General features: G+C 32.4%; 10 protein-coding genes and 2 non-coding genes across 13 annotated transcripts; 6 read left to right on the forward strand and 6 right to left on the reverse strand.

Annotated features, from left to right (window-relative positions):
- Positions 1-747: 747 nt before the first annotated feature.
- On the reverse strand, positions 748-940 carry LOC123689846. The gene has a single exon (XR_006750719.1). It is a non-coding gene; the product is annotated as a U2 spliceosomal RNA (small nuclear RNA).
- A 2,206-nt stretch (positions 941-3,146) lies between these two features.
- On the forward strand, positions 3,147-9,685 carry LOC110997652 (U-scoloptoxin(01)-Er1a; the record flags this gene model as incomplete). The annotated part of the gene is made up of 4 exons (XM_045631519.1): positions 3,147-3,225; positions 8,417-8,580; positions 8,924-9,004; positions 9,538-9,685. Coding segments are annotated over 4 exons (378 nt in total), but the record flags the coding sequence as incomplete, so codon positions are not given.
- Positions 9,686-10,893: 1,208 nt separating this feature from the next.
- Positions 10,894-23,429, reverse strand: LOC110997656 (probable chitinase 2). Its single transcript, XM_045631413.1, has 9 exons — positions 23,288-23,429; positions 17,082-17,246; positions 16,031-16,226; positions 14,929-15,025; positions 13,988-14,203; positions 13,428-13,622; positions 12,895-13,028; positions 12,182-12,357; positions 10,894-11,910 (listed from the first exon to the last, which is right to left on the reverse strand). The coding sequence occupies exons 1-9, from the start codon at positions 23,361-23,363 to the stop codon at positions 11,639-11,641; spliced, it is 1,527 nt and encodes a 508-aa protein (XP_045487369.1). The 5' UTR covers positions 23,364-23,429; the 3' UTR covers positions 10,894-11,638.
- A 1,403-nt stretch (positions 23,430-24,832) lies between these two features.
- Positions 24,833-33,778, reverse strand: LOC111001336 (serine proteinase stubble). Of its 2 annotated transcripts, none has more exons than XM_045631535.1 (9): positions 33,532-33,778; positions 31,044-31,297; positions 30,239-30,413; positions 29,723-29,831; positions 28,847-28,976; positions 28,188-28,308; positions 27,104-27,351; positions 26,014-26,121; positions 24,833-25,157 (listed from the first exon to the last, which is right to left on the reverse strand). In XM_045631535.1, the coding sequence occupies exons 2-9, from the start codon at positions 31,210-31,212 to the stop codon at positions 24,979-24,981; spliced, it is 1,239 nt and encodes a 412-aa protein (XP_045487491.1). In that variant the 5' UTR covers positions 31,213-31,297; positions 33,532-33,778; the 3' UTR covers positions 24,833-24,978. The 2 variants fall into 2 exon arrangements, with proteins under 2 accessions (XP_045487491.1, XP_045487492.1); XM_045631536.1 differs by having other exon boundaries at positions 33,522-33,778.
- Trnac-gca lies at positions 30,481-30,552 on the forward strand. Its single transcript has one exon. It is a non-coding gene; the product is annotated as a tRNA-Cys (tRNA).
- Positions 33,779-37,541: 3,763 nt separating the features above from the next.
- Positions 37,542-74,345, forward strand: LOC111001335 (proclotting enzyme). Its single transcript, XM_022271201.2, has 7 exons — positions 37,542-38,165; positions 51,436-51,954; positions 67,421-67,532; positions 71,523-71,682; positions 72,011-72,104; positions 72,405-72,572; positions 72,913-74,345. The coding sequence occupies exons 1-7, from the start codon at positions 37,640-37,642 to the stop codon at positions 73,143-73,145; spliced, it is 1,812 nt and encodes a 603-aa protein (XP_022126893.1). The 5' UTR covers positions 37,542-37,639; the 3' UTR covers positions 73,146-74,345.
- A 2,045-nt stretch (positions 74,346-76,390) lies between these two features.
- Positions 76,391-82,007, reverse strand: LOC111001332 (angiotensin-converting enzyme). The gene is made up of 9 exons (XM_022271198.2): positions 81,659-82,007; positions 81,087-81,415; positions 80,809-80,997; positions 80,099-80,205; positions 79,442-79,587; positions 79,097-79,205; positions 78,099-78,667; positions 76,688-76,837; positions 76,391-76,580 (listed from the first exon to the last, which is right to left on the reverse strand). The coding sequence occupies exons 1-9, from the start codon at positions 81,976-81,978 to the stop codon at positions 76,418-76,420; spliced, it is 2,082 nt and encodes a 693-aa protein (XP_022126890.2). The 5' UTR covers positions 81,979-82,007; the 3' UTR covers positions 76,391-76,417.
- A 3,651-nt stretch (positions 82,008-85,658) lies between these two features.
- Positions 85,659-87,150, forward strand: LOC111001331 (protein KTI12 homolog). The gene is made up of 4 exons (XM_022271196.2): positions 85,659-86,018; positions 86,211-86,406; positions 86,517-86,655; positions 86,851-87,150. Exons 1-4 carry the CDS (start codon positions 85,751-85,753, stop codon positions 87,133-87,135), a joined length of 888 nt encoding a protein of 295 aa, XP_022126888.2. The 5' UTR covers positions 85,659-85,750; the 3' UTR covers positions 87,136-87,150.
- Positions 87,151-88,264: 1,114 nt separating this feature from the next.
- LOC111001334 (chymotrypsin-1) lies at positions 88,265-91,529 on the forward strand. The gene is made up of 5 exons (XM_045631520.1): positions 88,265-88,268; positions 89,155-89,281; positions 89,556-89,799; positions 90,479-90,622; positions 91,366-91,529. Exons 1-5 carry the CDS (start codon positions 88,265-88,267, stop codon positions 91,513-91,515), a joined length of 669 nt encoding a protein of 222 aa, XP_045487476.1. The 3' UTR covers positions 91,516-91,529.
- Positions 91,530-94,192: 2,663 nt separating this feature from the next.
- On the reverse strand, positions 94,193-101,276 carry LOC111001333 (carnosine N-methyltransferase). Its single transcript, XM_022271199.2, has 8 exons — positions 101,005-101,276; positions 99,567-99,858; positions 99,147-99,268; positions 98,145-98,295; positions 97,356-97,502; positions 95,962-96,113; positions 95,739-95,820; positions 94,193-95,199 (listed from the first exon to the last, which is right to left on the reverse strand). The coding sequence occupies exons 1-8, from the start codon at positions 101,091-101,093 to the stop codon at positions 95,095-95,097; spliced, it is 1,140 nt and encodes a 379-aa protein (XP_022126891.1). The 5' UTR covers positions 101,094-101,276; the 3' UTR covers positions 94,193-95,094.
- Positions 101,277-102,733: 1,457 nt separating this feature from the next.
- Positions 102,734-113,916, forward strand: LOC110997216. Its single transcript, XM_022265267.2, has 12 exons — positions 102,734-103,697; positions 104,097-104,231; positions 105,076-105,198; positions 106,322-106,522; positions 106,864-106,944; positions 107,246-107,395; positions 108,853-109,026; positions 109,746-109,894; positions 110,745-110,963; positions 111,740-111,861; positions 112,083-112,186; positions 112,274-113,916. Exons 1-12 carry the CDS (start codon positions 103,190-103,192, stop codon positions 113,800-113,802), a joined length of 3,495 nt encoding a protein of 1,164 aa, XP_022120959.2. The 5' UTR covers positions 102,734-103,189; the 3' UTR covers positions 113,803-113,916.
- Positions 113,917-119,275: 5,359 nt separating this feature from the next.
- Positions 119,276-121,011, reverse strand: LOC123689782. The gene is made up of 2 exons (XM_045631364.1): positions 119,863-121,011; positions 119,276-119,794 (listed from the first exon to the last, which is right to left on the reverse strand). Exons 1-2 carry the CDS (start codon positions 120,045-120,047, stop codon positions 119,509-119,511), a joined length of 471 nt encoding a protein of 156 aa, XP_045487320.1. The 5' UTR covers positions 120,048-121,011; the 3' UTR covers positions 119,276-119,508.
- Positions 121,012-122,904: the final 1,893 nt, after the last annotated feature.

The following is a 122,904-nucleotide window of genomic DNA, read 5'->3' on the forward strand; positions in this document are numbered from 1 at the left end:
AGTATATTATAGTTTTTGTACATTAAATTAAGGTGATATTAAGGCGATCGAGAAAGAAGTGGGTTGAATGATTTCCACCAGGACCTAAAAATTTGACAAAATCTTCAGAAAAAATTTAACGCTCAAAGGTTGCCCTTAAAAATGGGTAGTTAATGTTAATAAATGTAAATGTTAAATCGTTTGCCAATTATTCCCCAGTCCAAATAATTGCATTACACCTCGTTCTTTCATTGCTCGCAGCTGCTTGAACAGTTGAGCGTTAGAGACGGACGCGGAAGCGACAGCCGCAGGAAACCATGCTGCAGAATATTGTCGGATAAGTGGCATTTCCAAATATTTTAGGATATAAAATATCCCTTAATTAGCCCGGGAATGTCCAGATAAGTTCTAAATAATCTATATATTACTTATAAGTAGTATTTTTGCGTTTCACAACTGTCAGATAGTCATGAAACGTGAAGTTTTATCTTTTGAATATTTATGTGTTGCATAGCTAGTTGTACCTTTATCCATACATTGTGAAACAGGCCTTTATAATCAGAAATTAAAATAAACATTTAATTCTTTTTTTATATAAAAAATTTTAAAAGACCATTTGCAATTTGTATTTCTCTAATAAGTTAAGTTAGTAACTTGCCGTCAGCCGTTTGAAGTTATTGTTTTTTGCACAGCTATAAGCCTAATAGTATTAATGTAATGACATTCATTAAATTTTAATGGGCATTTCATTTATGATTTCTACATTCAAATTTGTGGGCCGATCCCGGCGGCACTGCAATGCCGGGCCGACCCGTGACAGGAGTGGAGCGAGCCCCGAACATCCCGTCAGTTTCCAAAAATCAGTTTAATATACTGGTCCCGCTATGCGGGAACTTTCAGATATTAAGCTGAAAAGAACAGATACTACACTTTGATCTTAGCCAAAAGGCCGAGAAGCGATACCGGATTTGGTAACTCCAAAGTAACACAGAAAGGAAATACTATAATAGCGGCATTCAGTAAAGAACAAATTTTCTAACGACATCTATCGGCGATGCCTTGTATTACTTGGTTTTTGGCGTATTAAAACGCCATCTAGGAGGAATTATACTCTTGGTTTTACTATGTCTTCTTTGAACACATGCTTGCTAAAATACAATGTTATATTTGATGTTAATATTAAATAATTAATGTTTAGTTAATGTAATTTATCAAATTATATTAATTCTATTTTCACCACAACCTTATATTATATTTAACTAACGATTCTAATACAATATAAGACAGAAGGGCAAAAGACATAGAAAGCAATCTGACCTTACTATAATGAAGAAATCGGAGACCAGTTCATTAATACACTTATGTTGCGTTGACCTCAGGGTTACGGTCATGTACTTGATCGATAAGCGATAATTTCGTATACTTAGTAATTACGAGCTTATACCCGTATCCTTAGACTAAGATATTATATATTATTTGCTTAGGTTAAGATTCAGTGTCGAGATTCGAGACTGAAACCTACACCTTTATCAGTAAGGATTTTATCACGAGGGTATAAATAGTTCAACACATACTTCAATACGTCTGATTTCTGAATATTACCTACGCTAAGCTTGACTGACGAATGTCAAATACAATATGTACTCATGTTTATTCTTAGATTCGGTTATACAATATATTGATTCGATTATACAGTATAATTTTTTTTTAAGATTAGGGATAAACTTACTCTCTGTTATTAAAAAAAGTATTATTTTACTGACTGGCCACGGGGCATGTGGACACTATTAATATATTTTTAAACTGAAGACAAACCTGTGTGGCTTTGTTTGTGTTTATTTATTTAATTGTCCCCTGGATAGATAAAATTATCAAGTATGTCAGCAAGACGAAAATCGTGAGGTTATTTCCAATTTGACGTTTGACGCCAAACGTTAGGTGCTGGGCAAATGAAGTGTCTTTTTAGAAAAGGAGAGATTTGACACCCCCTGCTGCCTAGTTTCCCGGTCATAGATCAGCCAGATAGGCTACGAGACATAACATAAATTACTAACAAAACATAGACACAGAAACTATATACAGGGCGTCCCACGGCGATGCCACACGGAGGGAAAGTACCTTAAATATTAATGATAGGTTATTACGGAAAAAATAATGCTTACGAGCAGCCCTTTCAAACGCTATTATAGCTAGTATTACGCCCTGTATAGTCTATAGTCAGAAAGAAAAAACAGTTATTTTTCCATATATAAAATGCGAATGATAAGTATCGCGGGAAGAAGATAATATGAAAACATGAGCCGATCTCAGCGTTCTTCTGTAAAAGACATGCGACTGTTTGGCTGATGAATTAAACCGAGAGGATCGTTTCCAAGAAGACCCAACAGTTTGACTATAATGTAAATGACTAACGTTTCTTTTTTAGCTACTTTGGCCAGATTGCCAGGAGAAAACCGGATAGTATTAAGAAACTGGTAATTTTAGAAAGGAATGATAGCAAGAGAAGTTGGGACCCAATTGCCTACCCGTTAGTCTGACTAAATAGAGATATTTATGGATCTCAACATTCTTATGCTCTGAGACAAGCTGATGATAGAGCGGCAAAGAGGCAGCAAGTCAACGTATTAGGCCTTTTCTGGACAGACAGGACCTTTTTAATGAAGTTTACGAACAAGAAAAGAGTAGACTAGAGTCTCTCTGTCTCTTTCTACGTTAACGCCATTTAACAGAAAGAGACGATACAGTATCTAAAACACAGTTATTTCACTTTAGTTTTATGAAAACAGGTGTAAATATTTAAGTAAAGAGTTTAAAATACCTATGTCTCTTTTCATTACATTGAACATCGATATCAAAGAAGGTAACAAAAGATTACGACAAAATTTTTATAAAAAAACGAAGTGATATAAAACGTGAAATTAATGTTTTTTGATCTGATTAGTCGTGGACTACTTAGCTCCGAAGGTCCAAAGTATAATAGCATTGAAATGACAATGGACTATTATCAGTTTAAGATAACGATTAATGATTTGTCATGATTAATTGTGCGCACGCTTTATTGATCATGCTAGTTAGTGTTGAGACAAAAAAATATTAAAAAAAGACTTGTCAAAAATAGATGTATTTAAATCATGGCAAGATGAGATAATAAGAGACATTAGTAATGTAATAAAGCTTTAAAGTTCGTTCTTACATTTTATACTGAAAATACTGACGGATATTTAGCGTTAAGTCACGATTCTGAGGGTGAGTTTCAGAACGATGAATCACTATAAAACTGAAGGCACTTCTTTATTAATTGTAATTATCTATAACATTTACTAGAAATTGTCGTGGAAAGCATTCTATTGTCGTGTGTAAAAACTCAATCATGATATTTTAAAAAAAAATCGGTTTGGGTGTATTGAGTTGTCAATTGTCACTAATTTAAAACAATTACAAAAATAGTTTTTATAATTATATTTATTTAGTGGTAGCAGTTGTTTGATATAACAGTTGTTAGTTTTAATAAGTACTGTTCAATATAATTGGCTTGATTATGTAAATAACATAAGTTAATGTTGTTAAAATAAATAAATAAATAAATAAAATAAAATAGCCTTTATTGCTGAACTTATTTTACAGTAATTTTTCTTACAAATACGTTTATAACTTTTAACAGTTTCTTTTCTTTTCATAAATCAGGTATCGGTAAACGGTCGTTTCTACATTTCAGCTTGTCTTTCGACATAGGCCTCCTCTAAAGATTTCCACTCTGTTCTATTTTTCGCTATGCGCGTCCATATTGGGCCCGCCACTTTTTTGATGTCGTCCTCCCATCTTCTAGTCTGTCTGCCTCTGTTTCTTTTACTATCTCGTGGTTGCCATTCAGTTATTATTCTCGTCCATTTCTCCTTCTTCTCTCTTATCATATGCCCAGCCCACCTCCACTTTAAGCACCTGTATGTTGTGTATGCATTCTTAAATTTTGTTTTGTTTTTGATACATTTTAGTTTAACTCGGTCTTTTCTTTTAATTCCTATTGTGCTTCTCTCCATTCCATTCTGACAAACTTTTATTTTCCTTGCTTGTTCTTCTGTCAATGCCCATGTTTGGCACCCATATAGTAAGCATGGTAAGATACACATATTGTATATTCTCCTCTTGTTCCTCATAGACATATCCTGGTTCTTCATGACTTCACTGAGTGACCAATATCTCTTCCAAGTATTAGTTATAGTTCCAAGTATTAGATCTCTGGGCTGTCATACTGTAAGCATCGTAATTGTGTAGCTCCGTATTATTGAGTGCTAAAAAATAATTTCGTACACTGTTCTTGAGACTGCGACGTCACAAAACACAAATTGAAGTGTCGTCCGTGTAGTGGAACTACCGATTTCACACAATATCACGTAAGTTCTTGAATTTCAACAAAAGTATCTCCAAAAAGTGATAATTAGAGGTTAGAAATCCACCAATCATATTGAGCATAGACAAAAGATCAATGACATTGACACTTGTCACAGTAACAGCTAACTAGTGTTGCCAGAGCAAGTAAATAAAAACTACCACTAATTACGTTCCATAACACGCAGATTTAGTTTACAAGAATGGAGGATCAGTTTCAACTATTGTTTGATAAAATGAAGAATGAAATCTTGAACCAAACAATAGAATTGAAAGATTCGATAACAAATAATATAATGGAGAGATTAGACGAAAAACTTCAACCTATTATAACAGAAAATAGAAACTTAAAAATAAAAGTAGAAAATCTCGAAAAGGAAGTAGAAAGTTTAAAAAGAGGAAAGAAGCAAAACAATTTGATAATGTTTGGAGTAAATGAAGGCGAAAGGTCTACACAAGAATTAATACAAAATACAATACATATTTTCAAAACTGACCTTGACATACAATTACAAGAACATGAGATAAACAAAATATATCGTCTAGGAAAGGGAAAGTCTTCTGGAAAACCAAGACCAATTCTGATTTCCTTTACGAGCGAATGGAAGAAGAATGAAGTTATGGGAAAGAAGAAAAAAAAAAAAACTTCAAAAAATGTATATGTTAATGTTGTTAATTGGTATCAATTTTTTTAATCTGCGTATTTATGTACCAAAGACAATTGTTTTTCTATATTGCATACATTATTATTATTCTATATATATTTTCCGAAAACATACCTAGCTTTAAGCATACAAAGTGGCGCCCGCATACCATTAAGTGATTTGATTGATTGAGGTCAACCGAATTTCAAATTCGAACCCAAACAGACAACTTTGACTGACTTGTAATTAGAATGTCGATTGAGGTCAAACTTTTAGCTTTAATATATTTTTTCCTCTTGCTAAAAATACTATTTTATGAATAAAAAAGTTACAACCACTATTAATATGAATTTAACATCAATTTATTATTTATTATAGAACGACGTGTAATACACGTTCTATGTTTAGATATAAAATATTACACTTATTATATATATAGTACAGTAAACATAAAATTGACAAAAAAAAACACTTCGGCACATCCATTATAAGAGAAGAATGTCCAAAATAAATGTTTCTATACCAAAAATTCTTCTATTTACTATTTCTGTACCCGGTTAAAACTCGGGTATATTAAATTAAAATTGATGTACAAATATCGCTTAAATATGTAATAATTTTTATATTCATATCGATTATTGAAATTATATTCCATAAATTAATAATTATATATTAAAATAGTGTCATATTTCTATTTTACATTTGAGCCGGGTAAAACTGATTTATAAATCATTGCACCTAATTGTATTAATATATTATATATGACTGTGAAGCCATAGTATAAGCATAGTATAAAATATATATGGACAGTGGGCAGTGTTAGATGACATAGAAGGTCGGTAGTAAGCAAAACAGCCTTCGGGTCGCGAAAAATGATACTAGAGATCCTATGGATAGCTTAATGCATTACTGAACAGTTCTGTCGTTCTGTTTTAAAAGACGTAAATCTTCTAGAACTAAGGTAAACGAGCACATAGCAGATCGCCAACCCGCTGATGTGACCAAGTTAGGATTCTCAGGGGTCTCCCCTTAACAGCTGCGCTAAGGGAAGCTAGAGATGGAATAAAGTAGAGTAGATATCACTAGCAAGAACCTTACAATACAACCTTCAGCAATGAAGAATACGACTGAGAAGAAGAAATAACTATAGACATTTGTCAATGCTGTTCTGTTCCTCTTGAAAGTCTCTCGCACCAATTTAATATTAAGTCCATGATGGTGTGGGTACAATGGTAAAGGTAGTTGCTGAACCACCAAGGCTGGTCAATCGCACTGACATCCACCGTACTACCTTGTACCTTCACCTTGCTGCAAGAGATTACCATGGTTTTTAATTTGTATAACTTCTTGCAAGATAAAAAAATTCAACTCTAATGAGACAGTCGAAACCGTTTTATTGATTCAATGAAAATCTCAGTCCGAATGATTTTTAGTAGCTCAATAAACTACTTATAAGATAGCAAAAGTGTAAAGTGATTAATGGTACATAGTCTGATTGATTAAATGTATTGTATTAAAAAAAACTACATTTTGTTATCCCATACAAAACCCAAATTTTATGTATAGGGACATAATTATATATAAATATGGAATAATAATAATTGAACCTCATTTATTCCTCGAAACAGTCATCCATTTTTACAAAAAAAAATATATTTTTTAATTTAATTTATTTTTTTAAAAACACTTTTAATTTTTTTAAGGACCTCTTATAGAGTTTCTATGTCTTCAACGGGCTCCATCTTGAGCATTTCTCTTCCAATCTTTCCCACCAACTTTTTTAAGCTCGGTTCAGTCGTTCCACCATACAAGAGGGCGACCTGGCTTTCTTTTCGACGACGTATTCAGATAACACAAGAAATAGAAAAAAATGAGTGAATTGTACCATAAAAAAATCTTTTGTCAAGAGGGGAAAAAGAAAGGCACCATAGTATACGAAATGAATGAAGAATATATAAAATATATATTTGTATCTTAGGATATATTTCTGATTCCATTGAAGTTGTAGAAATACGAATGAAAAAGAATGAAATGTCATCAAAAATATTATAGATAGAAAGTATTGACTTTAGCGTGCGACGCTGATGGCTGAGGTCGTTCGTTCGATTCCCGGCTGTTCATGTGTCTGTTCTGTTCATGAAACTGCGTCTCTGAAATGAAAATTTAGAGGCCAACACCCAAATAGGGTAGTAACTTAATAATCCACAAAAAGTACTGTCAACCACAGTAAGTCAAAGTCAAAATAACTTTGTTCATATAGGTTAACAAGTACACTTATGAACGTCAGGAAAGAACTTAATTCTAAATTTACAACCAGTTTGCAAGTCTATCTAGTCCACCCCTAAGTTCTGTTACAAATGATCATGCATTTTAAGCTATTGCATAGATTTTATCGCGGGTTTTGAGCACGGCGACCGAATCAAGAGATTCCGTAACGAAAAAAACCTAACACACGATTTCGTATATCGTATATGGTGCGACCAATACGCGTTAGAGCGGGACAGACTAGGCGTGTTAGTCGGAGTCTGGTAGTGTATTAGATTGGTAGATTGAATTAATATCAAAGAAAAATCTTTAAAGTTATCAAAAGAATACTGCAAATAAACAATTATAATTGCCTAAGTTGATAAAAAATGCTATGCCTTATAGCCATAAAATATAGCCTTACCGCGGCAGTGCCCGAGTACCACACGTTATTTTTTCAATGAAGTACTGTAATATTGTAAAAATGTATATCTATATATTCATAATTGTTTCAGTAAAAAATAAAAATATATTCTATTCGAAATGGACCTTTTGATTGTATACAGGCCTATAATCAGTTTGGCCACGAATCTATGGATTCACGTTTTTATGTAACTGTATTTATGGCCGATTTATATAACTAGACTAGTCATATAAATCGCATAACGCCATCCATCCTCCCATATCTGTACTATCACCTTCTAAATTAAAAGCAATACTTACAAGTCATTTATTAGATTACAACGCGTGCGTGCCTCGTACTTAGTGTTAAAAAATGTTAAAAGCTATCGCAATATTTTTTCTTGGTAAGTGAAAATTGTTTGATGTTCCAACATATGCATATATTTTATATGGGCACATAATATAATGTTAAAATAATATGGAAGTTTAATAAATGTATTATGACATTTTTTTAAATCATTGATTAAAAACTAATTCATTATTATACATAAGTATATTAAAGAATCTTTTATTGTCTTCGGGAATAGAATCGCTTTTCCCGATACCGACTTTGTGAAGTATGAAATCAAAGAATGAAATTGTAGTCGTATCGAAAACAGTGCTGTAAAGTAAAAACTTAGAATCTTGGTTTGAAAATCTCCCATTTATAAATCAAATCGTAAATCAAACTTCAAATAGCATTGCTTAACATCTACTTGCAGGGGTATCTGCCGCCCTACCCCAAGTTCCCTACGATTACTACCACGTGCTACACTTGCCCCACTCACCCCCATTGTACCCGGTGTTTGATCGACCTCCCCACACAGAATTCAGCTGTGCTGGACGCCCAAGAGGCTACTATGCTGATGTGCAAGCTGGATGTCAGGTATTTATAAATCTCATTGGTTACGGAATTTACAGTTATTTTTCTATAAAAAAATTTGTAATCTAGAAAATTGTAATTTTCTATAAAAAAATTTGATTGATATGATTAATTATTGATCAATTTAAGTTCAAAGACAATTTTAAACATAATTGATTAATTTAAGTTTAAAGACAATTTAAAAGAGAATTGATTAATTATTGATTAATTACAGTTTAAAGACAATTTTGAATTTTAACAGTGATAATTCTCTAATCTCGCTTGGGAGTTTTGTATAAAAATAGTGTGTAAATATTTTTGTGTTTATTTTATCTGCATGATAAATTATGCGTACTTTTTTTTTCAGGCTTATCATTTCTGCTGGCGTCATCGTCTGGTCAATACTGACCTTTGTACGAATGGGACTCTATTCAACGAACAGTTTCAGGTATTTATTGTAAACTACTCGGGGCAAATGTTTGTCGTAACGGATAGTATAAAATTAAGACCTATTATTAATATTAAGACCTCCTAAACAGACAGTGTATTAACTATTATCGTGTTTGATTGCAACTCAATTCTGGAACAACTTGCTTGCTGCTTCAATCCACAAAGTCACAAGTCAAAAGTCTAAAGGCTAAATGCAGAAGTTTTAGTATCCCAATTGGCTGAGTTGTGAATGTTGTTGCACTGTCTTTTGTTTATAATTTATTATAGAGACTGTTCACTCATTAGGGAATAACTGGGCCGGTAAATGAAACTATCTTGACTTCTTGTTAAATTTGTATTACATATATATTTACACGACCTTTCGCTGGTCAAGTTCAATGCTAATTTATTCAGTAGTTTCATTTACCGGCCCAGTCATTCCCTAAAGAGTGAACAAAGATAGAAGACTTATCAGTAAAGCAGATGTGGGCATGTCACATCGTCATAATTCAGATATTATACAGTTCAACTTTATTATAAAATATTTTTCAGGTGTGCGACCATTTCTACAATGTGCGTTGTGGATCACCTTACGAAGACCTGTAGTTATTATTAAATTAAAATATATTTATTTCCGTGGTATATTAAGTTTTTATTTGCCTACTTTTAAACGTTATTTGTACATTTAACGCCGTTCAAGTATAACGTAAGCACTATAGTGGTCTTTGATTTTATTTTAGGTCATTACGTCAACAGCAATTAAATACTTTTTTACTCACACATTGTCTATGCTTAAAAACGAAATGCATTTTCAAGAACTCCTACAAAAAAGTAATACGTTTATGTGCTATTTGTTTTTGAGTGCTTGAGGGGGGGGGGGATAAATTGCAGTTAATCTGCTTACATATTACTTGTACGGCTCCTGAGTAAACATTTACCAAATTGTTTGTTGATTAATATATTTTATAGTTAAAAATATATATGTAACGATATCGTTTATCTGTTATGAAAAGAACCTAAACACAATTAAATGCGGAAAAAAATGTACATATACAATACAATGTACAATAACGACTCGTAGCAATTACAAGTGATGTTTTAATTATAAAAACCGGATGTTACAGACACGCTTTGAGTAATAAAATTAATTATAAATATTCGCGAGCCTTTATTTTTATGGAAAAATGTACAGTATCCTTAACCAGTGGTATACCCTTGGCCTGAACTGCTGTTTTCTCTTCTTCTTTCTTAATATATAATCTTCTATTATATCAGCCTGTTTTTTGGGTCCACGGTATGGCAGAGTATGTGTTAAATGCGCGTAATAGAGTATGTGTTAAATGTGTGTAAAATGTGATCGAAAACCTGTATATCTGTCATGCTCTTTGAGCGATAAGCTGCCAACACTGCTTCGTTTTTGATAATACGATTTTATTTATTTCGTAAGAGTCTTGCTTTAAATCCCATGCAATTTAGAATATATAGATGTCTACATATTGATTTATTTGTAAATGAAAAACTGTTCAAAGTACACTATTTTATTAAAAAAAATATAGAAATATCTACTATTTACATAGAAACAAATTCATAACAGAGTATTCTTTGTAGTATCGTGAGTATTAAAAAGGCAGTGAAAACTTAACCAGGAGAAGAAAAACAGCAAAACGATAAATATGTTTTGGAAACCGAATGTATTGTTAGAAAATGTATCTATATAAAGCCGCCATTTTGTTTATTTGATTGACGCTCAGAAACTACAAGTTCAAATATATTAATGGATAGTTCAAACAATAAGACAAGTAATATGTGGTTGATATAAAAATAATACTGGAAAATTAGAATTGAAGTATTTTTTGATAACATATGATGGGCAAAAACATATTAACGAATGAATTAGCATAGCGATAATATATTTTATATCCTTAGTAAAAATAAAATTGATTGTATATAGATGCCTAAATTCCGACAAATTTTGTACATATAAAAAGATGTACACAATGATGGGTATTTAACATTTAAGTAACATATATCTAAAAGACTACGAGAAATGTTTTACATAAAAATAATATCAGCAAACACACACAATAATCAAGTCACCATTTGTGGCTTACAGGGTTCTCAACAAATACCTCTTTTCCCAATTATACGTTCTATGTTGAAGCCACTGCTTGCGACGGCAATTTATCACATATTCCAATAGATGGCGCTGTATGTATATAGAAATAAGTTGCCCCTTGTGTCAATTTTCAAGCGATAGATATTTCATAGAGTTATGGAGAACATAATCTTAGTTTAGCCAACAGTATGTTTCTGAGTATCTAATAGTATAAGTAAATGTAACAGACACAATATAGAAATTGAAATAAAGTTTTATATTTCTATACAATACAAAACTTCTCAGTAGTGTGTCGGGCTGGGAGACAGTTTTCGCGCCGGAAACTTAACGCGAGGACTCGTAAGTGATAATGTTTAATTTCAAATACAGAATAAATATTATTAATACGTATTTCGTATTAATTTTCGATTCAGTCTAGTCTATCATTTTTATGTCTATTTATCAATCCCTCACGACTGCCAAACGCTTGGCTAAAGAAGCCACAGATTCAAAAAGTTCATGAGTTCAATTTCTATATTTTATATCTTAACTCAAACCTCAATAGATAAGTAAGGCAAAACATAGAACCATAGACAAATAACTACTAGATAGGCCTACAGCTGAATCGGGCTCATAACCAATTTCATTCTTCTTGTTCACTAACTCTATCTCATCTAGGATTCTCTTCTCTTCTAGTGCTAATAGAGTGGCTTCGTCAATAGTTCTCATTAGATTGTAGTTGGAGTAGTTTCCTTCTGGAAGTCGAAGGTGTAAGCGTCCATTTGAAACGACATACGCTGTGCGTCTGCTTAAGTTCTCTATTCGGTTCGCTGGAAATAATATAAAGTACTGTTAGAATTATTGCTACCTGTCAAACAACATATAAATTATTTGGATAACGTTTAACATCCTAGGTTTCCTGTGTTATTTTTGAAAATATAATATTATAGTACAGTAAATTAAAATAACATTTAAACACTAACATTGTTAAGTTAGCCGTTAAGCTGATATTTATATATGATACTATATACAATACACTACATATAATTAATTTATAAAATTTACGGTATCTTATATATATATTTCTATTTATTTTCTTACCATCAGGTAGGTTTAAAGTCTTCAAAGCTTCTTGGAGTATTGGCTCGTCTACAATCTTATTATATCTATCCACAAAGTCTATGTATGCATCCTTCTCGCTCTCGCACGCGCCGCGGAAGTCGTCTGTATCAATACTCCACACCATCAGACCACCGAGACCATAGTCTATGGCCAATCTAAAATAACCATAGTAATTGTAAGTCTAGATTAAAAAAACCTTGCCTGATATTAAGATTATCGTATATAGTTGTGTTAAGTAATAATTATGCTTACTAACGAAGATCATTAAGGAAAGTTCTTATTGACTGTATTCTATAAAATTTTATGGAGTTCTTGGGAATTAACATGTTATTAGTAAATGTATGGAAAACTTAAAAAAACTCTACTCTGCCCTGGTCCCTATTTAAATCTATCTAATTTATTTGGACTAACATTAATGAATGGTCAGGTATTTAATTATAATAAAAAAATATATAGACACATCAGTAGCGCTACAACTTTTTAGTCTATGCCTCAGATTTCTGTATTTGTGTCATGATCATTTGTAAATCTTATGGGCAATTGATCCTCCTGTGCTCAACACATGCCGTCGACTTTCTGCCTTAGAAAGCCGGTTACATCACGATGGTATTCTTCACCGTTTAAGCGATTGTTAAATGCACAAATAGGAAGCTCCATTGCTCAAGTCACTAGGCTCTTTTAATTATACTTACTTGACTTTAATAGCAATAGATCTTGCATTGTCGTATGATATAACTCGTGCACCGTCGCGCAAATATGGCGTTGCGGTTTGTTCGTGCCAGTGTTGAGTCCATGTCGCTGACTTATTTGTTACTTCCGCACAAATCTATAACATCAATACACAAAATGACATCAATAGTGAACAAGACATCTAGAAGTTGTGTTTTATGTAATATTATTTAGAATAAATTTTTAGTAAATATTCAGGCCTAATCTCTTTAGGTAGATATCCTCCTCAGATATCTATTCAGATAATTTTGTAGTAGCAAGTAATAGGTAGCTGTACTTGACACACGCCGTCGACTTTTCGGGTCTAAGACATTACGGATTCCTCAGGATTTTTCTTCACCGTACGAACAAGCGTTAAATGCGCACATAGAAAGGATGTCCATTGGTGCACAGCTGGGGATCGAACCTATGACCTCGGAATGAGAGTCGCACGCTTAAACCACTAGGCTAACACTGCTCTTTGTTACATAATTATATCGTTCGTTAATATTTTTACCTCATTATAACCCATAAACCCGGCTTCCTTAGTAAATGGTCCTTGGAATCCCATACTCTTGACAGTTGTGACTCCGAACAGAATCTTCTTAACCCCAGGGTTCTCCAGAATGAAGTTACGACCGTACATGGGTAGACCCAGTACCATCTTGTAAGGACTGACGCCATGAGCTAACATATATTTGATGGTGAATTCCTGAAAATAACATAAACTAATTTTTACACTACACTTTATAAAAAAACTACTGTACAAATACTTTTTATTTATCATGTAGGATAGATGTTACATACAATTTCAGTTAAGTTTTGTATTAAAAAATATTATGTATTTTTACACTTCTTGCTTATCGCCAGTTGTACTTCTTTTCATTAAACTATGTTAAATTTTGATTATGTCAATGCAAGTATTGATAAATAAATAAATAAAAGTCTAGACTGTAATAATGTATGTAAATAAATAAATAAAAAACTGACGTATTGTCAGTTTTTTATAGACAAGATACTAGACAAGATAGAAACAAATTCTATCAGACTGACAATCTTCTCTCTGTATATACTTACCAAGCTTAACACGTCCTGATCGTTGGTCCCTCGTAGCGGGGCATTGGCCCCAACAACACCGTCCCAGGTGCCGTGGTAATCATAACACATCATATGCAAGAAGTCGAGATACCGACTCAACTTGGCGAGGTCATATGCTGATTCCATGGTCTCTTTACCTGCTCCGAGTGCTGCCGTCAGTATATAACCTTTTGACTCAAAGGCCTCTTTCAGTTCCTGAAAAATGTAATGATATTTTGGTAAACAGATCGTCACACATTTAGCAGTATTAAATAAGAATTTAAAATAACTACTCAAGTTATATATGGCCATATTGCAAAGATTTATTTTTAGCCTTTCCTTTTAGTTAGTACATTTTTATGTACGTCTTATACATTAATCTTTTTCAAGTATTTAAATCTACTACGTGGTATATTATACGATAGGTATATCGTATACCTATACGATACCAAGCTAGTGAATTTTACGATGCTGTCATTGGAAAACAATAAATTATTAATATACTGTTTGCTTTCAAGATAGTTAAGAATCAGATTTCCCCAACTCTACGCAGGGAATCATATTTCCCGAGAGTACAACTAGTAGACACTCTCTTCAACGGTTACATTGTATTCATTCGTTAGATAACAATTAACACTTCAGTATTTCGCTGATATTCTGTTGTTATACGCGAGTGGTTCATATAGAATAAAAATCTCTATTATTTAAAACACCCAGATACCCCAGTTATCTTAGCATTTGTCCCTCTTTTAGAAGAAGCTTTCTTTTTATTGATATCCAGATGAGCTAAGCATAAACGTGCTAGGTCTGGATATCCTTGATATAATTTGAAATCAAATTTTCTTTAGTTTTTATAATTTAATTTTTCTCTCTTCGAGTTTGTTATGTTTGCCTGTCACATTAAAATTGTATTATTTTTATATAGAATAACAATTACATACCTTGACCAATAACACGTAGTTTGCCTTGTCTTCGGGTCTACCGTCACGCCTCGTTGGATACTCCCAGTCCAAGTCAAGACCATCAAATTTGTATGTACTGAAATTAAAACAGGTTCAATAATCAATATACATGTGAAGAAAAGAAAATTCTGGACATAGAGATCGTTCAGACATCTGCACTTTCTCATCAAGGTAGATTATATTCTAGTAGAGAGAATCATATAGAGAGAGCTTTTTAAAAATCTGGCTACATAACACATTTTTTGAAGTGAAACTTTTTTAGGCATGAGAGTAATATTACGAGTGAAACGCAATAATAATAGTATTAGCGTCACGAAGATGTGCAGCGATTTTGTTGTAGAAAAGGGTTAGTGTATTCGTTTAGTAGTTGCATATTAGAACTTTAGATAGCATAACATCTTGAGCAGTAAACGCAGATTTTTATTTATTCTAAAAAGTTTTATTTATTTATTCTTTTTATTTTATTTATTCTAGTATCATTAGCTCGTATACAGTATATAATAATGTGAATATACATACATACATAGAGTGATCATATGCATGACTTTTACCTTAGTAATAATTAATTTACAAAGAAGTGTCACTGCGGACACTTGGACTTTGTTTGTACGTACGCACGCACAAAAACTCTTCTAAAAATGAGCGAATATATCTAAATTATAATATATATATAGTATATTAATAATAATCATTATTCGAAATAGATAAATGGAACACTAAAATAAATTTAAAAAATCTGGTCTCTATGTCCTGTTAGCATAGGACACAAACAGAAACTTACATCATAACTTACTTAACAGCAACAAATTAACACGATAATAAATTCGTGCTAACATTATAGATTATTTTCCGAGACAATTTGACCTTCCTGTATCTGATATAATATGATTTATTTAGATTCAAGATTTTACTAAGACGCTAATTAAGCTTGCTGGTGGTTATTGAAGATATCTTCAGTATGTTAAATGAACCGCCGAAGCTGGGTAACAATTAACTTTAATCGTTTAAAATGAGAGCTTACTAATTAAATTAATGAGTTAACTAACAAAAAAAATATAAATTAATATACAACAACACTTACTCCAAGAAAAGCAAGACGCTCTGCACAAACTTTGCCCTCGTTTCTGCATTAGCCGCCATTATTGAATACTTCAGAGAGCCTTCGTTCCATCCTCCAATAGCTAAGGTCACTTTAAGATGCGGGTACCTCTCTTTCAAAGCCACCATTCGCTTGTAACCCGCTTTGCCGTAGTCCTTTTCCAGGTCTTGCCAAGGGTCTGAAAATAGAAACTTTATAACAGGATTGATACCGACAAATCTTAAAGGTATATTCAGATTATTTCTGATATACCTTTTCCATAGACAATGCTATGAAATGTAGAAATACTGATTTATATGGACTAGCTGTGTTCATATAATCAATAGCTTGCTTATGAACATAATGCTAGGTTTATAGAACTGTTTTAAAGACGGAGTGAGTGGACCTTAAAATAACTAACAATAAATATCTGTTTATTTATTAGCTTAAGTAGTTTATATATTGATAATTTTTGAAACAGTAATTATAGAGTTTGTTGCCCGTTCTTCCCCATATGAAACTACCTCTTGGAAGGGACAATAAGAGAAGTTTTTTTAAATATTATTGACTTTCAAAAATCTCCTTCCTCTTTAAAATGTCTAACTGAAATGAATAAATTTTTGTTCTATATGATAATCGTCTTTAGAGAAATGTCTTTAAATAGACACAACCAATAAATTGGCGAGATAAGTCCTTTTCACCAAGTAAAAAAATTATTCGACTCTATAAGATTACACTGTCTTTTGCGCAGTGAATTCTTATGTACCCTACACTAATTAACTATATTTTAGTTTAATGTAAAATAACGCGTCTTAATATTTACGGAATGTTTCAAATACCTTAAATTCGTAACAACTAACCTATGCCTATATGTTATGAAAAGTAACATTTATAATTAATATATAGTTTGTTACATACTTAAATATAAATGTTATTGGTGCGTATCGCATCTCTTAGGCAACAATTTTCAAATATATCATGTTCAATGTAACTTTTACTGACGTTTTTGCAACTGACTGGATGTGTTTTAGAAAACTAACGTCAAAACACTTACCCAAGCTCTTGATACTATGGCCATGTTCATCCAGACCAGCGAATGAATATACCAGGTGAGTGCAGAGAGAAGGCTCCAGGTCGCTCTGCTCAAACTTGCCTGCACCAGTTCTGTATGCAGCCCAACTGGCAACGTAACACACCACTACTTTGCCATGCATAGGTCCTGGAAAGAAAAGACCTAGTCAACCAAAATAACCAGCTTCAACCTAGGCCAAGACTTAGGTTTTTTTTAATAGGGCAAACGGGCAGGAAGCTCGCCTGATGTTAAGGGATACCGCTGCCTATACACTCAATGCATTGCCGCTTTCTTTATTAGTTTCGTGTTTTAGAGAAAGCATGGATGCCTTTCTGGAACCTAATTCGCTGTTTTGCTATTTTTTTTCTGCTTTAGGTGCCAAAAATTTTGAGGTAGTGCCTTATCTTATCTTATAAATGTTTTAATTGTATTTTTTTTAATTTCTATTTTTTGTAAAACTTATGTTTACTTTAATTGCCATACATTTTAGATGGAAGATTTTGTAAAATAATCAGTAGATTTGGTACAATGTAGGATGTCGTAAACTTAATAAATAAATAAACAGTTTCTTTTTTAATAGACGACTTTGTCACAAGATCCACAATTTGTGTGTCAATCAACTGCTTATTACATTGTATGGACATCGCCTCATGCCTGCACGATATTGTCTGTATAGATATTTTATACGTGAAAGTTTATTGTGTCGGCGAAAAATGACAACGCCCATGTATTAACGTTTTGTAATTATATCGGTTCCTTTATAATAACTAATAGTTACAGTAATTAATTAGTTAGTCAATATACATATTGACGTCATAAATTCATTTAATTTAATAAGTGACACATTGTTGACAAAGGCATCTGAAAGTTGCCAGAAATATAGAACTAAAAAATTCAAATCATTTATTTGCTAGAATTAGTCTTACAATTAGTTACATAAATTTACATAAATTTACATAAATTACAAATAAAGTTACATAAATTACAAAAATCCGCCACATATGAATAGGCATGCAAATGTCATCTTATATTTTATTTATTTGATCTATTAAATAACAAGACTAGTTATCAAATCCCACATTTAGAAAAAATGATAGCGTAGAGCTAGTTAGACACCAATATTTGTAAAAATTCCTATCCAAAAAATACAACGATTTAAACGTTAGGCTTCTTTTTCTTGTATTTCTGATTGATTAAATATTCTTACCGTCATGGCGTAGCAATTTTTAGAATATAGCGTGGTGCAACTAACTTATATTGTAATAACAATGTTATTTAGAGCCATCAAAATTAACATACAAGAGTAAGAACTCGCTTCAGAAGTTGGTTGTCAACAAGGTTGGGCCGACTATTTTTAGTCTCGCAATAAGTTCTTGTTTACAAAAATTTTATTCTCTCTGGTAGGTACTCTAGGAGGCAACGCAGATCTATCTTTCAAATCTATCAAAGATTATATTAGATAGTTCAATGGGTCTAACTTAAAATTTTGACAAATGTGAAATATATTTCCTTGGTGAGACCAATGACACTATAAAAACTTTATACCTTAGCTGCAGATATATAAATAATTTTGGTGTTGGCATCGCAAGAGACGATGGCAAGCGGTCTGATGGGATATCGCTGATCATTTGGAAGATGAGCTTTGGGATGCTACTTGTTTCTCCACGTTTCCTCCGTCTCACCTCCCTTGGACAAGCAAAAAAGCTGGCCGCAGAGCAGGCGAAAAATAATAAACGGCTGAAACATATGTCTTTCATCCAACGGCGATTTTGTTCCGTTTGGAGTAGAGACTGCGCCGTTTAAGTGCACAGGAGCCAATTAAAGATTTGAGTTGGCACCTGGTAGATAGTACCTACCTGTGCTTTCCACGTTCAACGAATAAGTATCCTCCTGTGAGGAAAACCTTCCAGCGTTAAAGGTGGTTCACAGGGAACAAACTTTTTTAAATTTATTTAAATTAGATAAATGTTTAATTATTTTTATCATTACTATGTATGTGAAGAAAAATTTAAATACTGTTTAATTAATTTTTTATCAATAAATGAGTTGTAGATCGTTAGAATGGTCATAAAGTATATGGTATCGAATCAATTCAGAAACTACTGGGCGATCAATAACACGATTAGAGTAAATAGATTATATATTTTTTTAAATATTTTAACAAGCTCAATAGTACAAAGCCGAGATAGGCCGCTAGGCATACGTAAAAAGGGCATACGTAAAATTTAATCACTAAGCTTATGACGCGTTCTATAAAGTCAGTGAAATCAAAACGACATAATTGTTTAACCGTTACGAGAGTCACAATTGTCTGAATCAAGAAACCGTATAATTTGTTAATAATTACCTACACAAAAAATATTGTATATGTATTTTAAAAGTATTTTTGTCTCACACATAGTTAGTTCTATTTCGTATAATTATTATTATAACATAACAATAACTTATTATTAAAAATACAAATAAACTTTTATATAACAAATTTGCCTTTTTTTACAGAAATATAGGAGGAATAACAAATTCATGAATAGTAAATTTAAAAAAACATTAAAACAAATGCTTTGGTTTGGTGGCAGTGTACCTTTAATGGTGGCCGCATTTCCTTGCTGTAGTGATTATTTGTATTATAAGAAATATACTTATAAAATATTTATGAAACAATTTTGTTTTTATTAACAATAGTTTTCAAAAGTCTAGTTTGGGGTGTCTAGTGTCTACCAGCTGAACTAAACAGTCGCTATTAAATCGCTCCTTTCTTCACTTTCTACTTTTAATCAATTATAAAAATCCGCACAATCAGCCACACAAAAATAGGCATGCAAATATCACATTAATTTTCATTGTGTCGTATAATAAGAACATCTGTTATAATAAAAAGTCAAGCTATTTATAATTAAGTGTTGTCAAACTTATGGTCCAAACACTCGACCACGCTATAAAGGCACCTTGACTTTAAAAATTTCATCACCTTCACCTTGAAATCATTACACGAGAGTTTAATAGCCATGAGTGTAACAATTTTTTTAATACATCGCAGTGCAACAAGCACCCACAACCGTGTTGGATCCCTCGGTATATATACGTACAGTTTATATATATTATAAATTATACCTTTATTAAAACGTCCCACGAAACATCCTATAGTTAATAACAATATATTATATAAAACACTCCTTGTTTTATTGAAATTTTACTAATACATATAATATTCAATTTAGAGCTTCGATAAAGATTGATAAATTAATTATTAAATCGGCATACAGGCACTTGCGCGTTGAACTCTTTTGTACTATCAAAGGATGTATAGACATGATTAAACACACATAAAATCGAATAGATAAATTTACGTATATGTCTGAAAATTGTTGTGTTTGTTACTAAATGGAAGCACTAATAGAATACGTGTAACTATACAATTTGTTTGGAAAGTCGACACTTGACGAAACTGTCGTTAAATTTGCGCTAAGACCCGAGGCTTAAGTGCTCATGTAGTTTGTACAAAGTGACCTTTATGTATAAATTAAAGTTCAGTTTCTACTCATAAATGACCATTTCGTGTTTTGAATCTCAATTTAACATAAATTCTAGTCCAAAATAAATTTGCTAGATAACTTTATTAGTGAAGTAATTTCTTAGCGAAATTGCTTTAATAATTTACATAAAAACTTTAAACAATTAAAGGTCATAATTATTTTCATATTTTTAAACATATAAACAATAGCGTAGAAATATTTAGTGCAATACGTAGAAGGTCTAGCGATAATAATATCCGTCTGTATAACATTTGAATAATATTAAGTAACTAAAAGTATATTTTTTAATAAATATTTTAAATTAATTAAAGTATGTAGCATTGCTATCTATGCACTTTTGTCATCTTATAGGTAGTATTATTGATCCGTTGAAATCGTTGATTGAAACCAAAAACGGAATGTATTTTCTTTTGCGACACCGCTGCCATACACATCATCCTTTGAGCCGTTTCTGCAGCATTGATGCCACGATAGAACTCGTTGTCCTAAATAACGCGATATTTCATGTTATAATTTGAGTGACGCAAAGATCAAAAAATAATACGGGAACATAACATGAATCCTAAATAATCGAATAGAAGCTCTAAAATTTAATTTTGGAATTCCTAACCAAAGAGATATTTGAGGTATAATAGGCCAGTACGAAAAAAAAACAATTTCATATGTAAGGTAAATTTTAAACAAATATAAAAGAACTAATTTAGTTTAATTTTTTACTTTTTCCATTTTTAATATTGTCAATACTGTATATTTGTTGGATATAAAATTATATAACTCGAATAAATTGTCCGAGAAATGTTAAATGCAGTTTGATTCTTTATAATTAAAGTATGTCACAATACAAAAGTTCTCATCACGTGATCAGAATTTTGATAGTCTTGTTCACCTTGAAATGGCTTGATGTCCATCTTATTAATATTTAATTTGCTATGAAAATAACGAAGACACCATTAGTTTGTTTTAAATACTTGATTTAATAAATCTCATAACTGAAGCGAGTATTTCTCATTTTTTTAACAGTTTTCCAACGTAACGAATCAATAATGGCGCTGGGCATATGAGATCATTTTAAAGGTCAGTTAGTTTTCTTTTTTCACTTATTGTTTTGCTTACATGCATACCTTTATGTATATAAACAGTGTAAGATGTTTAATTTTAGTTAACACATATGTATTTTAATTGTGGGAAACTTTGTATTTTACCAAAGAATAAATTAGGAAGGTTAGTATAATCTTTACTGCCTGCCTGTTACAAGTTTAGCCTAACTTTTTTCGAAATACGGGGGGAGATACGACCTTCAACTTAAAAGATGAACATACTACCATAAGATACCGGAAATTTACCGCTTATTCAATTGCCCTAATATTATGGATTATATATAAAATCACAAAAAAAGTATAGTAGCTATCGTATCACAAGGCGTTTGCCTTGGAAATTGCAAGAAATGCCGAAGTTCAATGAAAAAAAAAACGGTTTGACAGTTCTTGGCACCAATAATAATAATATTTGCTTCTTAATTTGAGTTTACTTAAGCTTAAATTAATTAGAGTGTATCCAATGTATAATAACGGAATGATAATTACTAATAAAGCACAATTTTGGAAATCAACGGTTCAAATCGGAATATTCCGATTGATTTAATGTAATATTAAAAAAAAAACATACATTTAAGTAATACTGAATTAAAGCGTTTTTTGAAATATTTGAATTCTTTATAATATTTAATTATAAATAAGTTTGACTACTTAGTGGTGATCAGCGGAGGTACAGTATTGTAATTAATTCCCATTTAAAACCACTAAATTAGGTATTATGACATTTTCAAATATAAGTAAAAAGAATTAGTCTCCAAGCATCTAATACGGGATATATATTTATATAATGATAATTACAGAAATTTTTGTACGATAAAGGGTATTTATTAGATTATATATCCAATAAGTCAAGAATATTCATAGTATATATTTCTTAGTCCTTTTAAAGGCAGAAAAAAATAATTGATATCATTCCTAAGAGTAATCATATAAATATATTAAACGCATTCTCTAATGCATTCACATAATGTGTAGTGGTTATGTAGACAAAACCAAAATAGATTTCTTGAAGGAAGTTCTGATGATTGTAAGATTTAGATAAAGAATAATGTTATGCTAATTAATTTAGCAAATATCATTTACCGAAGATTTAAAGTCCTTAGAGAATAATTAATCAACATTTAAAAACACGCCTGTTAATCCAAGAAACAACATTTTTAAGCTTAACATAGCTGACAAGTAATGAAGCTTAACGATTCGAGAACTCAATGTTATATCAAAACAATGCTGCGAACAGTGGTTATAAGCTCTAGTTATGGAGTGACCGCAGAATTTCTTTGTGTATTAAATGCTCTATAAGTTTTTTGTCATTTAAAAATTTTCGAGTCACGAACGGTCTATAACATTATTAATTCATTTGTACCAATTGTGTTGTGAAAATAAGTAGTTACATGATATTTGTATGCTCAAGTCATACGCTATATTACAAAACTTGCAAAACACGGTTTCTATAAGTTATAACTTAACCGACCTTCAGTCATCAAACAACGACTGGACGGACTTTCTCTTTGAGACCTAAGTAATACATGTAAGCTATTGAATAAAAACTCCTTTCACTTACCTCCCAAGGTCTGGCCATCTAACACGGCTGCCATAATTGTCACAATAAAAAAAGAAAACCACACATTTCCCACCATTTTGAAAATTAAATTTAAATTATACGTCGACGCGGCTCTGACATTCTCGCCGACTGCTATTTGGCATCACGCGTTGCGGTTACCGTTTTCCACTCGTTAATCAAAATACAACCTAATGTCTTTAGCACAGAGTTTAAAATCAATCACTCGTTCAACAATGTAATCCAAGGAAAAATACATGTTATAATTTAGTCTTTATTGTGATTGGAATAGAGTTCAATTTGGATTGTTTGATAATAGCGTATTTCCTTGTGAAGCATGGTTGTTGAAAGTGACTTTACCAGTTCCACAGACGTATAGTTTAACAAAATGTTATTATGGAGCTTGTGATTCATGAATGAATCAATGCGATACTAGGAAAAGGGCTCAATCCACGATATATATACATGTATGTGAAGCTATAGCTAGCTACATATTATTTACTTTCATAGTTCATTTATAGTGGTGGTATTAGTGGTAGATAAAAAAGACGATTTCTAAAATAGAATCTCATCCACTCCTTATGAACTTCCACTCTACTCTAGCCCCCTTAAATGGAAAACGGCGTCAAATACAGAAGTTACAAAAACGCAGCACTGAAATCCCCATAACATACATTTTAATAAATTGGTAGGCTTTGTATAGTGAATGAAAATGTCGGTAAAAAATCTACGAGATTTATAAGAAAACAATGTGGTCAAAAAATAGTAGAAAAATATCCCAAAATGTACAAACAAATGACATTACAAATCTTAATATATGTACTATTTTAAATATAGCATTATTATGATCAGTGCTACAAAACTAAGATTAGACCGACTTTTGTAATATTCCAGATGCAATGTTTTTGCTATGCAATTTGTGACAGGAGTGTGGTTAAATAAATTCTCGTAAAGGAGTATATATACTTTTTCCCTTTATATGAAAGTTTAATTTAACACATACATTTTGAATTGGGTCTAAGAAAGTTCGACCACATCCCTGCGTTCATCGCATCATAAATATAATTAGAAAAACCTCATAAATAAAACACTTACTAACGTAAACTATTTATTTCAATACCAAGAGATCAATTTTAAATGCAATAGTCAATTTGATAAATTAAAACAATGCGACAAATACAATTACTATTTAAATTTTTACATCTTAAGCTTAAATATACACTAAATTATTAATATAATAAATAGACAATAATTTATAAAATGTGCTAGTCGCTAGTCATGTCAGATTTCTATTACAAAACCCTTTTCTTCCACATCAAAAATGTGACTTATATATCACAATTGTTTAACAGTCATATAGACAAAACCGGCAAATGTTTAAATCTCTAATATCCATTTATTTGTACACGAGACAATTTGGTGTTGGTATAATTCATGTATTTAATTAGATATAACAATAAATATAGTAATTAGTTTAGCTTAACTTTTCGTTTCGATTATTTTTTAAATGTTGTTTTATTAAAAACTTTTTTAATTGTATTTATGTTTCTTCTCGGCACCATTTTATTGTTTGTTCTCATTTAGTACACCAATAAAAATAACAACACACTGAAGTTAAATAAAAAAAAGCTTATAAAAGAAATATTCAACAAAATTTGACTAAAACTTAATTGCGTTTTTAATAAAACTATATTTTAAAAGTCTATATAGTTACTAGTAGGATTAATCACATCTCTAATCCAGGCTGCTGTAGTCAGAACATTGTGGTATATACCAGGTTGGTGATCGACTCCACAACCGAATCCAGCAGAAGTTATTCCAACCAGGAAGAAGCGACCGTTTTCCTTTACTATAAGAGGACCCCCTGAATCACCTAAAACATAATATATACTTGATTATCCTACAGTTTACATAAATAATAGACAATAAATATATACTGACCATAAAGCCAAAGATTGAATACATTTATATATATATATATAATACACACGCTTCTAACACTCACTCATACACCCGTAAATACACTCTCTCTCCCACCATCACACATACACCCTACATACAACTTTATTTCTACTAACTTCTAACTAGTTGACTGCTTTTTTTGTTTTTGTTTTTTTTTATTGAAAACGTTAAATTTGTTTGCCTGCACATATATATGTCTATGTATACTTTTTGTATCCACTAAATATGACTTTGCTGTGAAATGGAAGCCTGGTTATCCATATCACAAGTTCTTACCTAGTTTGGAAACCAGTCTCCCAACACCTTCTCAACTGTAGTCTTATTTATTGTTGTAAATGTAACATGGGAGAAATTAAATTATAATTATATACGGAATACCTAATTTGGCTGTGCTGTGTGATGGTGTGAAAGTGAGGGTATGTACGTGAAGGTGTGTGTGGAGTATGCCTAACATGACTAGAAGTCCCGTTTTGAACGGCACTGTCCCTTTTTCCAATTACGAGGTCCGGTCTCCCAGAAATAAACTGCGGGATGCAAAATTGTCCCGCTTTCAGAAATAGGAATTAAACTCTTGGCTCAATTAAGCAAATTTGTTCTTCTGATAAATAAAATATAACTAAACATTTTGGATACTTATATTTTGTGATTAGTAACTTTTAAGCCAACTAACTTTTTCTAAATAAATAACTTATGTTTTGAGTCAAAGAATAACTGTCGATTTAGGTATGCGACTTAAGTATAGGTATAGCTTTAAGTTTTCTATTTACCTAAACAGGCGTCTTGGTGTCCATCGGAATGTCCTGCGCAGATCATCTCTGAATGTATTTGTACTGAAATCTGTTTGCTCTGGTGCCATTTGATGCATTGATCTATACCTAAAAAAAAATTAAGACGTAAAAGACACCAGACTAGTTTTGACATTTAAGTTTTGCCGGCTGAATGCAGTAATTGTATTTGGTAGTTTTGCGTTTGTTATATAAAGCAGTGATGCAACGAATACAAATATTCGTTCGTCGTTCGTTGTTGGATTACACATACATTGAATGAATGAACTGAGTTATTGAATCTCAACTCATTCTCTTACCAATTATTACCTACTTGTTCTTGTTTGTTTCTGAGTGAGCTCTTTCTCCTAGTTTCGTTAAATTATTATTAATAATTAATAAAGTTAAGTGGTTTTCTGGGGTGAGGATAAAAAATATTGCCAGTCGTTAATTACAATAATTAAATATTGATAAAAAAAATAGTTAAAAAAAAATATATTTATTATATTTTTCTCACGTTATTATTATATTGGTTCTTCAATGTACTCAAAATTTAGGTCTACTTAAATATTAAAATATTCAGTTATACATTTTCATAATATATCGTATTAATATCGATATCGATCATTAAACATTTATAATTTTTAAAAGGGTGTGGGCATCCTATAATATTCCCAATAAAGTTTTTCCAACTGCGGCAAAACTGACACCCCCCGCAAGCCCACGGGCGTAATGAAGATTTAAATATATTAAGATAAGCGTACAATAAAATTAAATAAAATTACCAGATTTTTTTTGGTACTTAAAGCAGAAAAGAAAATCATCAGCAAAACAGCGAATTAGATTCGAGAAAGGCACCCAACAAAGCTTTCTCTAAAACCAATCAGCCCACTACCGAATATATCCAGTTCCGGATAAGCTGTGTTCAGTCCTATGTTATTATATGGAGAAAGTAAAACTCGAATTGAAAAATCCCAATTACTATATGTATCATCTATATATATTAATAGGTATTATATACATTCTTCAGAGTGTCGATAAATACGAAACTAATAAAGATACTACTACACTAATTTTAACATATAGTACTTACTCAATATAGGCACAGTGGCCGACCTCAACAAATTGGTCCCTGTATGGCCCATACTGGCATCCGTTTTGCCCCACCCAGCTATCACACCCGATTTCCCCCACAATTCCATTTCGGTGTCAGGCAGACAAATCGGAAGGATGTGGCTAGTGTAGGTAATGGGTTTTGTGAGTCTAAGTAGTGCTATATCATATCTATCCGGTTGTGTCATACGAAATTGGAAGAGGGGATGGAGTAGTTTATGTGATACTCTGTAAGGAATATGTTTTTGAATTAGAATGTTGCTTTATTATTAACTTATGATTGTGAAAAGCCAATGCTATAGTATATGAGACAAATATTCTTGTTGCCTGGGAACCCAGAGTTCTATAGAGAATATTTTATTTTTTATTATTTTTGTTTATTGCCAGTTCTTCTCTTCCGTTCTAAGCCCTTGATTTGAGAACTGGCAGTAAATGTAAAATTATAATCATTTAAAGTACATTATGTTCATAAGTGTTACCTATATGAATATATGATTTTTTGAATTTTGAATAAAACAGTGCTTATTATAATAAAATAATATCGTTTAGTGCAGTTATTTTTTAATACTGTGTTCAATGTCTACACTGAGACATCATGGAACATTTCGATTTAGTCTAATTTACGATAAATAAGCAATTTAATTATTACCTAATTTACTAAGTGTCTAATAACACTACAGTCTCTATTACGGGGAAAACAAGACATAATATATAAAAACAATAAACTTTAATTTGAGTATGTATGTTTTTTAAAGAAAGGGGGCAAACGGGCAGGAGGCTCACCTGATGTTAAGTGATACCGCCGCCCATGGACACTCAATGCCAGAGGGCACGCACTCGCGAGTGCGTGGCCGGCCTTTTAAGAATTGGTAGGCCCTTTTTTGAAGGACCCTAAGTCGAATTGGTTCGGATATACTTCAGTGGTCAGCTGGTTCCACAATGTGTTAGAACACATTACGAATATGAACAAAATTTAATGTTCTACGCCTATAGGTTGTGATTATATGAAGACCATATGAAAAACTAAAGCCCCTTATCATAAGTAAATTTAAAATTATACAAACCCAAGTCTCCTTGCTGTATGGGAACCTGCACTCGTGTCAAGAGCACCAAGCCACACAGCGATGTCTCTGACTCTAGCCCTGGATACACAATGGGCTGCAGTTGCCACATACCATCGCGACACTGTAGAATAAATATACAAGCTATATACATATATACTAGCAGTCCCGACAGACATCCTGGAAATTTCCTATTTTTCGTAAGTAAAAGTATAAGAATAGTTTGTACATAACATTGTACCTATGTCACTTTAATCGAAACAAGTAAATGAATGCGTCAGTTATGTTTTAATTTTGTATACAAATAAATTCATTCTGAAAATAATAAATATAATATAGCACTGATATAGCTGAGCACATTTTGGTGCGAATTCGCTAGTTTGAGACAAGCCGAATTGTGTACTTGACAGCGTGCACACTTGCTCACACACAGCACACACATGCACACATACACACACATACACGCATTCATAGATTAAGTTAATTTAGATATAGTTAAAGTTTGTTTAGTTAAGGGAAGTAGCGAGCCAACCCCAACACAAGTGTCTCTTGACTACTTACGGGGGTTGTCTCATACTCATTTAATGATGTAAAAATTTGAGAAACAATAAAAAAAATATAATTAAATTTTATTATTATTAAAAAAAATATAAGTTCCTTACCAAGTACACCCCCACACTGAAACTCAGAGATTCTGATATGAGCCTGCCAAGGGAATTCCGCCTGTCTTGCTTCACGACCCCCTATTATACGCTTCTGAAGTACCCTAGTAGATGGCACACCACAGTCTACCTACAGGTTACAAAAACTGTTTTTATAAGGGGTTTAGTCTTGTGTTTTAAGCTTATAATTCATGACTATTATTAAATTATATATTTTTTACGTTTTTTCTATCTATCTAATTCTATCCCGTTACCTGATTAAATTTAAAAGGTTACAGTTATTTATTTATTTCGTAATCCTACAGCTAACATAAATTATATATCATTACAAATACACTGAAAATATAGCCTAAAACAATCCTTATGTATATATTCTTATATATTTATGTGTGGGAAGAGGATAGAAGACAATGGAGTACACTTACTATATATTTTTCTTTTGTAACATACGTAATGTAAACAGAAGGATTTTAAGTGATATCGCCACCCACTCATTGCGAGTCCTCTGTTCGATAGTGCGTTGCCGGCCAATAACTGGTACGCGTTTTTTGTAGACCGAAGAATTTGGAAATTCAAAAATAAACGAGCTAGGTCTGGAAATCCACAGTTGCTCACCTTATACATTAAAATCGTTTTTTTTTTGTTTTTTTGTATTTTTTTTGTTTTGTTTAATATTTGTATGAGGTCTTCGTGTATTTCATGTCTGACTATAAGTGCCTATCTCATTAAAAATAGTATTTTGTGGTTCTTTTACCAATGTGCCGAGTGTTGGCAAGCGTTTAACAATAAAAAAAATAAAAAAAAATACTTCAGTGGACAGTTGTGTCCACTTTAATTCTGCATATTACTTTGTGTATTAGTATAGATTGTACATACATGGTCTTCGTCATCAACCCTTCGCCGAAATACATTCGGAGGGATGACATTTCTCTGTGGAACACGAAGCTTCGGTGGCACCTTGTATTGCCAATCTGATGACGCAATACTGAAAAACAAATTTAATATATATATTAACAATATCGTATTTAATAAGGGTTTAGAGATTAAAAACTTTTTTTTATAGAACAGGGGGCAAACGGGCAGGAGGCTAACCTGATGTTAAGTGATACCGCCGCCCATGGACACTCTCAATGCCAGAGGGCTCGCGAGTGCGTTGCCGGCCTTTTAAGAATTGGTACGCTCTTTTCGTGAAGGAAAAGTTGAATTGGTTCGGAAATACTTCAGTGGGCAGCTGGTTCCACAAAGTGCTGGTGCGCGGCAAAAACTTGAAAATTTATTTTTATATATGTCACACTATATTGTAAATTATACCTTAAAACAGAATATTAAAATGCAAAACACTTTTTAAAATAAACTAGTTCATAACTAATTGGTTAAATTAAGATTGGTTACCTGTTATCAAGTTCATTATCCACACAACAAGAGAACAGCCACCCTCCGCAGCCTTTAGACCGTATCCCTCCACGAAGCCAACAGGAAATAGATAATGTGCATGGTATGACGTCATTTCCAATTGTGCAAGATGCAGGGTAGCCTAGGAAGGAAGCTAACACGCGGGAAGTCAGGCCTGTAATATACGTCAAATTTTATTTGTAGATAAGCATAAGATTGACTATTTCGACCATGTCATCAACGGGGATATAGCTCAGTGGTAGAGCATTCGACTGCAGATCGAGAGGTCCCCGGTTCAAACCCGGGTGTCCCCTAATAACAAAATTTTGGTTTCAATTATTTATTGTTTAAATATTTTCCTAGTGACCTTAATTATTATTACTACTTATTTCTATTTTTTTTTATTTAATCATAGCTTTTCTATTTAAATAAATTTTAATGATTATGTCATCCGCACCTCTTAGCGAGAAACATTTTAAATATTAAGTAAGCCCAACAGTTAATTAGTGTTAAGTAATGCTCTTTATCGAATATAAAAAATTAAGGGATATTATAGTTTTATTTAAAAAAGATCCAACAGATGGCGCTATACTAGGTAACAGATTTACCACTAATATTAAGACCGGAAAAGATTCAAGAAAAGAATCTTACAGTAATAAAGTGAATTGTTATTAATTTGCTATGCCAGCGCTTCGTTGACCAATATTTCCTTTGCAAGCGGTATAAACGAAAGTTATATTAATGTAAAAATTTTGTGTTTATATCCGTTTAATAAATCATTAAGACAATAATTAATAATACTTACTTTCAACAGCATTCACATGTCCAACGTGTAAAATTAATATCACGACACCAAACTCCCGCCATTTTGAGCGCCATACTGCCACTGTTTGACATTTGAACCCGTGTTTTCTTTTTTTAAATCCATCCGCGTCTTTGTTTATTATCCATAGATTATTATTCACCGTTGACATGGTTTTAATTTTGTGGCATCTTCGCACATTTCGAATATTACCTAATCAACAGTTCCAACTGTTTTGGTGTTTCAAAGTTTGTACGCTGTAAAAAAATCACATACATTACGAGTTATTAATTAAGGCATTAATTATTATGATTTTATTGGTTTAAACGACGCCATGATCCAAAGCTTCTGAGTGCCTGAGGCTTGGCTTTATACAGAACTGGACAGACCACAATATTTTTTTTGTAAAGTGACATTTGTCCTATTAGAGGGCACGTCTGTCCAGGAGATGTCTATTTAACTGCTGCTAATTATTTTACTGTCTAGGGAAGTGTTCAAGATCTTCTACGAGAAACGAATATATAAAGAAGAAGATAGAAGTTAAGTGTAGTTTGGGGATGACGGAATCAAGTTGCGTAGTTTCAGGAATTTGATTACCGGTTTATGGCGTCATGCTTCTTCGATAACGATTAAATAGCACAAATGTTAAAGTTTGAACCCCCGTTTAAATTTTAGTTTACAATTTAACTATGTTTATAAATATGGGTTATGCTTAACATTTGCTAAAATAAAAAAATATGTATTTAAATCTAATAAAAAAACTACACAACGTTATTTAGTGTTTAATTACTAAGAGAAAGCTCGATTCGCATGGGCGCCTATCTGGTCCGTGACCTTGAAACTCTAGAAATATTTATATATAATGTTATGTTAATATTAAAAATGAAAGTAGTTATCCTAACTCTACGCCATGTTAAACACATTCCTGGGTTTGTTTCATAGTGAGTAACATATTATTTTGTACTAGTAGAAAAATATTATGTTATATTCACAAGTAAGTGATCAGCAATTCGTGCCTTCTCCGTCAAGCCTTCAACGAAGCAGTAGGTGCTAATTGCGGAAATAAGTTCACAGTTGGAAATAGAACATTTGCTCTATAGAAATGCATTGCAATAAATTTTTAACATAAGCAATGCAAGAAAGATTTGAGTTTGATAATATTACTAAAACATTTTTATGTTGTTTAAATAAAAATATAATCATATTTTCTATTAAGTATTAGTATAATTACATTCCTATGATTTTTGCAAGGCGCAAACTGGTTGCTATGGTCTCTGGCAGAAAGACCAGTTCTGTGGAACACTCTGCTCCTCAGCATAATGCTAAGCCAGGTCCTTTACAACCACAGCACACGCACTTCACACATAAAACGTACCTTGTTCCAAAAAAAAAGTTTTCTTTTAATTATTATTATTTCTTTGATTATTGTTATTTTCTGTTACTTTTGTGAGTAATAAATGTTATGTCTATGTTTATGTGTATTATAAGTATTAATCGGAATTAAGTCTACAAATACAATTTTCTCTAGATATTGTTAAACAAATTCACTGCAATTATATACGCTTAGGTTAAAATTTAAAATAGAAACTTATAGACGTTGTATGGAATGCTCCGCACTTTGACGTCCAATACATTTTTGATTTATGGTTGTCATGTAATCTACAGATTTAATTTTTTTGTCTTCATAGCTGGATAGAGTGATTAATTAGGTATATAAATTTATATTATATGTACTAGCGGATCCGACAGACGTTGTCTGTACACACGTCTTACATACAATAATACCTAATAATGTAAATTATTATCGACTCCACTTGAGCACAAAAATTTCATCAAAATCTGTCCAGCCATTTAAGAGTTTTATTACGAACACTTGCACTGAAGATTTATACAGCACCTGTTTACTTGCTGTATACATAAATAACCTAGAAACTTACTTCAGGGTCATATGCCGGGCTGATTTGTTCTAAACCATCCAGGAGATTAACCAAACCCTCACAAAAAAATCATTTTAATCGGTCCAGCCGTTTAAGAGGTGTTCAGTGATATACACGCGAATTTTAAGATTTTTAACATTAGAATTATACATATAAAGCAAATTCAAATGCAAAGACATTTATTTATCACCAAATATTTTCTCGTCATAGCTATTGGTGTATGAATTTCTGTGGAGCAGTTTTGTTATATATTAGGATCATACAGGGTTGACACTCACAATACATTGATTACATTGAGCGCGAGTTTTAATATGTATAAATGTCATTTGTAACTAAAAGAGGACAAAAATACGAGTTTATTTAAAGTTACATAAAAAAATAGTGGATTGTTTGAAATTTTATCTTTAAAAAAATATCAAAGTTTATTATAACTGTAAAATATATAAACCTTATGTTTTCCGTTAATATAAGCAATATTTACACACGGTACAACAAAACCAAAGTAGGCCACATCTCAATAACAAAGAAAACAAGATTCACTCACTTTCACTTACCCTTTCACTTCATAATTGTACCACAAATTCAAAAAAGGAACACTAAACCCTTTTGTTAATTCACAGACTAAATTAAAACAAAATCTAACTTACTAACTTTTTTTTATAATCAGCCAGTATCAAATTTTTAATTAAAACTGTTTCTTTCAGTATTTGTGTAATTAGCATAAAGAATAAATAAAGATGATTTAAAATGCTAATAAGCCCCCGTGTGCTTAACGCGGCACGGTGTTACAGACTAAAGTTTCAAATCTGTCCGGTAAAACGGGTTGCGGCTGGTCACACTGTCACGATTATTAAAACTACACTTTTACACCGTACGGTACTTTTAACACTTTTCGATACTTTCTTCAGGTACGTCACATCGATAATGACAGTTTCTGACAGCTCGAACATATGGATTTTTTGTACAATTTTGATAGTTTTCGCTAATACATCTATTTAGTTGGAACGCTCACAAAGCGCCACTTATGCACATACATTATTTGTGTGTTGCTTTTATGTAATTTGTAAATAAGAGGGGATACCCACCAGAAATCGGGAAGGTGGTATAAAAGTAATATATTTTTCATTAAACATTATATAAATCTATCTTCGGCATCAATCTAAAAAATAAGATAGAAATATAGATGGAAATGTGGTGTTGGAGTTGCTTCCTAGTAAGCTCTTCTTCTTACTGATACAATTAGATACATTAATTATAAAAATTCGCACAATTCGCCATATACGATTTATTTAAATCGGAATGCAAATGTCATTAATTTTATTATGTCACATAATAGAAGCATTAACATGATGTCGTAATAGGAAAGTTAAGTTAATTAAAATTGGTGTTACACTTATGATCTACATACTCGACCACGCTATAAAAGCACCTTGCCGTTAAAAACCTAATCACCTTCCCCTTGAAAACATTACATGGCAGCGTTATTTATGATGTTAACTATTGTGAGTTATTTTGGACATGTAACACGCAGAGATCCAGACAAAAATGAATATGACTTGCAGATAGTAAAGGCCTTTACTTATGAGTTTATAAAAATGAGATATATTTATCCTTTTAGTTTATTAATCAATGTTAAAAAATATCGCATCGTATGAATCATGTCGCTGTCGCCTGATATAAAGTGCTTCGAAGAAAGTACACGATTTAATGATAAGCTATCGATTGAAAAGTATTTCAAAATAATGATATAATTTCTCTGTTTATAACCCATAAATTAATGCAAATTTAATGATATTTTTCACCATTGCTCTTACAAATATAGGCCGAACGCTTAGCTTTTAGCAATTACCTGGCCCCGACATTGAAAGAGCATGTAGTTGATATATTTCTTGGTCTAGTAGTATTATTTATATTATGTAGATAGAAGCTTTTTTACCTACTATCCGGATACAATACTAACAAGTAAACAAACGTCTAAAGAAATTTTTTAAAAAGCACTATGCTAGTAATACATAAAACCAAATCCATGTCAAACAGTCCTTTCCCATGTCTTACATATGCTTGCCAGACTTGGTAATATACAGAGAAGATAAAAGGATCTAAAACGGAGCATGTTCAACATTAGAAATTTATAAAATGAGACACAAATATAAGAAATGTTACTAAAGCTACTGATGCCTTCATCTATGCAGCCATAAATGGAGTTGGACTTGTAGCAAGACTGTCTGGCGACCGATTGACCATAAGGGTCTACAGGTGAGGCCCTATTGGGAAACAGAGGAAGATTGCTCATGATTAGGGGTTGATATTACTAAAACGGCTATCTCGAGCAGGATACAACTGACCCAAGACCGAGACACCTGGAGGATCTTGGGAGGGAGACCTTCACCTGCGTAAGGGTTAAGGGATATATATATATATATATATATATATATATGTAGCTCAGGATTAAGTTTACTTTGTTCTGTGCAAGAAATAAAGAGGCTAAGAAGAATATTTAGAGGAGAATATTTATTAATTTATAAGTAAATGAACGTCGAGGTAACCAGCATATGCGTAAACTGCCACAAACATACTATGTCCCTCAAATAACAACTGAATGTTGTGACTTTATTACAAGCCTTATAAAAAAAATAACCTTACCTAACCTTTTACAACTTTTGTGTGTATTATATAGAGATAATAAATAAGTTGACTAACTTAAATTAAAAATAATAAAAAACAGTTATACTGAAGAAATAGCCAAAGACGGAATACATAATATGTATATACAAAAATGTGACATGACTAACATTTACGTGAGGAAAAATAAAAATAATGCACGACCATATTATGTATAAATGGAGTAAGCACATGATATAAGTGATTTAGCAATACGAGTATATATTCTAAATACTCCTTTTAGGCATAGGCATACGAAACTGATCTTATCCAGAGTTGGTGTTTCTTTTTTATAGAATAGGGGGTAAACTGGCAGGAGGCTCACCTGATGTGTTGATGTGAGGAACGTGAAACAAAGCACAAAAACAAGACAGGCAGGCTTTTTTCTTTCAATATTTTGCTGCAATTTTTCCTTTAGAAAATTTTCTTTATGATTTGTACATTTAATTATGTAATTTAGCCAAAACGATTGACTTAAGGGCAATTTCGACCATTTTTCGCACTCCCCTACTGCATCATTTAAGAAGAAGTTAAAACAAGTAATGTCCTAAGCCTTTTTATTTATTATAGCTACTAGTTTTTTTGTCGTTCTCCTAATTTAGAAATTTTTTGCTGTCATGTTTTTATCATTGAAACTTTTTATGGATATATCCAATGTATTTGTTTTATGTTTAACTCTTATTTTATACTTACTGTATAGAGATGTATTTCCTTAATAATTAAATAAACACAATTTGTATTGACATATAACCAGACAATAATATTATCATGTCCATACTATTATATATAAACCCTGACCCGGGTTGAATACAAAAACGTCTTTTAACATCCGCCATCTAGCGTTAGTTTTATTAAAATAGTGTATTTCCCAATACAACCTCGTTTAACCATGAAAGCCTTATGTGTATTATATATTTAATAGTAGATGGCGCTTTTTACAAATACTTAAAAATATGTTTTGTTTACATAATATGCTAATGGTATTATGGTATACTTGGTGATTTATGTGTTCTTTTAATATTACTCAAATTATTTTGCATCAATCATTGTCTTTTAAATGTTTATGGTGATTATTACGTAGAAACTCACGACCCGGTGGCAAGAGAAACCCCGATATGGAAGTGTACTTGAGGAGGCTTACAAGAGGCTGTATAGCCATTGATTATGATAATTACGTACGGATGAAAAGTTTAAGAGTGCATAGTCACAGTTGGACACCGATGTAAGAAAGAATTATGAATTAATATCATGAGGGAATAAAAAAATATGTAAGAGGAAATTGAGTTATTCTAAATTATTGTGTTACATCATAAAATTACAGGCATAAGAGAAAATAACTCTGATTTTTGAACTAACCATCGCTTGTTACTCACAGCTTCCGTGAATCAATTGATCAAAGATTGATTTGATGCGTTCAACCCGGAAGCTCTCATGAGCTTTTACAGAATTCCCAGCAAACAATTCTTAAAAAAAATTACAGTGAATCATGGGTGTATTTTGCTATAGATATTATGTAAGCATGTCTGAAATCAAAACTTAAATTTTAATAACTATTGCTACACTGTGGAAACCTTTTCTTAAAAAAAAGAAATACCTAGATTACCCAGCTAACATGTATGCATTAAAGTAATAATTTTACGAATCAAATTATTGGGCTGTGATTCTTAACGTAGTGCAACACTTTTCGGGAATATAATTCCATCTATAGCATTCATTAAGCTATCAAAAACTTTTTCAGTGTCCATTAAAAAGCACCCAACACATCCTTGACTGGAAATGGGCCATGACATCACCCAAACGGTTGCCGAGCAACGCTATCACCGTCTATTACGTAAAGGTAAACGTCACAATTTTTATGTAACCCCCAGAGTGGGGACCGACTGCACGGCCAGTCCGCGGCCAACTTTCCATCGACAAGCACGCGTCACAAAACATGACAAACTAACAAAATCGGACGTAAATATAGTGAAAAATGAAAGTGAACTTCATGTGACCGGCAACATGTTAGCGTTCGCTTTGAAAGTGTTTTTATTAACTTCGATCGCAAGTAGTGAGCGAACCCGCGCGCTAAGTTATCCGCGTATGCCGATGTTTGTGCCAAAACGCGTACCGCGCGTATTATTTATCGATGACGACGATTTTGGCCGCGGCGAAATCGATTTAACGGAGAAACGCTATCCGAAAATCGATTTTCAACCAGACTACAAAGGAAACGATCGATTGTATTCGATTCCAACGTTTTACCAAGGGAGATTCAGTCGGCCATACGCCCCGAGTTTCGCCTTCGAACCTATCCAAATTGCCCCACCGAGGAATGGGTTTTACCCCCCCGCAAGTGGTTGGAGGGCTCGCTCCCCCCGTGTTGTGTTCCCATACAACCCAGATACGAGCAATTCGATAAACACAAACTCACACACCGCGCCGAGTATAGACAATGTTGTGTTTCGTGAACCAAGTATAGATGCGAACGACGTTGCAGCCGAGGATCAGTTGCAGGACATAAGTGGAGACGCTTTCTCCGAGAGAGGTATGTTATGTAATACATATTCGGATGACATAATCGTACAATAGGAATGACTGTGGACTTTTGTAATAAAAAGTCTGAAATGTATTGAACGCGCGTTGATGTCTTTTGCTTCAGAACGCCGAATTTACTTTCGCTTTGTAATGTAAGTTTTATATGTAGAGAGATTAAAAAATTACATTAATTACATAAGGTAGTACATTCCAAATTAATGGTCACAAAAAATATTGGTATTTTTTAGAAGAATAAATATAGATTAGCTGTTTCACCATTCTCCCATTGATCCTTAAAATGAAAAATAGACCTTCAAGTATTTAAATGACATCCTCGACATAATGCTGCATATATTATGTGGCGCTACAATAGATCTGTATTTGTGGGTCACCTTTTGTAACTCCTTATAAATTGATAATGATAATAAATACTCCCTATTTGTAAGATAAACAGAATTCTGCCTTACATTATGCAGTAATTTTTTTATAATAATAATAATTTAATTGCAAGAATATGGTACAAAAATAATATGGTGGTATAAAAACTTCGCATTCTGTCTTATATGTGCGAATTTGACTTAAAAGGTGGAAATTTATAATGTTTCACTAAATAATCATTAAACACTAATAATTTTTTCAATGTAGTAAATATGTATATATATTTTTTCTTTTCTTTTTTTTGTCATTCAGTTTAATATGTGTATGTTGTTTGGTTGATATTTAGTGTAAAATGCTGTGTACAGATATAATTGAATATCAGATATTGTATTTAAAAAAATTGATTTCCGTACACATTAAAAAAATTAGTACACATTTTGGAAAAACTTAGAAAGGAAAAGCCAAAAATGAAATGATGTAGATTAGCGTTTGTAAACATTTTCTTGTTGTCATCAGTTGTTTAATTCAGCTAAAGAGACTTTTACCTTTTGTTTGTTGTTGACATGCGTTTCCCACAAGGTAATTTATTACTTCATTGTTCACGAACTTAAACTTGGCTTAAAAGAAAAGTAGAAAAGTGTATATTATAACTTTGGAACTCCGGTTAAAGACGTCGCAGTTGCACTGAAAACTTTTGTTCGGGTTTTATTAATAAATGAAGTGTTAAATGCACAACGTATATTAAGATACAACCTCTTAATCATCGGTTTCTCAATTATCGGAATTGAATAGAGGGTTTTATTTTTACTCCATAATTAACCACTCGCGTACAACAATAGAATATGCGAAATAATGATATGCTAATTGCTATGAATGCAATGTAACAGTCAAAGAGAGTGCCTACGTCTGGCTATACTTTCGGGGCGTAAATCCGACGATTTAGAAAATCGGTACGCATATAAAAGTAAGAAAGCCTGAGTGAGCAATATACACATAGTTTATTAAACTTGATTCCGATGCGAATTTTTGTTAATGTCAGGTGACTTTATGGATAAAGTTATGGAATTTATATACTAATTTGAATTAATACATAATTTTCTATATATACCTAGTTTAATTCAACTACTTCTTATCTTGGTGCTTTTCTCCTTTACTGGAGATTAGCTATCACTTTCGTAAAGCGTGATCTAGATGCAGCAAGACTTTCGCAGTCCCAAAACCCATCCACGTTCTCATCACCAAGCCATGATTAATACTATACTCAAATTCTGATTTGTTTTAATTCCCTAGACGTAGTAATAAATTTTTTTATATAAATAAGTAAATCAGTAGCGCTACAACCTTTTTAGGTCTTGACCTCAGATTTCTGTATCTGTTTCATGATCATTTTTAAATGTAATAAGCAAGTAGGTGATCAGCCTTCAGTGCCTGACATACGTCGTCGACTTTTGGGTCTAAGACATGTCGGTGCAGTGGTAGAGCAGTGTTGGCCTAGTGGCTTCAGCGTGCGACTCTCATACTATCGTAGGCTCGATCCCCGGCTGTGCACCAATGGACTTTCTATATGCGCATTTAACATTTGCTCGAACGGTGAAAGAAAACATCTGGAATGGTTTTATATAATTGAAATAATAAAAATTCCCGAAAGATGACTTCATAATATAATAGATAATTTCAGTTACTTGCCTGAGTTGTATTTTTATGTCTTTCGAGTAATGTAGTGAACTTTTTATATTTATTATGAATAAGAAAAATCTGGGACAGATGATGTTTAATAATGAAACTGAATGTTTTCTTATTCATAGAAAGTAGCACTTGTGAAACTATAACATTATTCGTATGAAATTATTAACTTAATCTGGGCTACTTGAATACATTAACAAATTAAAATAGTTTAACTGGCAACACACTCGCGAGCCCTCTGGCGTTGAGAGTGCCCATGTGCACTTAACATCAAGTGGACCTTCTGGTTCTTTTCCGTTCTGTTCTATTAAAAAATAACAATTCATTAATAGTTTACATTGTTTTATGAATATATATTTTGTATTAATACTTCGTTAACTTAAAAATACATAGAAAAGGTTACTATAATACATACAGAGATGCAAAGCCTCCTTGAAATATATAAGTTAACGTAGATTAAAAAAAAATGTTTGATGAACTAAACGTGGAACGACTCTTCAAAGACTACTAAACTTTAAGAAATGACATATGTCAGAATTAATTCCCTTTTACCACACGCATAACTTAGCAAACTTACAATTTCTTCAATGAAATAAATGACAGCATTATTTTACAAATTATTCGTCCATTTGAAATTTGTTCGTTCGTGAATTAATTAATCTGTGGAGATATTATAAATGTAGCTTAAAAAGTAAGTCTAAACTCTCTTACAGACTAATTAAAACGCTTTTAATTATGATAATTTTATATACTTATTAGATAAATCATATACTTGAGACACAGAATATTATCTAATTTATAATTAGACGTCGACATATCATTTCTTATAAACGAAAACACACAAAATAATAATAATCAAAGAGAAAAAATTAAATTTAAGGTATAGTGTGAGATATTTTTTTTACATTTTCCCATAGAATTCGTCTCACGCATATAATGCGTGTATGCTGTGGCTGTTAATGGCCCTGGCTCAGCATTATGTTGAGGAGCAGAATGTTCCACAGCGCTGGTCATTCTGGCAGAGATCACATCAGCTAGTTGTCGCAAAAAAAGGAATATAGTATTAACACTTAGTAGAAAATAATAATAAAATAATAAAAAATAAAAAAAATGCAACGCAATTTATTAGAAACTATGTTTTTCTATTACTGGCTTTATAAGCACGTGAAGTTATTAAAAGTCAATTATATAAATTATGGAAAGTAAAGGCTTAGTTTAAAAGCTTAATTGTTCACAATATTGCTTAAGGTTCATTAACAGTCTAAGGGTCTGTTTCACAATGTCCAGATAAGTTCCAAAGAAGCTATTTATTACTTATTGGTAGGATAAACAGTATTTTGCGTGTCCCGACTGTCAGATAGCGCTATACGTCATGAAATGCGAAGTATCTTATTTGGAACTTTTATCTTTCGAATAATTTATGTGTTGTATAGCTATTTGGTACTTTATCCATACATTGAGAAACAGGCCCTTTGTGTTCAATAATGTTATGACACTATTTTATTGTGTCCGAAATATCTATTTAAAAATAAATACGGTATTTTCTATTATGTCTGACTATTAAATTCTAAAATAAATAAACTAACTGTTCCCAGTAGATTGACCCGTGCACTTCATGAATGTCGCAGAGTTTGAAACTAGTGGCATCTCGAAAAAGTCTTCTCCCTCAGTATTTAGGTGTAATTATAATTGCACCCCGAGTCGTTTTTATCATATAATTAATAATATCATTCAAAACAGTTAACGCCAAGTAATGCCACGCACATTCACTAGTTTTTAAATAGAAATTTGTTAAACAAGGAAAAGACGTCAAATGTTATTTTGATAGAAATTGCGGTCAAGTTTCTTCCTTATTCGCATTGGATTAATGTTGAAATTCGCTTGCATAATATAACACTCTCATTTTTATTGGTCGCGTGACAATATGTAGCGTGTATTCAAATGTAGGGAACTATGATTAGAAGTGGATTTTCGCAGTTAATCTACGCATAGCTACGCTGGCCAAGGCTGTCTAAGTTTTAAGCCTAGTATGCCAAATTCAAAAACATAGATGTCGCTTAATACTTTTGCGAACGCCACCGCTTATGTTGGAAGTCGAAATACAATGCCGCACAAAAATCTATCGATAAAAGGTTTTTGCTTCTCCTAATAAACCCTTCGCCTTTAACACAGTGAACTAGCCAATTTCAATTTAGTTCCAATTTTAAATCCAGAATTCCAAATTTAAAAACATTTATGTCATTTAAAACTTTTTGCATTAGCCAAGGCTACATAGTTCCAATTTTAAATCCACAATTCCAGATAGTTTAAGAAGTCCTATTATGTCTATTGTTTATGTTCTACTTCTATGTATATTTTTTCACTTCAAAATTATCAATTAAGACGATCAACCATAGTAATATCAATATTAATGTATACATTGGTCAAAGAAAGTTTATTTGTCTAATAAATTGGCGTTGCATAGTCCTGCATCTCTAAGCAAACAATTGTAATTGAGTGGCCTTACACAAATGCCTTTAAGACTTTCACGCATCACAAAGTACCCCTATTAGATATGTCACATCCATTCATAAAATAAATCAGTCAAAATAATAAGTCTCTTTTCATCAAAGCGTAAATACTATTTCACAGAAAGAGACATAAGAGTGCTAAAAAAATATCTTTATTCATATAGGTAAACGATTACGATTCTCCTCCTCCGAAGCCTATTCATAGAAATATTAATCAATCTCCACGTAAGAAACACACTTTAAATTGTTTACAAATATGCCTATATTTTAAGACCTTTTATCGGCTTCTTTTTGTTTTTTAAATGCGGTGAAAATGCGCTTACGCAGGCCCGCGCGATTGATGTCAGAGCTTCACTCGGGGACTGTGGGTTTGGGTCCCTCAAATCATTGCTATTCAGGGGACTACTCCCCACTAGAAATACCTCAACCCTTCACACGCCCTTAAGATGGGGCTTCGGGATTCGTCAGGCATTCTACCCGGGCTTATATCCGACATAGAGCTCACTCACGTACTGCGGTTCCGGGCCACTCGAGAACGAGACCCAAGATAGACATATACACCTACTTTAACTGTCTCCATCTCTCTCTATCTTGAGAATTTTTCCCAATCTTCCACACCAACTTTCAGCTCGCTCAGCCCACCGTCGGCGGTCTCTCTTTTCGCTGGTGGCCATTTCCACCCTAATATCCTGTGTGTACATCTGCCATTGTTAAGCTCCTATTACGACTTTAGTTTATTGGGATAGTGAATCAATAATTTTTGTTTACACATGTCCACACTGTCCAAAAAGCCTAAACGTAATATGACAATACCAGAACGACCACTTTTCTACTTTAGACACTTTAAGGTTTTAAACTTGTATTTTTTTTTATACAACAACACGTTCGTATGCCAAATAAATAAGCAAAGCCGCGAGAGAAGTATGTGGAGCGAACAATTCTTTTTCCACGCTTCTAAGTGCGTATGAATATGAAAGTGATGTCGGTATAATAGTGAAAGTTGTGCGATCATCAATATAATGTCATATTTTTAATTATTATGCTAATTACGAACGATCCATCGTTCAATTCTAAATCCCAAATACGAGATGATAACATATACTTGGATATATATAACTGAACTGGGTTTCTTAGTACCTATGGGATATGTGCGATGGCGAAGGCCTAGGTTAGTTGCTATACCAAAGGCAAGAACCAGTCTGTTGCACAGATCCCAGGACGTAGGGCCTACTGAATGCTGTCTCCGACACTATCGACAAATTTGTATGTTCGCAGACTTATTCACAGTAGCGATATTGTGTATATTATGTGTTTAATTTTATACATGTACTCTATTATATTTTATCAAACGTTTCTCGACATTATCGTATTGGCATAGGCTGTAAGGATAATGTGTATATTTGTAATAAATAAATAAAAAAATACATAAAATAATTTTATTGGAACAGAAGGCAAACTGCATTTAAACAGAGTGCTAACCACCAGTTGGGGCTAGTGTGTTGCTGACCTCAGGAAATTTCCGTCCGTTTGTCTTCCAAAAACCTTAATGTCTAATCGGTTTGAAACCTCTGTCCTGGCAGCTGGTTGGCATATAATATGACGAAGCTATCAAGTGAGAATTTTGGTTTCCTATCTGCAAATAAATAATAACATTAATTTCCAATGACGCTACAACAGCTAATGGATCTTGACCTCAAATCATCTTGGCATTCGTTTGTTAGATTTTTTTATATAGATAAGTATGTGAACAGTCTTTTGTGTCTGTCATACATTTTAGGGTTAGTGATATGCTGGAAACCAGCTTCATTCACGATGTTTGCCTTTGCAAGTTAATTGCTGATATAAAATGAAAATTCCATATATTATATACATGAGAGAACCTTTAATTTGAACGTAGTACTACAGTAAATAACAATGATACATATTCCATCGATAGACTACAGATAATGAACACTCTCTGCAGCCTAATTCGATTTAAATAATAATACCAGTCACAAGACACACTAACTCCAGTCTAACCAATTGCAACAACTTAAATTTAATGCTATCTTCATTTAGTTTAATTAACAATAAAAATCAATAAACGTCTAATGGCTATCAACTCAACTAACTTCTTAATGATACTGGAAGCAACTAGCTAGTACGCTAGTGCTCAGCGAAGTTTATCATGTATAGAGAATATTGTATTTAGAATGTAATGTTTGTTCTGAGTAAGATAAAGTATATTTTTTATAAAGGTAGTGCTTTGCCTTACCCTTTCTTAACCTCTTATGTATCACTTTGTAACATACATAATTCTTAATATGTAACTAATTGCTCACTTAAGATACGTTTACGATAGGTTTTAGGAAGAAATTACTTAGGAATAAGTTGATTTTAAAACATATAGTGAAAAACTGACATTACGAAGCATAAATTTTTTAAAATTATAAAATTCAAAATAGCCTTTCTTACCTAGTAAATTGCCACGTAAGAAAACACTGGATTTAAGTGTTTTTTTGGCTATAATTGAGCGTGAAAAAATGTGTGATTTTCAAACAGGTTCAAAGATATCTGGAATCGATCTCAGTTCTTGATTCTTTTATCAGATTAGGGCGGAAAATTAACATTTAAAATATCTGTGGTAAAGTTTCAATTTAAAATTAACCTTTTTCGCGTTTCCGCTTAAGTACATAATTACTTTTGCAAAATAAGTATCACTGTAGGCAAACACAATTTTAAAAGTTGATTGGATCCAAAACGGCTTATCCGAGTTATTTGCATAAAAATATATAACTTATAGGCCGATTGCATCACAGCGGTTACGTCAAGCTTCTTAAACATCTTCGTTGCATAAGCTATAGAAAGTTTTGGCGCCACTGGCCTATATTAAAAACCTACTAATGTGCTTATGAATTTACAGTATTTTTCCATGATTTAAAATTTATTTGTAGAGACTGCGTTAATGGTTAGAGCTCGAGATTATCAAAGGCAATGACTGATTTCGAATATCAATAAAATATACTAGAAATTGCCTTTTACTAACGGAATATTAAAGTCAGTAAGACACGTCCTTTTCGTTCTTAAGTTTTCTGTATTTCAAATGAATCTAAATCAACTGCCACAAATGTTTTAAGAGACCAGCGACAACAACCAATTATTTAAATTTTGACAGCACGCCTGGTGTCAAGAATGTCAAAATGCAGTAAATCAACAAGTACTTTAAGTTTGGAAATGTAACTGTAATCTTACTTAAAATGAATAAAGACTTTTTTATTATTTATTATTATACTTAAAATAACATAAATGTTATATTCGAAAAAAAATCTGTGAAAATAGTTTTATTACTACAGCTCGAGAAGCCCACGGCATAAATTATTTTAGTAAATTAATTATGAGTTGTGACAGAGACTTTCACGTTCATATTGTTAGGATGACGGAATGTCAATTCTGTAAACCCATCAAGATCCTGACCGCTGCCAGCGTTGCTTAACCGTCGCTAGCCCATCGTGAGAACAATAACATTTCTACGTAGTAACGTGGGAAGACGAGTGAAATGTGCAGTTTCACTGTTGTGACAAAAAGATATAATCTGTGAACGCATTGTGATTTAGCATTTTTGAATATCTTGATTTTTATCGGTTCGGGAAAAAAATATAATTTCAATGGCGGATGTAAACTAAATTATAAATTACTTTATTCTCAAATGATTGATATCACCTTTTAATGTGAAAAATGAAAGTACAACAGTTGTATTAAATAACACACATCTATATAAATATATGTTTAAAATGTTAACTTGATTTTATTTTATCACATTTTTTTGCACATAAGTTGAACAAATATCTTCTACTCATTCTTAAGCAACGCGTTAATTTCAATATCTGTTTTTATAATCTTTGATCTTAATACAATATACTACTTCATACTTAACTAAGTCCCGACTCTGAACCTTTGAATGTACAGTGTAATTGAATTAAATACATTAAACACAAAAGTTCGCTGCAAGTTCCCAACTATATTGTACTTATTTAGCATATGTCTAGTGACGTCGAACGCAAATAATTGTCTTAGAAAATTCATTTTATTATACTGTAAATTAATTACTTAGTTGAAAGAATCAAGACATTGTTTTTTCACGTAACATGAATCAATCAGAAAGATATCCCCTAAGAATAAGAAATAAATAAAACAAATTATGACGTGCACAATGTAAAATTATTATATAAAGCGTGTCACATTTGAAAAATTGTTGAAAATAGTGAAACCGAGATGTGACATCCAGGTCATCGGTCAAGACAATCGCATTTGGGCCATAATTACCGTTATGCAATTGTTGCGTAAACATTATGTATCAAATGTCACGGTGTTTACGAAAACTGGTTGTGATTCGGAAGTATGGAGTACCGGTATTTCGTTTCGTAATAGTGACTTAACGTATCGGTTTACAGCTATATAATATACAAAGGGTGTTCTAATTGTAACCTGAACTTATTGATAAAGAAATAAAATACTTTATTTGTAATCTATTCATTTGTTTACATTAAAACCAGTATAATATAACTTTTGTAGTAGTAGTTTGGTAGTTTCAGATATCGTTCAAGTAATGCGTATACCTTCTTATCATATTGCGTAAGTGTTTTTTTTTTGTGACACACTTATAATTCATCTTCTTTCTAACACCATACGGTCTTATTGTGAAAGAAAGCATTGTGAGGAAACCTGCATGCCTGAAAAGAGTTTTCTACTGCTGTTTAGTTCAGAAGGTAAATAAAAAACAAATATTCACAGATTAAAAAATCCTATAAAATTGTTGCCACTATTTTTATATATAATGTAATAACATAAATAAGGACTATGTCATGTTTATGTTAAACAGAGACGTTCTGTATTTTAAAATACGAGGCATAGGCAAGGCCCGTATGCGATATGAGCTCGCAAAAAATCTTATGTCGCCGGGAATGTCTGCCTTATTCCCAAGAGATTACAAGGGCAAGAAAGGTGCTTATCTTCCTCCGACCTAATGAAAGGATTCTTGACCTTCCTAATCAGTGACTGGCCCGAAGGCCCGAGATTAAAAAGTATACATTTTAAACTATTGGATTAACTTTGTTATCCCGTTGCCTTAACAGTGTTGGTAGCTATATACTGTAGTTGTCGCGACAACGCAACATGTCATAATTAAATTACTAAAAAAAATTACTTTAAAATGCACAAAAATCTCACAAGAAATTCAAGATTTTCGACTGAATTTGATTTTTTTTCATTAAGATCGACTCACGGTTACCGAATGTAAGTTCATACACAGAAATTGTGTCCATTTGAAAACCTTCTTTGGTTTTTTTAAGTCGATACAAAATAGCAGTTTTAACACAGACTCTATCTCATACAGCAATTAAAATATTCGACACAGCCATTTTACTAACTAAATATGTAATCTTAAATGCATTTTTTACTGTTGAATATTTTACTTTTAACCGTTATAACGCGAGTATAAATACGCGGAATTTAAGGGGAAGCGTATCTGTAATTTTTTTTTTTTTAAATCACATAATATTTCAATAAAACCTCTTTATCGGGAAATGTTCATTTTACCAATTTCTTTTACAAGTGTCTCTTGCGGATACAAGGTGAGATTCTAATTCCGTCAATATACTATTAAACAAATGTAATGTTCCTATTTATACAAGAAAACCTGCAGGTTGAAGCGTCTAATAGATGAAAAGGAGTTAATGCTACATTGTGGTGGTTTTAGCACTTAGAGCAAGATCCATAGAGTGAACTTAGACTTAGCTCAAACTTTACTTACGATAAACTATGATTAGTATTTCGGACTTTAACCGACGGATTTAGCTAAGCTAAGACAGAACATGACATGACTTTATTATTCTTTAAAAAAGTATAACAATAACAGATATTTAAACTTCTAAAACATTACACATCTATCTTTTATTTATTGTTATGTATTTATTTTATTACTGCAATAACAAGAAATTCACGAGTAACCTTTAGAAAATATATTTTAAAGATGACAATAATTTTGTTCTGTAGAATAAAATAATCATAATTAAGTAGATCGCATTGTTTTGACAACTTGTATCAACAATTAAGTCGGAGCAAACCCTAACGCGCTCTATAGATCTTGACCTTAGACTCCTTTATGTCCATTGTGCGTGCAGTCTTAGCTAAACAAGCCAGCTCTAGTCTCCAGGGCACTTCTCAGGACTCACTGCACCGAGGATTTACGTTACGTTACGTTAGAGTAACGTAGTTTTAAATCAAATATCTAGTAGACACGATCAATCGTAAATTTAAATAATTACACATTACGTATTTGCCACATACATCACAATCACAATACATTACATAACTCAGTCGAACGTTAAAAAGGAAAAAAATATTAATTTCCCTAACACACTTCCCCTTAAAAGAAAGATTTCACTGGCGCACGGCAGCACGCACACACAAACTTGTATTTGTCCCGTTCATTTACCTATTTCCTGTATTTTCCGTCTCCTTCCCGCAGTGTCATTGACTCTGGCGCACTATTCTGTTGCACTAAGCTTGTTTTTACAGTGTCGAGGCTAAAGCTTGTATACTAATATTTTGTCATTAAAAAATTGAATTTAAGACTTATAATAAGTAACATTAAGACAAGAGTTAGATTCTATTCTACTAAGAGTTCGAGCATGTAAGTAGAAATACAACAAAATATGTTACTAAGGGTAACTCGAACACGGCTATACCAAATCCAGAATAAATAGTTCATTTTTGTATATTCTTTGAACTCTGAGGATTTTTTATGAAAAGAAAAACTGCACGAAAAAAATGGATTTTTTTTCCGGAAAAGTAAACAGTGCCTATGGGATATAGTTCAATGTTCAATGTATATGGTATATTATGCCCACTATAGTTCTTAAAACTCGGCTTAATAAGCGCCAATGCCAAATAGGCGTTTAAATTTTTAGTATACTTAAAATATTCACTGTAAATACTAAATTAATAGTTGTGTGTGCATTTTGCGCACTAACCCTTCCCTGGGAGATACGATCTTCAATTGTTAAAAAAGGCAGTGTCTATTTTATGCGTTGACTACACTTTTTGGATGTCCCGTAGGCCGGTTCGCCCCTTCATCCTATAAAAATAGTAATACATTATTGTTTTAAAAAACACAATCAAAATCCGACACAAAAAAAAATTAATGTCTAAACTTCTGTATCGGTCATAAACTTACTTTTACGCAACGACGTTTCAGAAGTTCATCCGTTCTTTTATAACAAAAGATAGAAAGATGTCACTTTTTCCTCGTTAAATTTGAACCTGTAGGCATCCCTACTCATCGGCAAAGAAGAAATGATGTAGCCGAGAGAAAAAGCCGGCGTTAAAAAACTCTCGGTAGGTACACTTTTAAAAAAGCAAATCATCAAACAATACTTATTTTGAAACAAATAAAATGCACTATCGCAAAACCAGCTAATTAAACTTAATGCTAATCATATTTCACTGAGATATTAAAACGAATCTTATCAGATATTTACGTTCCATACAAAACGCTATCGTAAATACAATAGCCAGTTATTGTATAACACGACGCGAGCCGTGAAAGTGAAACGTTACCGTCAGCAAATAAGTCAACTGAAAATTGTTATTGTCACAGTAATTTCCAATATAACATATGAATTTATCAAAGCATGAACGTATACGTGCACATGAAAGCACAAGGCTTTTGTACTAAACGATTCGTCAAGTACGTACGATTTCAATGCGTTAATAATGTCAGCTGTTGAAAGTTCCAAACGTCTTTGATATACGTGTATAGTTAATTTCAGTTGATACGATACAATATATTTATTATATTATATGATACAATAAATTTTGAATTATTGTATGTAAAGGGGGGATAAAGCTTGCTGAGTTTCTTGCCCGTTCTTCTCAGAACAAGACCTCCTGGTAGTCTTGCGAACGGATGGCGTAGTTTTGCTCTTTCGCGAATTTTGTAAACGTTGACATTCATAAGCATGCCTTAAGTCACATCTAAATTAAATAAATCAATTTTGATTTGATTTGATTTTTGATTATTTTTTTATGAACTATGCGTGCTGGTTTTGGTTTAGTTCCAAATAACCGTCAAGAGCACTGTTTTTCATGAAAAACGCTTCCAAATTAAATTGAATCAAAAGTAGAGTGTAACATCGATAAATGATAACAATGATTCACATATATATATATGTTTGAATGATTAGGAAATTTTATAAAAAATGTGACCGAATAATGAAAACGCCAGACACTGAAGCTTCATGTTTGTGTTAAACTGTATTTGAACAATTTTTCTCAGTAATAAACTTTTTAGTTTAATCCATTTTTAGGATCTTAAAAATATCGAAACTGTAGCTCAGTAAGAATGTATTTAATGTTGTGTACAGATATATAACCGAAAGATCTTCTTTTCCATTCCTGGTGTAGCATTATTGAAGACCAGTTGAACACCATTCTCTATCTAGCTTTGATATGGGTTGATTTTTTAGCAGTTCTAATTAACATTAACGAAATATGTATTTAAAATATTATGTAAATATGCTTACGACTGTACATTTGCGATCTTTTGCCTATCTTGCTTATGTCTTCTCATTTCTATCTTGTCTTGGACTGACTGATCTGGTGATGGTATCTTAATTATTTCCGATCACTAAGCTATCTTCATACCATTCATTCATTCTTTTTTAAACACAGATGCCAACGTACCACATCGAGCTCACAAACGAATCGGCGAATGGAAAAAATATTACCAAAAAAAACCAATTGTTATCAGAAAACCGATGTTCATACAAAAAGAGGCAACGAAAAGAAATTCTATAGAATACTCAAACGCGACAGTACCAGAATTCAAACCGATATCTGATGCTCAAATAACGAAAATAAACGAAATAATGAAAGATATACTCAGTACAAAGCCTACCAATTATCGAAGAGGCAAGCTTATTGATAGCGAAACGAGCGAGACAAGAGATACAATAACGAAATCGCCAGAGAAAGACAGAAAGTACGATGATGGCTGTCCTCAAGGAGGAACTTGCGAATTTTTTGTATCCTGTTGGATGAAAGGTGGACTGTTAGAGGGTTCCTGTGGCGGGTTGCTAAAGAGTTGTTGTCACAGAGTAGCTAAATCTGGTATACTTGGAGTACAAGATTCGAATAGCATTGAATCGCCTTTCGAAGGATTCAGTTATGGCCCAGTCATAAATGATGACAGTAAGTTCATTTGGATTTTGTCACACCGTTGCGTAACATTAGAATCGTAGTTATCTCCGATTTGCATAATCCAAGACTAAAAGATCTAATCTTAAACGTATTTCGTAATAATTATCTTAAATAATTTGTTGTGCAATAAAAAATAGTTAAAATGTGCTAATGCAGTAATGAAAGTAAATTAAATTTTAATTTTGATTTTAGTTCCTGGTGTAAAGGATGTATATCAACATTAGTTTTAATAAATGTTTCCTTTGTTCATATAATTATATTATTATGTAAATAATAATTTATAAATTAGCATAAACATGAAACGTAATAATTTAAATAATGAAAATGAATAGAAAAAAATACGTTAAAAACAGTTGAACAGTCATAAAAATCTAATTCAATTTTTTATTTAAAATACAACTTAGTCTACTACATAATACTTGAATATAAAATCATTCTAGAAAAACAAATCCATAGACTACAAAAAACCGGAAAAAATTCCAGAATTTTCCAAAATTTCGACTGGTTACGTAACGGTGTGATTTACGGGACCTAACGGACTAACAGAGCTCATGTGGTCGTGGCAAGACATAGGTAGAGAGTTCCAGACAACGTGACGTCACAGGTATATATTATATATATATTTCTTTCAGCTCTTCTAACTATGTCTTGCTTCCTCACATCTTTAACTTAACAAACTAATCTGCTTTCTTTGCATGCTTGCGAACAGGAATATTATGGTAAGTGTTTATTCATTATTATTTTTAATAATAAAAAAATGCTTTAATGTGGTATTTGTATATATTTCACAATGGTTTTTTGCCAATTGTAACCTACAATCGAACCCGGACTCAACAATTGAATTGCGTTAATTAAAAACTAAACATCTTTCATATAAAATACACATTTCGCGCTCATCTTTTATTACGAAAACGTTTTTGTTCATATTAACAGCTATAAAAAGCATTTTTATCCGAAAATCTTCAAGGTGACTCATTTACATGATTGTATAACCACACTTTCACTGGCGCCAACGCGTGTCGTGCGTTTAGGGTGGCGATACACGAACTATGAGGGTCCAACGAACTACTTATTATGACCAACACTTGCGGCATAATCACTATTATTATACTCACAATACACAATATCAAACTTAAACTTTAGCTACAAATAGTGGCAGTCTTGTTTCTCTATTTAAGGCTTCTCGCTTGTATTGGTACATTTAGACAGGCTTTTGTTTTGGTTAGTTAGTTAGTCTCTAGGTCTTTGTTGAACCGCCTACAACAGACAGACAGACATAGCATTTATCACTAAAGAAACACACACAAAAAAAAAAGAAAACTAACAAAAGAAAAAAAAAGAAAAAAGAAAACTAACAAAAAATTAGTGAAAGAAAAATAAAAGAATAAGGTAGATTTTAAGTGTGTAATGTGTGTGTTGTAAATGTAAATGGTTCTGGAGCATTGTGCTGAGGGGAAGACATGTGTCACAGCGCTGGTCATACTTAAAGTGACCACTTATTCCTTGACTCAAAACGGGAACGGGAAAAAAAAGTTTTTTAAAGTTAATTAGGTAGAAAAAGTTAGTTGGCTTAAAAGTTAAGAAGAAAAAATAATAAAAATACAAATTAACAGTGTAAGTAAAGAAGTCTAGGAAGATATGTGTGTAAAAGTATATAGGCAATAACATTAAAAAAAACGAATAAAACTACTGTGAGAAATTGATAAATAAATATTTATGGGCAGATTAAAAACTAGATTTCGTGGGAATTTTCTGGGCGCTATTCACAAGCAACCGTTGCCCCAAGTATCATCGTGTATTTTATAGATTTCTCGCTTGATATGCTTGTCTGTAACGTTCTGGAGTAGTGTTGACCCTTGAGTAACTCCCCCCCATTTGCCTAAAAAAAAATACAGAAAGCTAAGACGGCTATTTTGTTTTACTTTATAATGAGAATTTTCAATTGACAATTGTTAAATTATTATTATTAAAGCTGTATTATTATGCAAGAATAGTTTACATTTCTTAGTATATGTATTAGTTGTGTTAATAGTTGTTCAAAAAATTAGGGCTTAAGAGTGTTTAAGTACTTCTAGTTGTATGGCCCCTTTTAGGGTTAAAACTTCTCCACAAACCATTACCGATTGCCTCTGTTCTGTCTCTCTTTCTTTTGTCGCCATATACTCTTTCGAGTTTGTCCAGTCCTTTTTGTTGTAAGTGCCCAATTATTATGTTTTACACTTTGTTATGTTTTAGTTATGTCATGTACGTCACTAGACATCCTTATGACGCTGCAATTTGCACGCATACTTAAAGAATTAATGTCTGCTCTTGTGACTAGTAATATTAATATATTCCAAAACTGCAACACATGCTGTTTAATTCTTAAAGGGCTGGCAACACACCTCCGAGTTATTTGGCAATGTGAGTGTCACTTGACATCAGGTAGCCTATAATGGTAAAGGCGACCTTTTTTACTAGGATATAATATTGTAGCTGACTATAAAATATTAACCTAGAAATAATAATAAAATACAAATTAAAAAATAAAGCATTTTTTACATTTTGGTTTGTGGCAGAGTAAGGGTTGCATATATACATTATACACCTTCCAAAACCGATTCCATTAACAAATTTCCAAAGTTTAGTGATATTGCTCTATATTTTACCGGTTTTTACGAACATTAAAAACCTACTACGCCAACTAATAACTTCAATAACTTTTATTTCCGCGAGTGTGAAATCGCAGGCTTTAATGGCAGGCAGGAATATGTTAAATATATGCATAATATATAGCCTTGTTTGGTCTTCCGTCGACTCAACATGAAGGTCAGCAGATTCTGAAATGTCAAAATATAGTAATTAACGTGGGCATTCCCAAAAATGTAGGTTAGCGGAGATCCGCATGTCACAATACAAATTAAATAGACTTTGTTAGCTAAGTGATGTTGCAAAAATGACTCATAGCATATAAATCACTTAAGACATTCTCAGTTTGCTATCTTTTTAAGTATAAAAGTGTTAAGATTCAAAGTGTATCAATTTATATATGTACCTTCCTTTTTAAGTATACGAAAGTAACAGACTTTATATAATAGTCTGTGGTTTGTTGTATTCTAAAAAGTTTTTGCTGTATTGTAAAAATGATTCAAAGATTATGATTATTTTCCAAAATGTAATTGGTAACCAGGGTAACTGACTTATTGTTTAGTCACACATAAATATTAAGGCATACGAGAATTATCTTCGGAACCTCGCTGACGGCAGTTAATATCAGTGTCTTATATAGTTAGCTTATCATATAAATATACATATATACACAGCAATACACAGCTTAAATAAGCTATGTAGTTATTATGTTTTGTAGTGCAAGAGTGATTCCTGATTGCACTATTTCTTTGTCCAACAAATAACGTGAGAATAATTTTATATTATAAAAATATTGTATATTTGTCAATGGTGTCTATAAAGTAAAAATAAGTCATATTATTCAAGTTCTTTAACATTAAAGTATTTCTATTATTTATATATATTTTACAATCTCGCGAAACTGAAAACATAACCAAACTTAACCATAGACATTTGGCTAATGAACCGTATAAAATTAACAGTGACATATGTCATTGATACGTCACGCTCATAACTCGCAGTCAGCTGTTGAGGAGAAATTTGACGATTCACCACGCCTCGTAATATTAGCTATGGTTACAAATAATAATAAAAAGTTAATTTTCAAGTACCTCCGTCGTTTAACGAAGTAACTTTGTGATTTTGGTTTCTCCCAGACCTGCTTACCAAAGACAAGAAATAAAAGAAATAGATATAATAGATAGATAGAAATAGTGATAAATTACAATAATTCCTAAAGATAAGTGTGACAGTGTTTTTTTTTTAATTTAAGAGCTATATACCAATATATGTAGATTACTGCTAAACGTATAATATAACAATTTATACGTTATGTTCTTATGGAAAATTTATTAAAACAAATGTATACTGCTGGTTGCATGCAACTATTGTATTTTTGTAAACAGAGCGAAAATTCTAATAATTTTGACAGTCAACCACATTCACACACTATAATATAATGTTTCTTTAAATTATACAATTCAGTTCTTAAATATCTATTTATACATCCATCTGTATCACCTCGACGTCTGTCATTCCAGAACCGAGAGTTTCTTTAGGCCCTTGCCATGCACCACTATGTGGAACCAGCTGCCCGTTGAAGTATTCCCGAACCAATTCGACTTAGGGTTATCCAGGAAAAGAGCATACCAATTCTTAAAAGGGCGGCAACGTACATGTGAACCTTCTGACAATATGTATCCAATGTCGCAGATACATGATACAAAAATATGATCAACTAATTGCGTTAACTTTATATTCGATCAACCTGCCCTTTATATAATATACTAATACATAATATCTAGTACATAGATATACCAGTTAGGTTCAAGATATAAGTTTATAGGACAGTATCGAAACGCGGAAATGTACACGCCTTTATCTCGTTGGGTAATACATTGCGTAATTTGGACGCTAGCTGCATTGGCCTAAGGCGTTCTTGGCAGCCTTTTTATCCAATACTGCTGTGTACTGTATATAATTCAGTATTTCTTAAACTCGAAACGGATTCTATAAATCATAAACGTCCTTTTTTCTGACCAGTCTAAGCCACAGTACCCAATTTGTGTAATAAACCAAACAAAACACGTTTTCTCATACATTTGGAGCATACAAAACTGCGAATCATTTCCAATCATATTTCATTTGCTTCAGTTTTGGTTATCACTGAAGCATCTCCGAATTTAAGTTCCTTCAAGAAAATGCTGTCCTATAAATAATAATTGAGCAGTATTGGCCTATTGGCATCAGCGTGCGACTCTCATACCTGAGGTCGTAGGTTCGATCCCCGGTTGTGCACAATGGAGTTTCTTTCTATGTTCGCTTATAAAATTTGCTCGAAAGGTGAAGGAAAAGATCGTGAAGAAACCGAGCCAAGACCTAAAGAGGTTGTAGCGCCACTAATTTATTTTATTTATTTTTATAAATAATAAGTTGGCGACGCTCTTGCGAGCCCACTGGTATAGCCATGGGCTCGCAAGAGCGTTACTACTACTACTGTCAGTATCACTTAACATCCGATGAGTTTGTGATGTTCTATTACTGGAACAGTAGCGGAAGAGGCAAAGAGAGCTGGTAAGACTTGGAGCGAGGTGAAATACGAGGCTCAAGACTCGCTTTGGACGCCCTCTGCCCCTCCTAGGGGTTATAGGACATGAGAGAGTGAGAGATATTACTGGAAGAAAAAAAAACGGTATATATATAACACTTTTACCGCCTCGATTAAGAAATAAGAAAATACCAAATAAAAGTTGGTATTATAAAGTATTAGTAAATGCATAAGTAAATAGTGAAAGGAACGTCGGAAGACGCTCGAGGAAACGACGACGAACGCGATTATAACGCGTGGTACAAGCACAAGATGTAGCGGATGCAATATACGACATTTATATTAATGTTTGTATCTTTCGATTTATTTAAATGTACATAATAACACAATAATTCTTAACCTATATAGTATTAACAATAATTAAAAATTGATAAATAGTAAATTGAAACAAATTTAAAATGTCCCTGTAGCAGTGTAGGTTTAATCTATATTGATATTTTCAAAATATATAGTTTCATAGCGAAGTAATACTGCAAGCAAATCAGATTTTCAATTGTTTTTCTGTCTATCTAGTACTGACTAATTTTCATTACATTCTATAGCTGATCACGATACGCAAATGTAAGTCACCCCGCCAATCTAGATGTCTAAATAAAGTACAAAAATAATTTGTTCATGAAGTAATAGCAATATTCATGTATGATAGATTATTTTTATAAATAACAATGTATAAATAGTACTGGAAGAATTTCCCTACGTCGGAGGTCGAGTACTGTTTAAAACATAATAAGGACTTAATGTAATCTCTATACGAATAAGGGATATTTTTTTTATAATTAGTACAAGTGTTAACTATCATAAAAAAATAGCATACATTTCAGAGTTTTCTACTGTTTTCTTAACAGCTATTGTTATTAATTTATTTAACATTTTTTGCATTACAATTGTAATGAGAACACTTTTATATTTCTGAAAACAAACGGCGATGTTTTTCTTATGCTTATTAATACAAAGTTTGTTAACTATAACTACTAACTAACTAAACTAATTAAAACTTTATTCACAATAATATTGTTCTATATTATACCGTATAGTCAACGTAATAATAAAGAGATATTAAACTGATATATTAATACATACATCATTGCATTATTTACTTACTCTTATAGCTTAGACCACAACTTAATGAACTGACGCCAACTTCCGCTTTACGAAATAATGTAACCAAGGGCATTTCATTATTACACACATTAAATCATCATTAAATCATTAATGAATCTTTTTATATAACTACCGGTCTTAGAACAGAATGACATATTATTTATGATTAAGACGACTGTGTTCGTAGTTTATTTTTAATAATGATAAAAGATATCGAACATTCGATCTCCGGTGCACCAAATGTACTTTCTGTATGTGCGCATCTACTGGATAGTACAGTGTAGGAAAACGGGAGGAAACCATGTCTTAGACCCAAAAAGTCGTTGTCAAGCACGGAAGGCAGATCTAGATCAGAGTCTATGGATTAAAATCAAAGAAACGGATGTAATCAATCGAAAAATAAAAGTACCATTTCAATGTAGAAAGAGTTTATTTTATATATTTTTTGATTACACTAAGATCAGAGGCCCAGAGCCCTTCTAATTCCAATAGCGATACCAAACAAATCCCGATCGATTAGTTTTTGTCCCGATCTCAAAGGTTGCATCATAAACCTTACGGAAATTTCTCGGAAATCACATAAAAAATATTTCTTCACAAGAAATGGATATTTTTTATTTTAAAATGTTTATTATGCTAACATAGTATCGGTTTTTTGTTAAGTGCGCGGGCGCATCATAAAAATTTCCTCCTATTATTTTTCTCTAACGCGCCAAAAGAAATAAAACTTCAAAAATTTGTTCCGAACGAAATTTTGAGCAGATTCATATATTTAAATGCACTGTTTGTTATGTATATGTTGTTCATAGATAAAACCATATTACATAACGAAACAAGTAATGGGGACTTGCATTCTAATACACAAAACTGTGTCAACACATTTGTATTCAATTATTCTAGAGCTTGAGTGTCCTTGGAAGTAGCCTTGAATATTATTATTCGTATTCATATCATATGCAGCATATAACAGTATTGTACTAGTGGCTTCAGCGTCTCTCATGCCAGAGGTCCAAAAAGTCCATCCAAAAACTCGACGGCGGCACAGAAGGCTGTCAATTAGATTGACAAATAGTGAAACAGATTCGGAAATTTGAGTCCCAGACCTAAAAAGGTGGTAGCACCACTGATTTATTTTCTTTTTTATTAATACCATATAGTAGCGAAATTCGAGCATTAACGGAAATCTAGTATTATCTTTTTGCTTGATACTAATACCCGTGTATGTAAACATAGCATATAAATTACATTTATTATTAACAAAACACACACCCAGAAACAAAATAACATTTTAAAATACATAATGTGTTCTTCTTTCTATTCTTTTCTCATAAAATTTTACATTTTTGTAATTCTTTCACCAAAAAATTCGCATCCCATCAATATGTATATCAATTTAATACTAAAAGCAGTTGCCCACTAAAGTATTTCCAAAGTAATTCGTATTAAGAGTGTACCAATTGTTTAAAGGCTGGCAACGCACTCGCGAGCCCTCTGGCATTGAGAGTGTCCATGAGCGGCGATAAGGTACATTAGGTGAGCCTCCTCTATAAAAATCAAGAAAAAATTAATGTTGTCATGTAAGTGAAATTTTATCCTCACTGTGCCTTCTGAAATATTTTAGTCGTGTTGGATATTTTTTCCATTAATTATAAAAGATGAAGATTATAGACATTAGTCCCTGCACACCCTTTTATAATTTTGCGATTATGACGCGTCTCCATAGAGACTAACGACCATAGACTTTACCGGGTTGAAGAATGTTAGGGAACGAGACACTTCGTTAATCAAAGTTAATTTTATCAATTAAAGCACGAAAATCTCTCCAAATCGATTTTGCCTGGGCATATTAGACAAGAATAGTAAGTGTACAATTAGTAAACAATAATAAACTCAATTACATTGATTTGTATGCATACCCTCACGTCGACACAGTTAAATTTGTTAGTACACAATACGTAATGTATGTCATATGTTATGTCATGGAGAAAGTATTGTATATATTCTTACTCATTGGTATGATTTGAGAATGGAAAATTTGGGTTACATTAATGTTTGGTCGATTCATATAATTAGCTATTGCGCGTGATTTCATTTGGAGATGAAAACACAGAAGAATTTATTTCCGGTATAATGCTTATAAAGAGTTAATGAGTGTGAGGTATTTAATATTTATATATTGTTGACTTAAATATTATTTTGAATTAATAAAAAATGTTTTTCTTCAGCACAACAAACTTTTGCTTAAAATTAAAAATGTTGATAATTAAAAGAATATATCTATACTAATATTATAAAGAGGAAAGGTTTGATTTTTTGTTTGTTTGTTTGTATGAATTGAATAGGCTCCGAAACTACTTGGCAGATTTGAAAAATTCTTTCACTGTTGGAAAGCTACATCATTCCTGAGTGACATAGGCTATATTTCATTTTCAAAAAAATAGGCATCCTTACTAAAATTACGATAACATTAACATTTGTTTATTATTTGATACAATTCTAACAGATGGCGCTGAGTTAAAGGTAGTAGTTTGGCAAGACGACGTTTGCCAGGTCAGCTAGTATATATATAATATGCTTATTTTTTATAATATTACTTAAACTGTGTGTTACTGGTCGAGTCATAAATGCATTTTTTTCCTAAATCAGCTCTGTATGACCGTCTAAATTGGCTATTAATAAAAACATACGCCATTCTTAAAATATGATACCCTGCAAGACTAAAATAGGTCTAAGTTTGGAATCGTGGAATAAATTACAACCCTTTATTCAGTAATATGAATCCTAAATATAGACAAAAGCAGAATATCAAACATTGTTTACTTTCATCTTTCTTCGTTATTTTTCTCTTTATTTTGAAAGAAGTTTTACATACCACAAAAATTCGAAATCCAAAAAATACAGGCGAGCTTAACATGTCCACAGATTAAGATTAAGTTATTACCGTTAATCATAGAGAAAACCCGGTAGAACGAAGCTGCGTTGGTGGGAATCGTTCGCGAACTCGGTATTCTGACAGTACCGAGTGTGTATATCGTTGAAGCGGTCATGACTGTAAAGAGGCATCCAAAGAGAGGCATGGAGTTGTCAAGGACCTTGAAACAAGGGGGGTCGAAATTGGGGAAGCACTGGATACATTGCACAGTGTACCTACTTGAGGAGGTTTACTACAAGTGGCTGTATGATGATGATGATAACCTTTATTATAAAAACTAAAACTGCGCGCGTGAAGAGCTTACTACTTACTTAGAAATAATCCTATAAAGTAAGGTCTGAATTCTGAGGTCTGAGGTTTATGTTGGACTAGAGGCTCCAGCGTGCGACTCTCATGGTCATGGGGGTCGCGGGTTCGATCCCCGGCTGGGGGCACAAAAGGACTTTCTTTCTATGTGCGCAATCAACATTTGCTCGAACGGTGAAGGAAAACATCGTGAGGAAACCGACATGTCTTAGACCCAAAAAGTCGACGATGTGTGTTAGGCTGATCACCTACTTGCCTTTAAGATTTAAAAATTGATCATGAAACAGATTCAGATATCTGAGGCCAAGACCTAATGAGGTTGTAGTGCCACTGATTTATTTATTTATTTTAAAACAGCGCGCGTCTGCGGGAATTCCGAAATCCCGACGTTTTTGTATATATGTTCGATATCGCTCAATATTCTTAGCTTTCAAAGATACAGAATTCGTATGTCCCTAATAATAAAAGTTAGAAGTTGCACAAAGTTGCTTGTTACATATTATTTTATATAAAGGATCAGTTGTTAAAGCTGGTTTCTTGTAACGCGTCCAAACGGATTCAAACTTTCCCTTTTAATCATTATTCGAATCCGCTTTGTACTTTTATGGTATGGAATGTGAGTCTAAAAATCCTTTGTTTAAATTTAAGTTATTGCAAAATTCTAATCCAATATTCTATAGTTTCGTCTATTAGGACAAGGCTGTGGTAAATAAATTGAAGATTTCGGACAGAGCAGAGCACAAATCGTTCTATTCCCGTTTATTGTATAATAATGTATTATCTTCATAATCAAGAATAATACTAAGATTTAATGTTTATGTAAATATTTTGTTTTAACTAGCTTACCCTTTGTTTCCTTTTGATATCTTTGTTGATTTTTTCTCGCGTGTAGATTCCCATCCTTTTACTTGAAACTGGCACAAAATTAAAACTATTGCCATAAAGAATAAACCTGCTATAATACGGTTTTAGTGATTGGCAATCCTCGACATACAAAGAAGTTTTCAAGTCGCACCAGACTTAATAATCTTTATTGTTCTATAGGAATCGTGGAATCATAATTTAATCATGCTGAATTATTTTATATATTTAGGTATTGGTGACATCCGTGACTGAAATTGCTGTACCAAACAATGTGCGCACGCAAGATGTCTTGTGCCCAATGCTAAGATACCGTGAAATAATCACTCATCATGTTGCGAAATGTATAATGTCATAAATTTAACAATTGGTACTTTAAAAAGATGTCAATTTCTGAAGGTCTCTGGTTTCATAGTCTGTGGTCATACCGCGTTTATTATCTACCAGAAATCTATATATTCATAAATATTTTAGTTAAAAGAATGTTTCTAACTTTCGCATTTATTTATTACAATATAGAGATGAACTTTCATGTTGTGGTATCTGTGGTAACACAAGAACTGTGACACACTTTTCATTTTATTCAAACCACTTTTACTGCTATCGTTCTCATCCTGTTAAATGACACGATCCCAATTTAAAGTTATAGCAATATGAAAGTCCCCGTTTGATAACCAGTCAAAACTAATAGTATTAAGTCCGATTTTGAGTAAAATTAATGAAAAAGCTTTTTTACAAGCGATTTAAGAAATGTTATATTTTACAGAGACACTATATTTACGAAAGTTAAAGAAAGCTAGGAACATAAATAAGTTCATTTTAGAAGATCATATAGGTAACAGGAAGCCTGGCGTATTTCAGCTCTTTTAACTAAAGTACCCTTTGGATCTATTGAATTATGTTAGTATATTAAAAAGAAACACAAAATACAATTTTGGATAGTGTATCTTAGAAATTATTTTAGGTAAAACACTGCAAGTATAATTAATAAATTATGAATAAGGGAGTGTTAAAATGATTTACGATTATTGAATAAAAGTCAATGGCAAAATACGGAAACAATAGTTTTCACGCTCCAATTTAGTGTGACAAATTAAATTTAATTGTTTTTGCGCAAATCTCTAAAATTAATCGTGAATTGTTTATTACGGAATGTACTTTTTTTCTTGAAGGACTTTTATATACATGTGTTCATTCAATTCATGTCAAAATGTTCGAGATTACGGAGTCAAATATTGTTTTTTCTTATTCGAATAAAACAATGTCGCTTATTGGTGTCTATGTAAAATTATACTGTTAGAGATTTTTAATGATCATAAACAATAGAACAGTAGGTAATTAATATAATATTGTCATTATTGAATTATTTTTTTTAGCCCGACCATGTTTTAGGCATCATCCGAGACAACTTCAAATTTTAGCCCCAAAATCGTGACAGAATAGGTTATCACTTGAAAACATTACAAACAGCACAATTATTCCGATTCCGGTGCCACAGTTCATAGTAATAAACAGAGAAAAAAGAATCTAACTTTGTCGTAATTTTTTGATCACTCTTTTGGCTATGGCATCGCTTTCATCGCATTCGCTAAGCAAAAAGTTTAACTTCACATCTTCATATGTTTCGTTTATTCCTTATAGACAAGTAAATTACCTGTGCCTACAATCAATCCGGTCTAAACCCTAAGACGTCTCAGCACCAGATAGACGATCAATGCTATTCATAAGTGTCAAGACACATTAAACCCATAGAAAATTTCATAACTCTATGAATTAAACTTTACAAACAACTTCCTAATACCGATTTATACAAGTTAAATCAGCGGAAGTGCAAATGTATGACCAAACACGTCTTGTATAATATTTAACGCTACGATAACTAACTTTTTTGGATCTCAATTACACTATTATGTACATAGATTATATCACTTCCAGTAGATTATAACGTGTCCAATGAAACGGACGCACGGGATGTTTATTTGAAGGCATTAAAGGCGCGAAAATCTTATGTAGTTAATTGTCACAATTCAAATTTTTAAATTAACGTCTGATTATAAGGTGTTGATCTAGAATTTATGGTGTTAGTTACAGATTGTTGTGATGTAAATATTAAATAATTTAATATGCATTAGTTATTTTTGTGTAAAATAATATTTAACTGTGACAAGTGAAATTAAAAAAAGTTTTCCTGATAATGCGTTATTTCAAGTTTTGTGTAAAATTTAATCATCATTTTCTTATAATTTTATTATTGTTATGTGGAATTGATTCTCAAGGATTTTTAAACTGGCTTTTTCCAAATTTGAAAGACCCGCCTAAAATTGAAGCCAAAACTCCAAAATTTAAATACAAAGGTAAAATAACATTACTATTTTTGTTACATTTATTTTTTATTCATTTTTTGTTGATATTGCTGTTCTGTAATATTGTGGAACGATTTTTTTGTTCTACGATCAATAGTTTTCGCAGGGTATGCGTTATAAGATATTTTACAGGCACAGATTTTTACACCAATACATTATTGTAGTTTTAGTAGGGTACCTAATTTTTTGCAATAATATATCATATATTAATGAGTATAACATGGTGGAATATCTTTTAAATATTTTTTTAAGTCCAGTTAATTTTAAGCCAATTCATTAATTAATATCAGTCAGTTAGTTTAATAAGCTCTTTATAATAGAATAGAAAAATAGTATTACGCCTTAATATAGCATACATTACAGAAGAAATAAAACTTTAAAAAACTGATTGTAAAAAAATATTTAAGACATACAGATGAAAACAAATTAAAAAGTTTAACATATCGCATAGTTTGCGTGCAATCTGCTTACTCATGGCCTGTTCATAGGTTTGCAAATTTCATCTTATTTAACAAATTTAAGTGTTAACATTTTTGTTTAACAACTTTAAACAAAAAATTTTAACGCTATTATCAGTTTTCTATGTATAGCTTTTTTAATATCTTCTATATTGTCCATTTTGACCAAATAGAAATACATATAGACTGTCAAGTATAAGTTGGCGTTCCAGTGGCGGCGCCTCCTACAACCCTCTGTGTTGCCACTTTTTTTGTTTAGTTTGGATTGATGGATATTCTTAGATATTACATTAAAGGTAAATAAAAAACTTAATAACAAAAAATTATTTTTTATAGTAATTATGGTCTGTTAGAGGCATTATTCCTTCCATGAATTCTTCAGAGTCATCTGTGTCAGAAGAATCTGAGTCGCTGCTATTCAAATCAATTAAAAATGGTTCCATTACTGTTTCAAGGCGGTTGTCTGTCATACGATAATTATTTTCAACATTTATAACGTGATTACAGTGTTTCTGCCATTCTTCAGCAGTTATTTTGGAAAATGCACTATGGATTCTCTGTTCCATGTTTTCAGAGAGGCCAGTAACATTTGTGTCTGCAAATATTCTTTTGAACGAACTCCAAATGAATTCTATTGCATTAAAGTCACAATGACAAGGCGGAAGTCTTACAGCCTTATGACCATGTTTCTTTAATATTTCATCAATTAAGTAGACATTCTCCTGATTGATTGTTTTTATAATTTCATACAATTCTGCTTTTTTCATGGTTTCCAAGTATGAAAGATTGTTTTTTTTTATGAAATCTTGCATCTCTTGTTTCTTACTGTTCATTGTCACGCGTTTATTTATTTTAATACAGTGATATGACGCATTGTCCATCACTATTAATGAATTGGGCTCTAAGTTTGGGATAAGCTTTTCTTGTAGCCATTTACTGAAGTTATCTCCATTCATCTCGTCGTGATAATCTCCACTTTTGGTCTTAGATTTGAAACACAAAAGACTATTGGGGATAAAACCTTTCTCACTTCCGGCATTCACTATGATCCATCTCTGACCTTCTGAGACTTCTGTAAGGACACCTTCAGTTTCCTCAGACTGCCAACATTTTTTAACTTTATAGCCAGGGTGTAAATAAGTCTCGTCCAAATAAACGATTGGCCTCGGATTGTCACTCCTTCTATTATTGTCTATTTCTCGTAAAAATCTTGATCGCCAGGCAACAACATCATATCGCTCCATGAGAACCATCCTTTTGGATTTATTCTTTTTATAACTAAATCCCAACTTGTGTAGTATTTTTCTGAGAGATTCTATACTACCCTTGAAATTGATGTCTGCCTTTAGATCACAATGTAATTTTCTGAGAGTAGGGACGGAATTATTTAAATAATAAGATTGGATTTTGCGTCTAATAACACAAAGATCAAAGTCATCCAAATCAGAAACAGTTAATTTTCTTTTTCTACTTTTACCTGGAGTGACTAGTTTTATCGTCTTAGCCTCGGAAGTAGTGTTCTCTGGTGTGGAATTGTCATCACAAGCTGTGGATGTGGAAGGTCCTTGAGCTGCTTGATTAGGGACTTCAGTTCTCGCTGTAAAATTACTTTCCATGATTTTTCCCTCTGAAACTATACGGTTCACGGTTCTTTCAGAAACACCTTAAATAAAACAAAAAATATTTTAAGTTATCCATCAATCACATTTACTTTCAAAAGCAATTATTATTTTTCCCTAAATTTGGGGATATAAATATCACTTTTAACTGGCAATACTTTACCTGTCAAAGCCGCTGTTCGAGCATTCACTTGTTGAAATGGAATAATCGGCCCATTGTTACGTTTCTCCTCTTCACAAAAACGTTTTACAGCTAGAATAATTTCTCTAGCTGCACTCCGCACTACTTTTGGCATGTTTCGTAATGATTTTTACACTTTAAAACACAAATTATTAGCACCGATACACGTGAGGCTACCAAGCTGTTAGAACTGTCAACACAACTGTCAAAATTAGTACCTTTTTCTGCCACACGCCAACTTACACATGACAACCTATATCTTTATCAGAACGTCAAAAAATCTGTCATAATATATTAAGTCTTGCAATTCCGAATGTGCAAAGACTATTTGTTATTGATGACGAAAGAGACAAATACCGTACGACATATTGATGTCACACACTAAGGATATACGATCACAACTAGCTATTTTTCTTTCCAGGTTGTGGTGTGGCAACCAGCAAGCAGACAGCCCAGCGAAGAATCGTTGGCGGTGATGACGCTGGCTTCGGGACGTTTCCATGGCAAGCATATATTCGAATCGGATCCTCCAGGTTATATTGTATTGCACTAATATGTCGCTTATATCTACATAATTTATACTAACAAGTTAATAAATGTATAATTTTATGAGATTCTGAGCCCAAATCATATTAGATATACATATAATATACAGTATATTTGACATATGAAAAAAAAACATATGTGCAATTCACACATGGTAGAAGTGAAACCTTCAAAAACATTTTTTTTATTATTAATCATATATAAATTAATCATTTTCCATTATCTAAATGTGTGTGTTCTTTTAAAACAGTATATTTTAATGATAAATTTTAATTTATAAGTTTAATATAAATTTTTAATTTAGGAAAAACTAAAACATCGAAAGTTTGAAATTCGATCAAATGAAAAAGCGGCAGTAAAGAGAGGCTGTATAATGCCTGCTATCTCATTTTCTCCCACGTTAAATCATATGATGAATTGATGTTTCTGTCTCTCTTTACCGCTGCATCCGGTTTGAAATCACGACGATTCGAAAGAAGTTTATCTATCTCATTTTCTCCCACGTTAAATCATATGAATTAATGTTTCTGTCTCTTTTTACTGTCGCTTTTTCGTTGCATCCGGTTTGAAATCACAACGATTCTAAAGAAGTTTCACTTCAAAATGCACTATTGATAAAGAAAGTCTGAACAGGCATTTCGTAGCTTTTAAAGAACTCGAATTAATTGACTTAATCTAAAACAATGCTGGAATATGAACAGTTGTTGATATTATGACAGTTGCTGTCTATAGGTTATGGTTGGTCTAGAGACGCTTGACCAATCACAATCAAGCTATACAATGATTCTATTTTCAAAAATATATTAAAAAGCGCGAATACTATTTAATCTGCCCGTGGTATGAAAATATTAATATGATAAATGTACAGTCGGTAAATTTTATTTATTTAATTAAAAAGCTGGCGAACGCTCGGCACACAAATCATTGGTACAAGAAAAATGAAATACAATATTCAATGCGACTTATCAACCGAGAGGTCAAAATGGTAAGTAAGGCAGGCATGGCCTACTACTAGTTAAATATTTCTCTTCTTTTCGCACAACAGCGTAACACAAATTCAAATTTTGAAAATCGTTTAACATCGTTAAGTTCTTGAGTGTTGTCATGGCAACGGGCTTATCTACGCCACCGATTGTATAGGTGGCCTTTGGATCGGAATCATTCATCCAGAATCTGCTACTAAGAATTATTTTGATGTGTCTAATAAAATATGATACCCAGAATATTTATATTAAACCCTTAGCACAAGCAATACGTCGAATTGAATTCGTATAGTAAATTTATGTATGACATTTTGGTGTGAGCGTATTTTGAAGTAAACGTAAGGACTAAAAGTTATCGTGTAGTAAATTATAGTGGTGTGATTTAGTTTACTTTTCTTTCTCATGTAAGTGACAGTTTTTTTGTTTCGAGTTTGACCTGTCAGACACACATGATTGACATTCGTATTTTTTGCTAAGGGATATGTACATAAAGTACTTGCATTTAAGTTGCTTTTATTAATTTCTAACAATGGCAACTCAGTTGCCGACTAACATACTAAACCATTAATTTCAGATGCAACATGCTTATGTCCATTTTCGAGCTAATTGGTTGGAAACAATGTTGGATAGAGAGGTAAATGTGCGAAAGAGATATACCATTCAAATTACTTTCTCTTTAAAGCCTTCATTAATCTTAAAGTATTGTAAATACTTATATAGACATTTTACAGGTGCATGTTACTGTTTTCATAGATTTCTTCTACATAAAGCATATACCTATTTTCTCAGTAAAACAACTACATTGGTATCTCGTACTTAGATGATTGGGTCGGATCACAGATCACATGTTACATATTTTTTTTATTATCTATTGCATGTTCGCTTATTGAAAACTTTCGCACATTTTTCCTCTTTGTGTAAGATAAGTGTATATCTGTGTATTTATATTATCTGTAAGTCATTTGAGCTTTACAAATAAACTTATTCCAAGACGATATTATACTTATAAATAGATAATTGTTTGGATGTTAAAGATATCTTTGTCAACACGAAAGAATTATTGTTTCACGAATCGAACCCAGGGTTGATTTAATGAATAAAATCCAGGTTCATGTCAGCAACTTGAAATAAAAAAATAATATAAATTATTGTACAATCAACTTTTATTAAATGCGAAAATTTTGTATTTTTCATTGGAAATACGTTTAAGTTTATTTGTAAGGCACTGTATCTGTATATTTGCATGACTTAGATTAGTAATAAATTGGATGGTAAAATCTCTAAATCCCTGAAGTAGGATTTAGGTATATATATTTTATTATTTATTAATAAATATTATAAAGGCCTGTTTCACACGTAACAACTATTTTACTCGAACGAACACAAATATTTTACACAACTATTGTAATATTTTAAAGCATCTAAATATATGTCTATTATAAATAAATCTGTGGCACTACAATCTTTTTAGTTCTGGGCCTCAGATTTCTGTATCTGGTTCATTATCATTTTTCAATATAATAGCCAGGTATCAGACAAAGCCTTCGACTTTTCGGGTCTAAGGCAAGCCGATTTCCTCCGAAAACAAAAAATAATAATAATACCTACTCGTAAATCAAAGATTATAGTTTTACCGAAGTTTGCAATTAATCAATGTGCTATCTTGCGTTACAATTGTGCGTGTGTAATAATAATTTTACTTTTACGTCTAGTCAAGGCTTACTTTATGCTTCCTACATTGTGTCAATCAAATATGATAAAAAAATATATTCTCATTTAAGTTAGAAAATAGTTGAACAACTGTTATCTCAGTAAGCACGTTCATAATATCATAGCATAATGTTTTAGTAATTATTAAAACCAATCAATCGCTGTGTACAAAAGAAAATAACTTATCAATTGGTACTATGTATATATTCTTTACATAACGAATAGTCAATTGAATAACAAATCATATTCTCAGTTGATGTTATTTTTGTAAATTTATATTACAAGAAGCAGTATTGGTCTAGTGGCTTAAGCGTGCGATACATTCATCTACTAAAGATTACACACTTGAATCTACTGTAATGTTTATATAAATTCATACAACTACATTATTTATTTATTTCGTAATCCTACAGCTAACATAATTTATATATAAAACGAACAATTACACTGAAAACATAGCCAGAGATGAAATACATAATACATTTAACTACAAAAAAGTTAAAAAAAATACAAAAGAAAACAAACTAATAAAATTATTCAATACATTTAACTATGTAAGTGGTACCTAATTTGGCTGTGTTGTGTGATGGTGTAAAGTGAAGGTGTGTTTGTGTGCATGTCAATTAAGATAAAGGCAATGGTTAACGCACTAAATTTAAAAAAATCTAAATAAAAGTTCAGATTAAGACCTGTAACGGCTTCGCTCTTCTTACGCACAAGTAAACGATGGTAGTGATAATAATAAATACATCTGATGACTGTGTGATTGTGTGTGTGAACAAACCTAAGTCAATGTGTGGTTGAAAAAGATGGATGGAGAAAAAATTATAATAGAGGATTAAGTAATACTCCTATTTTGATAACTATTACCGTGTGCACCGAGGCAAAGGTTTAAAATCGTTTTACATTTGTGGTTGGTAAGATGATGCAAGCTAAGGGATTTATTTTAGCTATTCTAGAGAAAGGCTGCGCGATTATTGTATTGATTCCGTAAGGATAGTCTTGCAAATTATATTATATTGTGTCCTTTTTGGGCTGTCAGAACGATGTAGAGAGAGTGTATGCCCACCAAGGTCACAACGGAGAATATAAAACTGGCGTATAGTAAATTTGCCACGTCCATGGGCTGTGGCGACTCGTTTGCACCCCTACCTAATGAAAAACTTATATCTAAACTCTATCACATAATTAATGCATTTAATGTTAGTTTATAGATTACTCACTCGTATAACGAAAAATGGCGCAAAACATTACATAAACTACATAAAAGTCATATGATTTCAGATGTGGCGGGTCCCTAATATCCCGTCGTCATGTGGTCACGGCGGGTCACTGTGTTGCGCGCGCGCAACCGCGTCACGTGCGAGTGACATTAGGAGATTACGTTATCAACTCAGCCGCAGAGCCCTTGCCCGCTTACACCTTTGGAGTTAGGACTATTAAGGTAACAATACGTAAGCTGTAGCATGATTAAGACCTGTCTGAACTAAAAAGTTAAGATTAATTGTGGGTTTATAAACCACAACAAATGGCACTAAACAGTATTTTGTTCAACTGCTATCATAATATTATTGCTATTTGTCGGTATCAAAAAGGAATTCATCAAAAATGTTCGGGAATTTAGTAAAAATTATTAATACGAAAATTAGTCATGGTATTTGATATTCAAAAATCACATTCGACCTTAGACACTCTCATCTGTATGAACAAATATACAAATATATGTATATGTGGTAAATGTATAGTCTAGTCATCAAAGATTTAACTTCCAGGTGCACCCACTGTTCAAGTTTACTCCTCAAGCGGACCGATTTGATGTCGCAGTACTCACATTGGACAGAAATGTTCATTACATGCCTCATATTGGTGAGTAACTCATAATTAGAAAGAGATAGCAATATGAATTAATAAAAAGAGATAGCAATTGTAACTGTCAGAATAATGTATGTAGCATATCGTAATTCTTGCCATACACAAGCTGACGCATTGTAGGTGTCCATAGACAACGGTTCTGGTTGACTATTTTATTGTTTTTTTTTAATTTATAAACCATTAAATCTCACATTACAAGATAAGACTAGGCTTTCTTTAACTTTTTTCCCTACATATGCAGAAATCTTTAAACTGAATATAATTCTTTTTGTTGTAAAATATGTCTGATTTCAGCCCCAATATGCCTACCAGAAAGAGGCTCTGACTTTCTGGGTCAGTACGGGTGGGCGGCCGGCTGGGGAGCCCTAAGTCCCGGCTCGAGGCTCCGTCCCCGGACCTTGCAGGCTGTTGACGTTCCTGTACTAGATAATAGAGTTTGTGAACGCTGGCATAGAGCTAATGGTGAGTTATTTCTTACGGTATTTATTCAAAATTATTTTTTTACAAATTTAAAAAGCTATATTGCATATTTTTTATAAAGTCAAATAAAAAGGTGTCGTTTAATGAGATATATTTTTTTATACACATGCCTATTTACAATATGATATTAAATCTAAACATGTAAAAACATCGCGTCACGGTGTTTCCAACTAACAAATATTCACTTATGTCATTTACTAAAAATCGTAATTTTAATCATATTTGCATCTACAAATCTACATAAGCATACTTTCTTATGTATATATTGTCAAATGAATGAAGTATTCCATATTATGAGTTTAAAATACTTTTTTTCTTTCAGGTATAAACGTAGTAATATACCCAGAAATGCTTTGCGCGGGATACCGTGGAGGGGGAAAAGACAGCTGTCAAGGTGACAGCGGCGGGCCATTAATGTTAGAACGCGCGGGAAGATGGTATTTAATTGGCGTGGTTTCCGCCGGATATTCTTGCGCGAGTCGCGGTCAACCTGGAATTTACCACAGAGTAGCGCACACTGTAGATTGGATATCACACGCTACTACGCTGGCGTAGTCTATGGATTAAATATAATCGTTGGACTATTTTAAAAGCAATCCCAAGATTTACTATCACATACATATTGCTTTTGCGGAGTTTAAACCCATAGACCCAGCTGTACCACAGAAAGCTAACTAAAGTCTTAAAACGGTGAACATATGCGACTTCTATGTCCTATTTTATAATGCTATGTTTGACTATGATTTTGAAGGACATTTCTATGTAATTCTTTTTTTTACTATGGTATGCGTAATTATCGAATATTGGGTCCAAGATAAAGAAGATTCTTCACTCCTTCACTCAGTTAATTGGTTATAGATCTGAGAGTTCAGAAGCAGCTAACACTTGAATATAGAAAATTTTAAATAAATTTTTGATCCCATTTACACTTTTTACATGTCGTAATTAATAATTTATAAATAATAAAATTGCAACTACAGAATAACGTCACATTTTTAACGACTATTTTGGCTTAATCTATGTTACCATAACTTTGAAAAGATGAAAGCCAATACACGTTCTTTTAGTTTTCTTTGATTTACTCAAAAATACTCTTAAATTAATTTTTATGTGATAGAATATTATAATAAGTTGTATATAGTTTACAGTGTAAATATTTTGCAGTCATGTTTCATAATTTACAGAGATCCTTAAAATATAACCGCTATGGATAATAGTTTCTATCGAATCGCTTCTAATGAGCTTTAACTTATTAATTTATTATTAACCTATCTGCAGATCCGGGCGTCTTTTTTTCTAGAAATTTCTACAATTTCGTGAGACAAAAATGCTAAAAAAAAGTAATTCAAGCGACTCTGCCCAAAATTATTTTATAGAACAGTTGACTACACATTGTTGTCATGTCATGTCAACTGTCAAATCATGAAGGTTTTGATTGACCACCTAATGTCATATAAATCACTAATATTATTCAGAGAGGCGCTGTAAGATTTTTGTGATCTTAAATATCGGAGATTAGCCCTGCTGAGTGAATCTTAACTTAAATTGGTTCAGTCTTCATTTTATAGCGGCTATTTTTTGCATTATCTGTAAATGTCACACCCATATAGGGAAATACAAAGATCGATTATTTTTATGTTTAAGTTGAATACAAGTTTTCATACGAATAGTGTGCTTTAATAAATTATTTACATTCGGAGTTAGTGCTATTTTTAACTTTTGTAGTTAGACTTAAGATTATCAATAACTATTTAATTAGGATAATAAAGTATATTTATTGTTAATTTATTTGTTGGTTTTATTTCGTTCTTATTATTTAATATATCCCTGATCTGTGACTGTTGTTCAGACTGTGGTGTGGTTGGGAAACTTTAAAAAAAACGCATTTATTACACACTACGAAAGACTAGGCGGGTCGAAACACATGCGCCATGGGCGAAAAGAGTAAAAAAATAACACACAGGAATCATACTCAGAGCTGAATCTCCACTCTCAGAATACATTACATTTGTCGATTTGCGCATTAATATGCCTTAAAAGGTTACCAAATATTTTACGCAACGTTTGACAATAACGTTTAATTAAATATATCAAACGCCAAGGACCATAATCAACCACATTAGTATGTTAGTAGTATTATTACCTCCACTCAGTATCCACGCTTCCTCACTTCCAATTTAGCGTCAATCTACTACGATTATAATAAATAAATAAAAAATCCTTTTAATTCTTACAGCAGAAGTTCGATTAATACACTTTACTTGCATACTATTTTTTTTATAGAACATGGGGCAAACGGGCAGGAGGCTCACCTGATGTTAAGTTATACCGCCTATGGAAATTAAATATCTTTAAAACTAAGAAACGGATTATGATGCAGTTTTTTTTAATAGAAAGAGTGATTCAAGAGGAAGGTTTATATCTATAATAACATACATTAAATAGTGGAGATGTACTGTTATTTTTGAGGTTTCTAATGTGATGTCGTAAATAATTACAGTTTTTCCGCTTACATTGCAAACGCAGGCTGAACCCTACGAGTTTTATCAAAATAATGTACTAAGTGTTGTACACATTGAAAAGGTCTACAGAAAAGTCCCTGATGGTATATGTCTATCTCTTATGGGTAGCCCACATTTTTATATACAACGTTCACAGATTTTCTGTAGTGTATTTAGTATCAGCATTGCACCCGTGCGAAGCCGGGGCGGGTCGCTAGTAAAATATAATACGATCAATATGTAGATTATTGTGAAATACATATAGGTATAATATTATTAATGTTATATAGAAATAAATAAACAAATACATAATAAATACTAGTTTATGTGTGTATGTATGTGTCACTGACCTTGTTCATTTAAATAGTACTCAATTTTATACACTCACAGAAGATTCTAAATTGTCCTTTATAATCCTAGTTACTAGAAATAAAAGTCTTACGAACGGTTAGCAGCTTTTATACATATAGTTTTAATGTTTCAGTGAATGCTATCTTGTCCAAAGAACTTCATTGTTGACATTAATAATATTATACCTATATATGTATATCACAATAATCTACCTATTTATCGTATTCTTATATATACTCATTGCAAGGTTTAAGCTTGTATGTAGATTAACTTATATTATCTTGAGATTTTTTTAATTTCTATAAGAGGTATATAATTACTGATGTGCATGTGAGCAAAATTAGTAGTCAAATTTTTCTCGTATTTTAGCCAAGCATGGTTCAGTTATGGCTTACGTCTTATAATTAAACATTCAAAATTATTTTATATTATATTGTTATTACCTATTATTAATAAATTACTAAAAGTTATTACATAAGTTAAAAGTTTTACATTATAGACTACAGTGTAGTCACGTAGTGGAGACTGGAGACTCAGAAGTCAGTGTTATATAATACTTAATAGCTAACTATTAATTTATAAGTCCAAACTCCAATGTAATTACTTACTAATTAGCTTATTTAATATAGATATATGAATTATAGCTGGATTCGTCGCGATTACGCGAGGCTCAGCTTTCAAAAAAGTCCAAAATTCATCAAAATCGGTTCACGTACTATTCAACATGTGGAGGTTATATACTAATATTATAAATACAGCAATAGCGCGTTTTAAATACGTGCAGCGCCATCTATCGGTAAACAGCAAAAGTGACCAGAAAATACCAACTATAGTTACAATTATTATTGTTTGTAGTATTTTAAAAAATAATTGAATAATAAATTAATAAACAATATTTTTTAATTGATTTTTATATGGAAGTAAAACAATTTGAATCAGTATATTTTATTAATTGAATACAATACAATATCCGTTTCACCAGCCAATTGGTATGTTATACTTTGCAACAAGGCGTTTTAATAGATTATATAGAGGGCGGTAGTAGCGTTTCAAAGCTTCCGAGTTAATATTATCTATGTCTGCCGCGTCATTAAGTATTCCTTGCCAGTGTTGAGAACTTCCTTGAGACATTATATTCCTAAAAAACATTGAAGATTAAAAATCAAAACGTTGCTTAGGATTATAAATAGATTAATTTTATGATTGATGTGTCGTACTTAATCGAACGAATAGATTAAGAAATACCTTAAAATTTTTCCAGCGGCCTTTGATCCATAGATGTCACAGCGATGAAGAGGAATGGAATCAGGCAGAGATTTAGGCTGACGCCCGAAGATAGCTGCTTTGCATAGTCTCTCAAATAGTTGATACTGTAGAAAACTACTTAGAAAATACCTAAAATAATCAAAAATTCAACTTCCGTATAATAATAAAAAGGTTGATCACAAAATAGTTAGGTTAGATAGTTGAAAAAATATAAGTTTTCAATGCTCATCTCGTGATTTAATATTACTAGATACTTTTTATTATTAATCAAAATACATAGATATTATGGGTTTACTGAAAACCTCCTAGTTAATATCAACATTTCGGAATCCTCTGACTTTCAACATTTTAAGAAATAAACTAGTTTCCATTAGGTCTAGTTTTAGATTTCTGTATCTGTTTTTTTTTTCTTTATTAGACTGCGTTCAAAAGGCATATTTGGGCACAGACGTTTTTTTATGTTACAGGAGGCATGAGGGTCACCATATGCTAAGTGACACCGCCGCCCATAGACACTCGCACTACCAGAAGGCTCGCAAGCGCTCTGCCCACCTTTTAAGAATTGGTACCCTCTTTTCTTTATTCCCTTAGTCGAATTGGTTTGGAAATACTTCAGTAGGCAGCTGGTTCCACATAGATGGATGATTGATTGGAAAATGATTTTAACACACGATCTTAGTTTGGGACACTAAGCCAAAACTGCTCCAAAAATATAATAGTTATATTATTCTAGCAATTAGATCAGCTATTGTCTGCCGGCTTTTGGTTGTAGCCCGGTTTGTGCATTTACCAGCATCAAGAATGGGATTTTTATGATTCGTTTTTTGAATGATGAATCCCAGTGAAGCGCGGGAAACCTTCGAATTGGTGGTCGCGATTTTTGTTTGAATTTGCTCAGATTCAGGCAGGGGCCGCTACTTAAACGACGCCGATTTAATTAAACGGATAAAAGCAACTAGCTGCGACATATACAATGTAATCTTATATCTTTAAACGAGCAATTCTTGTATATATATATATATATATATAATTGAAATCTCGGAATCGGCTCCAACGATTTTCATGAAATTTTGTATACGGGTTTCGGGGGCGATAAATCCATCTAGCTAGGAATCATTTCTATAAAATTATTCGTATTTTATCAACTTAAACATAGAATTGCTCGTTTAAATATGTCAGTCAAATAAAAACTTAAAATTGAATATAATTATCTTTATTCGATAATTATATTTACATTTTATTAATATGTAATTCGTACTTAAATATACTTTCCAAAAAACACAATTTATAAAAAGACAAAAAATACCGAGCAAAGCTCGGTCATCCAGGTAGTGTAGGTTTAAATAAAATATATGTAAAATACAAATAATTTAAATTATATAAAGATTACCTTGTATACGGTATATTATCAGCAACGTGATACTTGGCACCCACATCAAAATATTCTTCTCCTCTTTTTTCTATCGGCGCTATTCCCTGCAACTGTCTACTTAATTCCCAAAACTCCATATTTAGATATCTTTGATCCAATTTCCCTTCAAAAAGCCTCCATCGGTACTCGTCGAGAACAAGGGCGAATGGTATCTGTGGTATTTTGTTTAAAGCGTGTTTCAAAATGAGAATATCATCTGTGGTTATGTCACTCTTGACATTTTCAAAAATTTGGTCGGCTAAAGTTTTTCCTTTTTTTCTTCTATTTACTATTTCGTATTGAATTTTATCTGTATCGAATATTTTGTTGATTATTATGTTTCTGTTGTTGTTTCTAAGTTTTTTTTCTTTCTCCTTAAGAAGGCTCGATTTAGTTTCGAATTTAATAAGATCGATATTACTTATTTTGATACTAGTGTTGTATAATTCTTCATCTTTAAGCAGGCCCAGTCTGTGTAAGTGCTGTGGGGTGGCTACCCCTAACATTATAGTGTCACCTATAGCCTCGTGAAGAGCAGTATTTGCTTGCTGAAAAAAAAAACATGATGTGTTCTATATAAAATACATTTATGATAAAAAAATTACCCATTATTTTTGAATATCGGAATAAAATGGTAACACTTTCTAAATGCTTAAATCCATTAATAATAACCATACCAATATGAGAGTATTTATATGCCATTAAAGTAGTATGGAATGTGCACAACGAAAATTGTAAACATACAAAATCAGACACTAATAATATTTCAAAAAAAGATTTAAAATGTGGATTTAAACAAATGTATTTTGCCAAACTCTTCTTGTAACCCCTAGTTTAGAACATATCTGTTAAAAAAGTCACTTTTCATAGAACAATAAATGGTTTAACAGTTCTTAAAACTAAATTAGAAATCGAGTCGCGTCTTATACGAAAATATTTGAAAGTATTGAATAGCGAAAAGACTAATTTTAACTTACGCGATACAGCCCTGGTTGTGTATTATAAGCCATATAATATTGTATATGACCCATTTCGTGGTGTATCACATACAAGTCTTCAAACGTATTGTCCGCGCAGTATAAGAGCCTAGAGACAAATATCTATTACTCCTTACAACTACTAAGCAAGAACTGAAAAACTTTAACGATTTGATCATGTGCTTGTTATTTTAATGCTAATGTTTGAGAAATGCGTCAGTCTAGTACAAATACTGCAAGAATTACTCCAAAATAGACGATAAAGATCTAAATTACATTAGATGTCTAAAGGCAATATAAAAAAAAAATGCTTGTATTAAACGAAAAATGTTTTATATAAAATACCTGTAATCCCCCTTTTTAAACATGTCCGCCGCGGTGCCATGGCAACGGATTGAAGCGTTTTCCCGCCGAAACACAGATTCCCGCCAAAACGTATCTGTCATTGCGGGCAGCCCGAGTGACGTGTAAAAATCTTCAGCGCGTTTTACCTAAAATTTTATAACTCCCATTATATTTATTACTCCAATATAATAATATGTAACATACTTCAGGGCAAACATGTTACGAAATCATTTTCGTTAATGGCGTCTGCAAGTATTTAAGATAGCACTGAAAATATCATCACAGAATTTAACAAAAAAGTATTTAATAAATAGATTGGTATTTAAAACATATTTTTTAATGGTATTGGAGTCCTTAAAATAAGTTACACTGCACTCACACAGTATAAAATGGATTATTTTGTAACTTTGTTTTTATAAGAAAAATGATCATTACTGATTGACTACGCGCCAAGCGAGATTTTTCTAATATATTATTGTGAAAAAAGCAAAAAAACAAAAACAAACAAAACTGCTTGAAAGATATAAAACAGATTAAGAATAACTCCACTGGTGTTGATTTTGTAGAAATCCCTTCAATTCAGGACAATTTTTTTCGATATGACATAAAAACTACTTTGTATACAACTAGACAATTATATAAATATTGCTTACATACCATATAGTCCACGGTCCAATTTAATTTATTAATTCGCTTATCAAAATCAACTGTTCGCGGTACCATCAACTCGTCTAAGGATTCCCAGTTTTGCGACCATAGATCACCTAAAATATGTTTTAATGTTCTGTACCTGATTTTTGTAAATAATAGGTATTTAATAGACACATTTATAGATTTTTGTTGAAATAATAAGAACATTTCTCTGTGGTGTATTTAGAAAGGAAAGCACGGACATTCATCGACAATAGAATTTCCTTTAGAAACGAGACTAATATTAAAATGTATTCTATATTAAGAATCTTTTCAATAAATCGAGTCTTCTCACGAAATGTGATATCGACATTCTTAAGAAATATTAATATTATGGTATGAAGAAATGAATTTTTTAATAAATATTTCATAAACCTACTTATTTTTTCCGGCACATTTATTATAAGCACATTAGGACATAAGTTATTTATAAATGCCGAAAATATGACCTGTAGCGCCACATTTTAGGTGCACTGCTCTTAAAGGTGAACATTAGACATGCTTTATTAAATATATTATTATTTTGAATATAAAATTAAAGCACACATTATAAGAAAGAGTACCCAGAACACAGAAAGAACAATGTTTTTTTTCTGTCTGTATATCTGTGCTTGATTATCTCCAAAACTAGTGAACCGAGATTGCCGCTGTTTTTATTATGAAGCATGTTAACATACCAAGTAAATGCGCCGGTATAGGCCCGCTTTCTGGAACGATGTTACCATAAAATTTCCTTAACTGATACCTAACAACACCGTGTAATAATTTGTACAAGGGTAAAATACTTTCATATAATTGGTAACATAATAGACGTAAATTCGGTAATTCTGTCTCGTCTCGCCATGATGCACCCATATCTTCGTAGCCTATGTTAAAAAAAGTAAATTAAGAAAGAATAATAGTATTATTATTTTTAGAAAAATAAAAAAATATTATTAGTTTGAGTTGTAATTACCATTTCGTTTCGCCGCTTTATTTTCAATTTCCAACATGTTCAAATATGGCATTTTCATAGCTCTCATATTTTCCCGCCAAATAGACCACGTCCATTTTAAAACGGATTCGTTTTTCGAATATTTCATTACTTTCTCAAAATCCTTTTCTCCGATCAAACATACGGCTTCCCTTTTCGTAATCGAACGTTCAAATTTAAATTCCGCATCATTTGTTTTTTTCCAGATGGCAGCTTCAAAATCTGTCAGGGTATTGTTACCATGGGCGGGAAAACAGACTTTAACATCATTATAAATTGATTGTATCTCTTCATATAAGTAACTAGTTTTTCTGAAAATACTTTTGCGTAATTAATTTACCCCTCATCATCCAGTTAATATATCAAATATTCATGCGAAAATATCTATAGTCAGCATTCTGACATAAGCTGTGGACACAGATAGGCAGAAACGGTCGTTCTTATATATGATATCATATATTATAAGAACGACCGTTTCCGTATAAGAGTTAGGGGAGAAAATTAAAAGCGTTCACATAGAAACACATTTATGAAAGAACTTAAAAATCGATTACCTCGTTTCTTCATAAGTAAATTTTGGTCCTCGACATAGCAAATAGGTCTGTTTATTTTGGGAAGCATTTAGTTCATTGTTATAATATAATTTTGACAGATAATCACAATTTTCGTGTTGCCATAACAAACGATCCTTTTGATACACGGCTGCCCTTCTAGCTAAACCGGAGTTTCCAGGATTAGTTAAAGATTGCCAGCCTATTTCCGCTCCAATCGCATTATATTTTATCATTCCTTTATTGATAATTTCAAATAGATTATCAGAACTGAAGCAAGCGCCGATAAGCGTAAGTGAAATTAAAAATATTGCTTTTGTCATTTTTTAAGCATAACTTCCAACTGGCTTGCTTTTTTTCTGTAAAATTTACATTCGCATTATACACCACTTAAACATATATAATCATATGTTATTCAGAGTTTTATGTCAATAATTTTAGTCGTTTTCCTAGCTACATAAAAATAACCTATTTTATATAAAAATATATCCTTTTTTTATTTTTAGAATAATGCATATAATAAAATAAAAGTATTATATCATTAGAAAACCGCTATAGTGTGTATACCTTTAATATATATATATATATATATATATATATGTATTTCACTGTAGATGTTATAGTGTTACCTTTCTCTTTATTAATATGTAGTTAAAAAGCTTTTTCCCTTAAAATCCGAATGAATTAACGTTATCACTTGGACCGTGATTTTCCTACTCACCGCTATCAGAACCTGACATTACACTTAGTTTTGCTGATAAACATTTAATCTGTACATTAGAGGGACAGAGCAATATGTCCGAATTATAGCGGTTGAAGAGAAATTCTGAATGGAAGAATTTATCTAGTGGTAGTATTCTAGTACTATGTGATGAAGAAGCATAGAACCTAAGTGAACACAAGGAATAAAAATAAAACTTGTATGTCCTAATTATATGTAAGGGTAGATGTCGCAGCCAACTTAATTAAGTAATTAGTGGTTCAATTTGTTAAGTCTCTTTAACAACTAGAGACGACGTTCAACCAGCACAAATTTCTCTCGCTCGCGCATAAAATATTAAAAAAATATATAATCACCTTCAGTCTATTTGTCACACTATAAGCCTATATATTAAATAGCAAATAAAACATATTTTCCAACGATTAACGAATTTGTTTTAATGTATTATTTTTTATTCGTATTAAACACTCATATTATATGTATTCCTCCAAAACAGGTCAGAGGTAAGCTATAAATGATATATTATTTCTAAATTTAATTAATGACCATAATTCTATGTACATTCATTTAGTTTAGTTATAACATATTTGTTTAGGATGGTAAATGTTTTTTTTAATTTCTTTTAAGTAGGACGAGACAGAACATCTGTTATTTCAAAAATTAAATTTATGTCACACGTGAAAGTCTAAACGACTTCTTTAATTCCATAAACAAAAGAATATAGATTTGAAATAGACACTAAATTAAAAAAAAACTTACCGCCTTACAACGTTGCAGTAGCGAGAACGAAATGATACTGAATTCAAAAAATAAATTATACCTTGTAAGGGTTTCAGCCAGTGTGGGCGTTAAGGCGTTTGCTATAGGGACTTATTCTAAATTTAACGGAAATTTGTAAGGATCACTGTCATTGCTCTTTATGGATATCGAAATGTACCTTTTAAACCGTCTTACAAAGCCAAATTTCATTGTGTCTATGGAAGCCTAGTTCCTCAGTCAATTAACGATGTGGTAATAACAATAACACTTTATTTACATAATAACACGAAATTGGAGAAAAATAAATGAAGACGAATATTTTAATTCTAAAATAAGTTTCTTCCAGAAAACATTACACAGTTATAGATAGATAAAAATATAGATATTCCGTCCTTTTAAAAAGCATAACAATAGATTTCATATAAAATAGGAGTTGAGTCATGTTGCGTAGGAATGCAAAATAATTATTCATTCAATCACAGGCACGAATTATTAATTTATTTATTCACTAGCCCCTACACTAGAATTAGAGACGAACCTAAAGGAAATAATATTCAACATTAGGAAGCATCTTTTTAGAATTTGCTGTAAAGTCATAGAAAAAGTTAGTAATACCATCAACGTAAGTTATTTAATACATCAGACGAAAACATAGTCGGGGAATAATCTAGAAAACATCAAAAAACTTTAATTTAATATAGTATAAAGTTTATATATATATACATTATTTACTACGTTCATATTGAATATTTAATTTTATTAGGTATGTATTTCAATAGTTCTGCCCTGATTGGAGCACATAACTCCGACGAATAACACAGAAAATCCTGCTGGATTCATCGTTTTTAAATCAACATCAGGTAGGATGGATGGATGGATGAGGTAGGAGGTTGGATCTCGAACCTACATGTCGTTTGTTTACCAAGACGTTTGTCGTTTGTTTTGTTATGGCTATGAATAAGAATACATGGTGTATTCTCAGTCTTCAGTTATTATATATTATGTATTCTCAGTTTGAAGTGTTATTTAATAAAATAATATTTACGGAACAGTTTTATAGTATATCATTTAGTAGAAGCATAGCCTGAAGGGATAAGCCGAGTAAATCTTACCCTGGGGAGAGACAATAGCCGTCCGTCTTAATACAAATAAATGTTTTGTATCAACTCAATTGTGTTCAGTTTATTTTCGTACTATACAAATTATATCTAATGAAACAAATATTTAACAATTTAGTCGTTCAAATATATATGATTGGTGATTTTATGGGATGTTCTATATTGTTATAAATCACAACCCATTTTTATCTTTGTTAATTGGTTTATTCTTCACATACAACAGTAATTATTTTATATTCTTATAAAAATGCTTAAGGAAAGAAATACATGTTCACTCGTCTTAAAGGTCTGTTCTGAGTGACGTGTGTTTTCTTCTTTTCTTAGTGTCCTGTATTTATGTATGTTGCCGCATCCATCAAAATCCTATAGAAAATATTACACCATATAGTATGTACATTTTTAGTGCGCATTTACAATACGCTACAATTTTATACTTATTTATATTCGTTCTAGACTTAAGTGTTACTTAAATATCTACACCTTAATATCATCAATAAATAAATAAAATTTAATGTTATTATAATCAATATAACACATGGTAATTTTGTATATTAATTGATATTAATTCAATTCTTTGAGTTTTGAATGTTCCACTAAGCTCGCTCGGCATGTATGAAACTAAAAAATTTTAAAGATTTCTAGTGAAGCGTATAACGCAGCACTTTTCTATCTCAAGGGTCATACTTAAATGATACCACTTTACTAGTCGATCTAAGTATTTTTGAAACAGAGCTTCGTCGCTAGCTTGACCATCGTCGTTGACCTGCCTAAAGAATTTAGATTATCCCTAAACCAGAAGAAGTTTGAGTTGCTAAAGCAGGTGGAGATATAATTAACTAGCTGACCTGGCAAACGTCCTTTTGCCATGTATATCATTTATGGTTATTGTGCCTCACTCGACATAGATAGGTATAGTGTGTCACTTTTGGACGGACTTTTTTGTAGATATTTATAAGATCTACAATTACTTAGAACATTTTATGGTTCTATCTTTAATAGTTTAGGCAGGGTACGCAAAATAAGTAACTTTTTTGGTTGATTTTTTACACCTTGTGTTCGAAAAACCCTAATATCTTACGGAGCCCTATTTTTGTTCAAATAGTTAGTTAAAATAAAATATAGCCTATATTACTCGCGTATAATGTAGCTTTCGAATGGTGAAAGAATTTTTAAAATCGGTCCAGTAGTTTATGAGTTTATTCATTACAAACAAACAAACAAAGTTTATAATATTTGTGTAGATAAATAAGTTCAACAATAGAGGTCCAAAATGTGATCCCCAGGAACTCCAGATGGAGTGGAAAACAATCTTGTTAAATGAACATGCCAACAAAAATATGTCACTGCCGGACTACCCGACAAGTGTTAACTTTTGACAGCTGCCAATATGGAAGACATTTCACATTAGACGATGATAGTTGGCACTTGGCGAGGAAATATAATTTTAACAATATTGATTATATTTTTATCATTCGATTAGCTCCATTCTTTAGTAAAATGCCCCTAATTATAATTTGCGGCACTCCTGTAAGTGGAAAAACAACTAGATCCAGAGAAATAAAGGACTATTTTGAGAACACACATAACAAACAAGTTGATATTGTATCAGAGGATGAAGCTATAATAAAGTTGGGTTATGACAAGGAATCAACATACTTAGATTCTCAAAAGGAAAAAAGGGTGCGTGGATACCTTAAGTCTGAAGTCATACGACTTATTAATAAAGATAATACTGTAATATTGGATGGCAGTAACTATATCAAAGGTAAAAATTAGGATAATGTTTCATTTACTTAAATCAGCATTTTGTGGTCAATAACTTATAATAAAATAATACAATGCCTTCAGGTTCTATAGGTTTCAGGTTATATATAACCTCTTCACTTTTAATCTATTGAATAGATACAATTAAAGAACATGAAGCAAGTTTTTGTTATTTGTACAATGTTCATTTCAGGCTATAGGTATGAGCTATACTGTGCATCAAAAGCATCTAAATCTACACAATGTACAGTATACACAATACGGTTTCACCAGGATGCATGGGATGATAATCAAAAAAGGGTTAAAGATAAGGAAGAGTCAAATGGAAACACTGATGTACATACAGAACCTTATACTGAAGAGATTTTTAATGCTCTTACTAAATTAAGGCAAGTGATTGTAGAATTCTTATTACTAAATTAAAACAGTTGTCTGGCAGAAGTTGCAGACTTGTAATTTGTATAATTAGCATTACATTTAGATATAAAAATTATTTCAGGTTTGAAGAGCCAAACTCTAATAGTAGATGGGACAGTCCCCTGTTCACAGTCCAGCCATCTGATGTATTAGATCTTGAAGCAATATACAATGTACTTTATAAGCGGAAGCCTCCTCCACCTAATATGAGTACACAGAATGTAAGTTTTATTGTATTTAATAAAAGTACACTTTCCCTAATTTTAAGTAAACCTTTTGGATTTACAATATTCTTTGATGAACAAAGACTATTGGTGCAAAACAAAGGTACCTTTATTAGACTTAACTCGGCTCTTTTCATTACAGTTAGATGATTTAAAGTAGACAATATATTATAGTTATTAAAATTTTTACAGCCACCACTGTCATCAACAAACTTTTTATACGAACTTGACAATACTACACAAGCAATATCAAAACGGATTCTTGAAGCAAAGGAAATTGATGCTTTTGAAGTGAAATTTTCTGAATACCCTGGATGTGTTCTTGAAGGAAACTTCCTACAAACAATAAACCCACAAAGTCTGCTCAGATTAAGACGGCAGTTCCTTACATATGCTAAAATGAACCATTCAAATGAAAATTCTAATAAGCTTGGTAGATTTTTCATTCAATATTTAAATAAATCTTTGATGAATTAATATTTGTTTGTTTTACACTCTTGAAATATAAGTATAGGATAGGATTTTTTTTCTAATATAGCAAGAAAGATTTAAACACTTCAACATAGTTGAATTTATCAAGTTCTTGTTAAATTATTAAATAATTTTATTTATTTATTTATTAACACTTAACTACATTACAATATAAAAAGTGAACATAGTTAAATGAAAAGGAGAACAACAGGCGGTCTTATTGCTTTCGAACGATCTCTTCCAGGCATCCACTGAGAGTGAAGAAAAAATGTAATTAATTTACTTATGAGTAGGCAAGAAGTGCAAAAATACTATATAATACATAATATAAAGTAATCGTTTTTAATTATTATTTATTTATTTATACTTTATTACCTTATTCAAAAACATACACAAGAAAAATAATTTGCAATAAAATAAGATTGCGACTATAATTAAAGATCTAAACTATCCTATCTCTTAAGTTGGACCAGACTGCTCACGATGTGCCAATTTAATTTAAAATCGGTTAAGGAGTAGTAGTAGACCATCGAGGACAAACATCGTGAAAGGAGATTTATATAAATTAAGATGAAGGTAGTGTATTATAGCATTTTTATACAGTAAAAGACTCGACATACGATCATCGAGTTATTTTAAGACACTTAAGGTTGTTTGTCATTTACATTATAATTGAAAAATACAGTCATTTATAATAAACTAATATGTGTTTGAATTTAATTGGTTAGATAAGAAATGGTCTGAAGAATTAAAATTCACGTAACGAAAAAAACACTCGCTTTTTTTAACCGTCTAATTTATAACCTTAATTGTTACTGAAAACGATTAATAATGGAATATTTTCAGAGAGCATAGTAAAGAAAAATAATTAGGAATTTATTATATATATGTAACAGTATGTAGTAGTAATTCTTTCTTAATTTTTTTTTTATTATTTCATTTGGCCTTTGGATGTAATGCCGAGTTCGGGTGTAGCGACTGTTTTAATGAATTATTTGTAGCCAATTTCTAGAAATACCACACAGATATTGCGGTCGGAGTCAGCTACCAAACACACAAAGTTTTATTTCTTTCTTATCTTTTGTTTATATCAGCTAAGTAGGAAGGTAAGCATTTACGTTTCGGAATTAAATTTATGGGTCAGTTTCAAAGAGATATTTTAAGTTATTTTATAAATGTACCAGTAACTATATACGCATATGTTTTCAATAAGAAATTAATATAAAATATACACGTATCTTTATTATTAGTAGTAAGTATTATATTATATTGCCTGTAATGATCGCATACAATGACGCTATTATAGTGCTCCCTACTCCTCCTTAACATGCGCTTAATCCACTGTATTACGCTACAAATTAATTAACATAATACTAAACATAATTAAGTTAGGTTCGTTAAAGTAGGTATAAGGTATATAACCAATTTTTGGATGCCGATGCGAAGATTACATTCCCAAATTATCAATTATGATAGATATTTTAAGTTATGTACATTTTACACGAGTTGTGATTGTCCTATATTAATCGTTTTTGTTTTGCAAACAAAACTACATTTTTTCCTTTACTAAGATTAAACTAATTATAAATAAAAAAATACTTTACATATTTTAATTACTTTAGTAATAACTTAAATAGTATTTAAGCGTACAAAATGTATTTAGATGATTAAAAGCTAAAAACATGCGAGTGGTCGTTTTGAGTGTATTTATTTTAAGTTCGGTAAGAAATTATAATTCATATTTAACCGACTAAAAAGTAAAATTTTCCTTATTTCCTAGAAGATAATTTTTTTATGCCTTTTTTTGTCAATACTAGGACTGCTACCATAAAAAAAAATCCCTGTAAAATATTTTCGATTAACGTAGTACCTAGTTTCATGCTTATCATAATATATTATTATTAATATTATCTAACTGAAATAGGTTTGATTAACATACTTAGTACAATATATCTTTTTCAATAATCTGATCTATAAGACCAATAAATCTATAAACTTATCTAATTAATAAAGTTTCGTATTTAGTATGGGCTGGTGCGTCTTCGGAAAACGCGCCGTTCGTGGCGGCTATTTTAGATGGCGATAAATTCGCCTGTGCTGGAGCTATAATGAGTGAGAAGTGGATTATTACTGCAGGGCACTGCGTTAAGGTGTTAGTAATATTTTTGTTTGTTTTATTTTTAAATTGTCTATTTCACTGATCCATATCTATACGGTATACCGTCAACAAGCGACCATACAGTTATCGGGCTGGCAAGACCGCTAAAGCAAATTTAAATTGTTATTGAATTTTTGTCATTTTTCTGTCTTCCAATGTGTTACCGATTCGCAGATGACTTTCCTTCATATTATTTGAAAGAACTTCTGGGAAATTTTTTAATTGTAATAGGATCATATGCGTAAATTAACCAAAGCCATCCTCACAGTTTGGAACCCAAAGATATCAAAGTTGTGGTCGGTACAACAGACTACAAAAAGCCCGGCCAGACTCTCACAGTGGCATCAATCGAAGAACATCCTAATTTTGGTGATATCACGACGTTCAACTATGATGTAGCTCTATTAAAACTTGCGTCCGACATCAAGTTAGATGACAAAACAAAAAGTATTGCTCTCACCGGTTCCGATATTAAATCCAAGGAATTATTAAAAATTACTGGATGGAAACATGTAAGTATGTATATAAAAATAACATTAACCTTTAGCTTTGTACGAGCCAAGGCTGTACATTTTGCTCACTCGGGTTTTCGTACTTTTATAATTTTTATAATTTTTTTATTTACAAGTGATTATTTACCCTATATACATATACCTGCACTGGCTGTACACTTGGATCTAAATCGTTGGAGTCACGCCCCGATAGCATAGCCAGACGTAGGCACTCTCTTCGACTGTTTAATTGTATATCAATTATCATTCTATTATTTCGCTCATATTCTATTGTTATACGTAAGTGGTGATTAAAGTATAAGTGGTGGACAAAAATCTTCGCCAAAAACATCAAATTTCGATGTATATATACCATGGCCATAGATAAGGTTTATATACATTATGTATAACTAGTTTAATACTACATATTTCTTTCCAAATGAAATAAAAAAGAAATCCATTATAAGTACCTATATATAGAAACCATAGCTTTATAAAACACTGAGAAATTAAATTCTTAAGTTATTATATTTTATTTTAAGGTGTGATAATAAAATATTGTGGTATGAGAAGGTACTGTGATGGTAGACTGGTGCATCAAATCGCGATTCTGAATCTTACCCTGTTTGTGTCTAAAAATGTGTTCGTAAACAAAAATTTCATTGAAAATTTAACAAATTAAGACACAAGTTTATTTTAGGACGCAAATACCAACTTGAAATCACTGAAATCTGAAGCAATTAAAGATAACAATGATTGTGCACGATTGTCGTCAGTTGAAGCCGATAATTTGTTTTGTTTAGCAAAAAGCCAAAATGAATCATATAATGGGGAACTAGGCCCGGTGAGTTATTTTCATAAATAAATATATTTTTTTAACTATAAACCGAAAAAACTTTTAATTGCACCTGTATGACATTTATTTTTAACATATTCTTTGAAAACGAACTATCCATCTGTCTACTAAGTCTGTTCACTTATTTTATGATATATTCGTACTGGTAATAAAAATGATATTTATTTGCAAAGAAAGTGGTACATTCAGATTAATTCAATATAAAAAACCGCAAAGTCAGCCAAATTAAAATAGGCATATCATTAATAATCATAAGTCCTAATCATAAGAACAGTAACTATAAGTACGTATTGTTCTCAAAATGTATTATCTAAAAATACAACACACACATCAAAAACACTCCAAAAATGTGGGAACATTATATACTTTGTCCTCAAAAATTCAACACCTTTTCCTTGAAAGCATTATACGCCATTACATATTAAATCCCTCTGTAGGTACTGGCAAGTTTCTTTAAATATTTTTAATTACATTGGATACATTTTACCGTCATAATTGCTTCTAGGATATATAAATTTAATACTTAATACCGCTGTCCAAGCGGCTTACAAGCGGCCCAACCAAGTCAGAAAATATTTCTTTTTCTAACTTTAATCAAATGACGTATTAGTACGAATTAAAGACATAAGATATATATTGGTTGTTGGTTGTTTCGTAGATGCAATTGTCTATTGGCATCAATAAAAGTAATTCAACCATAGATAATTTTAAAAATTATGTTAATGTTTCAGCGTGATCTTCAAGGAGGTCCAATCGTTGGTACTGAAAACAAACTGGATGGTATCATCTATACATTAGTAAAACCAAAAAAAATAATTGGACTCGCTATGCGTTTGAATAATTTCTCGGAATGGATAAAAGAAACGATGCAAAAAAAGTAAAAATGTACATTTAAAATAAATAAATAAAAACTCTTAATATACCTATCTTGTTTTATTTCATACGAAGATGGTAAATTCAGCTATCACTCCTAAGGCACCAGGCACAATTATGAGCTCTTTTTAAACAGGCAATAATAGGTTTTATCGACGTGAGAAACAATGAAAACAGGGTTTACATACAGTGGCTAACGGCCATTTTCTATATTCGAGCTATCTACGGATTTCGGGATTGATATAATATGCACTATACGTCAAAATTAAATATCTATCTCTATGGATAGATCGAATATAGAAATCGGCCGTAAGTGACACATCTACGCTAACTAACTTTTCACATACAACTCGAATGAGCCTATATACCTGAATATCCTATAGATAATATATTTTTTTGTTAGTTTTGATTTACTTTTTAGTTCTAAGCAGTGCCGCATTAGCAAGAGTGGCAAATGCTACGAGCCCCGCCAATTTAGGGACCCCGCGCTCCATAGCAGCGTCTTCATCTTGCCTCACTTCCACACCAAAAAAACTATTCGTCCCGTTAAATGGTAAAAAAAGTGGGTATTTTACAAACTTTTTACCGTAATGTTTAGTTATAGACATATTAAGACTAGCATCTATACCACGTCTACCTTTCAAGCGTCCAGATTTTTTATAACAATGTATTACTCACTTTGGAATATAGATCATAATTTGCTTGAGTCTAATTGAAAGTGTTATTATTTCTATATTTGCCGATATTACATCCAAATAGTATATTTCATTACAAGTGCGGAAAGCCTGTCATTGCAAAGAGTTTCGACAAATGTCTACCCGAGCTGAGGCGCAGCCGAAGGTGAGGGTTGACAGTCGGAACAAGTTGCAATGACGGTACCGCACGTGTACTGAACGACTATTTTTAATACAGTTGGGAAAAAATTAAGCAAATTTATTAAACTATTTGCTTTTATTTCTCTTCTCTCTACGGAATAAATTCGTTGCACGTAGATATGTAGCGACTTATATGTTTGCGGTAAATTGTTGTCCGAAGCATTTTGTGCAATTATACTTAGTTCGGGTGGTATTCATTCAAATAAAATATCGTCGAAATTACTCATTTTGTGCAACAAATAACCAAACTAGCAAGAACGTTTTTGGAACATGGCGCCAACCGTCAAAGAATATGAGCAAAGCTTTTTTTTTCTTTTCTTCACCCATTCTGGGTAGGCAAAGGGAACTTGGCCCATACGGCCAATTCTTTAATAGACTATTTTTATTGAAAGAAAACCAAATCTAACTCATGGAATCCAATCATTAAATCTGATATTGAAACAAATTAAGTAGTAGCTTCTTTTTAAAAAATTTGCATGAATCATAAAAACTTCTGTGATTTTTTTTTAGTAAAAACTTCATGGTTGGTTTTTTTCTTTTTAAAATTTTTTTTATATAAAACTAGCAGACTCGGCCAAGCGTTGCTGTGGCTAAGGTTTTTGTTATATTACATAGTAGTAAATTAATCAAGGGAAACCGTAGGAGAACTTATGTGAAACGTTGGTACCACGACACGGACCTAAACTAAACTACCTTTAACTCAGCGCCATCTGTTAGAATTGTATCAAATAATAAACAAATGTTTCACAAATCGTAATTTTAGTAAGGATGTCTATTTTTTTTGAAAATGAAATATAGCCTATGTCACTCAGGAATGATGTAGCTTTCCAACAGTGAAAGAATTTTTCAAATCTGCCAAGTAGTTTCGGAGCCTATTCAATTCATACAAACAAACAAAAAATCAAACCTTTCCTCTTTATAATATTAGTATAGATAAAAGAAACCTAACCTAACTTATTGAATCCAATTATTAGTAAACTTTTTAGAAATACGTATTTGCATATATTATAAAATTCTTTTTAAGTAATATTTTTTTAATTTATATGAAATGAAAAGAAACCTAACCGAACTTATTGAATCCAATTATTATATAATATTTAGAAATCATATATCGTATAAACTTCTATGAATCTTTTTAATAAAACCTTCGCGGTTGGTTTTTTCTTTTTAATAGACATTGTTTTGACAGTTAGGAACGCACTAGTGCGGGAATGGCAAAGAAAAAGCACGAGTGTGTAATAGCCCTCTTCCAGAACGCTATACCTCCCTGCAATATGCCACTTTTTGAGCAACTGTATTAAAAAATATTTGTTTTATTTAATACCTTAAGTAAACTTGAGAAGGGCCCCTTCATAGAATTTGCTACAGGCCCCGCGCTGGCTTATTCCGGCCAGTGAATAGAATTATATGTACATGTATAGAACCAGTGTTCTAAACGAGAGTATTTCAGATCTTTTAAGATTTAACATGGCGTATTTGCTCTCTTGGCTTTTAGGTCTCTAGAAATAAAATTAATACATAATCATACAAGATCGTCCTGGCCTTGGACGCTGAATTTCTGTTTTTATTCAGCCTATGTTGGCTATTAGTGGGGGAGTGGAGCACTCAAAAGAAACAACTGTTTAAATCATGTAGGTGTTGAGTTTTTTGTGAGTCATCGGTATACAAAACAATTTTTCTCAAAGCTCGCGAAGAATGTGGTAATTATATTAAATTATATTCCATTGGCAATAAAATATAACTTAAGAAAAATTGATTTCAATTCTGGTCAAAAAACCGAGCAACTGAAAATAAAGGACATACAAGCCAAAATTGGGTAAAGATTTATTGGTTTAACATAAAATAATACACAAATAATACATTTAGTTAGACTTAATTTTAATAAAAATCACATTTATTGTCGGTCATTTGAGTATAATCTTAGGAACGCAAATAGCAAGTGAAAAATATAAAACCTTTTTAATGGTTAAGTTGAGACTCAGACGAAACTGTAACTTTGACTCCAGTATGTCAACAGTCAATACGTTGTTGACAAACGGAAGTCATTCTTAATGCTAATAATTCTCGAATACGCGCTTCTTGTTCCAAATATGACCACCTTTCTGAATTCCTTAGAATTACTGCATGTTCCGTTTGCGACTAAAATCACTTTTACTTTATCCTTTATTGTATTGTATTATGATGTATTATCTTCTTTCATAATCAACAATATTAAGATATTGATTATGAAAGGTTTAATGTATATGTAAATATTAATATTTTTAACTAGGTTATCCATTTGTTTCCTTTTGGTACGTATTTTTATTTCTTCTCGCGTCTAGTACTACCTTTTATTTGAAACTGGCATAGTTATAACTATTGCTATAAAAAAATTTGAACCAATGAAATTTATTTTCTATATATATTAACTATACGGGATTCAAAATAAAAACAATAGCTTTAACAATTCAAAGTCAGATGATACCACTTTTAATTATGTAAAATTTATTTGAAATACCCGCATACGCCATCTACCCACATTCGACGTCAATTTTCACATTAAAAGTGATCGTGCTAAGACTCATGGGATGATGATACTATTACTAGTATAATCTTTTTTATGTCATTTATCTGTCAAAATTGATGACAGACGATATTTTGAATTCTTTTTTAAGTATAGATGTTTACCGACATAAATATATAATTTTTACGATTACAGTCCTGTAACAATTATTAACTAGACGGTTTCCTGCAAACAAAATATACTGAATTGTATTCATTTTGTAGCATCGAGTTGGGGTTTTGGGCGTATTTCGTTTTTACACCGGTTTTCTCTTTCTGAAAATGAAATTATATTATTAAATTTATAGATGGCGATTGAGTCAAATCTCATTGAATCATACGTTGGAGAGAGGGGAGTCTCAGCAAATATCATGCAATTTTTTTTATGATTGAAAAAAATAATTAGGAAAATCGTTGACTAAATGCCCTATTTTTTTACTAAGTACACTTATAATAAATTATTGCATACACTTATAATTAAACTCGCAGCAATGTTGATTACTAGTCTTAACTAGACGTAAATAAAAGCACAAAGCTATTTTTTTTTTTAGAATAATACAGGTACAGAAAAACAGTATGGTACAGAAAATTAAAAAAAAAACACCTGACAAAATTTACGGACGCCCTGAGTAGATTAACTGTCATTTACAAATGAATGTTTGGCCTAAAATTGGACATTCAAAAGAAAACTGACAATTATATATTTCTATATATTTTTTAGTTTGTGAAGAGAAATCACCGAGAAGCGAGAGAGCTCAGAGATTTTCTCTACCAACTCAATTAACCTGAATGTGATAAACTGCATAAAAACTCACCAATATTTCAAAGCCGACATCTGAAATTATGTCCATCAATATATCGTACGGCGGTTCTATGCTTATCTCATTTGGCATGTCGCTAAGAAAAAAAAAACTTTTAAATCCTCTATTTAAGTTAATTTATTTTATTATTATTAATTAAACACAAAATAAAATGTAAATTAAAGCCTTTTTTTAAATAGAACTGGGGGCAAACGGGCAGGAGGCCGTACATACATACCTATAATGATACAAAAGCGGTCCCAAATTAATCCATATACCACCAGGCTTCAATATCTCGTAGATCCTTTCAATAAATTCAATGACATTTGGCGCGCAATCTATGAAGAAGCAACTTGCGACACAATCCCAATCATCGGCTGTTTTGTATACCTGTTAATGACACTGGATATAATACAGATCGATGACTCAGAATAGTATATTTCATTTCCCCGTACTAGACTATCAAAAGTTAGTAATTCTTTTTTGGGAAAAGGGATAGTCTTCTTTAATAAAATCCCAGAGGCTCTTTTATCTCTGCCTTTTAATAAATTTAAGAAATGTATTAAAGAAAAGCTGTGTAAAAAGGCTTACTATAAAGTTATTGATTATCTAGTTGATAAAAGGGCCTGGGACTAATGCTGGGCAGGCTACCTCTAATTAATTTGATATATTTGTTTTAAATATTGTTTGATGATTTGCTTTTTTAAAAGAGTACCGAGAGTTTTTTTACGCCGGCTTTTTCTCTCGGCCTACACCCTCTGTCTTCTTTGCCGATGAGTAGGGATGCCTACAGGTTCGAATTGATTGACGTGGAATAAGTGATACCTAGATGATCTTATGTTCCAAAATAAACTTTTTTTTTTTTTTTTTTTTATTTTACAAGTGCGGAAAGAGTTTCGACAAATGTCTACCCGAGCCGAGGCGCAGCCGAAGGTGAGGGTTGACAGTCGGGACAAGTTGCAATGACTGTTCCGCACGTGTACTGAACGACTATTTTTAATACAGTTGCGAAAAAATTAAGCAATTTTATTAAACTATTTGCTTTTTTTTTCTCTTCTCTCCACGCAATAATATATTTTCTTAATAATTAATTACATTAAGAATCTCGAATGGAACAAGTGTGCAGTAAGAAAACTGTTGTTTTTTTTTATAGAACAGGGGGCAAACGGGCATGAGGCTCACCCGATGTTAAGTGATACCGCTGCCCATGGACACTCAATGCCAGAGGGCTCGCGATTGCGTTGCCGGCCTTTTAAGAATTTGTACGCTCATTTCTTAAAGGACCCTAATTGGTTCGGAAATACTTCAGTGGGCAGCTGGTTCCACAAAGTGGTGGTGCCCGGCAAAAACTGTTTACTCACAGTGGTTGCCTAGAAGAAATCGCTCGAAAGCGATAAGGCCGCCAGTTGCTTTTGATTAATTTGTTTTTTTTTTCTTTTATGTTAAGCAACAAAGTGTTAATAAGTAAATAAATAATGTGACCCAAGGTGTGAATAATAATAAAAATTGCCTTCGCAGCGGAAACTTTTCAAGAAAGTAAATACTACAGTTTTTTAAAACATCAATATCTACAAAAAGTCCACGATATTCTTTATAATCAGTAAAAATATGAGACAAAGGCTTATTTCTAACCTTTAGGAAATCGCCAGCTGTGATAGAGAAGTGGGATTGGTGACTCGAAGGTGGTATATCGGGGAAGGTGGCTTGTGTCACTTGGTGTTCGCTGGTCATGTGGTTCACATATTGATGCACCCAGGGATACACTGTATATTCATTTGCCTGAAATATATAAATCATTTAAATACTTTAAATAATTTGTGTTCTTTCTACAGTCATTATATTTAACGGACAAATAGGTGTTCAGCCACCTGGTTTCATACTCTCATTCTTAGGTCTACGCCTCTACTTTAAGCAAGTAAACTTAGTGCTAATATCGCCCATGTCATACATTTACATTATTGTATATACATAAATTTTTGACATATGGGAGTGGGTCGTTCAAGTATTACATTACCACTATAGGGGTGAGGGGGTTCTTTGATTTTCTGTATGTGATGATTATGTCAACACTTATTATTTACTTTCTTTTACACATATTATCCACACATTGTCTATATTACAAAACGAAATGCACATTCGAGAATTCCTACAAAAAATTAACATGTTTATGTACTATTCTTTTTGAGAGCTTCACTTACTTTTTCTGACAAGAGGGGGTGGGATAAATTGTAGTAAATCTGCTTACATAATACTTGAATCGTCCCAGTGAAACTTATCTTTTGAACCAATAGATAGCTTTCACCATATTATATGCTTATCATTTTTAATCATATTAGAAGCCGGGCCCCGGTAACATATATGTATAACACTTCTTAAACGATACTCCTGTTTTAATAAATATATTAAAAAATATAATATTACCTCATGGCATTTATTCAATAAAAAATTACTGGCAAACAGCATGAACAAGGAAAACTCATTCCCCTGGCAGGAGAATCCTCTGGCGGCTATTTCCCAAGCTAACCTTCCAAGACCTGCTCCTGGCACTAATACTTTAATGTGTGACCTGTCACTGTAACAATACCTTTAATCAGTACAAAATGATCTAAACTTGCTTACTATCAAATCAGTATTAAATTTGCAGTAATACTAAGCTAACCTATGTTTAGCAAAGCAAGGCATTATTAGTGAAGCAAAAACCTATAGAACTGTTTACCTAGGCTTATTAAAATCTTTTATTAAAAATTATATTTATACTTTATGACCCAAAAGTACTTTAAAAAGAAAATATATGTAGTATATGGATGGTCTTGTATCACTTCTTGTTTAGTACTCAAACAAAACGAATTACACTTATTGCTGAGCAGATTATATTACTTAAAAATAGATAGGAATTATGTATATTGAAGTATATATATAGTATTGATTTTACTTTATGATAATCACATACATTGTGAAATCATACAACATTATTGTCTATGTATCGTATGCCTACAGATTACAACATAAATAAGCAAATCAATGTATTTAATGTGACTTAAAAATTCTTTAAAAAATATTTAAACAACTCTGGTATCTGTATCTTTTACTAATAATGGCTTTGTTTGTTCCTTCATATTAAATATAAATTATAATCTATCAATCAATCCATCTAAGAACTTATTATTAAGTATGAATTTGTGCTTTGAAAAACTGTGCTTTATGTTTCTGTTTCAATGTGTATTCCATTTTGGCTTTAGTGTACAATATAATTATTTAATTATTGTTTAATGATTAGCTGTAGGCTAGTTTAATAAAATAAATAAATTATATATAATTACAGCTGAATAGGCTATTTGAACCTAGAAACCAAACATATATGTTTAACTTTTGTTTTATATTTAAAGATGTAAGGGAAAAAACTGTTCTTCAAATATCACATACATGAATTCTGGCTTGGGATATCTTTCTTCCAACTCATCTAATATAGGTTTATAACACTGTTCTCTTTCAGCAGCCCCAGATTCACTCCAATCTCTTACAATATTCTTAATTACTGTTTGTACCTGAAAAACATTGATATTTGGTTTGTATATATTTTACAATAAATTATATAATAAGGAGACCTAGAATTCTGAGTAGTTATTTGAAAGATCAGACGTCAAACAAGGAGGCAATTAGCAACCTGTTAAGGAATAATTAAACTAAAGATATTACTTTATTTTAATTATAAAATTTTGTTTGAAGCTATGATAACTTGATTATTAATAGAAAACTGTAAAGGAAAATATTAATATATATTATATATAAATATTAATATATTATAATAGCAGAAAGCAGACAAAAAAAATTAAGTTTAATTACCTTTTCAACATCATGCTGCATTTTATGCTTCTTCTGTGAGCTAATATCACAATTATTATAATTACATCCAATTTCTGTACCATTTGTCTCAGCTGCATCTATTGTATGGTCTACATTCTCAAACATTGTGTCAACATGTTTTATTATGAGGTGAACAACACTGTTATTGACATCAAGACAATTTTTAAACTTAGTGAGGTAGGATTGGTATTTGCTTAATCTCTTTTGATGTAAATCTGGCAGTATTGATATTATTTTTTCAGATTTATGTATTCTATCTAAGCAGCATAATCTGAAAGGTATAAAAGTATATCACTATGTTTATGATATAGACTATTAAATAGAGAAAGATCTTTAAGAATCAATTTATTTGAGAATTTTGTAGATAATCAGGAGTATAGTAGTTAATGTACTAACACATATAGGGTACTTTAATCTAACTAATAGGGTAAAATAGTCTACTAAACAGCATGTTTAACTAGCTGAATGATACACTACCATGGCATTTGTTAAAATTTTACACAATAAACTGGCTGGCTAAATTGTTTTTTATTTTTAACTTATATGTTTATTGTTGTTATAACATTATACGTTTAAAAAGAGGCTAGGCTGTTGATTGAATGGCTTATTAAGCTAGTTGCCTGCAACATATATATGAGAAAAACATTATATATTTAATACCTTTGATTATAATGGAGTAATTTTTTTAAATTATATACATTGTAAAACTTTTAACTTTACTAGGTAGAAATTCCTCATTACTTTGATAGTATAAAAATGAATGTATTACAAAGAAAATAAATTTATTAAGATAACAATAGAGTAGTATCAAATATTTTTACTTTTACGGCATTCTTGTTGCTAAGATAATTCAATTTTTAGAATTAATTATAATAATTATGAGAATGATAATTGCTATTTCTATTTAAATATTAAATTCTTACAATTTAAAAAACACGTAATAAAAAGAAATAAAATAAACTCATACTCATGTATTAATTCTGTAAAAATCTGGACATAAAATTGATATGAAAACGTTTTTGTTGATTAAAATTTCTTTCAAAACCAATATAGTAATATACATATCATAATAAAATGTATTTCAAAATTATTGAACAATAACAAAGTATTTATAGCCTTAATCATATAACAACTTATGTACACAATCCATTTACAAAACAAACATTTTCAACCTTGAAATAGGTGGTAAATGCAGCTCTATGACACAAGGACGTTAGGGTCAGAGTACCGAACGTGTATTTGATGTAAATACACGGCTTTGTCTTCATTGTTATATCAAAATAGGTTAATTACATACAACGAAACAAAGCTTTGTTGCTATGTCAGTTTTAGACAGGTGAAATAAAAAGTAACAATATATAACCGTTTGACAATACAATTATAGATTTTTATAGTTATCAAGACGATAAATACTTACTTATAGTATTTAAAAGCATTTACAACGGCTTGAAAATGGGCGCGTTCTTTCGCTTCATCAATTTCTTCGGCTGCTGGTATAGATGACATTTTATTAAAGCGTTAATAAGTTATATCGTAGAAACGTTAATAACAAATCAAATTTGCCTATATCTGGTGCTAATAAAATCATTTAACCAAAAATAATCTTAAAGCACTTTATCTTTTTCAATTTCATACTAAATACAAAAAATTCAAAGTTGAAGCTTGAAACAGTCAGACACACTCCACAGACTTGAGAGTTGAGACCAGAACTTCTGTCAATTGAGAACTTATATTTTGTACAGACTATTATAACTTAACTTTAAAGTAGCTAAAGGGAAGTGAAACCAACTATTTTTATCATTGTGGTGTAATTAATATTTTTAAGTAAATAACAGAATGAATACGGTACTGTGTACTTATACATAAAAATTACATTTCTAACGATTACACAAAATCAGCTCTTTTCAATACATGATCTTTTGAATAATTGTGGGAAATTATTTTATATAATAGTATATATATAATATTTTTATTATAATAGTTCCTATTAAATACAATAGTTGGCGCTGTAATCGCCTAACCGAACCAAACTGAACAATATTAATTATAGGTTTTTTGGACAAGACTACGTGGATAGTGGTGTGCTTTGATTCGGTTTTGGGTATTTTTGGAATATAACAATTATTTATTATCATCGATTTTTCATACTACAAACAATCGATTAATTAAAAAAACATCTTTTTTGCAGAATGTCACATGTCTAGTAACCAATAGAAAAGTATAAAATGGCGAATTGTTTACAATTTCAATATATTGCACAAAATATCAAAAAAAAAATTAAATACTTATATGTAACTCCAGCAGCCTTTTTGTTACTCAACTCTACTCATAATATTTGTCTCCAGAATATCTTGCATACTGACGCCTATATTATAACTTATATTCGGAGTAAAAATTAAAGAATTGAACTATGTGTGTGGTAAAAAGTGACGCCTGTAACGGGATGTATGAATAATATTGTTCAATTCATGCAGTTTTTCATGGAAGAACAATGAGGTTAGAACTGCATTGATTTGAACAAGAATCGATTAGAAATTGCCTTCTTAATTTTAAAGAAGTATCACAGCATTCTACTTGTAAAGCATTGGTTGGGCTAGATTTTATCACTCCTGTCACAATTCTTAAAGCCTCCCTAAAGCCCACTACTGCTACTATTTACTGCGCGCACATATTACCACAGTATGATTTTGCAACACGAAGTGTGTACAACTGACGATGCAGCACGATGAAAACTGAGGTGTTTTATCGTAACGTATGAGCAAAATCATTCAACGAGGAAAACCGACGTGTTTTTCTGTGACGATGAAAACCATCGTGTTTTATCGTAGTGTATTGGAGGCTTAAAGCTTTTGACTGAATGACATCAAGTTTCTGACTTCCCAAGACACTTCCACCGTCTAATAGTAATGGCCCATAATCTAGTACAGATCTTACAAGAGCGTTAGAAGATACACAAGTTTCATAGAAAACGGATGAGCACCTCACCATACACTTGAGAGGCATTTCATGATAATAAGCAGATGGAACAAAACTATATTAAATTTATGTTACCTATACAAATGACAAGTAACTGTTGACAGTTGACTTTTCCTATTAGATTAAAGTTCACATTTCACAAAAATCTGTTTTCAATGGTGGTAAAATGTGTTTGTCAACACTATATTGATTTTCTATTGATCTTGTTTTATACGTAATTTGAATTAAATAAGTGTTAAAATCTAATTATATCGAATATTTAATAAAGTAATAACTCATTCTAATAGAACGTTAAAGTGGTAGTATATAAGATTCCATTAACATAATATTTCCATAACATTGAATCAATGCAAATCCATTCCTTGTAATGTATTATATTTACGTGAATCAGTGTAAAAACCTAACAATTGTTATAGATATGGATTGTTAAACCCCGTAAGTGTTATAGAAATAGTGACTGTGCTTAGTGAGTACGAACCGAATAACATTTCAAACGCAAAAGAAAAATCAATAATGCAGCTGAAGTCATTAGCCGCATTAACGTCATATTCATGTGACGAAAATAATTATTGAACGCTTAAAATGTGCCTCTACACTTTTGTGCTACAAAATTATTAATCAAGAAGATGGAAGGTCTACTTTCACAGAGATTATCACCACTTTTAAAGTGTGTCATTTTATTTTTATTTATTTTTACGGCAAAGGTTCTTACGTCTCGTCCTCAAGAATCGGTAGATAACAGAAATAGTATTCATCATCAAAAACCTGCTCATTATGTTCGGACCTTTACTAAATATCATCATAGACGGACAATACAATGGAATAATATGGACTCATATTGGTATGATCATCCAAAGGTAGTCCAAAAGCGGAGTGTTCCAAGTTCTAAAGAGATGCCTGAATTAAATCAGTTGGTTTCCGACTCTATGAGGGGAAATATCATTGGAGCATCTGATAAGAATGAAATGTCAAATGAAATTATTAAAACTGAGCCAAAAATATTAACAACAACCAGTCCAACAACTCAGCCTGGAATTACATGTCTATATAAAATTGACAATCTTGCTTTGAGTGTGACACCGTCCTATCATGATGATAAACAAACTCAGTTGGTGGTTGAGAATGAAATTTTTGGTAAGATCATATTTGCTAACCTTTAATCCTTTAAATATTAAGAAAAGTTTATAATAAAGGAACCCTTTTATCAATTATTAGTTTATATCTCTCTCTTAATTAGTGTCTATGTCAAGTGGTGTTCATGAATAGGAGTTTTGATTATTTTTCATTGCAACTGATTTGAGTAATTTTATTTAAAGATAAGATTGTGAGGTGAGCGTTTAAGCATTTCTTACAAACACAGGTGAGGTTTTGAACCCAAGACCTCAAATCCTGGTTGGGACACCTCAGGCTGTGAAAAACAATAATTGCTACTAATCTAAGAGAACTGATAAATGATGCAAACTTATATTAGGTTGTTACCTTTATAATAACTCCTTAGTATCTAATAAATAATTTATGTTTTATATACTATAGATATTGGCAATTTATCAAAGACATCACTACCAGATGGAGAAATAGCACAAATTGAGCAGTGTAATGACCCTAAAGCATATTGCTATACTCTATGGCAGCAAGATAATGAAGGGAATATTACTGTGTTAGGTCAAGGTGAGTATATCATGTCTAAGGTGACTAAATAAAATGCTTTATATTATATATGTGTCTATATTGTGGCGGCGTCGATGCGTCGGGTTGTCTCTCGCACTAAAATATGGTAAGTGGGCCCGATGGCTGTCCATGCGTCATACTTGTGACCGGGTGCTTGAATTCGTGTATGCGGTGATATTAGTTGTTTATACTACGTATTTTTCTCATGCGTGTTGTTCTCACAAGTATGTAAGTATGTGGTGCTATTTCACCATGCCTCCTGCTGATAGAGGACAAATCTTTGTTTTTAATTTATTTTATTATTCTTTATTACTCAAGATGTCATATGGAAAATGGTGTAATGATTGCAGCTCCTTACAAACATTGTGTAAAAAAAACTTGGCAATCAAAAAGAGTGCCGGAGAGTTTATTGCCAGTTTTTCTCTTCCGTACAACATCCTTGATTTGAGAACTGGCAGTAAATGTAAAATTAGAATCATTTAATGTATATTTCTTTTTTTGACATTCATAAGTGTACATTATGTTACCTATATTATTAAATGATATTTGATTTCATTTGATTAAATTGTTTTTTAAACAAAACCAGTTTTCTCTATGTATTTCGCTACAAAACATTACCTATTCATAAATAAATACCACTCAATAAACTATCGCGATTTATAGTTTGTGACAATATTTTATGGCCTTTCAACTCAATAATTGTCGATTGTGATAGTTAAATATGTTTTAATCAAGTATACATACATAGATGATAATCTGATATTGTAAACTGTGGTGAATATTTCATAAAAATAAGACAAAATGCTTTGGATTTATAAAATCATTTCATGATATTTTTTTGTAGGATGTTGGCGTTCGTCCCAAAGTAGTGAGCGTAACAATTGTGACAAATGCACGCCAGTCACAGAACGTCTACCGGGTACTAAGTTTTGTTGCTGCACCAAGAGTAACTGCAACGCTGACTTCAGTATGTAACTTTCTGATTACTTTTTTATTTAGTATTGTCTTTTATTAACATAACTTTTACACATTTAAAGAAAACACTTTTTTACGGATTATAGTTTATTTATTTATTCATACTTCGTTGCTAGAAAGAAACACAAATAACACAATATATATAAATTACAAGGGATGCAACGGGCGGCCTTAACGCTAACAAGCGATCTCTTCCAGGCAACCCTAGTAAGAAAAGAAAACAATAAATAAAAAAAATGATGAGTGCAAGAAGTGCATAACCAGAAGTTATATAAAAACAAAATATATTTATAATAATCTATAGAACCTTAATCTAGAGAAAAAAAAATAACAATATTAATAACTAACTAAAACTAAAAAGCTAATCTTACAGATTCAAGAATAGCAAATAGTGAATTACATTTACAAAAAGAACCAACTTAGTTTAGGTACCTCCATTTCGAAGTCTTCGCTTTGTAACGGATTTAGCAGTACTAATCCGGATATAAATAAAATCATAAATAGGAATGACAGTGACAAAATCGAGTTAGCGAGTTTTCGACTTAACGAGAACTTCGAGATACATTCAATTTAACTGCTGAAACATCGACTTTCAGAGGCGCGATTTCTAAGTGTATTTTTCGACTTCTAAAGTCGAATTTCAATAACATATCATCTTAAGTTTTATATATATATATTTTTATAAATGTATTCATTCATTGCGCATGTACAAGACATACCTAATATATTAGAAGCCCCAAACCCGAACATTTATTTTGGATTTTATTGCTATTATTTCTGGGAATTTTCAGTAAGACGTCATTATGTCGTAGTAATTACGACAGTATTTTTTGAAATTCGAGTTATAGAGTATAAATACTTCGCAGGGAAAGAAAATTTGTTCCTTATTACGTCCAAATAATTTGAGATACCGCGTATTTAGGAGACCAGCGAAAGGGAATGGCGATTTTTATCGACTTACTGAAGATTACGACTAAACGAGCTTCGAGTTATCGAGATACAATTATTAAATGTGGACAAAACATAGTATATTTTTTACAATAGTTACAAAAATGTATAGGAAACATCGTTACTACATCGTTACACGGTTATAATTAGGCTGATTGTATTTGCAGCATCACTACGTGTGGAAACAGTTACAATTAAAGCTGAATCAACAATGGAAACAAAGCATCCGAACTACTCTAGCGCTGTGGCAGCTGGCATTTTGGTGTTAGTGGCCATTTTGTTGATGGCCATAGTGTTTAGAAAAGTGTATTACAAGAGAATCGAACTTGATAAGGACGATTTAAGCGACGGCACCGATTTGGAAAAGTGTAGGTTGAGTTTGAAATTTTTTTATTCGTGTTTTTCTGAACAAATTACAATTGTAACTAACAGATGGCGCTATATTCAAACGAGGCGTCGGTAATATTTTTTATTAATAATTGACAGATAATTCAAATTAGTTTTTACCAAACGAAAAAGGCATATTAGAATGGTAAAAGAGTGGCGGAGAGTTTATTGCCAGTTCTTCTCTTACGTCCTTGATTTGAAAACTGGCAGTAAATGTAAAATTAGAAGCATTTAATGTATTTTTTTTTTTTTGACGTTCATAAGTGTATATTATGTTACCTACATGAATAAATGATTTTTGATTTTGAATTTTTATTTCCAGGTGACGTCATGGGCAGTGGACCTGATGCGTTGGCAACTGGATTATTGTGCGTCGATAATCTCACACCTATTGAACATATTGGTGAGTTGCGAAAGAGTTTTTTTTTATAATCATCATCACATCTGGTTAAGTGTGATGTGGATATCACCGCTTTAGTGGAGAGAAATTACATTTCCTTTGCTGATCCATATGGGGTTATTCTCCAAAAAGAAGAGAAAGCGGATTTTTAGTCTTAAACGTCTATCAGTCTTTTTTTGTTGTTGAGAAAAAAAAAATTACCAATTCAATTAAAAATTAAAGTAACTAACACTAAATAAATTTAGTTTGAATTCTGTTCTGAATACGAATAAATACAAAAATATATTAAACATATTTTATATAGGTCAAGGAAAATTCGGGTCGGTATGGCGGGGGAGTCTCGGTTCGACTCCCGTCGCGGTAAAATTGTACACAAGTCCCACTGCCTGGCAAAAGGAGGCTATGGTGTATGCCATACCCCATTTGGCTCATCCAAATATATTGAGATATTACGGTAAGACAGGTTTAAATCAGACTTATATATATTCAGCTACTCTGTAACACTACAAGAGTAGCAAATTTTTATATATAAATATGTATATATATGTAAGACTATGTATGTAGATAAATCTATTATTATTTTTACATGTGTATGTTTACTTAGAACTAAGAAAAGAGCGTACCAATTAAAAGGCCAAGAAAGCACTCAACAGCCCTCTGGCATTGAGAGTGCCCATGGGCGGCGGTATCACTAAACATCAGGTGAGCCTACTGCCCGTTTGCCCCCTGCTTTATAAAGAAAAAAAAACTATTTGAAGAAAAATCCCTCAAGTGATAGCGATCCCAACATATTAGTGTTTTAAAACGTTGGGCACTCCCCACAGGGGGCAATTTAATTATTCAAGGGGAAAAAGATATTGAAAAAAAAAAATTTGGAATTGAATTTCAGTTTTTTATTATGTTTTTAAAATTTACTTCAGTTTCGTTAAGTTTCCTAGTAATTTTTTCCTTTATCATTTAAGTTTCTTAAGTGAAAAATTCAATTTTTTATCATAATTCTCACATGGCACAAAAACGGTTGGGACCCGTTATAAACGCTCTTGATGGGGCGGCGGATTGAGGGAAACTGTTGCCTTGCCATCCATTGCCAGTGGGTTTTAGGTTTGATAAGGGGGCGTCCATAAATTACGTGAGGTGTTTTTTTTAATTATCTGCAATGGTGAGATGTCGTGAGATTTCATTCAACCCCCTCCCCCATCCCCCAATCTCACGTGAGATTTTTCAAAATGTGAGTTTCTTACGTAAACGCGTTGGATTGTTGCCGAGACCCCCCCTCTCTACAACGTAAGATTAGATGAGATTTGACTCGACCCCCTCCCCCCTTAAACACCTCACGTAATTTATGGACGCCCCCTAAGTCGAGGAGTTAGTCCGAACTCCCACACTCCCTGCCTCACTTTAATAAGTTACCCTGGTTTGTTATTGGGGCCGTTCATAAAATACGTCACACTGAAATCAGCTTTTTTTGACCCCCTCCCCCCCCCCCCATTGTCACGCTGTGTCACACTTTTTGTGACCCCCCCTAGAAATATTTCGTCACAAAAACTAAGACCCCCCCCCCCCTGCTGAGTATGATAAATTCTAGAGAAATAGTATTTTCATTTGTTACTGAATCGAGAGCGCAGGGTATGTGGAAACGTTACTCTCTCAAGTGTTGGAAAAACAAAGAAACCCGTTGTGAGCGCTCATAACATGTAATAAACGGCGAACGTCACGCTGCCCTATACCCCCCCCCCCCCCCCTCCCCCTTTGTCACATCTTGTCACACTCAGCCAGACCCCTCCCCCCCCTTGTATGCGAACGTATTTTATGAACGGCCCCATTTCAATCCTATTGGATCTCCCAAAATCAGTGTTCAGGATATTCAGAGAACATAAAAAATCAGTAAATGACTTGATGATTTTTTGTCAGGGAGTGACAGCCGACCCTCCCTCGCAGAGGGCAGCCCAAGGTCACATTTGCTGGTGTTGGAGCTGTGCCCTATGTCTTTGCGAGGTAGGCTGCAGCAAGCGCCGGTCACTTGGTTGGAGTTTGCAACATTGGCACATGGACTTGCATCTGCGCTTGCGCATCTACATACACCTTGTAAGTCGTCAAATGAACTAAGAGTTTTATTCATAAATTCATATAGCTATTGAATATTGTATTTAAGGTAAAATTCTTTCGCAAAGCTAGAACTGGTCATTGTATGAGTCTAGTACATTTTGCTCATTGAGGTTAACATATCTGGGAAACGTCGTTTTGCCATGTATATCATTTATAATAAAAAATAGGGGTTGATCGTAGAGGGGTGAAGATTAGGGGTTATATATATATGTATTTAATGCTGTATCACAAAAAAATTTTTTTTGATCTAAAATTGAAAAAAAAATTTAGGGGTGGACTACCCTTAACATTTAGGGGGATGAAAAAAAGATGTTGTCCGATTCTCAGACCTACCCAATATGCACACAAAATTTCATGAGAATCGGTAAAGCCGTTTCGGATGAGTTTAACCACAAACTTCGCGACACGAGAATTTTATATATGAGAAAATAAAATTCTCTATTATTTTAAAGCACTTCGTTTACCCAGATACCGGTACACGCATCTTTCGTCTCTTTCTGTCAAATGGCGTTTCCGCTGTGACGAAAAGAGACAGATACTTATCTGTAACTTTTCATCAGCACAAAAATACTTAACTAACTTTAGTTAGAACGATGCAATTTCACTAGATTTAGCCTTTATGAATAATAACAAGAATTTTAATCTTTATCTTAAAGAATTAGTTTGTGATGAGAATGATCAACTGACAAAATTTACAGGTGGCAGCAAGCCGTGTATAGTCCATAGAGATGTGAATAGCGGCAATGTGTTGGTGGCCCATGATGGCACGGCCAGACTCGCCGACCTGGGATTGGCTCAACCGTTGACGCCGCGAATTGATAATACAGCTCCTACCAGGATTACTGAGGTATGTTTAATGGGAAAAACTTACTATTTCTATATAAATATCTTATTCTATTGTCTATGTATTGGTTACTCTATGGTAGAGCAAAACTTTCCTTGAAGTAAAATTGTTATATTTCCTATTACGATTTACGTATTAGATTCTAAAAAAAAAAAATTCTAAAAAAATTACTTCATTTTTTTAGAATTTTATTTATTTTTATGGTTCATTGCATTCAATGCTACGGGCCCCGCAAATTTGGGGGCCTTGCCCTCCCACGAAATTTGTGTTTGTGTAATAAGTGAATTTCTGCAAGTAATTTTGGTTAATTTGTGTATATAAGTTTCTCATTGATTTATTAAAAAATAAACCCTTGATAGGATTCTACGGCAATTTCTATCCGATCCCCTAGCTCGTAACAATATATATATGTATATACTAGCTGACCCGGCAAACGTTGTTTTGCCATGTTTTTGTGCCAAAAAATTAAAGTTATAATAATAATTAACAAATAAAACATAAGGGATGATCGTAGAGGGGTGAAAATTTAGGGTTGCATGTATTTTTGTATTGTGTATCGTAAAAAAAAATTGTCTAAAAAATAACTAAAAAAATTTAGGGGTGGACCACCATTAACATTTAGGGGGATGAAAAATAGATGTTGTTCGATTCTCAGACCTACCCAACACGCACACAAAATTTCATGAGAATCGGTCGAGCCGTTTCGGAGGAGTTCGGTTACTAACCCCGTGACACAAGAATTTTATATATATGATATAATATTATATTAACATTTCAGCTTATTAAACCCTCCACTGAAGCTTCAAGGCGCTACTGAAAATATTCTTAGAATGAAAATAAATTCTTATTCTAGGCTGGTACGCTACGCTACCTGTCCCCAGAAGCCCTAGAGGGTGCTTTAGATTTGAGCGGCGCACGCGCAGCCCTTTGCGCAGTGGACGTGTTTGCCTTGGGCCTTGTTATATGGGAGATGTTGTGGCGTTGTAGTGGGGCCCATAGCACGGTTCAATGTTACGCACAGCCCTATCACCAACATGGATTGCCACAGAGGCCTACGTTGGCGCAAATGCAGGTTAATATTTATAACACAATTACTATAATCAAGAAATAAAAAAAATTGATGATTTTTTTCTTATAAAACAAAGGCATTAGACTCATATGATGTTAAGAGATACCGCTCATTTGCACTCACCAGAAGGCATGCAATTGCGTTCCCGGCCTTTTAAAAGCTGGTACGCTATTTTCTTAAAGGATGATAAGTCGAATTGGGAAAGGCCAATTATTGTACAATGGTTTGGCAATTGGCAACATTTTGTTTGCAAGAGAAAGCGATCAGCCTGTCTGACTGATTTTTCATTACGATGTTTAATAAAACATAATAATGAGGCTAAAAATTAAAGGTATTTTTTTATTCGTTCGAATCACGTACATAGTGTACGTACGAACGTACAGCCTCAAGGTTGACAGTTGCACGATCAAGCCACCATTTCTCTAGTCCAGTGGTAGGCAAACTTTTTTAATCGTGGGCTACAAAGTTAAAGAAATTCTATAGGAATGCCAGAATTATAAAGAAAAATACATTGTGTGTTAAAGCTTTCACATAACACAAGTAGAATCTACTTTTTCTTCATCGTTCTTCTATCCATATCGATGGACCCTCGGTAGGCCGGATTAAACACTTGCGGGTAGGCCGGGTAAAACACTTGCGGGTAGGCCGGGTAAAACACTTGCGGGTAGGCCGGGTATAACACTTGCGGGCTGCACTTTGCCCTTCGCTGCTTTAGACTATTAGAACCCGGGACCTCGAAGTATATTTTGTACACAACTAAAATGGACGATAATTCCCAGACTCTGGTGTGTCGGAACAAGGCAAGGCCGCCATTGCCTCGAGGGCCTGTCGCTGAGACGCGAGCCCTCAAAATTGCCAATGACACTTGCGATGAATGCTGGGATCATGATGCTGAAGCTAGGTGAGTGGTCTTCGGGTAACGACGTTTTGTAGACATGTACGAACCATAGAGGGGGGGGGGGGCGAGTCATTTAAGCTTCGCTTTAGGTTAAACATTGATATTTAGAGATATTTAACTAGAGATAGAGAGTGAGAGAGAGATAGAGGTGTAAATAAATATGGGAAAGAGAAGTGTCTGCCCAGGTGTGTGGGTATGGGTCTTGAAATCGTGTATAATTTCAGATTAACAGCGGTATGCGTGGAAGAGCGAATGGCTGAATTGAAACTGATGTTACTTATGCAAGGTCCCATTATGCACGAAAACAATCTACATTCACATTTACCAGGTAAGTAAATCGTAATTTTAATAGTAACGATAGATAAATTATGTTTACTTAAATTAATCATAACTTATCGGAAACATGTTTTCGCAGAAAATAACCTATCAAATGAGATCGAGAAAAACTCAAATTGTGTACAAATGAATGGTGACGTCACTACGCCCCTTTTATACCCACACATAGGTCGGAACGCGTGTATTGAACGCAATACAAACACACAGACACACACCGTTGAACTAATACATAAAAGCCTTAAAGATATAACAGAGCCTAGGAGACAAACGGAAAACTGCCTTTCAGTAGCTAGAATAAGCCATAATAGATTTCAATCGCAAGAAAATTCAGATAGATTAAATGAAATCCGGTCCTACCAAAGGCCCTTGGATTATGTGCAAAATGATGTAAATGCACCCGAAGAAAAAGTACCCAAGGTGACAAATTTGTTGCAAGAACATAAAGACAAAAGATGGGGATTCAAAAAGTTTTTTGAAAAGAAGAAACCTAAAGAGACAGAGGTTAAGTTTACGGAGAATGTAACGCAACGAACCCGAACCACGGTTGTCGAAAAGCCGAGTAATCTCAGTTTTGATCGGCCTAAGAATTTAGGAATCCACGATACGCCATATAATTTTGAAGCACCGTGTACACTGTCCCCTCCTAATAAAACTCTTTCGCCAACAATGCTAATGGAATCAGAAATGAACACCGCGTTTAGAGAACTTCCATCGCAAAATGATACTGAAAGAAATCAAATTTTCGCGGTAATTGTACCTAAAGTCCAAACAAACTTAACGCAAAATAAATCAAAAAGCAGCTCAGAAAGTCTGAACAAAAGATCGATTAGGACATCCATGTCTTCACAAAGTATGAAAGCTGGACATTCTGAATCTGAGGATTCGACTTTAAAAAAGCGATTGAGTTGCGACAATCGAATTATAACCAATTCGAATAGCGCCGGATCGTCACGCGCATCGATCAATTTGGAACTACAATACTTGCCTAATCAAACTGAGAATTTTAACGGCGACAGCCCGTTTGACCTTAATTCGGACTGCTCAAGCAGCGAAGATGAACATTTAATGCTGTTATCAGAAAATGACGGCGCCAAAATAACAATACAAACAATACAAAAACCTATAGAAGAAAAAAAAAGCAAATACCAAAATGAAGTATTAAAAGAAGCAACGCAAACGAAAACACATCCATTTAACAAATTCCAAAATAAATATACAGCTTTCGACAATGAATTTAGTGACCCAAACGATAAAGAGAATCTGATGAACGGTTACAGCGGTGACAATCCAGTGTACTTGGCAGCTTTTAACGGCGAAATCGACACGACTGAAATAAAAATAATAGACGAGAGTCAAAAATCACCAAAACCGTCGCTGAAATCGTTGTCGATTAAGCGCCAACACTCTTTGGAGCAGGTTAGTGAAATATTTTCTTCGTCTGGTGATTTGCATCTCCAAAATCCGGCTGGTAGGGTTAAAACACCTGGAGACTTACCGGTAGCTATTCGTAGGGCTAGACGAGATAGGGCGTTGCAGAAGGGTAGATCTAACGAAAGCAATCGATTGAGTTTGTACGACGATAGAATGATGTTTGGAAACAGTCTTTAATTATTTTTTAAATATGAAAATTAATATTAAATAAATCTCGTCGATCACACACGAAACACATTAGGTTGTTGTTTACATTTTATTAAAAACAAGTGGTTTTTATTTATATGTAAAACATATAATTTATATTTTTTTTGGAACTAAAACTTTTTTTAAATTAATCAATTGCGATTGTTTTAAGTAAATGTGTAACTTTAGTATTTAAAGTATTTTAACTCTAATATATTTTAAAGTTTGATTTAAATTGTGTTTGACACATCAGGTCTGTCTTGAGAATTGTCGAAACTCGGCTCAAGACTTAGTTTCACTGAGATTCAGTTTAAGCTTTCGTAAAGTCTATATGTTATATGTCGTGGAAAGAGGTAAATGTATAACCATAGATAAAATTTACTAAAGCGTCACAAAATGGCGTCACCTGGGGGCTTAGACAAGATGCCTTAACAGTATTGTATGTAGTCGAATACAATTTGTCTACACGAACTGTCATTTTCATACAAATTAAGTTAAGTCATCTTGATTATACCCTGAATCTTACACCCGTATCTGTCAAAATTGACACGTGTACTTTTTCAATTCAATGACATTTCATGATTCATGAATTTTACGAACATTCAAGAAATGTGATTTGTAAACAATTTTGAAATCTAATCAAGAATCTTATTCGATATTTTGATGTCAATGAAGTATTGTATCTATTGTTATATGATATTACCTCTTATATATTGTATTACTATTTCATAAACGGCATCGTATATATATGTACAGAAGTAAGACCTTGTAAATGTTGGCACAATTAGTTTGATTCCGAAAGGTGGATGTGGATTACACGCCGTCGACCAATCACAATCGAGCGATCATTTCATCTTTTGTTTTGTATGTCGCTAACAATGTCCATTCCAATATAAAGTATTCATAATGTTACAAATGTATCAATTAAGAATATACAGGTTATTCACGCACTTATTCTGACCCTTGCATCCATGTTGACTGACTATTTAACTGTTCGTTTTAACTGCGGTTATCGACAATGACCATTTACGTAAATGTTAATAACACTACTTGAAAGTATATTTCCGAATTAAAAACGCAAAACAAATTGTATCATTATGTTTTGACAGAACTATTTAGTCAATGAATAATGCGTTTTTTTTAAACGATCAATTCAAAGTCTGAAGCATGGGTATATAAAAGGAAATTCATATAGAATTAATTAGATAGAACCGAAAACGTTCCAATGCATTTACAATAGTTCGCATAGATTAGACTTGTAGTAAATACAAATTATGTAAGAAATTATGAAACCGACGGATTTAATGCTGTTTATTCTCTTTTGTTGAATTCGTTAAGTTTAATATGTACAATAGATTTTATATAATTTTTACGTCATATCCATAGACAGTAGAACAGACTGAGGTAAAGTTTATGTAGGTTTATTAACATTATTTTCCCTTAGTTTGAGTAAAGAATAAAAATTATATTTAATACAATATATGAACATAATAGTCATTAAAGTATATCCATTAATTTTTATTAGTTACGTTATTGACATTTGACAGCTCTCAGTCTGTTTCTTGTCTATGGTTTCTTATTTCAAGATTTTGTACTTTTTAGACATCCTCTTTTCACTTTATATATTGTTTTTATTTATGTAAAAGATTGCTAGAGTTATTAAATTACACATACTAGATTCAACTAGAGTAGGTAGATAATAGTACAAACATATTATAAACATAGTGTTGAAGTGTGAGATCCACAGACTATACACGTAGTATTTTAGAATTGACATACCAGTTTTTTTATTTAATATTTTTAAGAGAAAATATGGATTACACCCTTTATCAGTTCAGAATTAAAATACATCTAAGTCAGTGTTTTCCAACGTGGGGCCGACGCCCCGTTTAGGGGGGTAATTTAATTGTTAAGGGGTCAATTCGAGAATAGGCTCGATGTTTTTCACTATATATTTTGTTAAAAGTTATTTAAGGGAACAATTCAATTTTTTATTTTAAGAATCATGTATGTTACAACTGGTACTGTTTCCTGGGGACATAAGAATTTTATAAAGACTAAGGTGGGACATTTGTCAATAAAGGTTGGAATACACTGATGTAAGTAAACTCTTTGTACTTGATGAAAAGAGACAGCAATAGACAATAATGCTTTACTGAAAACACGAGTCATATATCTGATTTACTTTTACGACTATAACAGAATTCAAATCTAAAATACCACGTTAACGTTGGTCATAAAACAATAATTCCATAGAATATAAAACATGTGAGTTTAATTCCATTTCGTATACAAAATGTTACCTCACATAAATTAAGATTATGTAGTGTTAAAATTTTTATATTTTAGTGACCTCTAGTATCAATTGGGGAACCGTAAAAATGATAAACAGCTCTTGTAAATATTGAAATTCGATAAAATAATGTCCATTTTCGCAATACACGTATTTAAAAGCGGACACTGGATATTTTCCTCTGCAAATTCAATTTCGCAAAAAGCCAAGGAAATTGTTTAAATTAAAAAAATATATTATTAGCAGACAATTATCAAGGTATTTTTAAAGCAAGCCAAAAATCGATCGCGATCTACATAAACCGCATATTAAAACCATAGCCCAGAGCCTTTTCTGTATGGTGTTGTGTTGTTTTTTAAAATAAGCCCCCATGGAGACAATCACTGGATACTCGAGGTCACCCCCTCTCGCTTTGATCACAGTATATTTGGCGTTGATACGAAAATATTTTCTCTCTACAACGTTGTACCTAATTGTATTTGTAGTTTTTTTGTATTGATATAAAGTTTTATTCGCCGTCTGCTTTAAGAATTTTATGCAAAATTTGTGATTTTCATAAGAACGTAAACTATTCAGATAAAATGGGAGCTTAATTTGATTTTTTGTATTGTGTATAAAGCCATATTGTTTTTAAAATGTGTTAATGATTTGATTTATATCAACCTCCAATATTATGAAGATAAATAATCATAAAATATTTTTATGAAGAAAAATTATCAATATTTATATTTTTAATTCGTTTTATCAATTTATAAATTTTGCATTAAAATCTGAGAAGACAATTTCGCTTTAACTTATTATAATAAAATATTTTTAAGTTAATTTAAGTCTTATATTTGTTATTTGTGTTGAAGCTCTGGAATTTCTCCAATTGATCTTTACTTAATTTGTATCTTGTTTTTCAAAAGCAAAAGAAAGTGAAGTGTCAAATGCGAAATTATGGCCTTTTCAATAACTTTAATATTTTCAATATTTGTCAAGATGGCATCTATTGTTATGTAATGAATAGGAATCTCGCTTACTTAAAATGTTTAATAAAAATTTTAACATTTTCTGTGAATAATATACTTCGCCACGCCTTCTATTTTTACAATTCGGAACTACTGCATAGAAGGCTGCTTTAATGAGAATATCACAAAGTTATTGATAACGCCTAAAAAGTACAAGTATTTGTTTCGTATTTTTTATCGTTTTAACGAAATGTGATTTTAATTTGTAAATAGTTAAGTTTATTGCGGGCCATGTTATTTTTCGTAATGTTTATTTTATTATCGATATTACGTACGTTTTATTTTGATACAGTGATTTTATGGTTAAGGTACATTTTTGTTTCTAATAAAGAGGAACGGAAAATTTTGTTTTATTTTAACTAACTATCGTAAATGTTGATTTATGAATGGTGAACGAGGTAGGTGTATGGTATCTAAATTATTTACCTATAGAGTATGTGACGTTAATACGTCTGTTTAGTTAATTAGTCTGTGTCCTATCAACTCGGACCAATGTTTTTTCGGGCGTTGTACCTATGTCCCGGGTGGGTTATTGGCCATATTTAGGTTAGTTAATTCATACTCTTATCAAATTTCATTTGACAAATTGATCGTTTTGTAATCTATTATTCTATATTTTGATGTTTTAAGGAAATATTAAGACTTCTATTTATTTAATTACAGACATGGCTAAACTCACAATAAAATAGACTATAATATATACAATACAAAATTAATTAAAATAACATAAAACACAGTTTATTCTAACCCCTAATACTCTCCAAGTATACCCTCAAATCAGAGTACACTGCCGCCATACGCTCACCAAATAGGTCACTCTCCGGTGAAGAGTCGAGAAACCCATTTAGCATCGAGAGTAGTCGAGGAATGGGAGCTTGTTGACGCTGGACAGTGCGAGCCGAACGCACAGCAAAGAGGTTATGCCTCCGGCAGCGGTAATAATTGTCCGGAACGTACAGTCTGATGATTTCCCCCATCAAGTATGCGCTTTCCGTTTCGTTTTTAATAACGTTTAGACCAAACCTTACCACAGCCAAATCCCTACGAAGCTCTAACGAATTGTACCCCAATACCCCCATCAGGAACTTAGTAGGGTAGAGGTAAGGAAAAAAATTGTACCTTCGTTTGTACAGGATTCTAAGGAACTTCTTTTGCACCCTTTCAACCATATCCCCATAATACTTTTCATAAGGGGACCATATGACGCAACTGGTTTCAAGAATTGGCCTTACCAAAGATGAATATAGTACCCTAGTGGCAGTGTCCGATAGACCAACTGAATTTCTCAGGACAAACCCCAACCTTCTAAATGCAGCATCCGTTATCATCCGAATATGCTCCGCAAATGAAAGGTCAGGAACAAACAAAACACCCAAATCGCGGACTCTGTCTACGCGCCTTATAACTTCAGATCCTATGCTATAGTCGCAGAGTATTTTATTCAGAGAGGCACTAAAGGTTATCACTTCACATTTGTCATAGTTGAGATGGAGGTTATTTAATTCACTCCAATGTAGCAGTTCATTCAAATCACGTTGCATACATAGACAGTCATTGTCAGTCTTAATATTTTTAAAAATCTTAACGTTGTCGGCAAATAATAGCACTTTGGAATATTTAATACAGCTCGGAAGGTCGTTAATCATTATCAAAAATAGCAGCGATCCTAGGTTCGAACCCTGGCTGATACCAGAACTTGTTGGATAAGGTTGTGAGATATATTGTCCATATTTAACGTATTGCTTACGATTTGATAGGTAACTAGAAAACAACTTAAGCAGAACAGGGCCACACCCAACTTTTCAACAACGCGGCCAACTTTTGGAGAAGAATGTCATTGTCTACTCGATCGAATGCTTTGCGAAAATTCAAATATACTGCATCCACCTGACACTGCTTATCAATTTCACGCGATACCATGTCAGCAAACGACAATAGATTAGTATTATCGCGATAGGCCTGTAGTTTTCAACTCTGCCACTACAATTAGCTTTAGGAACTGGGGTCACGCGGGATGTTTTCCATAACGTTGGAAAGACCCCTGAGTATAGAATAATATTCAAAATATGCAATATAGGCAATAATAAATAGTCTGCCAGTCCTTTAATTATATAAGCCGGGATCATATGCTGATCACGTGGAGTTAAAAATAAAACAATGCTTACAAAACCCCCATTACTTTATTACAGTAACAAATTATACAAATATTGACTGATTTACAAAATTATGGTAAATTAAATTAAAACTACACTGCTGCCAGTATCGCAACACTATTGCTGTCTTCCGCGCTGCCAAGCGGGAGGTGCGTTAGTGACGGTCGCCCAGCCACCGCCACTAGGGGCTGCAGGGCCCCGGGCCATCGTAACATGTGGTAGCCCCGGGCCCCCTCTCTCCTTAGAACCCTCGGGGGCCCCCTGGCCCACGGTCCGACGCCGCCAACGGAGGGCGTAACACAGGCTCAGGGAGGAGCCTGTCACTGATACCCGCCATCTTGGCATCGAGCATGCCCTCCACAGACCGCATCACCTCCCCCATGAGGCTCTCCCTGACTCCATCCAGAAGCCCCTCCATCATTCCACGAAGGACATCGGGAGTTAAACTCGGGGTGCCCTGGGGGACACCCGCGGTGATTGGCCGGCAGCTCGACAGAGACGTGGAACCGCCGTTCGAGAAGGAAGGAGCGAATGATTCCCACCACGCGCCGCGGGATGTCGGAAGCGAGGAGCCTGTGCCTGAGCCTGTCCCGCGTGCCAGACCCGGTCAAAGGCTTTCTCTATGTCGAAAAATACTGCAGCCGCCACCTCTTTCTTATTAAGGGCGGCGGTGATGTCGTGCAGCACTCTCGACAACTGGAGGGTGGTGGAATGTTCACTTCGGAATCCAAACTGTTCGGGCCTAGGAGTAAAGTTTCGCCTGATTGTCGGCAGCAACATGGCCTCGAATAGGTTGGATTGCGTGGCGAGTAATAAGTCTCCGTCCTGGGATCGTTGAGTTTGTGTTCATGGTCCTTCGAGCCGGATCATCATCTCTTGTTAGTCAATAGGAACATGGGCTGATAGAGCCAGTCTTTCAGATTAAGGGCGTGGGTCATCAATAGTTTCGCAACAGTTTAACTGTAACTGAAGTGACATATTCGGTAAATAGATGGCGTTTATCTATATTTGTTTTTAACAAAACTATACCAGTACTAAAAATTAATCCACACAAGTTGTTCTGGGGATCAGCTATTATTTTAATATTTGAGTATATTCTTAGAACATTATAATTGTCATTAGACAACTGTACCTTGAACTAGCGCCTAATTATAAAACCTAAATCAGTCTAAATACATTGTATTTTCATCAGAACATGAACCACAAATTGAAAGCAGATTAAAGTTAATTACAGTATAAATCACAATTTTATGCTTCTGTAAGGTAATTATACCAATTTAGTTTTTATGAATTAGGTGTTATATGGTATAGTACGGACGCGGAGCACGAAGAATTTCGTACAATGACCTTTGGGCCTACTGCCAGTGGTTAAAAACATTTTTTTTCTAAGTTCGAATATTAAAAACGGTAGTTTAGAATTTGAGTCAGCTTTGTTAATAAGATCATCGACTTAATATAGGTAAGTACCCAAGGATAGCTTTTTACCCGACTGCGCCAGAAGGAGGGTTATGTTTTTCGAGTGTATGTATGTATAATTCTTTGGCAAGCTCTGCAGCCCGAACGGCTTGATGGATTTTCGCTTGAGAGGTGTCGTTAGATTCGTATATACTGTGATGTCACTATCACTGGGTATATCATAATTTTAAAAACAAAATAGCGAATTTTTAGCGCCAAATTTAAATGTTTAGCTCGCTATTTAGGCTAAATGGCTTGATGGATTTATAAAAAGGAAAAGTTATGATTGCGACTAGTGTTGCCCAAATGCAAGACCAAGACGAGACTTAGACCAGTCTTGGTATTGGTCTTGCGTCAATACACCTGGTCTTGATCTTGGTATTGGTATTGCGCTCTCAGTCTCGGTCTTGGTCTTGATCTTGCAGCAAGAGTCTCGCAAGTCTCGCAAGACTTGCAAATACCTATTAGCCTATTGCTATTTATTCGTCACTCATGTCAAATTGAAAACATTCACTCCGAAAGCAATAAGAATTTAGAGTATCTAGCTAGGTAAATGGGCGAAAATAATAAATAAGATAGACTCGAAGCGAAACTCAATTGGAAATGACTGAAATTGAAATAAAAACTCATATTTATAAGCACACAAGCCAAAGACCGACAAAGAAAAATGCGGCATTCTTTGATAGATAGAATAAATCTTTAAAAGATTAAAAAAGTTTCAGAATCAAAATCAGATAGGTTTTGTGCCTACGCAAAAATAAAGTGTAGATAATTATGCAAATAATATTGTTTATTATGTTCCTTTTTTATTGGAACTAACGTTGCCTGCTGTTTTTTATGGAGGTTACTAGCTACTAGAGTAGATACGATAGAAGTTGATAAACCGACACTGCAAATCTCGATTTTTGGAAATGTGTGATTTTAAAACCAAATGCGTAAAGCAATATGACGTCGCTCATATTTGGAGTTTTTCCACGTTTCAATCACGAGTTTGTTTAAATCACCCACTTCCAAATTTGCAGTGCAATGTCCTTCAAAAAGGTATAATAGGTATTAATAATAATATAAGCTAGGTATATTATTATAACTAATTTTTTTATAATATCCTTACGACTACAATCTTCCTTGCGAGGACAACATAATCTACGACCGTTCTGAGCACCCGAAAACCTATTTTATTCTTTGGAACCATGGGCAGTGGCGGCGACCTTTGACATGAAAGCGACGCGACGGCGGCAGCACAAAGTCTAGGACTAAATTTTTACCTATTTTGGTAGGATTGTCAATGTTGGCATTAGCACAGAAAAATAAAATTAAGTAAACACAACGTTTATCACTTTTTTAATAACTAGGTATCCACGATAGAATATTTTTTCTACTAATACCCTAAGTACTCAGTCTTAATATATTTTTCATAATTTTTTGTTTTTCAATAATTTATTCTGTGTAATTGAATAGTAATTTCTAAATCTTTCTTGAGAGTTTTTTTTAAATAAACTTTTAAGTTAATAAAACGAAAGCACTGACATGGCATATATAATTTTCAATGTTGCTGCTCACACTTTAGTACCTAGGTATATCACTCACTATCTATCATTTACCGATATTAACAATGATTATTTCGAAATCAAAATATTTGCAATTCAATAGATGCCGTACCTACTTAGTTATTAATTATCATTTCGCCCAGCCAGTGTGAGAATGTATTTGTACAAGAAACTCAGAGCATTCAATTTATACCTACCGACTGCTAGACATCTTCACGGTCATTTAATTTTATCCTCCTGTACCATCCCTACCAAAATAGGTAACAATTTTGTGTGCCTCTGTCCGTACTCTTTGTCGGCGAATGCGGCGCTCAAACAGTGTCAAATGCTGTGATACACTTGTTGCAAACCGCGGCGTCTTTGTCGGTAAATTATCAAATCTGTAGGTATATAATAATACACCGACCGACCAATAGTTTATTCGCAGAACGTCACATTTTCCCAATCAACCTTGAACCTTAATTCTCTAGGGATAAAGTTGAAAATCTGGTAAAGAAATTTGATAACGCCCAAATCTCAGTTTGTCCTAACTGCAAGACGCAAGAGTATTGCAGGCTTAAGTATTGTCTTGCTCAAGTCTTGCAGGCTTCAGTCTTGGTATTGGTCTTGCTACGATAAGGCGGTCTTGGTATTGG

This window comes from Pieris rapae, chromosome 15 (genome assembly GCF_905147795.1).
Source record: "Pieris rapae chromosome 15, ilPieRapa1.1, whole genome shotgun sequence".
Classification (NCBI taxonomy): Eukaryota; Metazoa; Arthropoda; class Insecta; order Lepidoptera; family Pieridae; genus Pieris; species Pieris rapae.

What these genes read in the sequence shown, in the direction of transcription:
- LOC110997656 (XM_045631413.1), bottom strand. Translation starts at nt 23,363, where the DNA reads ATGGTGGGAAATGTGTGGTTTTCTTTTTTTATTGTGACAATTATGGCA. An exon ending in ACTACGTGTTATTGGTCAAG is followed by an intron (nt 14,204 to 14,928) that starts GTATGTAATTGT and finishes TACATTTTTCAG; the next exon opens with GAACTGAAAGAGGCCTTTGA. An exon ending in TCTATTGCTATTAAAGTCAA is followed by an intron (nt 12,358 to 12,894) that starts GTAAGTATAATT and finishes TGGTTATTTTAG; the next exon opens with ATTGGCCATAGACTATGGTC.
- LOC111001336 (XM_045631535.1), bottom strand. Translation starts at nt 31,212, where the DNA reads ATGTCAACGGTGAATAATAATCTATGGATAATAAACAAAGACGCGGAT. An exon ending in GATAATGAACTTGATAACAG is followed by an intron (nt 29,832 to 30,238) that starts GTAACCAATCTT and finishes TTTGTTTTTCAG; the next exon opens with TATTGCGTCATCAGATTGGC. An exon ending in GGCCACTGTGCCTATATTGA is followed by an intron (nt 26,122 to 27,103) that starts GTAAGTACTATA and finishes ATTTTTTTTTAG; the next exon opens with GTATAGATCAATGCATCAAA.
- LOC111001335 (XM_022271201.2), top strand. Translation starts at nt 37,640, where the DNA reads ATGTTAGCGTTCGCTTTGAAAGTGTTTTTATTAACTTCGATCGCAAGT. An exon ending in CCCAGTCATAAATGATGACA is followed by an intron (nt 51,955 to 67,420) that starts GTAAGTTCATTT and finishes TTTTCTTTCCAG; the next exon opens with GTTGTGGTGTGGCAACCAGC. An exon ending in TTGGAGTTAGGACTATTAAG is followed by an intron (nt 71,683 to 72,010) that starts GTAACAATACGT and finishes TTTAACTTCCAG; the next exon opens with GTGCACCCACTGTTCAAGTT.
- LOC111001332 (XM_022271198.2), bottom strand. Translation starts at nt 81,978, where the DNA reads ATGACAAAAGCAATATTTTTAATTTCACTTACGCTTATCGGCGCTTGC. An exon ending in TAAAGCGGCGAAACGAAATG is followed by an intron (nt 80,998 to 81,086) that starts GTAATTACAACT and finishes TTTTTAACATAG; the next exon opens with GCTACGAAGATATGGGTGCA. An exon ending in TTTAAAAAGGGGGATTACAG is followed by an intron (nt 79,206 to 79,441) that starts GTATTTTATATA and finishes ATTTGTCTCTAG; the next exon opens with GCTCTTATACTGCGCGGACA.
- LOC111001331 (XM_022271196.2), top strand. Translation starts at nt 85,751, where the DNA reads ATGCCCCTAATTATAATTTGCGGCACTCCTGTAAGTGGAAAAACAACT. An exon ending in AATGCTCTTACTAAATTAAG is followed by an intron (nt 86,407 to 86,516) that starts GCAAGTGATTGT and finishes AAATTATTTCAG; the next exon opens with GTTTGAAGAGCCAAACTCTA. An exon ending in CTAATATGAGTACACAGAAT is followed by an intron (nt 86,656 to 86,850) that starts GTAAGTTTTATT and finishes AAATTTTTACAG; the next exon opens with CCACCACTGTCATCAACAAA.
- LOC111001334 (XM_045631520.1), top strand. An exon ending in GCAGGGCACTGCGTTAAGGT is followed by an intron (nt 89,282 to 89,555) that starts GTTAGTAATATT and finishes CCATCCTCACAG; the next exon opens with TTTGGAACCCAAAGATATCA. An exon ending in ATAATGGGGAACTAGGCCCG is followed by an intron (nt 90,623 to 91,365) that starts GTGAGTTATTTT and finishes TTAATGTTTCAG; the next exon opens with CGTGATCTTCAAGGAGGTCC.
- LOC111001333 (XM_022271199.2), bottom strand. Translation starts at nt 101,093, where the DNA reads ATGTCATCTATACCAGCAGCCGAAGAAATTGATGAAGCGAAAGAACGC. An exon ending in TATCCCAAGCCAGAATTCAT is followed by an intron (nt 98,296 to 99,146) that starts GTATGTGATATT and finishes GTATTGTTACAG; the next exon opens with TGACAGGTCACACATTAAAG. An exon ending in CAGCTGGCGATTTCCTAAAG is followed by an intron (nt 96,114 to 97,355) that starts GTTAGAAATAAG and finishes TGTCATTAACAG; the next exon opens with GTATACAAAACAGCCGATGA.
- LOC110997216 (XM_022265267.2), top strand. Translation starts at nt 103,190, where the DNA reads ATGGAAGGTCTACTTTCACAGAGATTATCACCACTTTTAAAGTGTGTC. An exon ending in TAACTGCAACGCTGACTTCA is followed by an intron (nt 105,199 to 106,321) that starts GTATGTAACTTT and finishes TTGTATTTGCAG; the next exon opens with CATCACTACGTGTGGAAACA. An exon ending in CTACGTTGGCGCAAATGCAG is followed by an intron (nt 110,964 to 111,739) that starts GTTAATATTTAT and finishes GATAATTCCCAG; the next exon opens with ACTCTGGTGTGTCGGAACAA.
- LOC123689782 (XM_045631364.1), bottom strand. Translation starts at nt 120,047, where the DNA reads ATGTTGCTGCCGACAATCAGGCGAAACTTTACTCCTAGGCCCGAACAG. An exon ending in GCCTTTGACCGGGTCTGGCA is followed by an intron (nt 119,795 to 119,862) that starts CGCGGGACAGGC and finishes GGAATCATTCGC; the next exon opens with TCCTTCCTTCTCGAACGGCG.